Source organism: Xiphias gladius, chromosome 2 (assembly GCF_016859285.1).
Source record: "Xiphias gladius isolate SHS-SW01 ecotype Sanya breed wild chromosome 2, ASM1685928v1, whole genome shotgun sequence".
NCBI lineage: Eukaryota > Metazoa > Chordata > Actinopteri > Istiophoriformes > Xiphiidae > Xiphias > Xiphias gladius.
In genome coordinates this window covers 11,797,646-11,924,220 of record NC_053401.1, presented here as the reverse complement: position 1 = coordinate 11,924,220, position 126,575 = coordinate 11,797,646, and the positions used below count along the sequence as shown (strand labels likewise).

The following is a 126,575-nucleotide window of genomic DNA, read 5'->3' as shown; positions in this document are numbered from 1 at the left end:
AAATATTTTTATAAAAGCGGTTTTGCAAAAATGTTGCAAAACTGAAATAGACAAAGTAGTGGTGGCCCCAAAGGTCAACAAAAACCACCCTGAAATACTTCGCCAGGCAAGAGAAGCAAAAAATGCCGTTCTTAAGCACCTGCTGTTTCTGGACCCAGGTGCGTGCAACATTTGTGAGGTGGAAGGTATGGTGGCTGAGAGAGGTCAATGCATTGAAGCTTAAGAAAAAACATGCAAATAGACAAAACACAAGCAAATTAAGACAACATCTGCAATTTGACAACCGATGCGCTGCAAAAACACAAAACAAAACCAAATACAGAAACACTCTGCAAGTAGTAAAGGCGACATCAGCATTTCCAGGCAGACACAAAAAAGTGATGAACCCGGCTGGGTTGCGGTTCAATGCTTTGTGCCTTTTGAAGTTATTGAAGTCGGCTACTCGTCAGTGGTGTTAAAAAAATGAGCTAAAATTATTTTTAATCTGCAGCTGCCTTCAGTTTGCACCTTCTCTTGTCAAGAGATTGAGAAGACAGTCCAGTTAGTTTATATATTATCGTATTTTTTGTAAATAACTTTATGATTTGTTTCTACTAATTTGTTATAAGAATTTTATTTTCTGCTAACTTGTAAATAAATGTATTATCTGTTTTACTAATTTAGTTTTATTAATTTGCTGCTCAGGTCAAAGTTTTAATTTTCCCAACACTTAGATTTTTGACCAAATACCTGCAAAACTAATGTAATTCCCATCTGCCTGAGCTGTACTTTGTATTTAGTGCGGATTAGCAAACGGTAGCATTTCAACAGGCTTAACTAAAATGGTGAACATGGTAATTTTTCGTGCCACGTTCACGTCATGTGGGAGGGAAGGTAATGATGGGAAACATTTCCACGTTTACATATTGTGAGCATTCAGGTCATCGGACAACGCAAGGTGGCAGCTGTCCCTCTTCTTGTGCTAATGCCTCTTACTCATTACTGGAGAAAACCAGCAAAAAAAACAAAATAGAAACACACAAATGTTAGCTACATTTTGCTAAGAACGTCATACTACCTAGCAAGCAGATTGTTTGCTAAAAAGAAAAGTACTGTACTACACTACTATGATAACACTGGGGACGGTTGTTTTAATGCAGAGTTGGACATGTGAGGGTTAAAAATACCTTGCTTGTTCAAGACAACACTATATCTCTTAAATTGCCATGTTTAACTACTTATAACAACATACTTTGCTGGCACTTCTGTACTTTTTAGTACCAAATCGTATATATAGGTGCTTTCAGAAAAAATGTACTTTCCCATTTGTAACTTTGTAATTAATATTATGACCTGGACGTTGACATGAAGGCTATTTACAAGTGGGGAACTGGTAATTATAGAAAATATGATTTGAAATGATTGTGGCATAAAGATCAGCATTTTAGCATTGTTGTTGCCTACGTTTAGCTAGCTGACTGTATTGTTACAATAGCTTGTCTGTGGGCTCTAATTCTTGTTAATGGATGTGCAGCGCAGTTATGAACAATGCTAATGCTTTTTTGTTCCACAGTCCTTTTTATTAGCATTCTTACATATATTTTATCAATACAGTCGGTTGAATCTCTAAACAGTTCTTTTGAAACTGACTGGAAACAGCTAATGTGCCAGATGTCACAGCTGTATTTTAGAGATTACACAAATGGGTTTCTGTAGCATAAATGACCATGTACAAGTCAAATAAATTAATAAAAGCATAAGTAAATAAATAAATAAATAAATATACCACTTAAGTAAAAGGTATATAGTTTTCATTTTAAAACTATCAGAGATACTATTAGGGTGTGCTCTTCCTTTTAGTAAAGTCTATTAACCATATGGATCATTGCATACTGAAGTGTTTTCACCGAGTTACTTCATCCTCCATCAATAGCTCCCTGAATGGCCTACTTGGAAATGGAAGCCCAAACCAAGTGTCATTAGGCCTGATGAAAGCAAATTGATTTCAGTGGCCAGGGATTTCCAGAAGAACAAGTGCCTCCATGAGATTATCTTAAACACGGAGGGGACATGTTCTCTTTTTTTTGTTTGGGCAAAGGTGCACAGATGGTGCCTCCTGCCTATACAATCCCTGTGAAGCTGTGAAAAATTAACACAGGAAATGAGACAAAAATCGGGTCCCACTCGGAATAATTGATCTGGCTTTATGAGAAACTGCACTGATATTCTTTAGTTAAGTCACTGGCGGGGCAGTGGGCCAGTGATGCTAAGAATAATTAGGCTGCCTAAAGCTGCACTATACAAATCTGCTTCAAGTATGGCAAATTTGAAAACTGTTCAATACGAGCTAGCCATTAATTTGTGATAATGTTATTTATTTAGATGAGAAAAATGTATTTTTTCTCATAGACCCTAAAATATAAACCATCAAAATGTAAAATAGAAAATTAAGATAGAAAAACAATTGACCATTTGCTTAGCTCTGCCCCCCGTAGTTACTGTCGCTACCCTTGTCAGGATCCATTTGGACACTGCACATCTGCAGTTTACAATGGTGGCATGTTTACCACTTGAAATTCAAAGTAATTTTTGAAATATTTGGTCTTCGATTTCACACAAAAGTGCAAACAAAAAGCAGCCGATGACCATCAATTTTGTTGGCTGAAATAACTTCTCAACCCGAATTTTATCAGCTTTTGATAGAAATAGCTATAGTATAAGCTAATGCTAAAAGACCATGATTTGGGTGAAATCTGTCTCTCCAGATGACTTTTTAATGTTTCTAGATGATTCATGTTAAAACAAGAACCCTGTACAGGGATTTTTGATAAGCAAATGATGGCTACAAATGATGGCTACATAATATATTACGCTACAAGACTATGGTCCTGTTTATACCTGGCATTAACAAGCGGACAGCTCTAAGTCCGGGTGTGATTGCACCCAAGACGCATTGAGGACGCACTGAGATCCAATCGCTCAGACCACATTCAGAGGTGGGCTGGGCCGCATATGGCTATGTTCTTTTACCAGTCTGTACACGAATATGTCCTGGGCCACATTGAAGGACTACTCAACTGACATCCTCTGCATAAATGGATGTCAGTACTCAGACATGTACAGCAGAGGGGAGATCCGACCACAAGTGGTCACCCGAGACGCATGTGGCGACGCATTCTAATGCCAGGTGTGAACTGATGTTCTTAGAGCTCTCCACTTGTGATTGGATCACCCAAGAGGCATGTTAATGCCCGGTACGAACAGGGCCTGAGGCTAAAGCTACATGTCCAAGGTATAAAGTATGCATCCTCACTTGTTAATGATCTATTATAAGGCATCGAAATTAATGAGCAACATTGTATGTGTATGTCAGTGTAGAGCTGGTTAGCCCTAATACCAAAGTACAATACTACATGTAAAAATCTAATATAAACGTCATCTGCTCTAAAACAACCACCCCAGGAAGCATACTTATGTGTTTGCGTCAAATTGTTTAAACCATAATAAGAAGCCAAGTGGGAAAATTGTTCATGCAATTCTGATATACTAGCATTTTGTCTCCCACAGGCTGGATATTCCAGCCCTAAACAGGTATTCTTCTAATGTAATTCTCAACCCCACAAAATAATATAGTTAGCCAATGGCATGCCTGTTGCCTTTAGAAATAACGCATTTACTACTGTAGGTAGTAAACTAGTTAGCCAGGCATGCTAACATTTATATTACAGCACATATACTCACAGTTCAATCAATTTCTTACGCTTTTACTTTTGTGTTTGGTGTCGTATAGGCTAAAAAATACATCACCCTCCAAACTCTTTAAATGTCAAGCCTCACTGTGGAAAAATCCAATGCTTGACAGCTTGACATAATTACAGCTGCCAAGCTATGATTGGACAATCCTGACGGCGGGCCTAGCAAACGGTCAGTTTAAAACATATATTCTTAAGCAAAAGCTTCTTTAAGTCAAACTGGAAGAGAGAACCTAAGGTGCCCCACAGTGCACAGGTCCTTCTCATTGTATGAGAGCAGAAAATTTTAATTCCCATTGTTCCTTTCCATCATTAATCAATTGAATTATTAAATTATGAAGTCATCCAAGAAGATTTCTGACACATTTGCTATCTTTCCTCTATCAAACTGCAATCTGAAACCTACATGAAAGACTAAGAGGATATGAACTATAGATCCTCTAAAATAAAATGTGTTACATACTTACAAGGCCGCTGTATATTGCTGACTCTTGTGTCTGCCTTCGGAGTTTATATGACTTATTTAGTCATAACTTTTCAAAAACGTCAATTACACTGCTAGAGTTTACCAGCAAAGGGAAGACAATATTTTGAAGGCTGGAATCAATGAAAGATTTATCTGAGCGAGGAAAGTTGGTATGGAAAAAAGAAAACACAAGAAACATTGAGGGATATCAATAAAAACAGCTTTAGACCATTATGAGACCATGCTTATTTGACAGCATGACAGAGAAGTGTATACCTTGGGATCGATTGCGCTAATGAACTGTTTCGCACAACGGAGCTCTAAACTGTAAATATCAACTGAAAGAACAGTAAAAAGACAAACGCAGTATATTATGTGTGATGCATTTGACTCCCCCACAGACTTAGCAAACTTACATTTGCTTCATGCACTGATCGATTGAGTGGGTTTATGAGAAGATTTGTCACGCAAGTCTTCACCACTCAGCCACATCAACACATTTCGGTTATTGCTGGAGCAGGCCCTATCAAGAACTGAAGGAATAATATTCCCTTAAGTAATTGCCATTTGACAAAGTGAAACTGAATGGGAAAAGTCTCCAATCTCTGCACATGAGCTGCAGAAATGGCATTGGGCAAGGCACTTTAGCAAACATGGGTTGGAAATGTATGAATGTATTTCCAGACAATAATTGGCTCTTCTAGCTCTTGGAAACATCAGGGATTCTAATCTCAAATTACTTCAATTCACATGAAACATTTCTCTTGACTAAATTGAGATTTATTACAATATTCACGAAAACCCTTGATTGTAGGGTAACTGAAATAATTATGATGGTACACGGATTGTATTACCTGAAGACTTACAAATTCATGAATGGAATGCAAGAGGTGAAAAGGTAGGTACGGAGCCCCCCTGAGGTCAGCTGTTAAAAAATAGAGCCATGTATAAATCTGTACACTCAGTACTCTCATCTGTACTCTCAGGAAATCTGTGTGTATTTTTTTGTAGATTTGCAAACCGAGAGTATAGATTTACAGATTGACCTTAGGGGGGCTCTGTAGGTTGGAGGTCTAGGTCTTCTTGTGGTGCAAGAAAGACAAAGCCTCATACAATACAACCATACTTCATCGACTTGCTAACTCATGGCCTGAAAGTCCACTGTGATGTACTACAATATAGTGAGTATTACAGTAACCTGGATACTGACCATTGTTTAATATATCATGAAGATATTATTAGGATAACACTTAACTCTTTGCTGAGATATGGGGACGTGGTGACACTGGAAACCACAGCTTTAACCAGAATCCAATAGGGTAGGCAAGTAAGTTCAGATAACTTGACTGGTTTCGAACAAATAGTTTAACACACTTTTCTAAACCATGAAAATTAAAATGAATTTATCTGAAATGTCATCCATTGCGATGTAAAACTGCAACTGGTCAAAGCTGAACCAGAAAGAAGCTCTACAAGATCTAATGGACGTTTACAATGTGGTTTACATAAAATGGTTAAAATGTGGATTTTAAAATCCTAAAGCTGCACTAATCTTTTGTGAAAGGAGTTGCTCACAGTAACAAACCCACAGAAAGTTATCACCCAACAATGCAGTACTCCTCAGCTCTATTAAGGGTTTTAGCATTTTTCGACTAACTGGTTTGGTTTTACTACCCTTCTCTCATCCACCTTGTTTCCAGCTGTAACCGGCAGCTGTTCTGAGTGAAAAAAGCTCTAATTAAGCCTCTGTACACTGCCTAGCACCAAACGACAGACAGACAGACAAAGGTAGCGACTAGCTGGTGAAAACAGTGGAGAATTTATTGTAAAAACACAAATTTTATTTAACTATCCCAATATATAACAGTAGGTCCAACTCTGCCTGGAGTATAATACCAATAACACTACAGATACATTAGAGTAGCACTGACACCCACAGTATGGTGAAAAAAGGGCCCACAGAGAGTTTCTTTTACAACAGTAAACATTCAAGGCATCCTCCTGTCTTTCCTCCTCTGCTTACCGTATTTTCATGTTTTTCCTTTCCTCACCTGGTTGCCTCTACTAACAGCGAAGCCTCCCTGTAGGCCTCTACATAATCATGTAATCCACCCATTCACTAGGTGGAACCTGCTTAAATTCCCCTTATATTTACCTCCATGTTGTCCTCAGGGTGTTGAGGCCTCCTAATAAGCAATAAGCTACAGTGGAGCTAATACTATGAATCCTCCAATCCTTCATCACTGATAGGGGAAAGACCTGAGGAAAGCCATGGGGGAGAGATATAGACATGGCTATTAACACTGGACCACCTCAACCATGAGCACGTACAAACATCCATATGTGCACACACACACACACACACACACACACACACACACACACACACACACACACACACACACACACACACACACACACACACACACACACACACACACAGACAAACACACACAAAACATATTAAGGGCCCCTATAGACAACTTCTATCTCTCGGGCCCTCTCTGTCTGCCTCCGCTTTCACCTTCCTCTGTCTGAATCACAGGGCCATATGTCTATATTGTGTGTCAACACACAATCTAAATGCAAATGGTTAATCCTCTCTTCTGTAGCCCACAGCCTCACAGAAATCAACTAAAAGCCCCAACAGACATTCATGCCATTATTAGATTAGTAGGGAAGCGATCACAGGTACAATCAAATAATTAAACATGGACTTTACTCCGGTACTGCATTTCTGCATAAACTTCGACTCCAACAAGGGATGCAGGTAGCCTTATTTTTAAAAGCCTACTACATACTTGTGTCTAAGGATATTTTGTTTTTGTGATCATATTTCAATTTTTTTTTGCCGCTGTAACTACTGCGTTATTATATAAGAGGGAAGTGGGGTGTTGAATATGCAAGAATGTATATTTAAAAAGGAATGAATATTTCCTTTTTTGCTATTTCATGTGCAATTTGTTTGTGTTTCTTATTTTCTTTTAATGTTGGTAGAAAACATTAATTACATTTTAATGCTGGCGCAGGCATTTAATGTTTTCTGACACCAATATGTTAGCTGCTCTCCTTGTTCAATATAAGCACCGGGGAATAGATCCTTGGAGCCAGAGCAATTATTGGTGGGTAGTTTAAGTCTGCGCTTGCTCCCACATTGTGGGGAGAGAAGCGAGAGGAGAGTGAGTCCCACATACTGGTTCTTACATGGTAATTATGAGGCCAGAATGCTACAGCAAAAGCTGCTTTTTGTGGGTTTCATATCGAGACACATCTGATATTAAAAGTAAAAGTTTTCTTCATATGTAACCCCAAACATCCTCTACTTGATGCTCGTTAAAGGTACTCTTTATTACAGTGGACTGGAGCATGATAAATATTTTATATCCTCAGTATTTTAGATGTGTTTTGGCAATGATGGATCATACATTGTGGCTTACCCTGGCCTGTGACAAGATGAATAACTGAATAATTCTGTGTGTCTTCTCTCACTGAAATCCCTTTAGAGAAGATCTGTGAATATCACAGCCATCTGCAGTACTTCAGCATATCTTTAAGCAGACTTAGCCTATAGTTTTTTGTTAAGTGCACATCAGGTCGATGATTACTTACATTTTTACAGATAATTTTTGGTTAGTTGAAGGGTGGGGATGTGTTCTTTTGGAGGAGGGGCCAGGGGTTTAGTGTGCCGTAATGCAGAAAAAAATCAGTTCTGGAGCAATCCCTTGTGAGCACTAAACTCAAACTAAAGTCTACCGCATTTGACTCATGGCTTGCAGCCTTTTCTTTTTGAATAATTCCAAACGCCCTGCATTAATTATTTTCTTCATGGTCTTGCTGAAAAAAAAAAATCATAATACCATTATGTAAACCCCCCCAAACTCACACAATGTATTGATTTCAGTGCTTTGGCAATTTGACTACTGATGATGGGAAACTGTTTTCGAAGCTTTATCGGGCCATATCAAAAAGGCAGGGAGGCCGCTCCCTCCTGTTATAGTGTTTTCTTGCATTTTGGCATGAATCCCTGAAGACTGTGAAAAGTGCTGGCTTAGTTAAGGAGCTACCAGAGGGCAAGAGAGAAGTACTGTAGAGAGAGAGAGAGAGTTTAATGTACTTTGAAGCACAAGAAAAACAAACCAGATTGGTGGCGTAAAATACTGAGACGCCTCGCCATTAAGCTCCCTGTCGCTTTGTTTGAACAACTCAACACATTACAAAGATGACTAATTCACCTCAAGGCACCGAAAGCGTCTTCTACTCAAGGCTCCGCCCTTTTTAGTGTATGGTACACATTCTCGTGCAGAGCATCTGTCAAAATACATATTCTCCCTGAAGCATTCCCAGACACCTCCATTCCAAGGACAAATCAATTAGCAGTGAAAGACAGGCAGATGGTTTTGAAGGACGTCGGTGCCTCTGCCTCAGGTGAGAGGCATCGGATGGCAGCGAGCAACTGTCAAGAAGGATACTCGTCTGAGTGATTCCCGGATGTCATCCACACACACATGCATCTCCCTGAGAGCCTCGGCCAATATCAGACACATGCTTCCACAAAGAGGCAGCTTGCAGCTTACTGTAGGATGCAAAAATCACCGCCGAGAGAGAGGGAGAGAAGTGTGAATATTTCATATACATATTATCAAACTGAATGCTAGATTAGCATTCCTTCCAAATTACCCCAGGTGATGCTAAAGAGGCTCTGTGGAAAGGGTGCTGGAAGTTTTGTGCACCTCGAGAGCAAAAATTAGAGATCAGACTGTGAATAATTCAAAAAAAGATTAAAAGGCTGCAGAAAAAAAATCAAAACCATATTGTTAATTCTGAATTATAGCAGCAAAGTAACCAAGCTAATCTTTTCTGCTGATTGTATACTTACAAAGGGACAATACTTCACAACAGCTAATTAGGTGATTTCCAAGCATCCAACTGATGAGATAGCAAGCTAACTGAATTAGCCTAGCTGCTTATCTGCAGGTAACCAGGACGACTGTTTGGTTTGTTAATAATAGAGGCATGGAGGAAGCAGGTACAAAGGCAGCCATTTTGAGAACCTGTGGCAGGAAATAATACAAAACCTGTAAGCTGAGAGAAAGGCCTATCAATTAAAAGGCCCATTGTCTCCTATTCTGCCATAATTAAGGCAGACAAAGACAAGAGGATACAGTACACAGTGGCTAGCATGGACAGACAAAAGGATATAGACAATGCAGCAAAGATAGGAAATCATTAATTATAAGACAAAAAAAGGCAACAGCCGCAGCATCAGCTAAGAAAAACATTTGTCTTCAACAGTGAAGGTGAAACGAGGGCTGATTTATTAAAAATTCAGTGCACAGCATGTAGATCTACAGATCTAAGAAGGGTAAATCTTACTTTTAGCAATCAGCGCTAAACATTTTGCTCAATTGAAGTTGAAATGCCACCTAAAATGTTATACTTTTGAGATATTGCAGATCCTCAATGAGGAGCTTGTGGCTCACATCATATTTTCACTGGTGATTTTCAAAATATTTCCATTACTTCAGTAAATTAACTCTGGCTGAAATACAGGCAGCATCCAATCATGGTAATGGACTCCACATAACTACCAAAAGATCCTAATGCTTGCTAATTGTGATTCATGGCTTCAAATACCAATCAGATAAAGTGATTAACTCTTGGCTTGTCCAGATCTTTAAATCATAGCTTCCCCTCCCAGCGCATCTTCCTCTGATAGTCCATGTCTCATCATTTCATTATTAATCTTTCTTTGTTTTGCAGCAGTGCTGCTCCCTTGAGAGCTCAGCCTTGGCACAATTAGAAAATGTAATTATTCCTATGCAGAGCTGTAAATCTAAACAATCTATATCTGTTCTCTGTCTTCAATAAGCTTGAATGTGTCACAGTTCCATACTGTACAGTGTTTTGGGCAGGTACAAAGCCATTAATTCAACTGAGCAAACCCAATTGCTGAAGATAATGTGATATGAGAGGATGTTTTTTAAAGTCTCAAGAGGGACAGACTGACTACTTTGTTCAGTAAATAGGTAAGTGATTATTGAAATGACTCAGACATAACTGTATCAATAAGCATCGTATCAATAAAAATGTAGTGATCTATTAGAGCTGTTACTTTTTATTTCAAATTCAAATGTTTGTTCAAATGTGGAAAAAAATTAAAACTGTAAAGACTTTTTCAAATTCAAAATGTATAGTCTGCAATTGCAACAGATCATTGGAAGTAGTCTGACTTCTGGCCCAGTTGTAAGCCTTCATAAAGTACCAAAAAATTCAAAGTCATGACTTCTCATCCAGGCTAGGTTCTGATTAAGAGACAGAGAACTTAGCCTGGATGTGATGTCATTCAAAGTTGAAAATTAATTGAAAATGAAAAAGAGCGCTTCTGTAACTCAATGCAATCTTTCATTTACTCTTTTTATCATTGGTCTATCTGAAAAAACGTAGCGTGTTCCTGAAGTTAACTTCCATATTCTAAGACAAATCAGCATGCAGGATAGCACTTGCTGCTATCGCAACAAACCTAAAGCACAATTACATTATAATTACAAGTGCTGCAGTGTGGGAACGGATGTCTCCATAACTTGGTTTTGTCCATATCTATAAAATTCACCAGAGCTCTCTTATAAGGTTATTTTCCAAATTTTTATCTGTAATTGCTGCTAAAAAAAAAAAACTTAAACAGTTTTCGCTACTCTCTACCCTTCTGTTATTACAACTAGCTGCAGACTTGATCATGGACTTGCCTCTTTTGTTGGCCCAGACGTTCTGGTTTCACCTCAGCTCTCTATTTACCCATCAGTGAGCTAAGCTAATAAAAAAAAAGGGGGGGAGGGCACAAGCACACAACATAGCAGAGGCATAATAGATCCCTGTGGTACGCCTGTTGTAATCGACAGAAATACAGACTGGCCTCCCCCCATCGTCACACACTGACGTCTGTCGCGTAAGTAGTTCTGAAACCAGCTGCAAGCATCCCTATCAAAATCAGTAATGAGCAATCTTTCTAGAAGTAGAGAATGGTCAACTGTTTCAAATGCTTTTGCTAAATCTATGTATATAGCGGCACAATGTTTCTTGCTGTCTAAACTGGTAATCAAATCGTTTATTGCTGGTGTCACATCATAGGGGAAAATATAAAGACTACACTGAAGGGTAAAACACACTCTCTTACCACCAACGGATGGATCATCAAAGGCCACACATGCTTATGTCACTATCGCAGCCCACTGTATCTCTGACTCATGCATTACAGTATATGGATTGCGTTAAAATTAATCGAAACACCTTACACACTAGTTCTAATTTCACACAGCCCTATTTGATAGACTATTGTCATGCTAGCAGCTCTTTGAGGCTGCATTTAGAAACAATGCTTTGAGCTATAATGCTAACATTAGCATGCTAACATGCTGACAGTGACGTTAACATATTGATTTTTAGTAGATGTAAATTTTTACAATGTTGAACTTCTTTAGTTTATTGTTTTAACATACTAACATTTACGAATTAGTGCTAAACAAAGCATAGCTTAGGCTTGTTTGTATGTTATTAGTTTGGCAGGTTTCTGGTCATAAGCCAAATTACTGGACAAATTAAAATTTGAGGCGGACATGGACTTCTGTAACAGAATTTCCAAATGTTTCAACTACTGAATAGCAATCCTTTCACCAAATTGGTGGACAGAGTGACAGACCCATAGACTAAAACCCCAGAGCCATGGCGCTACCATGCTAAAAAACATATACTCTTCATTGTGTAAAACATTGAGGGAAATCCTGATAAAAGCCAGTGTTTCTTATTGATATCCTTCATATTTTGACATTTTATTTGTGGCATTTCTTTGGATCATGGACAAATTGCACAGGGACAACATTCAGCAAAGGGTCCTGTTCCAGCACCTCACATGGCACATGCTCCAGACAACTGAGCCACCAGGACTACACATTCCTGTCAACAGTTCTGTACCAGTAACAAAAGAAACGTAGATAAGAGGTCTTGAAATGTCCTTAATATTTGTACATTTGGTGTATTTTTATAGATGTTAACAAACAAATTGGCTCAAGTTTGCCAGTGTAATTGCCATTAGATATTGAAAAGACGTCAGCAAATGAAAAGCAGTCTGTATCATTACCAGGGAGCGGAAATGACCTTGTCCTGCTGTGATAGCTTAATTACTGTTGACCAATAATGAGAGCCCGCATCACCAGCGATCAAAATTTAAAGCTTTAATCACCAGTGGCTAATATAACGCTGAAAGTAAGCCTGTAGCTGGCTTGACAACTGAAATACTGTTCCCTTCCAGAAAGAGTGTCTTTTTATGATGGCACTGAATCAAAAAGAAATTAACCACTTTGCAAACACAACATTACTGTGATGAGCTCAGGGTAAATTATGACTAGAAATTGTCATCATACTGCATACATGGATCATTTTAGTTGCCATGTTTTTATTACTCCCCTGTGAACAAAGAAATTGAGTGTTTTTTTTTAGTTAACAGTACAGTGACAGTAAGTAAGTCTTCCACCAGCTGTCAAATGTGAGTTCATATATGTGGCTCAGTCGAATAATGTAATCATCTCTAAGGCAAAGTCTCAGTGTCTTTTTTTTCATTTTCAATTCACAATATCCATCAATACATCTCAGACCAGCTGTGCTATTGAAGACATGACTGTCTTTTTGGCACCAAAATGTTAATTAAACCATAAATTGAATCTGGTGGTGAAAAAAGCAACAGCCCATGTCTGTGATTGGTATAGGAGAAATGGAGTTCACTCTAGATGGGAGGGGTCCATTCATCTTGACTTTGAAGAACATTAGGCCGATGGCTGAGCACAGTCCATCCCTCTTAACACACATTTACAGGGAATGTATCATTGGACATTAAATTAATTTCACATTTCGTGTCATTAACCTTTTAATGAATGAGCCCTCAGAAAGTGGAATCATTCCACTGGACAGTTAGAGTATTCATCCCATTAATTTCACTTGTATTTCACCATCGGAGCAGCGGCACGCAAAGATTCGGAACGAATTGCCCTATGCATGACCTTGACTACAGAGTGACTGTTGTGTTATGTTTGAAATGCCCCAGACCTCTCCACCTTGCCTCTACGATTGAAACGTTCCATTTTCAAAACCGGCATGTGTCAGTGTCTTTTTATTTTGCTTTTTTACCACCGCACTTTCTCCCAGTGCACCTCCACATCTGTACTCTTGAAGGCGAGCGGTTTCTTTTCCCAATGTGGCAGTGATCTGAGCGACAGGCTGGGTTCTGCTGCTTACACAAGCTGTCAGTTCTGAGGGCTCTGTGTATTCCCAGATCAAAGTGAGGCCTGTCTGAGCAGTTGATATGCCCTTAATATGTTCGTCTCTGCAGGAGGATCCAGGTGCTGGTTCTGTCTGCCGCACTGCTGTCGGGTTTTGACTCGAAAAACAGAGACGTCTTTTGGTCTCAAAAGGGACAGATTAAATTCAAGTTTTGAAATGAATCACCAGAAGTCTAGAGCCATGTTAGCGGCTCTGAAGCCATTCTCATTTAAATGAATACATTCGGAGTTATACTCCCATGTGCCTGTGTTAATTGTTCATTTATCTCTTTTTTCCTGATAAATGTGTAAAAAATAAAAATGAATAAAAAAAATGTATTTTCATATCAAAGTATCTTTTTCATCTTTTTCCTGTAAATAATAAAAAAAATTTTTTGATAACTCATCTTGCACTCTGGGCAATTGCATAAATTTACCCCATCAAATGTGATTTGGGGTGACTAGCTAATACCATGCATCATATTAAACTGTGCTTGAGCAGTATCCTAGGTGTGTGTTTCGATTTCAATTAGTTTCAGCTTCTGTTTCACTATGACTTAAGGCACAGTGGTGGTTTGAGCTAAATGCTAACATTCTGATGCTTGGGAGGTATAATATTTGTAATGTTAACCATCGTAGGTTACTGTGTTAAACACAGTGTGCTAGCACTAGATGAAGCTGATAGGAATGTATTTATGTTTTAAGTTTTATATAAATTACTTGCATGGCTAAAAACCACCTAATAAAGTCATAAATGTAGTAACCGGCATCCTGCACCTTCTTCCATGTCTTGCACAATCATGTGTACCTTGCACTAAGAAAAGATTATTATTATTCATTTCCACATTTAGGGTGAGGCTCTGGGAATCTTGGGACTTGAATGACTTGAGGAGGACTATACATTGTACGATTTCACATGAATTACAATAGGGAGGCAAATAGAAAAAAGATACCTAAAATGAGGATTTGGGCTTTTGTGACCATTTACATAAATTTAAACAATGAAATGAATATATAATATGTTAAAAAAAATAAGAAAATTATTGGGATGTTTTTTTTTGGGGGGGGTTGTAGTATTTGTACTATATGTGTATATAGTATATATACTTAAGTAGTATTTATATTTGTGTTACTATATAAGCACCAAGAATTGAGTTTCTATTTTAGTTCTATGTTATCCTATAACAGAGAGCAGGTAGGGTTTCATCTGTCTCTCGAGGATTCATTGACAGGAGACGTGATTGTTGATGGACAAACTGTAGTAAGGCTGTTGTCTTTCCCTTCATTACCTTTCACTGTTTTGGTACTGACGTTTTATTTCACTTCTCCTTCTCTCACCCTCCCTCCAACATCTCCCCAGACAGTATGAATCCATCTTTGAGGCAGATAATCATGAGTTTTACCAATTATAACCTTTCTCCATGTTCTTTCGCTAGGACACCTCGTTAGTCCCGTGTGATGTTATCGGTGATTGATCACAACCGTCAGCCTCATATCCTGTCTCACATCCTCCGCCCGGATCATCAAGAGCGCTAAGCTTGATAAACATCACTGATAAACTCTGAATGCATTTGATTACGGAGACTTGGAACTCTGCCAAGATACCTAACCATTAGTCGCTATACATTCTACTCATTGACATCATTTAGGAGACACAAAGCAGTCAGTGATAGGATGTATATGATGGCAAATCATCTACATGCGTGATTGCTTTTACCTGGGAAAATAATAGAGCTGTAAACAGATTGGGAGACAATGAAGCAGTCTTCCACTTCATAAGTCACAGTACTAAATCATGGTATTTATGTTTGTTTTCTGTGCATGTGTAAGCCCTAATGGCATTATTCACACTTTAACCTGCCCATCACATAACGGGGAAGTAAAAGGGCTTTAATTAACGGAGCAGATCCTTATCGTCATGGGAACAGATGTGATAGGGTGTTACTGACGTTTTTTGCCACCTTGAGAGGTTTGAGAATTATACAGTGTGAAACGCTGCATGAACAGGCACACACACACACACACACACACACACACACACACACACACACACACACACACACACACACACACACACACATATACATACACGTTATGCTCCCATCAATTTGTAGCAGACATTTTGCCTTTTCTTAACAGAGCTTTGGACCCTTACATGTGTGTCCAAGCAGATCAATAGGTGCTCACTATGAAATGGTCGCAGGCGTAAATTAACACACCAGGGAGCTGCCTGAACAAGATACCAGCACAAGAAACCACCAGGGTGTAATTTGACAAATACACTTCATCTGCCTAAGTGAACAACAAGTTGTCGAGGATGCTGTTCTATTTTCATATTAAAGACAGGAAGTGAACATTTTTAATGTGATGTGCAAACACTGCATACTTACTTGCTAGATTCAACCTCACAAATGAGTGCAGCTATTGCAGCCTGTAAAAGAGCAAAAACGTTCCCTCTTTTCCTGGCACAGCTTTTCTTTGCATTCATCTATTATACATAAAAACTGTTATTCATTGGTTGTCAAAATATTTAATACATAGTATATTTTCCTGGGTGCTGCAATGCTGCTTCTTGATGCTATTGGCTCTATGTAATTGTGCTGTTATCCACACTTTACTTCCACTAGTTATAAACTGCTTTAGATAAAATGTCTAAAATCTATCCTGTGCCTGTCCACAAAAGCTTTAACTGCTTGGAAGTGTATTCGAAACAAAGCCAACACAGTAAAAGTGGCAAAAACAAAAAAAAAGTGATTTCGCACTGTGTTTTGTATTTTGATGCACTGACATCATCAAAACAAAACCAGTTGGGCCACATTTTACAAGCTTTCATGTCTTGCAATGAATGCAAAGAAAAAAAATCAGCAGGATTTAACATTCAAAATCAATGCTAACATTGTGTAGAGTTGTGCATTTTTTCCCAAAATTTTTCAATTTGGGGACAACATAGTTTTACAGGCACGCCAGTGATGCAGCCCTAAATGTCTTCAATTTTTTTTCAACGTTATTTAGAGCAAATTAAATTTAAATTCACCTGTTTACACAAATATATATTTTGTTGAAACCTCAGATGTAATTGATGGGTTGTCCAAACTCAATAGATAGTGATCTGTTTAATTTATGGTTCAACAAAAATACTGTTGTTATTGTTGCCCTTTTAAAAAAAAAAAAAAAATCACACTGTTATTTACATTGTTGCCTACAGTAGATTTGTCAAAAATGATGCAAATGTTTTGATGCAAATTATGAAGGGGAAAACTTGAGCTTCCATTGGGGAGCCAAATCCTTTTGTTGGCTGCTACTTGTCTACCATTGCAATACATGTCCCACCTGTCGGTTTCACAGATCAACAGTTGGTGTTGGAAACACACCAGGAACCAAAGCTTCTGGGGTACACACCTTGCCATAGTTTAATTTAATGTGTAACTTGTGCGTGATGTTGCGTGAAGTTGATTAAATATCCTTGTTCAAGCCTACGGTCACTTTTAACACTTTTGCTGAGCACAGCCCTTGTGGGGCAGATATATATACACATTTCAGTAGCAACTATTTCTGTGCCCTGCTCAAAGCATTCTGTAACCACTCCTAATTTTCTCTTTTCCACTTCCACTCTGCTCATGCTGAGAGAAAACCATAGCAAGGCCTAAAATGTTAACAAAGTCCTTGACAACGTGGCAAACGTGCTGCTCGTAGGCGGCATCAGTATCTGAGCTGCAGGCAAAATCTTGATGCTCTGCTCCCACTACATGCTGCTCACATACCACCAATGTCTCACTGCCGTAAAATATATATATCTATATATAATCCACATGTTGAAAGTGAAAAACACGTTGATATTATAATGGTAAACTTGAATTTAAATAAAATTAAATTTAATAAAACTCCCTCCATCACTGTCACTGAATATGATTAAGTGCAACCTCTTCTTGCATGAAATCCACTTTGACACATACACACACACACACACACACACACACACACACACACACACACACACACACACACACACACACACACACACACACACAAGACAGTCACAGATTCACACACACACACACACACACACACACACACACACACACACATACATACAAATATATGCATTCAGACAATGGCCTGAAACTCCCCTCCAGCCTGGCAATTGCTAATAGCTGTCTGTGGGGGGACAGGTGCTTCTACAATGGAGCGCCAGTGTCCAGACAGGCTCTATTCACTGCCATTGTAATTACTTAATTGAAAAGCTCACAGGGGGAAGAGTGTGTTAGTGAGAGAGTGTGGAGAGTAGGTTAAAAAGAGGAGAAAGGAAAAGATGAGCTCTGGGCTTTTGGAATATAATAAAGCTATTAGCTAAACACCAAACACATGACTGTACACATACTCACATATTTATGCACACACATATATGCTTCCATAACAGTTTTTGCACCCATGTGGTGGTCCACACGACCACATGTGTAGTACCACACACACACACACACACACACACACACACACACACACACACACACACACACACACACACACACACACACACACACACACACACACACACACACAAGCACTTGCTAAGGGTTTTTTATATTTTTTGAATCATATCACTCTGGTGGTAAATATTGTCAGGCTGATTGAGGGATGGAGTGAAGGAGGGAGCAGTAAAGGGAAATCTACTGTTGTGCAATGAGGATGTGGCACAGAAAAGAGGAGCAGGGTCAGAGCATGTTGGGATATGAAAGCAGCAGGGTCACTCTCATTTCTGATCTCAAAGCCCCCACGGCTTCAGCTTTAAGTTTACATGGGATCTATAGACAGGGGAGAGCAGATGGGGTCTGTATGTGTCTGTGATGTTTGTGTGTGCGTATACGCATTTCCTATGTAAATGCGTATTGTGTACGCATATAAATGTGCAGTTTTGTGTTCCCATCCGGCTAACATTCTCTGGAGAAACCTTACATGTAAGATTTTTTATTATAAATAATTCTGTGTTGGCTGCAGCTTGTTACCATATATGACATCTGTGCAAAGACTCAAACACATTAAAGAAAAAAAATCAACATTTTGGGCAATACGCGTATTTGCTCAAGAGTTAGACAAAAAGATTGATACCAATCTCATGTTCGTACAATAAATACATTGCTACAGCCAGCAGCTGGTTAGCTTAGCATAAAGACTGGAAAAAGGGGGGACTTTATACTGACCGGGGGCTGGCTATAAACCTGGCTGGCTCTATTTACCACAGAGAAATGAGAGTGGTATCTATCATCTCAGCTAGCTAGAAACAGCTAGCCTGGCTCAGTTTAAAAGTAACAAATCCACCTACAAGCACCTCTAAAGCTCACTACTTAGCTGACCAATTAATAAAATTCTTTTATTTAAACGAAAGCCAACGTGAAAAAAAAGACAATTAAGCTAAGTTAGCCAGCTGCTAGCAGTAGCTACATATTTGCTTTTCAGATGAGTGGTACTTTCTCATCTAACTCCCGGAAAGAAAACGAAGAAGTATATTTCCCAAAATGTCAAACTTTTCCTTTAAAACAGAAGTGACTAATCCTCTGTGGAGAATCATTGAGCTTTTGCTAGCTTTTGTGTTTAGCAAATCCAGGTACCCAGACCACTTCAAAACACCACTGAACAGCCCATTTTGTTGCAAACAGCAACTCGACGATCTTATGTGTTTGAAAAGACAATAACCCCAACTTATTGTCCTTGGATCTGTTTGTCTTACTGTCGCAGCCTTGTTTTGGGTGTTATGTGTGCCTGCAGTCTAGTACAAAGGGAAGGTGCGCATATCCACAAGGCTAGCATTTCTAAGTATGCACAGACTCACACTGGTGTTCTTGAAATGTTTGGAGGTGAGAACTTCTTCAACACAAACTGTCTTTGAAAACATTCTGTTGCCATGTCTTGAACAGCAAACTAAAAAAAAAAAAATATGGGCATGTTTGATGAGCGCATTGGGTATTTTTGTATTCGTAGTGCGATTTGTCTTCGGAAGTTTGTGTGCCGTCTGATGGGTGCAGGAAAAAAGAAATAAGGCATGAGAAACTGGGTCAGACACTGATGTGGATTTCAAAGGTGGATTCTTGTAGAAATAATCTGAAAAGATAGGAATTTAGGAATACAAGAAGAAAGGCGGGAGGGGATAAAAGGGTAAAATGAAAAGATGAAAAGGACGTAAGAAAGGAAACATGCATACAAAGTGATGAGGACGAACACAAGGACGAGGACCACATTTGGCAGATAACCTGATAATGGTGGGAGAATCCGGATTGCTGGCTCTCTTGAAAGCAGTGAGATTTTATAGAGAGCTGGAAAGACATCCTTTGGATTGGCTTTGTGGCATCTGCTGTGTTGAATCTAACAAACACACAGAAAATAAGCTGTGAAGTAATTAATCCAATCTGCTAAAATATATATAATATCATAATTCTCTCTCTTTATCTTTATATGACATACCGGGTGAAGCGCTGAAGCAAATTCAGTGTCAGTGTGAGCAAAGATGTCATATTCCATCTCACTGGGCATCAAACGTACCCTGGAGTCGCACACATGTAAATAAGAAGCGCGGAACATGACATTCTGTTTGTGGGGAACATTCAGGCCTGTATGCCTCTCCCTCTCATCTCCTACAGCAGTGATATGTAGACCCTATTACAACATGTAAATGACCCCCCTGCTGTGCATTCTACGGGTAGGATATGACATACTGTACATGCTCAAATGTGCGGAGCAGAATAGTGTAAAAGTGTGTGTATATGTGGTGCCGCTCCACCTAATTCCTCTGCTGGCTGTGGATATACTGTATGTCTTTGAACATGTGTGCATTATGCATCCATATACTGTATGTGTGTTATATTCAATCTGTCAAAATTAAATGCTGTCTTGTCTATCTATATGGCAAACCTTATGAGTCAGTGGAACTTTAAATCAAGTGTACTCAGCATAATTGACAAATATACACAAGCACAGCCAAAGCTCACAGAGCCAATATTGAAACATGAACCACTCTCTAATAAGGCATATTCTTAAAAGGGTTTTACTAATTCTTTTTTATTGTTTAATTAGTGATTTATTAATGCTTTATAGACCAATCATTAAGCCATTCATAATAGAACCCCATTAATAACACACATTTGGGCTCCAGTGGACTGTTTGACAAGTTACAGAGCTGTTGAGCATCCGGAGCACAGTCCATTTTTCACTCAGGATATATGTATAACTTTAGCTTCTTTAAGCTCATTGTTTCGGTTTTATGGCCTGCACCTTTACTGTTTTGGTTCCCTTTCACAGCTCAAACCAGCGTCATTTCTACCCACAACAGGCAGCCATTTTCAGCAGAAAAACTCTTATAAACTAATCTACGCTAGCGGTCCAGAACCAAACATCAAACAGTGGTAGTGACTGGGTTGTGAGAATTGTGGTGCATTTAGCTGCTGAAGAGCCAGATATTTCCCTCAAGATAAGGGAATCTTCCAGTGGCTAGACACATGACTTCAAATGTATGTTAATGTCTGCTGAATGTCTAAATATGTGAATGTGTTTACAGCTTGTTGTGCTGCTGCCAAATTATGCTGGTCAAAACATTCCACTTATATTTACACCACAACGTCTGCTTACGTGCCTTGGAGCTACTGCATAAGTTGTATAAGCCTTTTGTGGCTCCAGAGGGAGCCATGTAAAACCTGCTAAAATTATCCCGCTCATCTCTGCTTTAGGATAGCAGCTCAAGGCTACGTTAGAGGCTGCCGGCATAACACACCATAAGCCCTGACCCAACTGTCAGCTGTCCCGGTGGTGCATTGTAGTAATATTGGTGCCAAGAATGCGTAGAATAGAAAAGAACTTTTAGTAAATCCATTAGTTACAAATTATAAAACCTTTGCAAGGTATGCCTTATTAGAAAGTGATTCTGACCCAGGCAGAGAATATTCCAGAATCTAGGGTATGTGGCCATGAATGAGCAGGTATACTACTCTGCATTTAGTCACAGTGCCAGTGAAACAAGTGTTGGATTAGCAGGAAAGGTTCTCCCTTGACAACTGTTGATATACTCTATATAGGATAAGGTAGATTTCTCATGCTGCATGTTACCTCTTTAGTTTCTTTTAAAGCTTCTCTGTAGCTCAGTGAGTGTCTTGTGGCATTTATCCATTTCAGATTTGTCTTTATATTAGTAGTAGTGTACCCTATTTGATTAATGAATACAGTTCATAATTAACCCACTATTCATTTACTGCTTCACTTTACTTTCACCAAATGGTGCACATACCTGGAATATGTTTGTTTCTGTAGACACATTTCTGTTTTCTCTTGGTGACACAATTTTGAGGTCCAACTCTGTTTTCAACAAAGCAATATCCAAAAGATAGAGCTCTGAGGCAGCAAAGTACTTTAATTGCTACAGAGGCTATGAACGCCTTGTTCTTTTCTTTCATCAGTAACACATTTCATCAGCCTTTTCTCTGTCCTCCCTCCCTAATCTCTCCTCTTCAACATTTTGTCCTGTTACAATGGGGAGAAAATGGCCAACCTTACCCGCATTTTTTATTCATTTATTTCTCTTTTGTCCATCAAAAACACAGATGCTCACACAGACATACATTTAATTATTCGTTGATGTCCCCATTTTCACTTATCTTCCACTCTGACCCATTATAAATGCTGGAGGTCACATATTTATTTTATATAGTTTCCATTTCCAGCTGTAATGGCACAAAAGAAATAAAATCAGAGTTATTTATTACAACATAAAACATGTAGTTCCAGGAAAATTAAACCATGGAGGATGGACAATATTGAATTTTTCAACATGGTGCTCAATTCAAGCCATTGTCTCTCTCTCCGGGGAACTTGTCTGTTACATGTTGCATTTAAGCACACAGGTCAATAAAGGTAATTGATAAGCTATCATAACGATATATAGTGATGAATGAAGGATATTTCTGGTACAATAAATCAAACTAGCTCGGGAACCATAAACAGATGGTTGTATCCCCCACCTAATGGGAATAAGCATAAACTAATTCCCCACAGTCGGTGCCATACAGTGTCAAAGACAGGCATCTATACGGCTGCATTATTGGTCCATCACTTACACTTTATGAGCACCCAGAGCCGAAGCAAAGGTGGTGGAGCATCTCCGGTGGCCTGGTCATAGATTATTGACAAGTCCATTGATCTGCCCAAGGAGGCGATAGAAACATGGCATCAATTTTGAAGTTAGATCCTTCTAGAATAAACTAACAAAGATGCCTTATATTAGTAAAAAGAGAAAAATTTAATGAGATTTTTATTTGTCTAATCCAAGCCCATGTAAGTCCCCTGTTACTAAATCACAGAAGTAAATGATTGTGAAAATGATTGCAGTAATTTCAATTCCAAAGTCATAAATTGCTAACATTTTGGTTTATCTGAATTACTTATCCCTATAATTCTTTGTACTTGATAAGTAACAACTTCTCTTCCTCAAAACAAATACACAAATAAATACTTAAAAAAAAAAAAAAAAAAAAAGCACTAGTGGACATATGAAAAAATGCTACCCTCTGGTGGTTAAAGATAACACAAAGGTGTACAAATTCTACAAAACAGAAACGATCTTTAATGTAAAAAAACAGTGACATATTACCAAGTAAACAAAGTAATTTTACAAAGGATATCTTTACTTTACCATACCAACATACTTTAAGCACCGAGTTATGACATTTATTTACAACACTTCAACCCTCACTGTTCAAAATACATTCAGCAGCTCAAAAACCATAACTATAGTAATAAAACAAATACTTTGGCATGAGGAGAGAACTTATAGCTTATTCACATGTTCAGTAGCATTTTTTCTGCATTTTGTATGCTAAGGTATTTCAGCTATACTGTCTAATGTAGATTAATTTAGGAATCTTCATCATATGTGCGTGTCTAGATTGACACAACACACCTTTTTAAAAACGAGTTCACAGTATCTAATTATTCAACAATGTTCATCAAGCATGCTTGTTTGAAACAACATAAGGAAATGTATGAAAGTTAACTTCAAAGATACAAAAACAAACTGTTGTGTAGAGTCACGTGACATGAAAACACAAAAACAGGGGCTGCAAAATTGACATTATATCACATTAAAATGACCTTTTCTCTTCGGACCGTTGAGTTGAGTACGTCTACTACAGTCGGTCTACATATGGTCACTGTCAGCGTTGTGTGTTAATTACTTAACTTTATGGTGTTCCAGTCTGTCAAAATTACCCACGGCCTTCGGATTTTTCCATTATTTAAAAAAAAAAATTCAGTCAATGATGGAAAATATTCAGTCAACGCGACCCCTGCTTCCATGTTACTGAGTGGTTTCTAAAAGCTAAAAATGTGGTTCAGCACATACATCTCTCAAAAATAGGCCTTGCAGAAAGCCTTTTGTCCAGTTCTGATATGGTTTGTCTCTTTCAGTAAGAGTGCTTCACACAGTTTAATAAGTTCTCCAATATGGAAAGTTAAAAGCTACTCTTCCAAACTTTTACAGATCTTTCACACCTTAAGTCAGTAGTCAAAGGCACTGAAAAAAGATTATTACCAGGAAGAGACTCGATGCTTGTTGGTTTTAAAAAAATCCCAAATTGTCAGTAAAATATAAAAATGCTGTAATGAAAACACCTGGAAAAAAATCCATGTATGCATTTTTAGCAAAGTTCAGTACGATGCTAAATTTAGTATTTTGCTACAACTGGCCTACACTACATTTACAGTAGATTTCAGGCATTTACATCATACTCTTATCAAGAACAGCTTATAAGAGGTGAACAGCTACTGGTCTCAGTCTCAGACTACTTCAACTGTCTCATTAGGTGGGTTTCCATCCACCTGTTTTTATGTGCATTTTCCATTTGAGCACGAAAACCCTGAGTGGAAACACAGATAATTGAAAAAATCTTGAAATATCAAAAAAAAAGTTTTTATGCTTGACTGAGGTGGAAAAGTTGATGTATCACTAAAAGCAAAATATGACAAAGTGCAATTGAAACAAACCTAAATCAAGACATACATGAAGCATGTGGCTTGAACGTTTCTGATGCGCTGCAGAGACGAAAAATCTATGTGGAGTAATTAGGAGACAGTAACGCTCCTCAAATAAATACATGTAACAAATGATTGCAGAATTAGCACCACCAGCTGTTTATATTGAAGAACGAACTCCTAATATTTGCATAATGGTGGTGGACGGAAACACACATTAATTTTCATTTTCTTTTGCCAATTTTCTCAAAATTAAGTAAAAATTTGCACAACATTTGGATGGAAATCTAGCTACTGAGCTTTAAGCAACTGTTTACCAAAGAAATAAAAAAACTCCACTCATTCCACAGTGTCAAAGTTGTATGTTCATAGTTTTTGAACTGTTTGCCAGTTAACAACTAGTTAACCAAGTTTTAGTGGTTCCTTTTTTTGTATATCAGTCAAAACCCCCTTCAAAGCAGGCAAGCATCAGTTGGCTTGTAAGATCAGATAGATATGAGTTCAATGTCTTGCTCAAGAACAGCAAGTATGAATAGTTAGCTGCAATAAGCAGGGTTCCTTATCTTGGTGTATGAGCTTGTAAAAATCCTACTGGCCTCCATCCCATCTTGTATTTCATTTTTGTCACCGTCCATGTGGAGCCTTCCTGTTGATATTTGCCAGGCTGCGTGCCAGTCTCTTAGTGAAGATCATGTGGGATTTACCGCAATAAGTATGGGTTGTCTTCAACAGTTCCTCTTCTAGAGGATCCAACAAAGATGTCACTGGGTCTGCGCCAAATGAGTACTGGAACAACAAAGCAATCCATTGGTTAGATTTGATGTGATATATTGTCTTCAAAATTGCTAAGATGGTTGCAGCTAGTCCAAAGCATCTAAATGGTGAAAGCACACATAATTTGTGAATGTACAATTAAACACTATGGATCAAACACAACAGCTGTATTTGGTATCCAACACTCTGTCTCTGCTTTACTGGGTGTTAACTGTAATTATATTTACTTCCAGAAAGAATAAAACCCCCAAAGATGATACTTTGTTAAACAGATGACATATTTTTTGTTTATATTTTTATTTCATGAAGGAATTATACATGTGTTGCAAACTTAACATCAATCCAGCTGAGAGTGTGTCAATTGGTTTACAGTGGGCTGCTCTTCGCTTTCCTCTGGTCCTGCAAGAGAAAAGCTACTTCTGTTGCAGCAAGAAGTCCTCTTCCTGGTGGAGGAACTTGTTCTTCCATGTTCAATTGTCTTTTGGAGAGTCTCTACAACATAAATGGCCTCCACTTCGTAGGTCTCTGCCTGGACTCTCAAAACCATTTCTTTATTCAGCATATGAGTGAGCTCAATAATTTCTCAAACAAAAGCTTCCTGTTTCTTTTCCTCCTTTTTCAGATTGTCAGCGAGCATCTGTCTTTCTGCTTAAATCTTCTATGTGAACTCTAAACTCGGGAAAAGTGCCTCACTGATTCCTACATCCTCCAGTTTGCTGCTCTCTGCTGGATCCTTCTTTATTTGGGGCTGTCAATCCAACTCTTTACAAAAGGCCTCCTTCATCTTGAGGTCTTTGAGGTTTTCTGGTTCCTTGGGCCATTTTCGATTTGGAGCATTTGCTACAGCCCCACGATCTCAAGACAGAGTTCATCCTGTGTCATTATCTCAGATTTGAGTTCAACTCCGTGCTCCTTCTAAGACCCTCTGCATGTCATCGAGTTTCTTGGAAAGAGTGTCAGCCATCTCCATGGCCTCCAGTCTTTTGGTCTCAGTCTGGACCCTCAAGACTTTTTCTCTCTGGAGTTCTTTGAGATATTCTAGCTCCTGCTTTACCATGGTAAACTCAGTGGAAAGCATCTGCTTTTAAGCCAAATGATTCCTTTTGACCTCAAGGTCTTGAAAAGGTTCCTGTGGAGGGACAGGCCACCTTCTCACAACTCATCTCATTGTTCTTCATGGTTTCAGCTTTATGAATCTCATTCTTCAGCTCCTCAATTTACAGGAGCATGACCTCTTGGTCCTTCCTCTCAGATGAGATAAGAGCTTTGTAGCGATGTTTCAGCTCCTGTTTCGACAGCTGAAGGGCCTCTGTGGTTTGGGAAAGGACTCTGATCTCACCCTAATAGATGATACAGAAGGCTGGTGCGCAGATGTTCGGCTCTCAGTTTCTCCATTCTTTGATGTGTTGAAGAAGGTCACTAAAAACACTCGCACTGATAACAAAGTGATAAATGTTTGTCTGTAAAGACCTGTGGCTCTGCTACATGGAAGTGCTACGACCGAGATAAAGATATTTACAGCAAAATAAATGACCAATCATAAATGTTGCAATGCAGTGAGTAGAAAGTATACTGTACCATCATCATTCTGTTCTGTTTTTGAGGTGACTTTCAGAAGTTATTATCTAAAAGTTACATGACTTTGTCCCATAAAAAAACTGTGATTCCTCCGCATGGCTGAACAAACAGGCTCCCACTGATGACAAAAGCAGAGCTGAACTGGCCAATCATTGCAGGCATCACGTGCTTGCCAGGAGGGTACACAAATTAGAATCAGAATCATAAAAACTTTATTGATCCCCACAGGGAAATTGCTTTGTTACAATTGCTTATCATGCAGTTAGGAAAGACGAAGCAAATAAGTAAAAAAGTAAAAACTAAATATATAAAATAGTAAGAATAATAAATACACAATAAGTGAATAGAAAAAAATGTACAATTGCAAATGTGCAAAATAGTAATGTGTGAAGTAGATTCGCCAGGCCTCTTTAACATTTGCATTCTGTTAGTGTAGTCCACAAAGTGAGTAGAAATGGGGAGAGACTTATCCAGTTGCAAGTCCCCAGTGTTAATGAAAAAGCACTCAGGTGCAGAGTTTGGAGTCGTGCGGTAACAGAGCGGATGATGTAACATGCAGTTACTGGGTTAGCGGCATGACTTTGTCAGTATGGGTTATTGAGTGTAAACTGATGGGCAAATGGGGATTTTATCCATTTACAATTAATCTATGACAAAATAAAGTGTGCAAAAAGTAAAGGGGTCTGAATAAGCACCGAAACGTCTTTCTGAAGCCATATTAATTCTGTAATGTATGAGTGGCTGCTGCTCAGGGGGTACAGCGGATCGTCCAGTAACCAGAAGGTCGGTGGTTCGATCACCGGCTCCTACTGTTCGCATGTCAAAGGGCAAGAAACTGAAGCCCAAATTGCCCCTGATGCCTCTGCCATCAGTATGTGTGGATGTCGGTGGGAATGGGTGAATGTGGCATGTAGTGTAAAGAGCTTTGAGTGGTTAATAAGAGTAGAAATGCACTATATAAGAGTCCATTTACCATTTAATTCTAAAGCTGTACATATTCATTTTGGAAAAAAAGATACAAAATTTAAATGTCGTGATCTTATATGTTGAGCCATTTAATAAAATGCGAAGCATTCTGATAGTAAGGATCTTTTGAAAGTACAGAGTAGACACTTTTGAACGTACTAAAACAAGTAGTTTTACTGAATATAAAGGTATACTCATACGGTATGAGGGAGACTTTTGTGTATCCATCTGGTCTTATGTTGCCAAGTAAGATGACTTGTACTCTCCTATCTCTAACCGTTTCTTAGGAAAGCTGGAAAATGTGAGTGGTGGTAGCCTAAATGTAGAAGGAGCAGGCCTGGAAACTTAAAATGGGGGGCTGAAATCCCAAACTAATGTCAAAACTCCCCTGAGGAAGACTCACCCCCTACTGTTACAGTGGAATTGATCAGATTCCTCAGTAAGTAAGTAAACGTTGCTCTGGGCAGCATTTGGGCTTGGAAGATATTTTTCCCTGGATAAATTAAAAACTAAATCCACAAGGCATGCTGAACTCAGATGGCGCTCCAAATCTAATCTGATCGATCTGCTGGGCCATACATAAACGCAGTCCACGTCGTTGTTGGGAGTCAGTTTTATCTACAGGCTTACCGTCCAGTGATAACCAGGGATTACAGGAGAAATTTCATGTCTTCCCAATAATGGAACCTTTACAATGCTCCAAGGAAATCAAAGGGGAATTACCATTTTTTATGCCAGCTCATTTGCTTGCGGTTGAATCCCCGATATTGGGTCACAATGTGAATGGTGCTTTTATGAGCACGTACTTGCACACACACACACACACACACACACACACACACACACACACACACACACACACACACACACACACACACACACACACACACACACACACACACACACACACACCCGCCGGTCATAAAGTTGCATTTACAGTTGGTGTATTGATTTTGTGCGGCTGATGGGACGCTGTTGGTGCACACATTCCAACTCTAAATGTACCATCGACTATAAAATTTAACTGCTGCTTCCTGGGCTCAGCTTTTTGCAGTGAAGGGAGGGAGGAGATGCTTTACGATGGACAGACTGCTCTGGTCTGTTTGAGACACAGACAGGGAGAAAGACAGGGTGGAACACTGCTGTTTCTATTCCAATTTATTTGTGAGGATACAGGGCATGGACACTGCTTTACATTAGTCACCACTATTTTAAGAATATTGTCTGCTTGATAAAAATTGCCTAATTGTAAAATTTTAGCTTGACGAATGACTTAAACATTTGCTGGTTCCAGTCTCTCAAATTTGAGGTATTGCCGTTTCCTCTGTGTTTAACACTTTTGGGGTTTGGACTGTTGGTCGGACATAAACAGCAATCTGAAAATATCACTTAGAGCTCTGGCAAATGGGTATTTTGCTCTATTTTCTGATGTCTTTTATGTACAAATATTAATAAAAAATAATTGAAGAATCACCAAAATAGAAACATTCATTTGTTGCAGCCCAAAATCAATTACTTGTATCAGCCCTTGTCTTGCTGTGGACGTACCCATATTTTGTTAAAAGTCTTCAGTGATATGTGAGACATTTTTAACATTTGCAGTGGGTGGGTGTTACGCAAATTTGATGAGCAGTAAGCTAGGTCGTGGATACTTATCTAAGATAAGTCATATTAACTTCAACAGTTGTGTAAACAAGTGAAACTAAATTAAACTATGAATATATGGCAGACAACTTTTTCAGGAAGAATCTCCAGTGATTTGTTTAATGTAGTTTGGCTCTGCTCACAGTGCTTCAGGATAAGGGATGACTGCTGGAATGACCAAGTAAAAGAGTAACAAGCAGGACTAATACACTGATACACTTCTTGCCTCAAAGCAAAAATGTTGCATATTGAGCAAAAAAAGGAATTCTGCTCGGTGTAGAGGTGTTTCTGCACACTGACTGCTGGAGGGGGAACTTATCCTTACGAACGTCAAAGAAGTTTCAGGATGCTGGTATTGTGTAAGCTGGCTCACTGTCACACTGTCATGGCTTATTCATAGTAAGATAAGATGTACCTTTATTGATCCCCGTAGGCGAAATTCAAAGAAACAATCTTCAATATATACCTAAATATAAGAAATAAGTAAAAAGTAAAATAAAGTAGGAAAAATAAATACAATAATGTATACACATGTATATACATGTGCAATGTTCGTTTTGTGCAATATCGGTGGTTGCAACTGTGAATGGTGTATGGTTGTGAGTCTCAGTCAGTGGTGGTAGGAGGTACTGGGTGCTGTGGTGTTGTGGAGTCAGATGGTTGTGGAGCCCCTAAGCGCTTAGAGGGACATGGCTGGATAGAAGTCAAAGAACATAATCATCAGAGTGCTTTGTGGCTTTTCCAGGTTTGTGTAAACTCTGTGAAACAGGTAGATGATGGCATCCTCCACACGGATGTCAGTCTAGTATGTTATGAAAGGGCTATGAAAGGGAGGGTAGGTAGTGGGAGGTGGTGGTGTTGTTCTCCAGGGGCTGGGAAATGTTGTCTGCTGATGGGAGGACACGGGCAGTGGCTTCCATGCCCCAGTCTTGTGGTGCCACAGGGAGGCATGCAGAGGAGGATTGTAGCTTAGGTGTGAATGGGGACATTAGAGGAGTAAAGGGGGGTTTGGCCTTGAGTCAAACCTGATTTTAAAAAAAAAATGGTTTAACTTGTTAGTGTCGCCCTTTGTTCCCTGTACTGCTCCTTCTCACCTTATCATGTCAGTAATGCTCCTCACTTGCCCGACACATCTCTTGGATTGTTCTGCCGCAGCTTCCCCTCAATCCTGTTCTCATAACAGACTTTAGCACCCCTCAGCTTGTGGATTTCCTTCTTGGCATCTTCAGTATCCCCTGCCATGAAAGCCCTCTTCTTCCTGTTCAACAGGGATTTGATGTCCCTGTCGATCCAAGGTTTGTTGTTGGGGAAGCAGCGGACCTTCTTGGTGGGGAAAACACTCTCTTCACGGAACCTGATATAGTCAGTTACACACTAAGTGAGACCCTCAGTGTCATCCCTGTGTTCTCCCTGAAACAGCTCCCAGTCAGTTATCCTGTAAAACTCCATCAGGGCCTCTGCAGACCACTGCTGCATAGTCCTGGTGGTGACAGACTATCTCCTAACAACACGGTTGTATGTAGGAGTGAACCGTATCAGACAGTGGTCTGATTTGCCTAGGGGGGGAATGGCGGTGGCGCTGTATGCCTCCCTAACATTGGCATACAGCAGGTCCAAGGTCTTATCCCCTCTCGTGTTGCATGTCATACACTGGGTGAAGTTGGTCAGGGTCTTGGAGATCTACATGATTAAAATTTCCTTTTAATATGAGGAGTGCGCTAGGTTGCTGTGTATATAGGTCCAGGGCGGTGGAACGAATGATGCCGCAAGCGCACGCCACCATTGCCAACGATGGAATTTAAACAATGCGGACAATATTGGCTGAAAAATCCTGAGGCAGATAGTATGGTCTCAACCCGATGGCCAGCAGCTCAACATCAGGCGTGCACGTGTAAATATTATTAGTAACACCTGTGCTTCTTCTACCATGATAAGTTGAAATGGAAAACGTGAGGAGGGTTTGGAAAGATGGTATTAGGGAAAGACAATTACGTCTTTATTAACAGGCTATGTACCGCAGTCCTTTAAAACAGCTGTAATTAATCCTCTTCTTAAAAAGCCTACTCTTGATCCATATGTTTTAGCCAACGATAGGACCCTAACCTTCCCTTTCTCTCTAAGATCCCTTGAGAAAGCTGTCGCCAACCAGTTGTGTGACTTTTTACATGGTAATAGTTTATTTGAGGATTTTCAGTCAGGATTTAGATTGCATCATAGCACAGAGACAGCACTGGTGAAAGTTACAAATGACCTTCTTACTGCATCGGACAAAGGACTTGTCTCTGTACTTGTCTTGCTAGATCTTTGTGCTGCAATTGATACCATTGACCATCATTGGTTGTCACATTGAGAATGACTGATCACGCTCATCTTGCTGTCCACTCATATTTATCGGCATGAATCCCGATTAGTATGACTGTATGAAAATAACTGATGCATTTATGCAGACAGACATAACACGTAAGGCCAACAAATCTACTACTGAACATATCCTCATTCTTAAGTTTCAAAAATGTTGAATTAAAAACATCATCTAGCTAAAAACATCTAATATCCCTTTTTCTTGAAAGACAGACAGAGGGACCAAACCAGTTCTATTACTTTAATACTCTAAGTACATTTTGCTGCTGATACTTGTGTACTTTTATTTAACTATGATTTTCCATGCAGGACTTTTACTTGTATTGGAGCATTTTTACATTGCTGGTACTTTTTTAGTACTTTTACTTAAGTAATGGATGTGAGGATTTCTCCCACCACTGATTATATATATATAGCTGAAGAGAGAGTTCAGAGTTCTTTAGAGAGTTCGAGCTGCTCTTATTACGGCTGCCGCTTAGATACTTTCTGGTCATTTCACTCAGTCGTTTTTGCTTAGGGAGGTTCCTAACTATTTGACCGCAGCCCCTGTCAATCCTCAGTTGATCACTAGCTGTCCTCAGTGTGTTTCCTTCCTCAAACCCCTCACTTGACTGCTCACCTGACTACACACCTGCTCCACATTAGTAATCAGCACCAGTATATATGTGCTCCCCAAGCAGCATTCACCCTTTTGCCAGATTGTCATTGTTAGCTCAGCTAATCAGAAACCTTTTGTATCAGTGTGCCTCCCTATATGACCATTTTCATTTTTTGTGCTTCCTGTGGCTGTGTTCTGCTCACGCAAACTTTCATATTAGAGGAAGAACAGTTTAAGAAAATTGAGTAAAATAGTACAAAACAGACTCCTTTGCTCTTTTACTTCGGCCTTGTGAGTCTGCATATGAGTCCTCTTTCCACCAGTTTTCTGAACCCTCACACTTTTACTGAACTGCCAATGTAGCACTGTCCTGTTAGTTCTTCCATAACACTACAAGGTTCTGCTGCAGATGAACAAGCTGAAACAGATGAAACTGCACGGCCAATGAGATTAAACACAGATGCAGGATCAATCTATACTCCGAGCAAACCAGACTTAATCACATATCTATGAAAGTATCAATACCTACATAGGATATTGTTAAAACTGTGTGTTTTCATGCATGTTATGGCCCTTGTATTGGGCTTTTAGGCTCACTTGTGCCAGCATATTCTGTACAGGTACATTTCTGTTGACTGCCATAATTGATCCTGTTGTATAAAGCCACAGTCTTAACTGCAGGCCATGGATAAGGTATGGATCACCCATCACCCTGATCTATGTCCAACAGTTTAATAGGAAAGCAATGAGACGGTGAACGTTGATGGCTTCATTAAGCAAATGCCACTTCTGTCGTCAATATTATTACACTGCTGGTAAACAACACAAAAACACCCTCAAGAGGGGAAATTGGCGCTCACTCCGACCTGCGTCCAGTGATGGAGATTTGCATTTTTCAGTGTAGACAACCTGATGTCACCCACACTTGTGTTCCTCAGGGTCAGCAGCAATCCAAAATCTCATCTACGAGGGTAAAGAAACAGGGTAGTGGAGGAGTACAGGTGTGTCACTTGGGTTATAAAAGGTTGTATCCCATCACATGTTGCACTAAATTACACCTAGAACAATTTGAAAAAACTAGACATACCTTATTTAACCTTCATGTACCCGAGAGACAATAATGGGGTGTAGTCACTTCTTTCAGTCACTGTTTTACTAAGAAGAGCGGTTACAGGAAAAAATTAAAGGAAACAGGAAAATGATGATGTTTCCAGTATAAAAAGAGTCAGATCCTCTACTCATGATGAACTGCAATATTAAGCTTCCTTTGCTCTTCCCCTTCTACCATCAATATCTGCCTGTATAATTGCTGTGGGTTATTTAAAACATAGAAGTCAGGGTCAAACCCATTTTGAGGCCTAAAATTTAGAGGGGCAGACACTAAAACCTGACTCTTTCTTTTACCACTTAATTTTTTAGATTATTGACATTTTTGATTATTACATTTGATTAGACACACTGCACATATTTTGATATAGAGTCTTATCTTCATTTAGTCTCGATAATAAAAAGTGATCACTGAACTGCCAAGAAATGCAATAATATGAAAAGCTTTCCACACAGTGTGCACAAGCATGTGACAAAATGTGACTAAAATGAACTATAAAAAGTTATTGATGGAAGTGCAGTTAGTTTTATGCACTGAGGGCAATATCAGAAGATTAAAGCAGATAAATCTAATAGCAATATGGCGCATTTAAATGTTTTTTCCCCTCTTTCATGTAGCGAGTTCTGTATTTTACTGCTAATTTTTATAGTCTGAGGAGTACATAAATCCCGCTGTGTCCAATCTATATTTTGGCTGAGCGTGGAAGAATGTGCAAAAGAAAATAAAAAAGAGGCCTATAATACATTTTGGATTCACAGGGCCTGAATATGGAATAGTGCACTCAAAGATTCACCAACGAAAGCATGCCCACCTTTTGTACAGCCTCGTAAACAGCTCTGAAGGCCGGCTGCTTGTGGTTGTGGTAAACCCCTCTGTTTCCATGCAGTATGTAGATGCCATCCTCCTCAGCTGAAGCACAGTTACTCCCATAGATGCAATGATCTGGACGATAATTCCACTGGCACGGAAACTCCAGCAATGTGTCTGGGAATGGAAACACTTAAGTTAAAAAATCAGTGCAAAAAAGCAGGCATCCTGTAGACCTTTACAGGTATGATATGATAATTTCTAACATATTAAAGTGTGGAAAATCAATTGTAATTCCTCTTTAATTTTCTAATTAGGGGCTAAGTGTTTGTGCTCCTTACCAGGGTTGTGGTGGAAAATTATATTGAGAAGGTCCTGGTCCCCCCAGGTTATGTTGAGTTTGTATTTCTGGAGTAGAGGCATCAGCAGCTCCTCCCAACGCAGCCCCACAGACGTCATGTCATTCTGTCAACACACACGAGTATGAAGAAAATCAAATAAGATTTTCTTTACAGTGTGCAGATATTTTAGTGTTTATGTGTTGGGAGCTTCAGTTTGCAACGGGATCTAATTGAATCCTACCGCAGCAGGAGGAGGACATCTTGTGGCCAATAAAGGTGATACACTGATACACTAAACCGAACTTCACCAACAAAACAAATCTCTACTGGAAACGTGTCTTCACCTATTAGCCCTACCTTAAAGAACGCGTTCCTCATCCTCGTCATGTTCATGAGCATGACCCCTGAGTTGATGCCCGTCCTTCCGTAGAAAGGGTGGCGGGCGAAGCGATTGTACCAGGCAATGCGAGGCTCCTCGTGCTCAGGGGCCATGGCTGCCAGCTGAGAGGAATTCAACTGGGACAGGAACGCCCACAATCCGTCTACAGGCTGCAGGAAGAGGACGTCAGAGTCGACGTACACAATCGAGTCGACGTCCTTAAGAATCAGCTGCATAAATTGAAAAAGACACTCAGACATTTGTCCCTTAGAATATGGAAATAATGTGGACGGACTCCAGTGTTTTGAACCATTCACAGGTTTTACAAGGGCAATTTTCTTCAAGGTAAACAATATAAGACATCCTCTATCTTGTATAAGGGTGACCTTTCACTACAGTGCTCCTGCAAAACATTTTTTTTTACCTTTTTTTTTTCATTTATTTCAGTCTGTAGATGTTAATTTACAAATTCATACCAAAAGTAAAATAAGTATTTCACAGCCACCAATCCAAATGTTATTGCACGGTTCTAGCATTTTCCAATTCAGAGTTTCAGGTTTTCCAGACCTTGATTTTGTATTTTTAAAAAAAATCCCAAAATTGAATAATTGAAAACAACCTAATCATGTGAAGTATGTATTTTCCGCTTCGGTTTATATGAAACTCACTGGTAAAAAGAGCCTCTGAGAGGCGCAGGGTTTGAAGAGTTTCTTCCACTCGGCTGCGTTCTCACTAGGGAAGCTGATAGAGTAGACTGTGTAGATGAACCTGGAGCGGATAAATCCAGGCCACAACTCCAACTGGAACAAAGACGGCACATTAAATTGCTACTCGGGATATACAATACAGGAGATCGACAACACAGACACACCAACTCTGGGTCACTCACAGTCAACAGTAAGCACTTGGCAGATCCAATTTCAGACTTTAATGTTCCAAATACTTCCTACTCACAGCTTCCGTGAAGCTAGCGTGTAGTTGATCTTCAGCAAAGATGTGCAGGTAGAGGCGTCTGATGCTGAAAAGCACGGCAGACTTGATCATGGTGAGAGTCTCCTCCAGCCTCTCCCCACAGGCCACCACGGCCAGGTGCATGGGAGGCTCGGGTCTGCTCTCAACGCTGCCACCACCAGCCTCCGCCCGTCCCTTCTGACGCATGATGTACCTGAGTGAGAGGATGAAGAGTCAGACAGACCGATGTTATAAGTGAAGTTACAATTTTTTTTGAGTTCCACTTTTTTTTTGCCATAGGGAGTGTGGAAGGAGATTTTTAAACGTCCAAAGAGTTCTAAGTATAATGATAAACTTATATAACCTACATGCATTTTGACAAAAGGTTTCATCAGGGTGGCGTAGGTGTCAGTCTCTCTATCTTTGTTATGACCCTTGACACCAAAGGGAACCTTTTTTTTTTTTTTTTTCGTATTACTTACAAACACACACTCAAAACTGGTCACACTGTTCACCCTTCGAAAAGCTAAAACATTGTATTAAGTGTACTTTTAAGTACATTCTCTTCTGTCTTAAATTACTTTTACTCCAATTAGTTTGGCTGTGTGACTGTCTTTGGCCCGGTATGAACTTACAACTGAAGTCAAGTCCATTTTTAAGCAAAAATACCATCATATTCTGGTTCCAACTTCTCCATTGGGACAAACAGCTGCTATCTTTTGTCTTATCTCAAAGTGATCTCTGCTTTATGTTCTAGACTCTTGGTCAGAAAGTGAGAAAAAAAGATGCAATTTGAAAATATCCCTTTGGGCTCTGGGAAATTTTTGGAAATTTTCTGACCTTTTCATGAGCCAAAATTTTAATGGAGAACCTGATAACCTGATTATTAAGCAGCAATTTACCCTAGGGATTTTATCTTTCCTCAATGGACCCAGCCTGGCCTACATCCATGATAGCAATGTTCTGTCTTTCCCTGTGGACTTTATTCGCTACACCTCCTCAAATCCTTAGATTTGGGAGAGACATAAACAGTCAGGTATGAAAACAAAGGTCGATTTTTTTTTTTTTAGCATCTTACATTAAACATTTGATAATATCTGAGTGGAATGAAATATTCCATTTACTATCACGCTTTTTTTCTATCAAATTTACGATGAAAATGTGCCTAAATGTAGGGTTAGTTTGGCCTGTGGGAGACATACTGGTGTAGGCTCTTTTTCGTACGAAGGCTGTATACTTAAATGACGTACTAGTGAATCTCGAACCCAACAGGAGGGCCGCACGTGAACTCGCAAACCGGTCCAAGTCTCACGTCATTACTGACTTCAACCACAGAAGGTTATCGTTAAACGAAGTGTATTTCGTCAGCGCGGGGACGTTCAGTCAACCAGTGCCACATTCCTACACACCACTGGTGTCGTACTAGTAGCAGATATCCACATCTGTGCCCGCGCTTATCATATGAAATATGATTTAATTTCCAGTTTTCCCCCAGCTAAAGCAGTAAAGACCTCAATATGCAGTCCAACCTATTGTACCAGTGTGGGTTTTGGGGCCCAGTTTTGTCCGTGGCCCCTCGACTGGCTCCGGGCACTCTGGGTGGGATGAAAACCCTCTTCGGTCCGTTTCCGCCGAGCAGTTCGTCCGAGTAGAACAGCTTACTGTAAACATACAAGCCCGAAAACACGGCAAACACCGTGCACAGCATTAGTGCACGAATGTAACGCCGCATTATGGAGTTTGAAAACGCAACTCGGGGCCAGAGTCATGACACAGAAACGGGCGTATAATAATAAATGTGAAGCTTGGCGCAATGGTAACGCACTTCCGGGCAACGTTTAGAAAAATAAAAGTCTTTAGGGATTCTCAGGCGTAGCAATTACGCCCTCTGGGGGTCGTGTCGTAGCTTTGCAAGCCTTTTTACCCACATTTAATGTTCGAGCTTTGGGGGAAACGCTTTAGTATCTTTATTTACCTGATATGTTTTTGTTTTTCCCCTCTTTCTGTAGCATACTATGCTACTATGTTACAAAACACAATGGCTCCACATATATGGCTCTCACACCAGATTTCCATTGTCTTTGCCCCTACAGTTTATTACGCCTCTGCATGTCTGCTCTTTTTTTTATTTTTGATATGTTTTTGATTTTTCACAATTTTCGTTTAGATTTTATACACCAGAAATAGTGACGGACACCTTCCCTTTCTACAAAGATCATGTTTATGCACGGAGTCGGTGGCTTATGAGCTATAATCATTTCGGGATACACAATTTTGGGCATTTTCTGATCAAAAACAGGAGTGGAATGAAAAAAAAAAATTAAATCAGCAACATTTAGAGAATAACACAATTACTTGGTCAGGGTGGTCAGTGTAAGACCTCTGTTTTCATTCATGCACAGCCAAACTGGGGCCACTGCTCACTTGAAGGACACTCTGCCATGTTAGCTCAGAAGTTGAAAATGAAGGGTCTTTTCTTCACCCTTGGAAACACTAGATGATGGTCACACTCTTCTTCGGCAGACGATGAACAGTCTGTGATGAAGGTCTATGTCAGTTGATGTCATGCCAGTGGCTTGGAAGCCTTCCTAAGTGAGAGAGAGAGATTCTATGCCACAACAGTCTTGGTGGGGAATGACAAAAACAAAAAAATGTTACATACGTTTTACTTCATCTCTCCTCGTACAAATTCAACCAACATTCAGTAATTAGAGAACCGTAATAATTAGACAAACTCGCAGCTGCTGCAGAAAGATGTTTTAAGTTGTCTATCGGACATCTTCATTTGATGATGATAATAATTTTCTGATTCATTTTCCTGTTTTTATGTTTACCGAGATCAAAATTACTTTTCTATTTCTGTGCACCTACTTTCGTTTTTTTTTTTTTTCCCACGTTTATTCACCTTTTTTTTTATTTTGAAGGCAATAGCAAGCTTCCGGCCCTCGTCGTTGTTCCAGTCGTTTCACTTGCTGCGCTTCGCGCAAGAGAGGCAGGAGTTCGAGCCCCTTAAATGGGGGAAGGGTGGGAGCGATAAGCAAAGTTGACCCCCCCCCCCCCCCCCAACCCCCCCGGCTCTGTCTGCTACAACAACTTTTAATTGATTTCACCTCTGAAAAGGCCCATTCAACCTATTGAGGTGGCTGCATAAGACAAATAGACCCGAACGTCCATTGCATTTCCATTTAGTGTGGGAAAATGATGTTATTGACTTGATGCAGTGGTAAACTAATTTGTGTGTAAACCATAGCTTACGCCCATTAGCACTGTATGCCTATATAATTACGCCATGAAGATTTCTGACTGAACTTAAGCGCGGCTAAACACTTTTGTTTCAAAACGAGAAGCTGGGCATGCCGAACTCTGCACGACGGGCCCGGGTCTGTTGAGTCAACTCCAAACCTGCCCGCATGATTGAAGATAAGCAGCAGTTACAGCAGCAGTTACCAGATGGGGCTAAATTACACATAAAAAAAAATAATACTCTGCTTAGAAAAAGGCTACACGAACAAATGACAATACAAACGTGTGTGTCGGCATACATGCGTGTGTAAAAGAAAATGATTAATGACAGAAAGTAAAATTGTGTGCATAAGAAAAAGGACATTTTTTTTTTTTGAATTCTGTTATTTTCTTATTCAGACATGTAATAAACATGTTCACACATTTTGAAAACAACTGAGCATGGCAAAGCAAAACAAACAAACAGAAATATCGACAGGTGGACACCAACACATTTTAAGTGTCTTTCCATTTTCGCCACGACCCAATAACAAAAGTCTGTCCAAACGGTTCTCACGTGTCCACACACCTAGTCCCAGCTAGTGTAGCGGACCTGTGAGAGTACATCTCTGACACATTCAACGATACTAACAAACTAAGAGACATAGCTTGTCCCACAATATACCGAGACCGTAATATATCCATAATATCCATGCCGTGACAGTTCTTAGGATGTGTGCTAAAATTTCAAAGTAAAAACCTCGACAATGACACTGGTATGATGGATAATACAGCCACATCAAGACATTGTAGTACAATATTTTAGAAATACCCATTTTTATCTGTGTAGTTACCCTACAGGTTTCATAAGTTATTGTGTAGTTAGGTTGATCTATAGTTGCTCTGCTGGGAGTTTAGTGTACTCTAAAGCTCCTCCAATTCGCTTCGTCAAAATGGAGGAGTCCAAACAGTTTCTGGAGTCCACGACGCCGCAGGAAATCCCCCCCCCCCCAATACAGCTCACATATGCGTCCAGAAGTCAGAAGCTCTTTTTCCGTTGCACAAGCACCATGCTGTATCCAAACCGGGTCCTCGGCGGCGGCGGCGGCGGCAGCACGGTGTGGGCGACCTCCGGTCTTTCACTGGGGCACGGAGCGCGCGCGGCCCTGTTTTGTACGGCAGAGATCAAAAGGAGAATACCGGTGTCAGTTAGGGCTACGGCGCCTTGTTTGTCAGCGCCTGCAGTTAGGTGACGGTTGTAAAAAGGAAATTGGCTTTTGTTTAAGAAAAAGAAAATAAAAAATAAAAATAAAAGCAAAAATGCATGATGTGCATTTCTAAGGCTACAAGAATTGTTGTCTCCTTTGCCCAGATATCTCTTTGTGGGAAGTCGTGATTGACAGTAACCATGGTGTAACATAATCATAAAGTTTTGTCTACATCAATGTGACATATATAGTATGGCCAAAGTTTCACGCTGACGTGATGAGTTACAAAGCTTGGATAGTTCTTAAAGCTGCATTAGGTTATTTATTTGCCAGCTAGAGGGCAGAAAAGACATTATCAACTTTATGAAACACAGCCCTGAGATATTATAAACTTTAGCTGTTATAGCTAATTTGTAAGCCGTTTTTTTGCCTGCTTCCATATCTTGGTGTGTCACTTTAGATTGGTGTTTCTGGCTTCTTGAGCAAGTTCAGTCCAAAATTCACCTGACTTTTAACTAAGGTTTGGTGTGCACTAAGCCAGTGGTTAGTTAGCTAGTACTGGTTAAGACTTTCTTTACCCAGCTACTAGATAACTTCAAACATCTGCTGTTTCATGCTAGCCACGCGGTGTAAAAGCAGCTTGCCTGAACTGGTTTGCTGAACATTGGTGATCTATGGTTGCCATATGTGAGTGTCTGAAAACCAAAATAGGGAAGTAAAAGCTGTGTATAGGTGGAGAGTTCTCTGTGTTTTAATGTTCAGCTTTTCACATTAATCAAAGTAATTTGATTCTTGTTTTATATTGAAAATATCACTTACTGCAGTTCTATGTTTGTGGTTGTTGATTGTATACTGAACAAAATGAATGGCAGCCAAGACAGAAAAATAACTAGCTCCAACTTAGCTGACTCTGGCACAAACTTTAAAAAAAAAAAAAAAACACAAAATAACACCGGTATTAACCTTTAATATCATATGCTGTACCTTCCTGTCAGGTGCCATTATATGGATATAATAAGCATACCTGAACTAAACAACCTGCTCCAAACATTATGGAAATCAGCAAATGGTGCCAGAAGTATAGCCACAATGCTGTGTCAAAAAAGTCACTCTTCAGCAGAGGCAGTCCAGAAGTAAAAGCTTGGAGTATCAAGATCAGGAGCAAAGGTTCACTGTTTGACTGACGTTTCAGCGTAAGGACACTGAGATACTGTATATTAGATGGTTCAGGTTTATAACAGGTAGGTTAAGAATCCCGACATTGGCTGAGAATTCCACATGGGGGAAGAATAGGTCACTCTGCTGGCCACTGAAGATGATACCTAGGGGGCTGCACACTTCATTTAATAAAATATTGGAAAACAGAAAAATCTTGATAGGCAGGTGCATCTGAAGGAAACCATAGAGGATAAAAAACTGAAAGGGTCCAGCACACTGCCCAAACATTTATTTGTAATTTAGACTACTGCAACTTCCAAGATGGAGAAAAACGGTATTTCATATTGCTTTCTAAAGTCACAATTCCAGTGCTGTGGAGAATCTTTTCAAATGATTAAACTTGCCAAATATGATTGGTTCTCTGAGAAATAGGTCACAATTCCAGAAAAAAAGTAAGGAAGGAAAAACCGTTTTTTTTTTTTGTGCAGTTCTAAAGTAAACGTAGGATTCCCCTCCAGTGACCTGTGGACTTGCAGGTGAGATGTGGCTGGAGGTGGATGGGGATTTGAGGGGGTGACTCAGTGGGACTCTCCATTGACTGAGCTCCCCTCTCCCCGGGGTGAGGAGGAGCGGGAAAGCCCCTTCTCTGTGTTTTCTGAGCTGGAGCCATTCTGACTGTGGAGGTCGACCACTGACGATGCGGCACTGGAGGACGTGGCTGAGGTGGACGAGGGCTTGGCCTTCTCCTTAAAGTCCGTTATGATGACCGTCAGGTCCCCAACTGTCACCTCCAAGTGCTGGGCGCTGCTCCGGTCGATGTTTTTTAATCTCGGCCTGATGGCAAGGGGAAAGGTTGGGGAAAGTGACAAAAAATAAAAAGAATGTATTTAAGACTATTTGTTTGAAATCCTGCATGACCTAGTTTCAGGTCATAAAAACAGCATCTATAGTCTCTAGTGTTTATTCATGCATCCCTGTAATACTGATTCCTTTTGACCCCCCCAACCTGGTGTCAGTTTGTTTACCTCATCTTCTTGTGACTATTCTTCTTGAACGCCGGCTCTCTGTCACTCTTCTCCCTCTCTACCCTCTCCTTCTTTTCCTTTTTCGGCTGCGAGGGTAACACAAACTGCTGCGTTACCTGCTGCTGCGAGACGAGCTGGGAGACGGGACGAGGCTTCCTGATCCGGGGGATGGAGGGATGGAGAGTAAACAGACATAAAGACGGAGAGAGAAAGGGGAGAAACAGAGTGTGGCAGATTAATGAGAGGGAAAATCACAGTGAACACATGGCTTCATGCTAGCGTACCAACATAATCAAGATCCAATAATCACTGCCAGTGCTGGTTAGGATGGCGCTGCTGAAGTGTTCTTAACACTGGCAGCAAGTGGCAACACACACTGAGTGCGTTCAGTGTAAAACCCGGGATTCAGCCATCTCTGAGATATGTAGAGTACCTGCACAGGCTTGTTTTAGCATGCACAGGGGTACACATTGACAAGATGAGATCTGATTTGCTGAAAACAAAGATGCAATGGGAATTTTAAGTGTGCAAAATACACTGACTTCAGAACACATAACAAGTATGCAAACTGCGTTACTGCAGCAACAAGACTGTGATCCCTCACCAGCTTCCCATCCATGATCACATTCAGTTGTGTTAGTGGCTTCTGTCTGAGAATAATTACTTTTCCTGATTTGTTTGTTTATTTATTTTTAAAGATTTTGATTACAGATACAAAGCATACTACTATTATTGTGGACCACTCATCAACATTCACTTAGTCCTGGTTTGTTAATGACGGTAATGCTTGCCTTGTAGGAGAGGAGGATGCACCTTCATAGATAGGTTCCACAAAATGCTAAACATAGATCTGACATCAAATTATAACACAGTGGAACATGCTTAATAAAATGTTCCTCTAAAAGTCACATTTCCATCCACCATGAGTGTCTGCTTTCTCAAAAATGATGCATTATGCAATTGGTCTGGCAACAGTTTGCATGCATGATAACTGTGATCGTCTTTCTGTGCAGTAATGCATGTCTGTGTGTGTGTGTGTGTGTGTGTGTGTGTGTGTGTGTGTGTTTTGGGGCTGGCAAGAGCTCTAGCCGAAAGGCAAGAGTGTTGAAAAGGCCATCTGTTGAGAGAGTCAAACATCTAGGGCCTAATTTTGCATGCGCACACACAAACGAATAGTCACAGTTAAATGTATAAGGGGACCTATGCAAATAACAGCATGCAGATACTGCACCGAAAGCCAAATGTGTGTACAAAAATTAAAAAATGGGCGCACATGAAAACACATGCAATCGACAGGCAACACACGGACTAAGGCACATTTAGGCACTTGACTGCACACATGGATGCGTGCAAAACACACACAGGCACACACAGCAGTGAGCAGATGAAGCATGAGGCCATGATGAGAACAGCAGAAGAGCACAGTGTGTCAGTTTTTCTGAGCCCCGTTGAGCAGTTGTACTTGTAATCAGAGCTGTTAAAACCCTATTTCATGAGCCGGTTTTACTGTTTTACACGCTTTGTAAGATACAGTATTTACCTGAATCATCGTACCTTGTGACAAGTGAAATTTAACCTACTGCTCTGAAAACATAAATTATATATCTTAGAATTTATAAGTATTAATGCTCTTATAACTCCCAAAGTCCTGTTGGTAACACTATACAACAGTTTCACTCGAGTGTACTAACCTGTGTATGAACCTTTTGAAAAGTATTGCAATTAAAAAACAGTGGCTTCCAGGTGCTTCATGATAAATGTCCTTTTGCACTTGCCTAATGTAATTATAAGGGTGTGCCACAGCACAAGTACAGAGTGTACTGGACTAAACAGAATCCATCCACAGAATTAGTTTGAGCACCTGGCCAAGTGTTGCAGTTCTATATGCCACGTTTTTTGCCAAAAAAAGGGCCCTTGTGGCCGTGGAGGCTTCTATCTCATTTGCAACGAGGAAATGCCGTGTATAAGTCGAGGCTGCTGGACTGCTGTCTTGCACTGAGGGCAAAGCTGTTGTTTAACAGTTCTGGGATGACCTAAATTGGGGCCCAGCTTCAAAGAGTCTCTCCCAGAGTCAGTTTTTTTTTTTTTTTTTTTTTTTTTTTTCTGAGTTATCGCTGCCTTCACAGAATATGCAGTGATGCTAGCCTCGCAAGAGTGAAATGCAAATGGGTCTCTTGGCCTACATAACTGTTTGATAGGGAGGAGATGTAGAGATCCTGTAATATGTCTGTCTTGTCAGCACGATGCTGCAGAACTGCTGACACCCTTTTTAAATAAAGGCAGAGGCCTCTCAAAGTCGTCTGTTCCCAGCTCAAGCAATTTGCAGCTCTCCCCGACATCCTTTACCCCAATACTCCTCATACAGCAACAAAGCAGTGTCTGGTGTTCTGAATTTACTGGAGCTCACACACAAAGAAGCGACTGTCACAACAGAATCGACTGTCCCTGCCCTTAGGACAAATGTTAGCAGCTTCCAAAAATAAAAACAAGACTACAGGCTGCCTCATTCAAACCCTCCTTTTTGGTTTGTGTTAGCTTGATGAATTAATTTCAAGATGTGGTTTCTGTGTGATTTACTGTATGTAATGACCAGATGAATTACTGCTGTCTCTTTAATGCAGCAAATGAGCACTCTATATCTTGCTTAATGTGTGATCAAGGAAAAAAAAGTCAGCTGAGCCTAAATAATGGTCTTTTCTATTTAAAACTGAAAGACAGGGAGCAATGACGGCCAACTATAAACATATTTTGTACATCATATCTTCCTCGTGCATTACAATGAAGTAGATTCTCACTAATAGAGCCAGCTCAATAACCTGGATGTGAAAAAGGAGACAACCTCATATTACAGTGAGGCACAGCAGCAGGCCTAAACAGAGCTGCCTCTGTTAACCTAATAAAATGGTTATTATCTTAGCACTTAGGCCTCTGCTGCTGGCCCCGGAAGCTGAGTGTGTGTGTGTTTGTGTGTGTGTCTATTGATTCCAACAGGAATTTCTGCGCCTAATGTAACGGCCTATTCTTTCTGACATTAATACTGCGTGTTGGAACTGTTGTTCCAATCGATATTTGCTCCACTCATGCCATCTATTCTACACCAGCTAATGGAGTCCCACACGGGGAAATTAGGACGTTGCGAGGAGGGCTTAAAAATACCAAATTTTATTTCCTCGAAAATAGGGGAGAGTAAAGACAACAATGGATACCAGTCACAAAATCTGATATCCAACAATGGATATCAGATATTGTGATTTTTGGCTTTTAATTCACAAAATTGGATCAGGAACACATCTAAGAGGATAATTGAGAGACTATACAGGCATGTTTGTTGTCATCAATTCCTCCTTCCGCTGATTTTCCTCTCAACAAAAACATTCCTAATTTTACATAAGTATAAGTGCAAAACACAGAATAAGCATAATTCTAACACTCAACCTCTCAGGCTCAGAATCCTTATCGTTTAGCTTCAAGCCGTAAGATAAAGAAAAAGTTGTCTTGTCCTGTGAGCTGGAAAGTACAAATGTCACTGATCCCTCACCGTTTCACGGACAGGGGAACTCTGGCTGACCCTATCCCAAATATGTTATGCACACACACACGTGCACGTCATCTATTGCTATCTTACTCCTCTACCCTTTCGCACTCGTCCCCCTCCTTCTGATGCACCCACTGACCTCAGACTCTTCCACCTCTGGCCTGTGCTTGAAAACAGAGGGAAAAAATAAATAAATAAATAACGCACTCGATGAACCAACGCTACCAGAAAATGACTCCTCTGGTCCTGATTGGTCCACAGTTTGAAAGTAAATGTTTCTACGTGACAGATTGAGTAGGTGGTCAAATTATAAGACTGTTGTGTTTCTGCCACATTGGACAAACAGGTCAACACCACTGCTTGATGTGACTCAGCACTTAAAACAGATGGTGGGTTAGTGTGTATGAGCCAGAATTATTTTTAGAGACAAATATGGTCATAGCAGAATTTATAATAAACAACATAGCAAACTCCTGGTGCATGAGATTTGACCCCAGTACGATGGACAATGTCCCATTTTCAAAGTGCACCTATCAACTGTTTTAAGTCTCCACTGCAGAGGCTACCTCAGGAAGTGTATTGTCTGTACAAGGACATAAAGGTCTAAAAAATGAGGTGCACTGATGTAAGTGCAGTATTAGTAACAAAAATAAAGTCTCTTGCTTTGAACGTGGGGGCAGTCTTCAAGGGAAACCTCCATAGTTTTGCGCTGTCTTTTATTTTAAAATATTTTTAAAGCTCAAAAAGGTTTTCTCTAGTGCTGACATGGCAGCTCTGCCCCATTATTCCAGGCATTTGCGATTTAAAGTGTTAAACAAGTCGTGTGTTTCATGCAAAAGGCAGCAGCACAGGATTCTTCAGATGTATGAACTGCTCGCTAACATTTGTCGAGTACATTGTGTGATGAGCAAACAGCCCACAGGACAGCTGATAGACTGCAAATAAGCACTGGAGTGTGTGCTGCTATAAACAAATCTCATCTCACTCTTCTGTGATGATTGTAAGATCATTGTGAAATAGCTTATTTTATGCCCTGTTGAACACCTTCAATTCAGGTGTAGGTGCGTGTGTGTGTGTGTCAGGTTTTCTATCAGCAGGTTGTAGGCTGCTCCTGGGAGCTGCTCCAACCCGATGATTAATGTGTCTCCCTGCCTGTACATGCTACCACTGCGTGCGCGTGCGTGTGTGTGTGTGTAAAAGAGAGCGAGACAGATGGCTCTCCATGTCCTATGGTTTATGACACCTTCTACAGCCCACTAGCCACACTCTACCACATTCTCCTCTAACACAAACGCCCGCCCACGCACACACATACACAGCAGTATGTCATGCATCAGTGTCACCATAGTAATTACAGGCTTATCATGTAGCCATAATCTTGAGCCACAGTGACGTGATAACAGCCAGCTTCATTGTCCCTGGTGTACACTCAGTTTTTGTATGCTGTGTGAGCGCTAACACCAGTAACCCACACGACTGAGCTCACTGTGTGACTTATAAGAGGATGTAATAATTTAGATGGGATTATAAAACACTGATTGGTTTGTTTTACATGCATCATACCAGTTTATACTGCAGATGCAATTTGTATATCAGTCATTTTACTTTCCATTTTTGTGGTTGCAATTGTAATCCTAGTTTTTCCTCTACTGCAGATTTGATTCCGCTCATAAAACTTGTTCATCAGTATCTGTTGTTGCCTTCTCTAATGATCTCATTTGACAAAACCACCCATGACTCACGTACCATTTCAAAAATCAAAGAATGCAAGAATGGCTGAAAATACCTGGATGTGTTTCATAATACTTTAGCGAGGAAATGTGACTCAGCGTTGAGCACCAAAACTGTTGCAGAACAGTAAAAAAAAAAATAAACCCAGCATTTTCATTATTGGAGCTTAAAAGTGAATAAAAACACATTGACTCTAAGGAGAGAGTCAAATGTATTGCTCAAATAGCTTTTGCTCACACACCTTGGAAGCTAAAGAAAAAAACTGGTTATTTTTCTGACATGGAATCTGTAAAAGGGTGTAAAATGAGTGGAGGAGGGCAATAATTCGCCTAATAGAGATGTAAGGATAAAGTAACTGACTTCATTGCCAAAAGGACAATCTTCATTCAAGTAATCGTGTCTTGTAAGTATAAATGTGTACACAGGCAGTGGAAAAATATGGAAATACAGCAAGTTTACACTTTCCACTATGAATTTCAAAGATACAGTTTTCTCCAGGCAGCACTTAATGTATGCATATATAGCACTATATTGTATATTACTATTCCACGGCAGTTGCATTTATTTTCACCAATGCAGCTATTTTGACAGAACAGAAAAAAAGATAATTAATCCTGTCCTTTTTGCATTTGAAGTATTTCTAACCCCAAATTTTAGAATCAGCTCTCTGCCATGGCTCCCTTTCATATAATCTGACAGCTCCAGCAGGCTGATCCTTATCTCATATTTATAATGTATATCTACTGAAACCAATCTCTGGCTGGCTTCATGCAAAAGCTTTGAAATGTCAACAATTTTACTGTCAATATCTGCATCAGATGTTGAGATTATTCCAATGTACCCCTTTTTGATTTCTGATGATTACTGTCTCCTTTTGGTAATACTTTTAGGTACAGCTGAACTGATTAGGTGATGGACAGAAAATTACTTTGATAATCAGTTGATCTTTTCAGTCATATTTCAAGCACAAATGCCCCAAATCAGCTCAAGGTCTAAAAAGCTCAAGATTCGCAGTCCTCATCTTGTAATTCTCTCAGTCTCTGTTTTGTCTTTGGAATTTTGGACTCTTGATGAGACAAAAAAGACACCTGAAGACGTCATAGTGGACTTTGGGAGACTAGTATTGAAATTTTTCAATCATTCACTCTGTTCTGACATTTTTTTGGACTAAATGGTCAGTCAAGAAAATAATCGTCAGATTAACCCATGATAAAAACTAGAAGGGCACTCAGAGAGTGCAGATCTCCGCCAAGGCCAATGTCAAACAACATACACCAGACTTCAGAGAAACAAAGTTCAAATTTATAGTCAGTGATCTGGATCTGTCCCAAAACTTAAAGGCTTCTTCCCTGGGCCATGCCCCATCACTCCACCAAATTCGGGGCAAATCAGTTCAGTACTTTTTCTGTAATCCTGCTGACAGACAAACCAACAAACAAACAGACATGTTTGAAAACATAACCTCCTTGGAATGGGTAATGATTTAGTTGGAGCCCTACTTGAAGGTACTGGCTTAACAGGCACTTGAGTTTTTTATTTATATGTATCAATAAACTCAATAAAATACCAGATTCCTGATATTTCAGACTGTCATATTAAAAGCTGTATTTTTTGACAGCGAGTAAACCAACTGCCAGTGAGCTCAATGCACAGCTACAGTCCAATTTTGAATGTGTGTGCACTGCACATGAACTGTGAGGGCGAGCTTGCATGGAGGATGATAAAAAAAACATCTAACCAGCCAAATGCTGACAGGTTGCCAGCCAGCCAGGAAAGGCTTGTGCTTGTTTAGGTGGAGCTGATGAAACCTGCACATCAGTCAATTTGTCACTGAAAGATGCCCTAGGTTAAGTTCAACTCCTGGAGAGAGAGAGAAAGATCGCTTAGAGAAAGGAGAGATAAAGGTAGGGAGAGAGCAAATGCAAACACAACAGAGAGCTAATGGGAACATGATCAAGCTCACTGTCCTGACCTGCAGAAATATAATGCTACCAAACATGCTCTTGAACGCAAAGCATGCACACACTGAGTTTTTTTTCCCCGTGTGGGCCTGAGTTGTCTGAGCTCAGCTCAGTGAACAGATGCAGATAGTGGAGGCGAGACACCACAGAAGGTCATACACACACATTCTGCTCTATTACACCCAGCAGTATTTGCCTAAGGATGGTGTTTAGGTTTGGGTTTAACAGCTGTCTGTCAGCACCACTTCACATGACATTTTCAGCTTTTATTCCAAACACCAGACAGGTGCATCAACTCTGAAACCTGTCTCACCCCTCATTTTATATTTTAAACATTAGGATGACACTGTAATCCAGGACAAATTTAAATGTGCGCACTCGGAGGCCTTCGGTGTCTTGCTGAAGGACACTGTAGGATGTAGGAATCAAACCTGTGACCTTACACTTATCAAACAGCCTCTTTTTAAGTACCACACCAATGAACCGTGTCTTTCATCTATCCCAGTTTTCAAAGGCTGGGACTGAGGCCAAAGACTCACAGGAAGATAAAATGGCCACTTTTTCTCAGCAAAGTCTAAAGGTAATGAGGCTGTGTTGTGATCCCAAAGCTCCTCTAAGACAGCTTTAATTAAATACTCTAAGCTAGCAGCTTGTCGTAGAAGAGGAACATGTTTTTTCCATATCATTCTGCACAAATGACTAGGTGTAGAGAGAATATTTAAACACTCAGTTCTGTTTCATGCCTTGCTCCACTTGTGTTTGTTCAAATTTGACTTCCTAGCTGCAGAAGTGTTGCGCGCCGCTCGCAGAATTAGCAGAGCATCAGCCGGTTGCCCCTTTGTCAATCTGTCTCTCTCTCCCATTTCCCTCCACCGATAAGCGGGTCCAATCCTGCTGATGCATCCCTGGCTTCAGTCAAACTCCCAGCCTCAACGGTGTGCTCTCAATCAGCTCGCCGGCTTGGGGCCCCTGCAGTAGATCATCTCTCCACAACAGACGGATCTAGACGGCAAGATCTGCTAAACCTCAACCTCATAAAATATTCATCTGCATCTCCTGACGGCTATCCACACACAAACTCTCTTCCTCCCTAAAATATTTCTATACCTTATCCTAAAATACCCCCCTCCTTTTTTTTTTTTAGCACCCATCACCTCTAGCACTTGCTGAAAAGACACAGATCCTGTCCGGAAAAGTGACATTTTTTGTGTTAAGTTAGTGCTCTTGTCCACAGAGCCCCCCCTGGCTGTCAAACCTGTGACCTTCAGGCTATGGCACACTTCCTGTAACCACTGGACGCTCCACTCCTGCCTGTGCCAAGCATGAATTCATTATTTCACAGTAATAGCTCAGTCATGCTTGTTTAGTAACCAGTGAGGGAATTTGCCGTGTCCTACATTTATATTCTGCATGTTGTTTGCCCTTTAGCACCTTCGGCTTGCTCGCCGAGAAACCCACTTGTCTGTTGTGTTCGGTCATTAACAGCTGCGACCACCTGTGAGGCCATTTTGCTGCAGTATTAGCCCATGTTTGAGTGTTTATGTGTGGCCTTGTGCAAGAGCACATGACAACACTACGACTACAACACTTCTGCAGCACTGCAGTTGGGAAGACAAGTGGTTATTAACATTAAATAAGACCTTCTCACGGACGGTTTCTAAATTTGTCACTGGGTGTTAGGGGTGTAGCGAGGAATTCTGGGCCACCTTCCCAAAAAAAAAAAAATGCCCAGATGGGGAGGACAAAGGGTGTCAAAGCTTTTCGTGAAGATTTATGTAGGTTCTTGGCAAAGCTGCAGGCCGCTTGTTTGTTACTGAAGCACACCAGAGTCACTGAAGTGCCCTCAACAATCAATGCTCAACTGCAATAAGCTGGACCCTATGACAGCAGCATGTCTGCTGCTCAATCTCTTTGTTTGTGTGAGCAGCAACTGTGCCTGTGAGTGTGTGTTTAGGGGGGTGTGCATCAAGAACATGCATTTGTGGACGAATATATATGCAGTCATGTGTAAAATGTGCATGTTGAGTGCATCTGTACATCTGTGTGTGTGTGTGTGTGTGTGTGTGTGTGTGTGTGTGTGTGTGTCTGATGACAGCAGGCTGATTAAGCTGTTGCATAGTAATGAGCTATGGCTGTGTGTCTGGCAGCTGCTCTGACAACCTCGTTCCACAACTAGCCCTCCCACATACGCACATACCCAAGTGCGCACACACAAAAAACACACACAGGCATATATTGTGTCATTGCACGCACCAACACAAGAAACACCGCAATTCTGAAAAGGCACCAGAACCGACAACTGCACTGATGTGTTGTTGCTTCTGCTGTAGTTAAATCGCTGGGAAAGTTGTAGTGATGCGGAAGAGGATAATTAGCAATACATTAAAGATGGAGATCGTGTAATAGCACGCTGTTTCTTATAGCCAGAGCAAACAGCTACACTTCCTCTCCTTCGCCCTTTATTGTTGTTTTCATACTGATAATGACTGCCACTCAGGAATAAGTCATTTCCTGCTTCAAATCACTGATGTCAGGAGAAATATCATCCACAGGCGCAGAGGGCACCGTGTGTGTGCGCCTGCATACTATGTATTTGTATGCTTGAGTACCTGTCTACCCCCCCCCCCCCATATCTCCGGGGCAACAAGATTATTGTGTGTGCTTAAAGAGAGCACCATGCCTGTCCCTCATTTCACTGAGGTCAGTGTCAGCACCCCGGCACGAACATGGAGACTAATGCGCTGCTTAGAGGAGCTGTGAAAAGATAGAACTAACAAATAAACATGTTGGGTTTAAGGAAAACACAGATAAGAGAATAGAGAGAGAGAGAAAGAATAAATGCAATTAGTAGAAAACTACAGGAAAAGAACCACCATGTTTTTATGTTTACTGTCTGACATGTATATAGAATGGCAACAATAGGAAGGGTTACATATCTGAAGCGAAAATACATCTATATTAATCTATTTTCACATGGTACAAGTACAAAAAATGGTTTGAGGGAGGCGGTGGCAGTAAGATTAAACTGGTCCTCATTTTCCTGTGGGGGGGGGGCGGCCCTCAGTCCCAAAGGACCCCCACCTCCACCCCACCTCCCACACTGGGACCCGCTAATGCAAAAGACACCAAAGGTAATGTATAGCCATCGCCTTACCTTGTTGATGTCCCCTTCCTCACATCACACATCATGCACTTAAAAGCCTCGGCCGTGTTCTTGTACGTGCACACGCTGCAGTCCCAAAACCCCTCGTCGGAGGAGGGCTTCGGTTGACGCTTCGGCCTTTAAAACAATAAATGTAAAAAAAAAAAAAAAAAAAAAAAAAAAAAAGAAGAAGAAGAAAAAAGAAAAAAAAAAGGAAATTTTAAAAAATGAGATGGTAGGAGAGAAGAGGAAAGGGGGCGAGAGGAGACAGGAAGAGTGAGTTCAGCTCGCATCCACGAAGGCTATCGATAGCAAACATCTGGGTAAGCCTATAGGATTTGGGAAATCATCTGCGAGCGCGCTGTGATCCGACACTGTAATTGGCGATGAGGTTTTAACACCCGCGCGCGAGCACACCTCGCACGCGCGCACACACACATGCAGCGCGAGAGAGAGGGAGAGGAGAGAGAGAGAGAGAGAGAGAGACCGTGGAGAAAACCCTTTTTTTTCCCCCCCGTGCGCTCGCCGATGTCCGCTCCCCTCTCCTAGCTTGAATATCTAGGACGCACCAACTCGCTCGTTTACCTTGTGGGACTCCTCTTGTCGCCCATGCCAGACCTGGGTTTCTCTGGAGGTGCTGAGACGAGCAGAAGTCTTGTTATTTCCAACAAATTTAGCAAAAGAAGCGATGCGCCTGTGCCGCTCGGCTTCCAGCTGTCGTGGAAACTCCGCTTGGGAAATGGTCACGGGACTCGCTTCGGCCAATAAGAGGCTGGGTTACTTCCCGAGGCTGACATTCCTCTTGATGAATCTATGACACCTTCAAGTACCCACTGTAAGCTCGTACTTCTGTATATTGAGCGATAAATATATTATTATTTGGTTATTATGACAAACGTGGCCCAGTAACACGCTGTTCTTCATCTAAATGTAATGTACTGCCGTGTGTATGCAGGTTTTCATTGTAATCAAACAATGCAGCAATGCATTTCAAATATTTGCACACATTAAACAGGAAAAAATCCTGAAAAAAATCTAATTCTCGCACAGTATTTGATTTAAATATCGTCACGTGACGATACAAATACAGAGCACGTTATACACAAAATTCAAAAACTGAAAAAGATTGGAATGTAAAACGGAACTTAATACATTAACTCACAGCATAGAAGCCACAACCTGCATTAACAATTACTTATATTACATGTAATAATCACGCAGGCAGTTAAAGAATACTAATGACTTCCAGTCGTCGCATCCAGCAGTTGCCTCTTTCTCCTTGTCATGAGCCGTAAGCTTTCCCATTTTCGACAGCACTCAAATGCAACAAAAGACACAGTCGCTAATGTTGCGTCTACAGCAATGTATTAACACGGTGCCACTCGTATGCGCTCACTGTGCTTTCATCTTCGCCCTCTATCTTCGCATTATCCACGCAGACTGCCGGCATGCCGCAGCCGTTTAGACCACAGACGCTTAAATCATCGGGGAATCCCTCGCTTTGTTTGCGTACTGACGCAAACGAACTCCAAAGACCACAATCCCCAGCGAGCAGGCTGGGGCAGCCAGGGGTTCCCGAACCTTTTATATCAAAGATAACTAAGTGGATCTTCATTATCTTCAGCCGATGGGACTTAACCGCAGAAGATTTAAATAGACTTCAAGTGGTTTAGAAGTGCTCATTCTAGTTTACTAATTTCTGGGAATGTATCAAGAGAAAAAAAAAAGGCAAAACCTTGCTTTCTTTTTTTATATTAAATTTCAAATAAATCGCCAATTTTATATAGTTATTTTATTCGGTTATTCAAAAATTCACAAAATTATGTTGACCTGACACACAATTCTCATGACTTTTGATATTTCATAGACAAATTTATACATATATGTAAAAACAATCCAACCAGTAAATTGATCAGTGATTAAGAAATACATTTTTTTTAATCATCAGCTTTGTTAACCAAACTATTGCCATTTACTTAATTGAACTAAAAGTAGTCAATAACCTCCTTTTTTCTTTGGCATTCTTTATTTGATTTTGTTGTTGACGCTGGAATAACCAACAATTAATCTGGTTTGTCATTAAGAAAAGCTTTATTGACTGACATTTAAAAAATAAACAATAAAATAAAATAAATCATACACACACACAATTATCTGCCAAACCAAGAACAATTACACAGTATTTATTGAAACATAAAATGTCTCAGTACTATGTACAAGAAGGAAAAAAATTGAGCCTAACTGTAATACAAAATGCCTTTAAAAAACTAAATCCATATTCACCAAACATTTTGGTGAAATCCAAAATATGTATTATAATTTTTAGTCACTGAGCTCCTCCTCGTCACTGAAGTATGCGCTCTTCTTGATCCTTGGTTTCTTAGAATCGGAGGATGTTGAAGCGTGTGCATCGCCCTCTTGTGACAGAAGTGCCCGCTTCCTCTGCTTCTCCTCCTCTTCCTCAATACGGGCTTGCTGGAGGGAAACACAAAAAAAGTGATGTTTAGGTCACAAGGACACACAAAAAGGTATAAACTTTCCTTAATATAATTCAATGAATCATATGTCTACCCTGACTTTTTAAATTATTTTCTACAGTATATCTGCACACTTACCTGAAAAGCTATGGCTTGGCTCAGACTATCTAAGGCTGGATCCTCTCCTTCTTCTTCACTTTCTTCTTCTTCTTCTTCTTCGCTATAAGGGAAAAGATGTAGGAATTACAAAAACCACAGTCTATTACACAATATCTCACAATATCAGCTATAAAATACTTACACATGCTCAGGTTGTTGAGCCTTTTTCTTCTTTTTCTTTTCTTTCTTCTTCGGAGGTTCCCTCTCTCCGAGCATGTTTTTGGGGCATGCGTAGCTCAGATGACCTGAATCCTGTGATTTTCATTCAAAAACACAAATAAAATTACATTCACCCATCAGAGAACTCTCTGGGATTTTCTACACGTGACTGTTTTTTTTTTTTCAGAAAGGACAGAAAACAGATTATACTTGCAATTACAATTCAATAAAATTTTATCTCACTAAATCTTCACTAACCCCACATTCATAACATTTAGACTTGTCTGTGTAGTTCCGCCTCCTTATGAACTCAGCTGCTCGTCCGTTGTCGATTGCAATGCTCGCTTTCACTGTTCTGCCAAACAGCTGGGAGACAAATGCATTTTTATTAAAGAACCATCACTGACCAGGAGAATGCAAGCTTTCATTCCGTGACACACAACATGTGAAAACTAATGGTCTTGATGTGAAAAAGACTCACCTGTTTGTTGTTTACTGCTCTTGCACAGTTATGTGCTGATTCTCTGTCCAGGAAGAGAACAAAAGCCACCCCTTTACTCTGGCGAGTGTCTTTATCCTTAACGATTGTAACCCTAAAATAAGTTTTAATAACTATCAGTGCTTATTTTAAAACAGAGAGAACTATTCAGAGCATTCTACAGTTTGGTTTACACATTGCTGTAAAGATATGAATAATAAAATAAATTATGACAGAGCCATTACTTACTTTACAACTTTTCCGTATTTGGTGAATAGCTGAAATGAGACAAAGTTATCTGTTTTAATAAAGAAATCGACTCTTCTGTTTTTGGGGGTTTTTCTGTTAAACAGAGACATGGTTAACAACAAATTACCTTGTGTAAGTCATTGTTGGTCAGAGAGAAAGGCAGGTTAGACACATACACAGTGCTCTTGCTTGGTGCCAAGCCCCCGCTCATACTGGACGCATGCGAAACACTGTAAAAAAGGCAGTCAAATGATCATAAAAATTCTTTACATAAATTGTAAAGAACCAGCTACTTAGCTAGTCTTTAAGTCCACCATTAATTAAATGTAGCGTTATACATTTTAACGTTACTTCAAACAGCTGTGTTCCATTTTTATTATTTATATTAATCAAATTACTCACCAACACAGGCTCCACCATTAGAATAATATATACATTTGTTTAAAAATCGCAGTATTTTGTGTTATTGCATTTAACTAGCTAATGCTTAGCAAACAGAAACAAACGACATATCTGTAAGTCGCAATTTGATGACGTATGCTTGTTACTCGTCCAATAAAAAAGCCGTTATCCAACAGTGAGAGGCTAGGCTAACTAACAGATAGAGGAAGGTGAGAATGTTTTTGCTATTTTGCGTTTAATAAATTACCCTTTCGTATATGCTATTTAATGTGTGCTTATCTAAAAGGGCCAATAATTCGTCTTAAATATTTATTGTTTTTTTTAATGTACTAGTAGCGTAAGGCTAACTCCCCCACACCCCCTCCCCCCAGCTGAAATAAAACGTGCGGATGTTTGCAGCATATATGGAGGCTAGCTAATTAGCATAGCTAGCTGCCCGTTCTACATGGAGGTATATTAGTTAGCGGTCAATTCAGCAACATAGAAAATCTCGTGGTAATTTTCATAGCTTGTCGGTTTGGTGGTTATCGGATGGGTGCTTTCCAGTTGAATAAGAGTGTCGTTGGTGAAATGGACATTCATCCGTGGCTCAGTGTAGTTTGCAGAAAGTAACCCCAGCCGGCTTAGTTGTTGGATCACATCTCAATCAAACACTGCTCACTGTCTTATCTCATTTCATGCACTTGTGGCAAAATAGAGCGGTTTTCCACTTAAGTTTAATTATGAAGACTCTTTCCAAAATACAGGCATGAAAACTTATTCCAAATGTAGTCTCAATACTGTTTTTTTGTTACAGATTGTGCCAAAGATCTTGTATACCACGCAGAAGTCCTTGAGTTAAAAAGTAAGTTCTTGGCCAACTTTTCTTCCAGAACATACAGCGTATCAGTTTAACATTGGTTTAGCAACAAACAAGAAAGTACTTCCACTGCTATTGTACATCTGAAATGAATAAAACAGGATAATTTATCAGAGAATCTTTCAAGTGGCACATACAAGGATTGGTACGACATACAGAGATTTTTTATATTAAAAGTATTTTAGCATGAGTGGTTTTACTGTTGCCAAACCCAAAACCAACAATTTAATTTAAACTGCAATACTTGTATTCTTGTATTTTAAATAATAATATGTTTTACTGGAATACTGCCGCTCACAAAAGTTGGCTGAACATCGCACACCACAGAAAAATACAGAAACCTTTTTAAATTTATTTTGTGGCACCACCCTTGCATGATGAAATGTACAGTGCATACAGCATCTTTCACTCTTTGCCTTTTGCAGTGACTTACAGGAGAGACAGGAGCATACGAGAGGTGTATGATGAACGCTTTTTAACAGAGAGGCAGGTGAGTGCGAACCAAGTACCTTCAGGGTCTATTTGCTTTCCTGAGATCACTTTTGACCTTGTCTTTTCACATTTGAAATTATGCACATACAATCACAAGTACCACTACTTTCTGTCTTCCAAGCAAGCAGTGTTAATCATTGAGAGTATTTTTTTGTTCTTGTCACGATTTGAAATTGAACATTGTAGAAAGAATAACAGTGTACACAGAGAATAACACAGCTTGCTTAACTGAGAAAAATCTCAATAAAACTCATTCAACAACCCTTTTTACTAACCAATGTTAATTGTAAATGTCAAATCCATAAAATTCACTCATCCTTGTAGGGTCCGTACCCACGGGCAGGTGGAGCCGTGGAGAGGAGGGGCCCCTTTGGCAGGCCAGAGGACGACTACGGCCGGGGGGGATATGATTACGAAGGAGGTCCCCGCTTTTTCCCGAATGGAGGTGGCCCCCGAAGTTACCATGAAGATCAGAGGGGCTACCACGGGGACAGCCTTCATTTTCCTGCTGAACGCAGAGCTGGTCCGCCTTCAAGGAGGGTAGGAAGCCATATGTCCCACCTTACTGCATAGCTTATTGTATGCATATGAACAAATTAGATAAAATACATTGGATAAAATTTTGTGAAGACAAGATCAAACAAAATGATCTCAAGAACTGCCAAAACACTGAAAAAAAAGTCTTAAATTAAATCATTTAGTTAATCATTAAACAAACTTAATCAGAAAGAAATTGAAGCAGGAAAGTTCTTCCATAACTGAATATTGGAGCCAAAAAGTGAGTTTTAAAAGTCAGAAATCTCACTCCATCTGTATTCATACTAGATAAATTTCAAGTTATTTCAAGTTACATTAAGAAAATCTATGAAAGTAAGGGGCTTACAACTATCACTGTACACTTCTGCCATTTTGTTTAATTGCAGACAAATTGCAGTTGCATATCATGTCATATTGTTGGTTAAGCATGCACACATGTAACTGGCCAGCTGAGGGCGCTACAGTCAAAGGTTGAAGTTGAAATATTTTAAACTCCTTTTTACACTCAGCTACACTGTGGCAATTACCTGTGGCAGGCATTTGCTTGCTGGGCTGCGAAATTCCATTGTGATGGCTTTTGGTTTTTTTTGTTTTTTTGTTTCTTTTTAAAACTCCATTTTCCTTCGTGTGTGTGTGTGTGTGTGTGTGTGTGTTTTATTTTTTTTAATCCATATGTTAATTTTTTAAGCTGATGAAATAACTGTGGCATTTTGTCAATACTAAGCACGTTCTGAAAACTCATTCAACCATGTTTTCACAGTATTATTTATTGTATTTTTTTCAGTCAATTTGGCAGTCTTAAATCCAAGAGATACCATTACATAAACTGTAGGGAAGCAACTATAGATGAATGGAAGTTAAATACACATTTTTAAATAAAAGGTGATGTTATTTCAAACAGATTATTTAAAACTAATTCAACAGCATCTGTACTATAGGACACAACCAAATAATGCAGAAAAAATTACATTCAAAGGGCACTTTCACTGATTTTATCTTTTAAATTTTCTCAACTTTGTGTTGCAGGAGGACTTTCCTTACAGAGGACCCAGGGAGGACCCTCACACAGGACGGCCTTTGGAGTTTGGGTAAACTTTCTACTGCTTGCCACAAGTCCTGTGTTTAATTCCTCTACTTTGGTTGAGGCAGGATCTCTGCAGGCCTCCATTTTCAGTTTCCCTGCTTTAAAAATGTGTGTTTAAGGAGGAGCAATCATAAATCATGGTCTGCTCTGACCCATAGTGGCCTGTCTCACCTAATTCAAGCCTTAAGCTCCACACTGTTAGTAAACTCTTCAAAACTAGCAGTGTTAGCTGAACACTGTCAGCATTTAGGCTACAGATTTTAGTTGACAGGTTTACAGTATTCACCCAGTCATTTCAGTAAAAGTATGTTATAGTTTGTTAATGGCAAAGCCACAGTGAACTGATCACATATGACATAAACAAGTACAGTCATTGTTTTATTTGCTCGTAATGTTGATGTACAAATTGCACCATAAATTGCATAAATCCCTAATTTTCAGCAGTTTATAAATATTCATATCAGTGAGCATCTGTGTGCTGGCGCACAAAAACTGGTGCATTTGCATGATGGCAAACACTCTTTGGTCTTTGTAATTTAGAATGTTGATCAGGGTTTGCAGGTCGCACTACGCTGTTTGGTGGTGGTGCCAAAATAAAATTTGAGTTGATATTACACAGTCAGTTGATGACATTTCACTTTGCAATTACCTGGAAAAATCAAAGAGGTGAGATAATGTGACACAACTTATCGTGACAATGAATTCTCACCAGTCTTTGTTGTAGTTCATTGTTAGCAACGTGAACAGTTGAAGGATTTCAGCCTAAATCCCTTTATTTCCCCTTGACACTGAAAATTAGTCACCTATGGTCTGGACCCCTTTTTAAAAAAATGCTGTTTTATACAGTGGCAAAATTTAGAAAAGAGGCAGACATAAATTATACAGACTAGATTTGCCACTTAACATGCACACATGGATACAAATGCTTTCACTCCAAGCGCAGATTTTGAGTTGTGAAAGAACACGGAGTCCAGTTGTGGCCTGTTGAATGCTGAGGTTGGTGTGAGTAGAGATCAGAGCTCAGCTGAGAGGAGGTGGGTTGTTAGGGAAAGGGGACCAGGAGACATGGTGTATGGGGAGTTTCAAGTGATAAAGGGAGTGTTAAAAGCTCTATAAAAGCAGTGAAAAATGATTTTGCACATGCATGCTCTGTTATTACATTTTACAGTGTTTGTTATTGTTAAAGCATAATCTAATCCTGTATATTACACAGTAAGCTTTATATTATATATTGAACAATCAGTGAACAAATTGAAAATTTATATAAATACAATTAATAAAATACGTCCTGCTTCTCATGCATATTTCAACCCTCTGGTTGAAGTATAACCTTCATATTATTTTTGCTCTCATTCATTAACATGAATGACATTTAGAAAAAGAGCCTCTTTATCTTAGCCAGACTGGTTAAGGTTCAGCCAGGATAAATGTTTCAAGTCAGGTTAAATCATGACGGGACAGAGACAGAAGCACATTCGTCTGCACTTTTTAACATCATCTGGCTACTGGATGAGTTCCACCTCATATGTGGAAATATACTGTGTGTTAAGTCCTAACCATATTTGGCTACATTGGGATTTATGCCTCTCCAGATTCTTTGAGATGTTTTTTGCATATTGAGGAAGATGCAAAAGCTTTACCAGTAAAACATGCAACAAGTACTGTGTGTGTTACTTGTAACTGAAGCACATGTTTTGTTTTTTGGTTTTTTTTTTCTTTGTTTTGTTTTTGTGTTTGTTTTTTTTTTCCCCTTAGTGGCCGCGCTCCTCCACCTCATAGCGTAAGAAACCAGGGCATCTACCCAGCGCCCAGGTCCCTCCCAGAGAGCGGAGAGGACACACTAGTGCAGGCCATCCTCAACCTGGACAGAGGGTATGATTGAATACACACTTAATCCCTGCTTAGGGTATCCATTTACCATCATTGTCTAAGTGTATGCAGCGTATTCATTGCAGCCAATGTGTCTAATTAGTGAAAATGACTAGCATGTTTTTTAGACAGAATGAAAATCTGCCTGTGTTTGGGTATTGTTAGTTACATTATTTAGACACATAAGGGGAGAAACAGTATCTCAGTAATGCAATTCAAGTGTGTCTGCTCTTCCTGTTTAGTCTTCTGTTTCTTTGTTGCTCTTATTTTTTCTGTCCTCTTTCTCTCCATAATTTTTAACTGTGGCTGATTGTGACTGTAGCTGTGAAATACTATAGGTTTTTACAACAGCTGCCATTGACAAGTATGTGTTCTGTGCAGTGATCTTAAAAAAGCTAGAGGGCAGCATTGTGCTAGGTCAGCACTGAAAAAGGAAAGAGAAAAGGGCTTCAGTTTACATTCTCTGTAACAGAACAATACCAGTTGTGATGGATACTGGTTTAGAACTGGAGATATCTTCAAATGATTAGAGGGAGCTAATTTTTCATTCACTGCAATGCTTAGGATGTTTGGGCCGTTCAAATTATAATAGTGCACTCATTCCCTGTGCTTTTCCAGTGAAGACAGAGACCACTACAGGAGAAAGGCGGCCCCTTTTCCTCCCCTCAGAGAACGTTCTCCTGTGCGCCGTGAGGTGGCCCGCTCCCCCCACAGTCGCTCCGGCTCCAGCGTGAGCAGCAGAGGCTACTCACCGGACAGAGCCAAGAGCCTGCCATTTCCCTCACAGCAAGGCAAGAGTATGTAGAATTCTTGGTTTCCCCTTCCCTGACGCAGTTTGGAGCTCTTTCACTTCTGGACAACCACCCACAAAAATGTCTATTCATTGTATAGGATCAGAACTCTTTATTTTCCCACCTCTATTTTAATACTTGCCTGTTTATCCATAACTGAAAATCTGGCTGACTGGCTTTTCAGGTGTGGACGGTCCAGAGGGTCACGCTGGTGTTTCTGAGCACCTTTGGGGGTCACTCTTTCCTCAACAGAGTGGACATGACACTTTGGGTGTGTACATGGAGCCATGAGAGCAAGCTTGGACCTGGGTGATGATTAGCTCATCTGTAGTTCTTCACATGTCTCTTTGCATCCTTGTCATTTCAGAAAAATGTTGGCTTCCTACACCTCAAAGATGTCTGCAACTAAGTCTTGAGAAGGATGCAAGGATAGATAAGAGAATGAATGAAATACACGTAGATAATTAAAATTATTAACTAAATTCAAGTTTAACTCTATAGATATAATAAAGCACATATAATGTAGCCGATAAATCCAATGTAAAAACAGAATAGCTTTTTGACACTGAAATTCTTTTGCCATGGTCTGAAGTAAGTTGCTTCATAAATTTTGTTTCTCAATTAATACCTATTGTTCACCTTGCTATCATGATTTTTTTTTTTTTTTTTTTTGTGGAGTTACATGAGCACTCCCCATGGTTCCTACACTGATCTGTAAATGTATGACATTTGAATTTTTTTTTTTCTTTGGTCCCAAGCAGTATATGAAGATTTAAAAGTTTTATTGTTCAGACCAAATGAGCAAGATACACTTCCATTGCCCCATATTATTTTCAGTTCAGATTTGATTCAGTGTGCATCACACTGATTTAAAAGAATTTTTTTTTTTCCCCCATTTGTCTGCTCTGAAAATGAAGGATAATATGTAGGAACAGTGGATTTTAAAGTCCATATCAAAGCTGTATGACAATGTGCTTATATGCAAGCATTTGGACAATAACTTACTAGCAATTTTAATCCATGTAAGGTTTATATTATATATTTTTGTTGATCTTACTGACATTGGAGATGCACTGTATGGGTTTACAAAACTAAACTACTTTCCCAGCAGACTAACAGCAAATTTTGAATCAAGTAGACTGTAAAATACATAAGTGCTAAAGTATTTCCTTGATCACTGCATGTTGTTGGTAGGCTTTGTAGCACTAAATCTTTTAAACGTCCCTGTTTCCACAAGTAGTTTCACTTAGGTCTGCTACCATCTTCAGTGCTGGCCATTTTTTTAAGTTTACATTTGATTGGTGCTTTTTACTCATGAAACAATCTTAGACCACAGAACATCATCATACTAATATGGCAATTACAAATGATTGCTAGATAGCGGTAATGTTTTAAAAAGTTTCCAATGCATGATTGCAGCCTCTTGAAAGTAGAGCAGAATGCCATTAATCATGTTTTTAGTGAAGCATTAGAGCAGTTATATTACTTCCTACTTTGGTGTAAAATAAGAAAGCTTAGTAGTTATGTACACAGCCAGTGACCTTATGGTTTGTTCTTCCTACAGGGTATGAAGAGACTTATTCTCAGAGCAAGATGACTGGTAAGTACAGTTCAATATAGTTGTTATAGACAGGTTAGAAAAGTTACATCGAATGCAGTCTGTCAGCCATTTTCCACCTTTTTAAATCTTGTTAACTGAGGAAATAGACAATTTAAGCACTACTCCTACATCTTACTGTACCCAGTATAGTCTCTGTACTATTTGTCATCAAATGTTTAATAGAAATAAAAATGAAAACAAGATGAGATGCTATGCAGATGATTTGTTTCAGAAATATACAAAGGTTACAGTCATTAAACTCAACCTATTTCCAGTCTGTGTAACATGAGAGAGACAGAGAACATGAATGTCTAATGTGTCCAGCAGCCAGCCTTCCTCCCCGCACTGTCTGCCACTTTGTCAGGCCTCATAAAGATGCCACCAGGTTGTGTGTGGCTGAAGAGGGAATGGGTATAGGATGTCTGATGGATATTCCTGAAGCTGAGGCTTTCACTCTGTAGTGTTTTTGTTTCCCTGCTAGGTGCTTAAGAGTTCATGTTTGTTGGTAGGACTTGACTATAAAGATGCCTGGTTTCTGTTCTGTTGGTGACTGGAGAGGAGGTGGCATCCACAATGAGTGTGTTACAGTGAATCCACCCACTGGAGTTTGGAGCACGATAGCAAAACCTTCCCTTTCTTGATTGTTCCAGATGTTTTAGCCTAGATACCTGTCTGGATCCTGAAAACGTCAGTAACTTTACAGGGCCCTGATTACCAAAAGTCCTTACATATACTCACTTACTTTCCAGACTGATCGTCCACTTTTTTCCATTAAATTCCTGCTTTTATCCTCCCTCTCTAGTATCTTTCTCTACACATTAGTCTCTCCCTTACTCGATTCTCACCGTGTCAAACCTTTAGTTTTTGTCTCCTTCTCATTCTCCAGACAAAATTCCGGGCCTGTCAAGAGAAGGCTCTCCACACAGTGCAACGTCAAACAAGGTGAGCTCAAGCAGATAAAATGATTTATCTTTTAAATCACAAGTATTGGGTACTTGTGATTGCAATATTGTTGTTTTAGGGCTTAAATTTTTACTTTACGTTTACTTGCATGCACAAGAACACAACTCGAGCCTTTGCTTCTTTTCATGAATATAAACCTTTTTGTCTTAAAATTATAAATACACCAATTCAGTCCCAAGTGTACTATGGAGTGTTCTATTTATTGTATACTGTGGACGCTACCTTTGTCACTACAGTAGGATGCACCTGGAACTTCTTAAATTCCACCCTTTTTAATATGTGTTTAGTCCCATTGAAGTGTGTTAATGGGTTTTAAAGTGGCACTCATGCAGATCATGAAAGCCATCAGGACCGGGCTTTGTTTACCTGTGGTGTAAGCAGACCTCAATCACAAGAACTTGTAATGGTGTAGGGAAAAGGGGTTCAAGTGTCGACAAAGGTATGAGGCGTCCCTCTTGTTTTAAAAAGAAAATACTTTTACTGTTTTGTGTAAGTGTCGAATGTAGATATCTCCTGCCTGTTTTGAAAATAATAGCTTGTTTTGCTGATAACTACGCAGAGAAGTGTAAATAGAATCAGATGTGATTAGGCAAAGTTCGTCTGGCTGTGGCCACCCAGAATTGAAGAGGCTAACTCAATAGCCTGAGTCATAACTTTATCACAAGATCTGAGCTTCAAATCCAGGAAGAGTCCCTGTGGAACTCATTGGGATTTGTTTAGACCGTTTTACAATGAACAATCCTTACCTTTTTCTGTTGAAGAGTATGACTAAATATGCTTGGTAGCTGTGGCTGTATGGTAGATGTAGCAGGTCTTGTGCTGGCAAGAATTTAATGTGTAACATGGGGCTCACAGGAAAGGTCTTGTATGTATGACAACTCAAGAAGGTTGTTTAATTAGTTGATTGTGTGAATGTTAACAATACTATGCATTGACAAAATTACAATATTTCCATTAAGTGTGGGTTTAGTTATTGAACGATCCAACCAGAATAAGTGCATAACCCGATTCTACCTGCCCAAAACAAAACAAAATATAGTAAATACATATTTGGTCAGAACTAGACCAGACCCCACAATCTGACTTTTTGGCATTTTTCATGCTTACTGCATGAAAAACACATGCTGGTGAGATGGCCATGGCTAGTCTTTGCTAAAACTAGGGCTAAAACTAGAAATAGGCATTTTGATGAACTGACGTCTTCAGCTTGTTATTCCTCATAACTAAATGAGGCAGTAGCAGTATCAAGTCATAATGCAGAAAAAACCCATAATGCTTCTTAGTGCTAGCTACAGCAGAATAGCAGTAGCTGCTGTGTCAGCTTTTAACTGGTGAAATTAATGCAAGTTGTTGTGGTTAAATTACGTTTAAATCATATTTATATCTGTTAAACTGCAAATGAAACAGTTGGTTATTACGATTTCGACTGTATATTAATAACAGAAGACACATAGCAAAATAGAGATACATTGAATTACTATTAACTAGATATTCAATGTATGACATTTATTTGCTTGAACTAGTTTAAAATACACAAAAAAGCAGATTGAAAGCGTTAAGAGGTCTGACATTTTTACACCCCTTTTTGCTTTTTTCTTAAGCTCACTGCTTTTGTAATTACTGCTGTAAATGCCTAAAATGAAATGGAGAGTCACTGACACATAAGAACCACCTAAAATTCTCATGATGTGTCTAACTTGTAAAATTTTACAGGTTAGGCATAAAGCCACTTTGATCAAAAAGCCTATAAAATTGTATCTTTTAAATGTTGCTTCAATGTCCATAAAGTCTCATTATTTATCTCATTAGCAGCCCTCAGATCTTTTAAGAGCATGCTGGAGGTCATTTGAATGTTGCCATTTTTTGTTTTTTAATGGACCGTCCTTTTAACTGGCATAGTGGGCCCTTTAGTATCTTTGTAAACCCATGCACATGCTTTATACATCAGAAATTACAAGATACAACATGGTACGTAGTCCTTTCCTGTTCTTCTAATGTGCATTTTTGTAGAACCACCCACCGCCACCCCATCAACTGCTGTGATGAAAGTTTTTTACTAAGTGCTCCACCCATACATACACACACACACACACACACACACACACTGCTGCTTCTGCTGCTGTGTTTGATCTAGCCCGTGGTGCATTGTTGCTCTCTGTTCTGGAGGCACAAACCCATAACCTTGGCAAAGATGAAAGGCCTGCGCTGTGCCCCCAGTAAAGCTCGCACTAATGGCCCTGGCCACTACCTGCTGCGGGGATTCAACAAACACACACGCAGGCTTTCTGGAGCCACCCCAGACGGAAGAGACTAAAGAAGGGCGACCTAAAGAGCAGCTCCAGCTCTGGCTGTGACCCAGGGTGGTCTAGTGGATGGAGAGCATGTCCTGGAACTGAAAAGGTCACTAGAAGGCTTCATACCAATACAAAGCAACAAAGCTTTGTATTCGGACTAAAACATCCCTTCCAGGTTGGGCTGTGCCCAGCCAGCTGAAGTGAAAGACACAGACAAGGATATTTTGTTCGGCTGAGGAGGCTGAGGACTGGCAAATGCGATTTTACATACATGCACAAGCGTACACACTGGACTGCTCCCAAGCATAGCTTCAGGGAGGGAACTGGAAGAGGGAATAACAAGATGATGCTTTATGAGTTGTGCTTTTTATTTTAGACCACACTCGGCTTTGTGATGCACCATCTCCTGTAATTTCTTTCCTCAGTCATCTTAGAGTTTTAATATGCTTAGGTCTGTGGCCTGTTTCCCTTAGTGGACTTTAGTCATGGCTGGGCAGTTCTGCTCCCTGGCCTTCAAATAGTAATAGTATCAGGAAATGAGCAAAAGAAATTGAGCGCTGATCCAAGTTGGCCTCATTTCTCCTCTTACCTCTTTCTTTTAGCTTTCACAGTAATACTTAAGGTTACTAGTTTCTCCAGTCTACCCATTAGATGGCTCATTATGGCTTGTCTGGCTAGACTTCCTGTTATTTTAAGATATAAAAACATCCAAAATGTCTGTTTCTATGCTTTACATAGAAAAACAAGCTTGATGATAAGTCAGGTTCTAGTCATAATTTACTAAGTAATGACAACAGTACACATTATTATGTCATACGGCTTATAGTTTAGTCCTATCTCCTAATGCAGTGCTGTAATTCCTATGAATCCCTAATTCTTTTACTAGTTGTACATGTAACAAGAGATCCACAGCACCCAATATCCGTAGAATGTACTCTCGACTTTCCAGCTATAGCTGCTTTTTCAGTATATCTAGGTTTTATCCTTGGATATGCCTCATCAGCCACGTCTTTCCTGTAAAGTGAAAGCATCAGTAGGTCAGGTCATAGCATGGCACCGACTATCTGTGATTGGACTATAAATTGGCTGTCCTACATTCTTTCATTTTTTTCATCTTGGTGTATTGATTTTGTTCAGTAAATGGTTCTGAGCTGGCTTTTAATCAGCGGTGGGAACTAATGGGTTCTGTCTTTTTTTTTTTTTCACTTTAAACATCTTTTAAAACTGTCCATTTTAAAAACACACACATCCGATTTTGTTAGCGCTCCTCAGAATAGTAACTCACTCTTTCCTGTCCTCTACTATTTTAGGAGGAGAATCATCCTCCAGAAGCAGAAAAGGAGGAGCCACCGGTAGCTCCTGTCGTTGAGGAGAGCCAAAAGTCTACAGACAACTTTCAAGAACGACGAGCCCTGGCCATCGCAGCTAAAGCCCAGGAGATAGAGAAGGTTCTTTTCCAACATTTCACATGTTAACCTTCTAACTAGAAAAAGTTAAAAGTGAGTCAGCAGGTAGAGGTTCAGTGATGACATATCACATCAGCTATTGAAACCTCTTGAGTATTTTGACATATTACAGTCCCTTAAACACTTAGCCACTCTCCGTCTCCATCCTGACATTAATTTATTGATGTGCTGCATACATTTTTCACATGTAAATAGTTCATGTACCTCAGCCAACAGACCCTGTTATACTGACCGTGAGCTGATTTATAAAAAAATAAATAAAAAATAACGCACCGATAACGGTTTTGGATCAATACAGTGGCTAGGATTCTATATTGGTATTCATGTAGCATAAAGAAAAAATATTTAAATCTGTATTTTGAATCAGCAGCTCTGTTTTCCATTTGGAAAACTGCTGCATTTTCAATTCTTTCCCTACAAATCGGTAATTTGTAAGACTTTTCTATAAATGTCAACATCACAGTGCATGCCTGGGACACACTGGACCTCTGGCATATGTTACCATACATCTGGTGGCCTTGGGTTTTCTGACTCACACACGAGTTATTTTACTGGATAGGTCATTACTGGAACAGTCACCTATTATGTCCCTGGCAAGGCAGGAAATTAACTTTCTGTCCACCAGTCACACTGGTGGGTACATCCTAAAATTCACCGGCCATTTTCATCATTACCAGCTAGATATTAGTTTTAGCACAGTATTTAAATGATGAGTAATTATCTGACAAAGTAGCTGCTTATCACTTTTACCCGCATTTTCCTGGTGGCTTTTGTTATTCACCCATCCTAACTCCCTGACTGCAAGAATGTCTCATTGTACACAAATGCACACACGCAGACCTGCACAAAGGGATTTGGAAACTCATATAAATGAACATATAAATGAAAGCAGAAACACAAGTACAGCTTAGACAGGGAGGTCGACCATTTAACAGGGCTAAAACCACTCGAGGCTTGAGGTTCCAGCTCTGCTCAGTTATCTAATGAAGGCCATTCCTGCACCAGTGCACACTACCGCTGCTTTACTGGGACCATTAAACGTAAGCCAGCTCTGCCCTGGAGCACACACTGCGCTCTCACATTGAGCTGCGCCATAGAGCCCTACAGGCTGGTGTAATACTGTTGCTGACGCTGCAGCTTCTGACCTGTTTTATTGCCTGTCTATTTCTTCCCCATCTGTGTCTCCTTTCTTTCCTTTTATAAGACAAACTATATTACATTTAAGCTCTGTTGTGAGCTTTATTTCATATAATGAAAAGTTTGAATGTTGTCAGTGCACACCGATGTTGTCTTGCAACTCATATTTACCTGCCATAATCTTCAATTCTGAAAAGAGTATAGAAGTTTAACATGATAAATTAGTAGGAACAGTGTATGCCATGTTCACAGGGATATGAAGTTTCAGGTTTTCTTCCCAGGATTTCTGATTCTTAGATAACATCCATTTCTGACAAGTCCAGCATTTTTCCTCCTCCTCTTGTCCCTTTCTTTGGCTTTTGTGACGTTCAGGAAACTTGCATAAAGGTTGTTTGTGACTTGGCAGTCCTCACTCTGTCTGTCACGGAGGGCTGGATTATTTAGTCATGAGTGTGAGTGAGAAATCAGCCAAAACCAGATCAGAAAGTAATCAGATCTAAAATTTTGCACAGCGTCCGCTTATTCTCTGGACAGGTCTACGGAAAAAATGTCTTGGTTGTTGGAAGACATTTAAACCCTTTAGACCTTTAGTGAACACTAATCAAAACCTGAGAGCCTTGCCTTCATATCATGGTTGGTTACTGCCCAAAATGGCTCACAAAAGAGACCCTGGAAAACTTCAAAGTACTTGTATGGTGGCTGGTATTAATTCCCCATCATGCCCAGAACATACAGCTAATCACTCTTAAGTCAGACTTTCTTTTTCAGTCTGAAACAACACTTTCACATGTGCTCTGCAAAGTGACAGCAGCGGTTCTGTTGCAGTAGGCACTCCCGTATAGCCGCTTGACAAGTGTCGGCCAGATGTTTTGCTTTCTGCACCCAATCTGGTCTGGTCATCTCTTCCATACACACAGGTACAAACACATTCAAGTTCAGTAGCTCCTCAAAAGCCCGTTAACTGTCTCTAAAATTTTCACAGATCACAGGCTGAACTTTCCATCATCAGCCAGACATCATACTGGGCTGCGTTATAGCAGTGCCTCAGTGTGTGCTTGTTGTAGCTAAATGAAGCCGGTCCGCTGAAATTCAACCTGAACCCGTTCTCATTGTCAAAGTTGACTTTGGCTACAGTACAGACTAACTGGTTATAGTGAGTGACAAGGCATGAGAGAAAATAAAGGGTATTATGTTTTACTCCATATAGCCCAGGCTGTGATACAAAGTGGGTTTCATTTAATCTGTTGATGAATCTAAATATATTTGTCTGCAAGCCTGACAAGTCGGCCTCACTGAGAGCTTTTTTTTTTTTTTTTTTAAATATACAAGGATGGCAGCACTGGACTCGTTCATTCTTCTGTTTCTCTCATTTCTGAAGCCAGGCATGTTCACACACTCACTACTAATCTTCCACCGTAAAGGGATACTTTCCAGCCACTGTCAGCCTGCAGTTTTAACAGCCTATAGAAAATAAATTTTAAAGAAGAATACATTTTTAGAAACGTACAGTTCTTGGGCAACCACACCCAAGAGTCAAGAACCGGTCCTTTCCTTCCTGATTGGGTAACAAGGGAGGGATTTCAGGAAGTGCGTTTTAATACAGGATATACATTTTCAGCACATTGTTATCTAGGAACAACTTTCTCTGTATACATAGAAGTTGTTGTCACACGCCTGATTGGATACTTCTTCCGAAAAGCTGATGACTAAATTCACTTTCAATAGAAAATTAAAGGGAAAGTGCTGCTATATTCAGCACAGTGGAAAGATTGGTTATCACAAATAAATGATGTTTGAACTGTTTGGTTGGTCTGACTGTTGTGTATCGATCTATCTAATTTGATAGACAGACAGACAGACAGACATAAATGAATGAAATGGCGTTAGTATTGTTTCCTGAAATTGTCACGTTCACCACCATTTTCCTTAACTAAAAAACTCTGGTTAGTCATCACAGAATATTGTTTGCTGTAGGTCAAGAAGGATTAATAAAGAAGCCTTATTATGGTTACATAAAGATAGAAACGCTGGTCTCGTTCCTTCAACGGGAATCCTCTTGAGTGAAGTTTCATAGGTTGCAATATCAGGAGGAAATTACTTTTCGTTTTGTTTTAATGCAAATTTTGGAAAGCTTCCATCTGTTGTCACAAATACATTAACTCTGTTTGACAGCGGATCTTTATTTGAGATCTCTCCTCTGCTCCGACCATACTTTCCATTCTAGGAACATTGTGAAAAGCTATAAATAAGCCAGCGAGTTAGAACGCCCTGCAGCACAGAAGCCACTGTTGGTATCCGGTGAATGACTGAAACTCACCCTTGCCTGCCCTAGTTTTATACACACGCACCCACACATCCAAACAGGCCTTGTCACTGGAAGTGCCCTTGTGCATCCGCCTGCGGCACCTAGACTTGATGCTCGATGAAATAAGCAGCAGTGTCGGACTGTAACTCACTTCCACAGAGTCAGGGAAGAGAGCTGACTAAGAGATGGAAGTGAGGACAGTAAGAAGTTAAGAGACTGACAAGAGAAAAAAGTCATGAAATGGTGGAGGGACAGATGAAGAAAAATTAAGTAGTATCCCTTAGAGAAATAGAGGTGCGACTGTCTAAAGTTTGTCAGTGTGTATCTTGTATATTTTGTAGTCATTTATATTTGGAGCATTTTATGCCTTTTATTTGATAGTATAAAAACGGCAAGAAATGAGGGCGAGAGATACAACAAAGGTTCCCAGCTGCATTGAAAATGGGGATGTTGCAGTTCATGGTTTGCATCTTAGCCACAGGTGCACTGTAATGATGTGTATCTTGCTAGTTACGTGAACCGCGAAGCATCTGGGATCTTTTTGGATCATACAGTTCCCATTTATCTTTATAGATTTATTTATTTATTTCCCCCTGTCCATCCAACCATCTTCTGCCGCTTATCTGGGGTGCGGTCACAGCAGCAGCAGGCTAACCAAGTTTAGTCCAGCCACCGCTCTCCCCAGCAACATTTTCTAGCTCCCCCTCTTTTTATTCATTTAGTTAGTTAGTTAGTAAAGCTCCAACGGTTATTCGATTAATTGATTGGTCCATTTACATAATATTAACACACAACAATTTTCATAATGGGTTATTCGTTCATAGAAACCCATGAAGTCCCTGGTTCCAGCCTCTTAAATGTGGATATTTTCTGTTTTTCTCTGTTTTCTACGATGAAACAAAACTGACAAAACTGACTGTTATTTTCCCCCTCTGAAATTTCATTATCAACTTGTGTAGGATCATGATTTTCAAACAAACCTGTTTATCTATTTTGCGTATCGAATCACTTTGTGTGGAAGCAGCAAGCTCTCTCCATTGTTTTATGAGACATTTGAGGCTCTGTGTGAAATGGCAGCTGCCTAACAAGACTCCAGCACCTCATCCTCATTGTCCCTCTAACACCTATTATATACCTCTGAGCCTCCACTAAAGTTGGGTTTTATTGCATCTTGGGCTACCCTGTCCTATATAAAAGCCCTCATTAAACTTGAGAGGATAAGTGTTTATCTTTTGACGCTACATGATGTGTGTTAACACCAGAGTGATCAGCTCAGGCTCAGTGACACTGAAGTATTTACACATAGGTGACAGGTAGAACAGGAAGGAAGCAACTTTTTGTCTCCTCAATTAAGACCTTTTCTCTCATAGCTCTTAACCCTCTTCCTGTCAACACTTTTTTTAGATCTAAATCTACATACAAATGGGTGTAAATGTGTGTCTGAGCGTGTTTTGAAAGTAACGTTTTCACACAGTTTGTCCACGTCAAGCCTCTGTGCTTTTTGTTTAACTCTTGTTCCTGTCTACACACAGGTGTACCGTCAGGACTGCGAGACGTTTGGCATGGTGGTGAAAATGCTGGTGGCTAAAGATCCCAACCTGGAGAAACAGCTGCAGGTTCCACTCAGGGAGAACCTCGGGGAGATCCGCGAGCGTTGCCTGGAGGACCTTAAACACTTCATCAACGAGCTGGACGAGACAGTCCGGCAGCCAGAACCCTCCGTCTGTGACTCGACCACTCCGTCTACGTCCCTGACAAGTCATAAACTTTCAAAGACGGCAGCGAATCACAGCTCATCTTACTGACACGTGTGCCTGATCTGCTTCATTGATGTGAGACTGAGCCTGGTAGGATTGACTGCTGAACATGATGGTTATCTTGGATACCTTGTGGACTGCTGGACTGAAGCTGTTCCATAGCACATCAACCTGATGAGCAACTCGGCATGAAGAGCGGATTCTGTGTTGCGGGTGTGTATGTGAGGATGAACGGTGTTAGTTTTGAACCAAGCATTTTTACCTTCAAGTTCTGTTGAAAGTTGTTAATAATAAAATATTCTTGAACATTGTTTTTCTGTCAAATGTTGGCAAAAATAATTTTGTCTATTTAAAAAGCTACTACTCTAAAATCACATTGAAAATGGTTAACATGGGTTCATTGAGTCTTTCGGCATAATCACATTTTTCAAAAAAGAAAAAAAGCCAGATAAGACAGTGATTTGTTTTGTAGTATTTTCAACTATGTAATTTTTAATTTTGTAGCAGTCAGATATACAGTATGACTTGATGCTGCTAAATTTGTAACAGTTCAACATTATTGTATAAATTTGCACTGTCAAACAATGCCAGTTCGGTTCCATTTCATGGTGTTGTCTCATTTTGCTTTTTGAACTTCATAAAAACTTGCACAAAGCTTAGTTATTTTGATTACATGGAGACAAAGCTTTGCACAAACTGAGATGTCTCTGAAAGTTGTAGTAAACGTGATTTCTGTTAACTCTAAAGTTTATTTACATGTTTAAATATCCCATCGGCATCACATACTTTTATATTTTGAGGAGCATGTTACTTTATTGAATGTCCGTTAGACATACATTTATTTGGTATGGTATTACAGTCCCTCAACCATGTGCCTAAATTCAAGTGCATGCATGCATGCAAATTAGTTGAAATGTCTAAAAGTGTTTTGTATAAAAACAAATCAGTACTCTTAAGGTATATGTTATATATAATTTTGACAATTTCCAGGTTTTTAAAATAATACACTACCTCAAAATCCCATAAGGTGTCTGATGCATCCTACTTAAAACAAACAAACAAAAAACCCTACAATCTGAAGGTAACAAAATATGTAATTTGAAAATGAAATAATGTCAAAACTCTGAAAAACAAAACAATCATTCTTGAAACTTTGGGGAAAAACATTTATTACAAGCATCTTTACATCACAAAGCATTTAGCTGGTTATGGCTGAGCAAGGGTAGTGAACATTTGGGCTGAATATGGAAATGCAGGTGTTACTGCCATTCTCTTTATATCTTGTACATCAATAGTGAGCATTGTGGAATATATGTTAAAATACATTGTTACCGAGTAACATGGCACTTTACTGTAAAGAACGCAGTTTAAGAAGTGGCACCTTCTTTGTTGTTTCTCATAAAATATTAACGAGGTCTGTTTGTTTACCATTACAACTGCTATTTTTTTATATCATACACACAGATATAAAAATACCAGTATTAAAATCTTAACTTAGTATATACATTATCATTTTGTACTATTATGTATTAAATAATTATTTGGTTAGTTTCTATTTTCTACCATATCAACCTCTGTGAACAATAGTGTTACCATTTTAATGCACACAAAGATATTGCTGCAAAACTTATAAGTGATCATTTAAAAAAAAAAAAAAAAATTGATGGCAAATGCTGAAATGAAAGAAAGTTCAATGTATCCACTCTGCCATACTACATAATTTACATCTGCACTGTCTAAAGAAGGCTTCCAAATTTACCAGTCCTTGTATCATATTAGTGCTAAAATTCAAATAGACCCAGTATCTAGGCCAAATCTGCACATACACAAAAAAACGAATCTTCTGACTGTATGTTGCACAGATCTGGTATGTTCTTTTCTGTCCTAACAGTTATAATTAAATATTTCTTCTTTCAGTAGATTTTGACCTAAAATGATATGCATCCTGACATGTTGCCGTGCACATTCTATTAATGCATAATACACAGTTTGTGCACTTAAATTGTTTTAAATTGCCCTTCTAAACCCAGATTTGATCTGTGTAAACCATCAGAAAATCTGACTCTGTTGCTTAGTGTAGTGCAGATTATTATGTCAATACACTCTGAACTGTTAAGAGATGATGCAATTTTTGGAGCGGTGGCTCTTTCTGCGACCAGTCTGTGAGCCATGAATCTGGGAAGAGAGGGCTGTAACCCTTGTTGGATAGTCCTCAGCGTAGTAACGCCCAGCCGCTCGAGGCTGAGGGATTGGCTGGCCCAGGAAATAGCCCTCCTCTTCGGAGTCCGATGATGAAGAAGAGCAAGTAGAGCACCAGTCATCCTCATCTCTGTAGAGACCCATGAAATGCTCAACTCTTGGGTCTCCTTGCTTTGAGCCCTGAAGCATATAGTCAGATCGAGTTTGGGAGTAGGCCAGTGGCAGCCTGTGTGAGGGATGCTGTAAGAGCATGGCACCACATGATGGGTTTACCAGACCCTGTTGCTGGGGCTCATACGGCCTCTGTGCTTTCTCCAAGGGCACCATGTTAAGGGCGTTGTCCGAGCGGGTTTTGCGACTCCTGTGGTGTCGGCCTTGCCGGTGGTGGTGCTGCCTGGTGCGCCCATGGTGGCTTGCTGGGCGGCTCCTTTCTCGGCCCATCTCATCTGGGCAGTACACCCTCCGCTGTGGCCTCTCACTCATGGGGTGCTGTCTAATACTGACATCAAACCCATCGTTATATCCATTGTCCACAGTGTCGTCTGAAAACTTGACCATCTGAGGAGGCCTGGATTGGGATTTGCTTCTCCTCAGAGCTGGGGCATGGACAAAGGAGGGAGGGAGGCCTTCAGAATGTGGGGACAATGAGAGAAGTCCTCCTTGTGTGCCTCCCCTCATTGCCAATGCTACCTCCTCCTCTGCTTCACCGTCTCCCTTCTCCATGTGAAGGTTCAGAGAGTTGGCACTATGGTGAAGATGAGATGAATTAAAGGTTCCCATGTTGCTCATCTTCTCACAGTCATCTGCCACTGACGGATCCTGCATGGCAAGGGTGTAGACTATAGGTCTGTCCCTGCCATCTCCATCCACTGATGCACCTAAAAAGAGTGAGCAGGAAAGAAAAATTATGAACAGATGCTCGATTTGAAAACAGAGCACATTTTTTTGACTGCATCCATCTAATCAGTTGTCTCCTTACCAGTGATGTTTGAGAGTGCTAGGGAGTCCATGGAGTCTCCAACACCCTGCTCAGCCTTCCTCAGCTCATCAGCGATACACTCAAGGGAGTCTTCATACCACTTCCTGGTGTCCGGCCAGAAGGCCTGTCTTCCTGTGCCAGATTGGTCCTGATCCTGATCCAGTTCCAGCTCTTGGATCTTTCTAGCACTGGCAGGACCTGGATGACTCCCATAGGCAGAGTCTCCCAGCCCATCCTGGGACTGGGCCCAGTACATTTCAGGCATGTGCTTCTTGCTCATTAGTCCAGGGCTAAGGCTGTTGGCTCGGGATTGATTGGAATTCTGGCTCTGGGTGGGACTGGCAGGGGTGGGAGAGGAGGCGGTAACCCCAATGGATGTAGTATCGGGCTTTAGCCAGGGATCAGAGACACTTATGAGCCCGTTTCTGTCACTGCTGGAGCTGGGAGATTTTAGGGATGACTGCTGAAGTTGGTGTAACATCCCACGGTCACCAAACTTGAGCAGGAGCTGAGTCATATAGTCCTCATGCTGGGCCCACTCCTCTAGATCCTCCTCTCCACAGGCATCCTGCTCCTCCCGCTCCCTCCAGAACCTCTCCTCCTCCAGGCCGAGACGGGCCAGCTTACGCCCCACAATATCAATGTCGCCATCAGCATCTCCATCACCCTCACCATCCCCAAACTTGTACTCAAACGAGGGGACGGTGGCGGGGGGATTAAACAGCTGCGACTGTCTCCACTGGTCGGCAGGCCTGCTGCTCTTCCCCATGCGGACGCTGCGCCTTGATTCACGTGAGCGGGCAGACTGGAAGGCAGAATCAGATGAGTCAGAGGCATGCGTATCCTCACCCTGGCTGCAGGCCTTTGAGCAATAGATGCGACCCTGCTTTGGAAGGAAGGGACAGCCCAGCAAGGAATTCTTGCACTGGGCACAACAGAAGCACTGGTCTGTGGCATGCCAATGTACACCTTCGTAGGTCATCTGGGCATGGTCAACACCTAAAAGATCATGAGATGAAGAGAAAAGGGGAATAGCATTAGGTAAAGCACTATTACACATCATCAGCAGAATCCTGCATTCAATCTTGGGAATAAAAAGTTGATTGCTTTATTCTGATCCCAAAAAATAAGCAAAGTAAAGACCTTTGTTGCACCTCAAAAATATAACTCACCAATGTTTTCACCACAGGCCTCGCAGTACTCTGCATACAGGGACTCAAAGCAGCCACAGCAGTAGGGCCGGCCATCTTTCATGATATAGCGCTGCCCACCTAGCATTATCTCGCACTCGAAACACGCAAAGTGCTTCATATGCCAGTGGCGACCCTCTGCTTCAGTGCACTCATCTGCAAAGATGATCTGAGGGGAAACACACATTCTGCTGTAAATTCTGTTAAACCCTGAACACCACACCATTGTCATGGTTCATTTTACAACACAAAAGGGTAGTGGGTAGTGCTGCTATTACTGCCACTTACCTCATCACAAGAAGAGCATCGTGGTTTGAGAAGCTCAGCATGGTGTCTTCCACAGAGGATCTTGCCATTTTGGTAAAAATATATCAGATCCACCAGCAGTTCTTGACATGTTGCACACACGAAACATGCTGGGTGCCAGCAGGGGCTTGGCCCTGCTCTGGAGGCAAAAATTGCCATCTCCCCTCCGTTGATTCCTCCACCACACTGACAATCAAACACAAACATTTATATTTATATTTCAGGCATCTTGTTGCACCAGTTGCAGTGGCCTGCAAAGGAGAGTTGGGAATCAAATGGGTGGAGCACATTCATCGTTGAGTATATATCCTTGTTTATTATTAACAAATCTGGTGATAAGTATGCTACCTAGAGACTAACGCGTATGGGAATGAGATTTCAAAATAGATTTTTTCACAGTTGATGCCAGTGACACATGAGGAAAGCAACATAAACAAAAGAGAGATTATGGAGATAACTTTCCAAATATACCACATATCTGCTAATGTTTCATTTGCAGTGATGCTAAAACAATGAAGGCAAGAACAACAGATGATCATACTGTAAGCGCCAAAGGAATGTGATCCATTCAAAACACATCACGGAACTCTACAGTGATGACAATCACAGAAACTGAGTAATAGTTGATAACACGGGCACAACGCAATTTAATCTTTTCAAGGCAACAAAAACTGATTGATTTCACTTGGGATGACCCCACCCACTCTTTTCCTTAGTAGAACTCTTTATATTAACATCAGGGCAGATGCACAATAAGGATTTTAAAGTGAATGGATTAATTCAAAAAATACACCTAAATCTGACAATTCCTAGCATAACCTACCAACGAGTTTGAGACAAATACTAACTTAAAGTAAAAACATTTAATATTCTATCTCTGTTTCAATCTGTGTTTTTCTCAATTTGTTATAAAAGCCATCAGTTATTCATCAAGTGTTGCTGAGTAATTGGACAAAATTTTTGTCTTCTAAGCTTGAACACAATACACCGGCCTTGGTCCTGAGTCAAAGATCGTATGACTCCACAGAGATTGTGCGATCAAAGTGTGTCTGAACATGCAATGACGAGTCTTTATATAACCCTGCATGGCTATGAGACACCCATAGGCAGCTATGGGATAGAATGCCCAGCTGTTAACCATTATTGCCAGGGTGGACAGACGAGGGCCTTGGATGCTGGGGTGTTGTGTATCCCTGGGAATTACGGCACCAGGAAACTAGAATCTGACAAAGTATGTGTGAACATGTGTAAATGTGTGTGTACAGCCATGTCGTCTTGATATATCTTGTTGACGACATGAGCATGTGCAGAATGTCTGCAAGAATGTATGAATGTGGACGTTTGTAGGTGTGCCTGTATGGATGAGTGAGCTTGTGGTTTTAGAATGTGTGTGTGTCCGTTGTGTCCTTTGTTCCTATGTGTCAGTTCAGTGTGTGTGACTTTGCATCAATGTGTTAGCCTCCTTATTTGAGTGGTGACAGGCTTCATCTGCCTGTCTGGGGGAATTAACATGGCCTGCTCTTGCTGGATGCCTGGCAGAGGATGTGCTTTACTCACTGGTCAGGGGGTGAATTTACCGGAAGCCACATAACACTAATATTTATGTCTGTTGCATCGAAAGGAAGTTCTTCAGAAATATGATGACCGACAGCTTGAATGGCACTGCATGTTTTGTTTAAAACACCATCACCAAGTAAAAAGTAGGAAACAGAGGTCAGATTTTAGGATTGCTTCCAATTTTGTGTTTATATATTGCTCACTATGACTCCAAACAGAATTTGAAAATGGAGCCCAGGTGTCTCTCTCTTCCAAGAATACCAAAAAAAAACAAAAAATGTATTTAAAAAATAGCACGCATCTAAAAAAAAAAACACTTCTCCTACTTGCTTACGCCTTTCCAGAAAAATTCTTCAAACCAGCTGCATGTAATTACACCATTAGATGAGGAATTATCTGCCACATACTGTGACTTGTTTGGAAAAAGTAGGATTTTAAGACTCTAAGCAAGAATTACTAATTAACCTTTAAAAAATGTTTTGCAGTCTGTCATGATGAGCTATAGATTGGCGGCAGGAAATTGGCCAGATTCCTCATGAGGAACTGGCTTCTCTGCTTGGGTTGAGCATGAGCTTCCCAATTTCCCAGCTTCCTCTTTTGCCCTAATGAGGATATTTATGTCCATGATTAAAACCATCGCATTAGCCAATCAGGATTATGCCCTGGGCTGCCATGCGTTGGGATGGAACAGTGGGTGTTAGCTGTGGTGATATAAATAACTTCAGACCCACCAGTTGGTTTCCTAGCTTACCTTATGGCTATATGAGCACTAAATGACACAAGATGTCTTCATGTGTGTAAATGCATGAGTGTGTGTTTATATATGTGTGTGTGTTCCTGGGTATCCATGTGTGGCACCTACATTTTCACAGCGGGTGTGTTGCAGAGCTCGGGGCAGGATCTTGGGTGATCCTCTCCCCAGTGCCTCCCTCTTTCTCTGGGCACTGAACATGTGGAGCTCCCTCTTTTCCTCCTCAGTCAGAGTGTGGCAGTAACGCACCTGGGGAAAAAAAAAAAAGACAGAGATGAATTGACAAAAGAAAAGAACAACATCCAGCCATTAATGGTGATGGTTCAGCATCCATCTTTTGCATGCAAAGTTGTGGAAGTGTATGACACAAAGTCCATAGCTGGAAAAAGTTTTAATTAAAGCTAATTCCACTGTAGGCTGCGTTGAAAGGATGGCGTGAGCAATACACAAACCTTTCCTCTGTGTTTAGATAGGGTGATGAAGGCCCCAGATAAAAGACCAAGACTATCCTAACAACCAGCTCAGTTGTTCTCTAAACAACTGTAAACGATGCCGGCGTGTGAGCTCTCTCTCTCACACACACACACACGCCCATGCACACAATCACTGTCTCTCCTTTTCACACACACATACACACACACAGATTGCTTATCCCTCCTAACCACTGTTACGCAAGGAATGCTCCGGCAGTTTGCTTCTTCAACCACCAGGTCTGCTGACAAACATCATAAAACCACTCAGTCAAACACTGTATGTGTGAGTGTGTGTGCGTGTGTGTGGAGTGTACCTATGGTGTATCTTCCATGTGTACATACAGAGACCACCTCTGTCAGACAGTAGCCCCCCCCTGTCCCTCCACTCTGGTGATAACCCCTCCACCATATCTCCTAATGTAAACTCTATTAACACAGATGTGAAAGGAGTGCTGGTTTACACACCATAAAACTATTATACAGAAGAGGCTGGCATGTGCTTTATTGCCACAGAAGGGTTGCGGCCATTGTTTTAGTTTTACTACAAAAGGCTTGCAAAAATATCTAGGCTTTACTCAGCTGCTGGCTTTAGTTTAGTTCGGGCTGGGTATCGTTCAAAAAATCTTTCTTGGCATTATAATCCGATAATGATACCAAAACTATATTTTTTTTTCAATACTTGTTTTCCATTAAAAAATATGTCTAACTTCTAAATGTTAAATGTTTTCCAAATGCAAGCAGTGCAACTAGAACTTTTCCCATTACCAAAAATTTTATTCGACACAGGAATGAGAAATTTAAGTATAGTTTTTGATCCTTTGTGCCACAGAAACATTTCAGTTTGATACCCAGTCAGGTTTACTTTAGTTTTAAGCAGGACTACCTTTATGAAAAATGAAAGAAAACATTCTTCTTACAAATTAAAAGTTGAATTCAATCATTGCTCAATGCAGTGCACTCAGGGGTTTTGCTGCTACAGCCTTACTTGCTTTTACTAACTTTAGCTAATGTTAGCTAGCTCTAGGTAGCAGTGGCTGTACAACAGACATTAAGGGGTCAGTTCACTGACTTTATGACTTTAATCTGTTTAATCTGCTATAGTTACCCAGTTGTAACATTCCACTGTCATTCCTACTTGTTGCCAAAATGGCCACTTTTCAGCAAAAGTTACGGAGTCAAAGGCTTTCACTCTTTCCTCTCGTTCATGTTTTCTTTAGCCCCAGTGTCTCTGAAACCACTCGTCAAATTTTTGAAACATTTTTGAGTGTGATTCAGCTTCTTATTTGGTTTCAAACTACTGGGAACGACAGTCAGTGGCCAGTGCTCTGTTGCTCATTCGATTTTCCATGCCCCACATCTCTGGTACCTGAACTTGGTACTGAACTCAAAACATGGTGACATGGTGTTTTGGCCATGAGAGGATTTGGTTAATTCATGACATGTCTGCTGTTTCCTTTTTCAGTTTAGATTAAATGTTAGTTTCATCAAGTTTTGAATGTCTAATAGCTGAATAAATCCCTTCTATCTTTCAGCTTAGCTCAAAGCCTTATATTTCTCCAGACTATTTGCTATTAAATACTCTTTTTGTGGTTATGTAAATATTGTAAGTTGCCAATATTTTGGTGTTGACACCATCTATTTAGCAACTCCTGCTTCACTCTCTGTTGCAGACCATCTCATTCCCCATTCTCACACACCCTGTCACTGTCCCTGTCTCATTATCTTTACCTCGTTGTCATGCGGCGGCAGCTGGTAGAGGAGCTGTCGGATCCTGTGCTTCTCTCCGGGGCTGTTGACGTATGGCACCCTGTCCTCTGGTAGACAGGAGAAATACATCTGGACCTGCAGACGGAGATGCAGGAATGAACTCCAGCAGACATTAAGTAGTGAAAACTTGTCAGCCCACTAGTAGTTTTGTTCACTTGTTTCAGGCATAATGTGAATATCATGCTTAACAGGACATTTCTTAAGGCATGGATGGAGGAAGAAACATATATTTGATCAATGGCCACGATGGGGAAACGTCCCAACTCTCATGATGTAGCATCTTACAACTAAGTTTAACTGTACACTATTTTGTGATTTTGTTTTTGTTTTAGACCACAAAAATGAGTGAGACATGTTTCAGCCAAGAGGCCAGCAGTGTTATCAGTATGCTTGAGGGGAAGGGAGGAGGAGAGGAAGGGGAAAGTCCAAAGAGGAGAGAAGAGAAAGCACGGATATCAGTAGAGAAGGACTGCTGCTATGTGTTTGTCCTTATTTTGTGACACTGTGGGGCAAAACATGTCACTCTCCATCCAGTCACAGGTGCCTGACTGTGAAATCTCTCCACACACACAAGAGGCAGTAAGGGACTGGAAATGTTAATGTTTGCCTAGGCTATTTCCCTCTAACAGGGGAAAGAGAAACATGGACCAAATTTAGTTTGTCAACGTGCATTTCCAAGAAAAAATGGGGGAAAATATCTGAGATCTCGAACAGACCATTTCTTACTGAGATGAGCTGAACATGTCTGCCATAAATACAGTGAATGTGGAAAAAAAAAATCCATAGCCAGATGTTGGGCTTCAACATGTGGCACTACTAATCCACTAGTATGGCATAGACAGCAGAACATAGCCTTATTTGAACTGAAACACCCTACGTAACACCAATCTGTAATGTGAAAAAAATGTGGGGTTTTTTCGGCTTTATCTATAACTTAAGTTGTGCTAGGTTTTACATTTTTGGTCTGCCTGCAATTTTAAATGCTACTTCCCTACTCATACAAAAAAGCAAAAGTGTAACACGCCGAGGTCCTACCTGCTCAGGCCTGAGTCCCGGTGGCACCCACGCATACTCCTCTAGTGCGCATCCAGAGTCGTCATCTGAGGTGGAGCTCCTCTGGAAGCCCACGGATATCTTCCCCATCTTTCCCCCAGAACGGGCTTCCATGTCTGGGCCTCGAGGAGAAGGACGCTCCCCTCTCTCACTGCGCTCCATCACACACGGGTGCTATAAACAAAAAGGGAGGATTTGGGAATCACATTTCCAGAACCAACCTCTCATTTCTTTAAATGTCTGTTTCTATCCCTCCTTTTGTTTGCTTGATACGGTTTCTTAATTATACCCAAAGCTCTGGCTTTTACCTGTTGCACTTCTTGTCAGTGATTGGCTGGGATATGGCTGATCTAGGCTTTTTTGCACTCATTGTAAATTCCTCTGCATTTAGTTTTAATCTCTATGTTTCTCAACAAGATAACTGTTTTGATCACAGCAATGACTTAGCAGTTTAACATATCAGCTCCAAAAAAATAAAGGAGCAGAATAGACTGTTCCTTTAAAAACAGGAAAAAGGGGAAGAAAAAGACAGACAGCCTCATCATACCACTGCCATCCTTTCACAATTCAAACCTCTTGAGTCTCATTCAAGAATAACTAATTTGTTATTTTCCATCCCATTAGCGCACGTCACATTTCCTTTGTTTATCCATTACAAAATCATGCTTGATAAAGTGCCCAAAATAGTGTTTGTCCACCTTGAAAGGGGACTTCAGACAAACTTTGGATGATATATAGTGGAAAATCATACAAAGGCTTTTTCCAGTAGGGTCCCTTAATCAACAGGCTACCAGACTCTTGCCTAATTTATTTTAGTTATCTGACATTTTATGAATAACACAAGAACAGTGTTAGGTACAGAAGATGGAAAGGTCTTTATTTCCATTTAGGTCCTATTATTTGCAGTAGGGTAGAAATTAGTTGATTTACTTGTTATGTGTCCTATGAAGAAAGGCAAATCAACTACATTTAGACAACTGTTTTAAACTAGGATGGTGATGCCTTTACATAACAAGACCCAACAGAAATTTTCCAGCTGTTACTCACCAAACATCTGTTGCTCTTATCCAATGTGCTACAAAGTATTGAAGGTTGTGAAACATATGTAGCACTGTGCTGGGACAGTGATCTGCAGTTATGTGTGGGAAGGCACTATTGCATAAATGGTCAAAAAAAAAAAGAAAGCTCTGTTTTTTTCTTCCTCTTTACAAGCTGATAACACTTGGACTGGTACATGAATAGGGATTAATTGGTCTCGTCGTTGTGTGTCTCCCTCCTTCAGCAGTAGCCTTCTTATCTCAGCAGCCGTGTTCCTCAGAGCCTTCTCAGTCTGATAACAGCGCTTTGGTCTCAAGGTGTTGAAAAATTCACTTGTGATTTAACCCCTTCAGCTCTTCGTCTTTGACATGCAAATTTGGACCCGAATAGAACTTGTTTGGGTGAATACAGACAGAAATTTCACACAGGCCCTTTCAAACTGTATGTAGCTCTGAAAAGCAGCACTATCAGGGACATTATGGTCTTGATTGCTTCTATTGACCAATCATTATACCTGTTACCACTGACTCTAGAGCAGTCAGTTAAATTCATTTCAAATAATGTTTGTGACGAGTGAAGACTCTACCTGTGGTTATTAATAATTGGTTTGGACCTTCCCTTGCAACATCTTGAAAAAATTTCTCAATCCTGATTTCAAGCTAGTTTTTACACTGCCCGAGTCACACACTAGAACTGAAATCAGCAATTTCTAAAATGATGGTAAACATAACAAATAATGTGCCCTGTTTACACTACTTTTGAACCAAGATCTACTAAATAAATGGTTATTTCCACTATCAGTGAATAAGCAACAGATGCACATGAGGTGTGTTTTTTATTTTTACTTATTCTTATGTAACTATTCAATCTTTTTTCTTTTTTTTTTTTTTACAGTAAATCTGGCAAAAAAAAGGGTAAAGTAAAATATAAATCTGGGTCTTGCAAAAAATCCGGGGCAAAAAATAAACAATCCTTCCCCTTTTCTGACCCCAACCTTCCGCCTAATCCTTTTTGTACAGTGCCTTATCAGATAAAATAAGCTGTAAATGAAAAACAGAAATCCCTGTTATGTTTGTGTTCAAGTTTATGGTAGTACTTTGACACCTTTTTAAGTCATAAATAGGTACCATAGTTTACTTTATGCTCATCATTCATTTCTTTTCCTTTTTAAAATTTGTGAAAATGTTGTGATGGCCGAAGGTAATGGTTTTCTTGCTTGTGCCCCCCCCCCAGAGGTCTAAGGTCAGCTGCAACTGAACTCACAATCCAAACACTGTAGGAGTGCAGCCCCATCCTCATAGAAATGTCAACTTTGCCTGCTCAGCTCACCCTCCAGGCTTCCCACACCTCACCATGTAGTCAAACCCCAGCGACAAGAAAGGGGAAATATTAGCATACAGTTGAATAAAGCCGGAGGGCTTCAAAACACTGAATTTACAGATTAGAAATGCTGTTAAAAGTCAAACCACAGCTTTTATCACAGGACAAAAGGGTATTTGACTGTTTCTTTGTTCTTCAGTGACTAATCTATCAGGTTTTATGGTAGGATAGATAATGTTATCACTCAGAAGCTTTTCTTTACCTGCTCTGCTTTATCTCACCTAACCTAGCTAAGCCCAGTAAGTGGTGCAATTAGACGAAGTCCTTTTTTTTCCTCCGAGATTATTTGGACCCTCATATCAAAGTGGTTGGTTGTTTATAAGACATTTTTGTGCCGCTTGGAGTTTACAGCTAAATTTACACACAACATCTGTTAATGGACACGTGGGCTGTTGCAAGGGTTCCGACATGTGACGTCCAAAGCGTCGGGCCACACGGCCTCCTCAAAAACATAAACATCATTGCTGACATCACATTTAACAAAATGGCCATGACCAGAGTGATTGTATTAGCATAGTGACAACTCTTTGTCCCATTTAACATGTTTGAAAAGGAATCTGCCTAAAACATCAAATCTGGCCAAGTTGTTGAAATGTTTGGTATAGGGCGGCAACTAGTGATTACTTTTCATTATCAATTAATTTGGCAATTATTTTCTCAATTAATCAATTCGTCCACAAATGCCCATTAAGTTCTCTAAGAGTACATGATGACATGGTGTAATGACTCATTTTGTCCAAGCAAAGGCCCAAAACCACAAAAGTATTCAGCTTCCTGTATGACGAAATAAAACAGCAAATCCTCTTTTTAGAGAAACTAAAATATTTGGCATATTTGCTTGAAAAATGACTAAAATGATAAATGAATTGTCATAATACTAAGTCAGCTAATTTATTAATCGATTCAGCTCTAGATTAGTATCCATTAATTCACCATGCAAAGCATTTCTGTCTCATCTTCCACTGGCCATGAGCTCTCCTGCCTCTCATCCCACAAGTTATGGGGAAAATGTGACTCCAGATTCCTGAGCCAACATACGCAGCAACTCACATTTCACCATGTCACCTCTTGGCAATAACACAAAGGCTTTCTTTGTCAAAAACAAAATGTCCAGCTATTACTCCTCTAAACTTCGGCCCCAGTGGAGATGTGACAGGTTAGGGCTGAGGCGGGTTTTTTTTTTTGAAAAAAAAAACATTTAAAGAGTCACAGCATTGGTTCTGTGTAAAGGCAGGCCAGATGTAGCCAGGTAACAGTTAACTGTGTGCGCCCTCCTCGCTCAACTGACACTTTTAAAGGGGGAGGAATTTGTTAGTCAAACACGTGTTATTTTCAAATGAATACAACCCCTGGCAAGCTAAAGGAATGCTTCCTAATTTACGGAAGTATGACTTTTACAGATTGCCCCAAAGTATATCAAAATCTCTCAGTGAGCAGACATTTATTTGAAATTGATAAATTAGTTACTACTTTAGTTACATGCTAATAATTTAAAGGACAGATCAGGAGATATTGAGTACTTTTTGGAACCAACCACTGCAAAAAGAAAAGAAAAGAAAAAGGTCTATTTTTCCAAAACATCATGGGATTTACTTTAGAAAAACCATTAAATTGTGGAGTTCAAAGGCTGAGGTCATTGCTCTTTGACTGCTAAAGAGTGTTATTTTAAGGCCAAATGGGTGTCAGGGGGTGCACAGGAGACTTAACACAGCTGGCCTGAGACAAACACACACACACACACACACACACACACACACACACACACACACACACACACACACACACACACACAATCACTTCACTGCCGTCTATGCACACAAACACAAGATGCAAGACCTAGATGTACATCCATACACATATCTCGAATTGAGCAATACACACATTTAGGATCACCTCTCAGACACACTGCACTTTATTCTTGAGCTAAGCTCAGACATTCATTCTCTTCAGTTCTGTTTAAACACTTTCAACCAAGAAAATCATCAACAGATCTGTGTAACAGTGGAACTTAGGTGCAAGCATTTTCCAAAGTGGTCTTCATTCAACATATTCATTCTGCATTTCTAAGTTTCAGGAAACATACTCATCTATGTTCCTCTTACCTCCAGGAAAAGCATCTCTCTTTCCACCTCCACATAAAGCTTTCATTCACTTCCACAATCCCCTGCTCATGCAGTGCTCCAGCTACATGTCTGCAGTATCAAGCTCAGTGGATGCACACTCTAATCACATCCAGATCCCACTAAGTTAGGAAGTATTCCCCCAGCGTCTCAGCCTTTTGAAAGTCAGCTGTGGTGAGGGGGGGTCTAAAAGACGTGACTTACTCACTCCGCAGCTGGGGAGCAACTCATTTAGCAATCCAAAATTTCCAAGGTCCAAAGAGCAAGGAGTGAGGGCAGAGAGGTGACGTCTCTATCTGGAGTGTCTCTGATCCCTGTGAGTGTGTGGGAGTGAGTAGATGTGTGTGTGTGTGTGTGTGTGTGTGTGTGTGTATGCTCTTGGGGCAGCCAAACCTTGTCGGCCCCTCCCTCATTCCTCCCCTCCAGAGCAAATCGCCCTGCACTTCAGTCTCACACTCATACACACACACACACACACACACACACACACACACTTCAGAGTCAACATCCCCCACCACCCACCTCCTCCCAACCCCATCTCTATCTCTATCTTACCCTTCCTCCACCAGAGTGACACCAAGCCCTCCACTCTGCCCCCCAACTTGGCTGCAGGATTCCTGAGAGCCAGATGACATGTCGACTCTACTCTCACATTCTTTCTCTTTGTCTTTCCTTCATTTATGTCTTACTCTTCCTCCCTCAAGTTTTTTCCTCTACACGCCAGACAGCTGTTGACTGTCTTTTATCATGCCAGATTAAATTTATGGAGCTTTTTACTTGCTGAAAAAGAGTTGGCATTCCTTTTTATGGCAGTTTCAAATATTGGTAGTTATTTACAGTTTTTGCAGTTCAATTCCCCTCCTCTTTATCTCTCACCAAGACAAAAAATTCTACTTATAATACAAGTGACTGCACATTCCCACTCTTGCTGTCATTAAATGGTTCCGGGGCTCATCCATTCTGATAAATTTCGTTATGTGCTCTTCTTATGTCACATTAATTTGTACTTGCTGCACCCAGCTGCTTCAGAACAGATTTGTGCACATTTGTGCACAAATTTGAGAAAAATTCAGAGTAGTTAAGGGTTTGATCATAAATGCTTTTTGATGAAAAGGAAACCTCATTTTACAAAATGACTGATAGTCATTACTGAACATCTAGAGTGACGCCTCCCCTGATATGATACTTTTAAAAGAACATTAGTTCACTTAAACCTGTAATAACAGATTTTTTTGGGCCACATGGGGGCAGCAGAAAGAAGCTGTAAAAAAACAAAACAAAAGCTGACTTATTGCCGCCTTTTAAGTCTATATTGTGAACTATTTGTCCATCTAGTAGATAAAGAGCAACATTAACATTCATCTGGAGTCATGTTTGTGTTCACCTGATGAATGTGAATCCAATTTTTACTCTCCATTTAGCTCTGTTTTCCAGCAACTCCTGAGAAAAAATATCTGGTTATTTAGCTGCTACATGCTCCACTATGTTCACAAGCTTGTTACTAGCTTTGTCTGTCTGCTGTTTGCTGATGGTCAGGTCACGTACTGTGGGTTTTTTTCGAGCTTTTTCTCTGTAAACAGCTCTGAGCTACAGCTGAAAATTACCCTAATGAGAGTAGCAGGAGTGAACCACAACAATAGTTGCAGGCCAGACAACCAAACAACCTGAAAGACGCCACAAAGCTCTGTAGAGCTGGTTGATAATTCTCTGTGGCTTCATCACTGTGAGTGACCTTTTTCATATACAAGTAGTCACGTGATCTATTGTTTATATAAAAATACTGATTAGTGCAGCTTTAAGTCTTTGTTTGCCAAAATATTAGAACTTTAACAAACTAGATTCTCTGTGTTGGAAGCAATGACTCATTTAAAAGCAGCTCATGGTTTGTCTTTACAAAATTAAACTCCTCATGTCTTCTTGGTGTTTTTCTAGTTAAATATTGACTGTGCTTCCTCCTGAGTCAACCTCATCCATCTCAGGAAATTCTCATGCAGGGGACCTGTTTGCTCACTCCGTCAATGATGCCGCCACCCCCTTCCTATTTTGGAGATCTGAATGAGTGAGAGGAGAGGGGGTCCCCTGCCCTCATCTCTTACTTCAGCCAATGACAGTGATGTTACGGTCATGCAGGCATTGTGAGCACTTTACCTCCGGAAACTCCTGACAATCCAGCAGAACTAAAAATGAAAAGTTTTGTTCCAAAATGAGACATTCACCATGTGAAAAAAACTGACACCTGCATTATCAATTATAAAATGTGAAAAGTTGTACAAAACAATGGATGAAATACTAAAAATTCACTTGATATTTCAGGGGAAGACTGATGTGATTTATTTGGACAAGTTGTGCATCATCCATCATTGTGAAAGGCTGGAAAGCAGCACTGGCTTAATTTAAAGAGTCTAAAATGACAAATGACTTTGCTCAATTGTCCAGCAGACAAAGACGCCCTCGCCCCTGACAACCCCACAAGTGACTTGCAGAGAGGCCAACAGAGTTGTTTGTCACATGCCAAATTACCGGCTAAAAATGAGGAATGACTCTGTTAGCTAACTTGCGCAGACGAGTGAGACAGAGCAAGAGATTCTCTTTGTGCATAGAGATGAGATGTGCTTTGCCAACAGGGCCTTCTTTCCTGGCATGCCAACGCATATTTGAAATTGAGAGAGAGGAGAGAGAGGAGTTTGGCAGTTCAGTTGGAGGGTAAACCTTTCAGAAAAGTTTTCCAGGGGCCTTGGCACCGCTCTGAAAAGTATTTAACCCTCCAAAAGATGTGCATCGTTTTTCTTGAGACATTAATCTAGATATACATTTCGAAAGCTCTGGAAATCTTATTCTAGGTAGACAGATTTTTGTGACAGACAAGTACTTAATTCAGATAGCAAAAAACAGACACTGAGTGGGTGAGGAATGCTCTCGTGTGAATAGCTGACAGGTCCAAGGATGAGTGGCTTTAGCCCAGACAATAGGCAGATATTGGCCCTTCAGACTGGGCATGGGCTTGTGGCCAAAGACCCATGGTTCTTTAGAAAACACAAGAGGACAGTTGACCTTGCTGTCTCCTCTGCTCCCTCTCAGAAAAAAGGAGAGGGTGCGACGGAGTAAAACATTTCTGAAATTCTTTATCAGTCTTATTATTAGTTTTTTAGATGTCAGTTTGTTTATCCTTTAAAGCAAAACAACATAATAGAAGGGGGGTGGGTTCGACTTCTAAGGAGACCAGAACTTTCTGTCACAAAATGAGAAAGAACCACCATATTGCCTTCTACATAACATCAGGATGTGATGTGATTACGCTGCAGCTTCCTCCTTTCACAATATAAGCAAGGGTTTTAACGGATGTTAGCCATTATCAGGCAAAGACGTGATGTATCAGCACTCTGCCAAGCCAGTGGACCTGTGCTGAATGGATGATGCTCTGGTCTCATTTACATGTCCGAGGCTGATGAGCAGGGACTAACTAATGGAGGGTTTATGCAGTGACCGTTAACCGCAGTCCTTACAAATACAAAAACACGATGCACATATAGCAGATGTGAACAAATGCACAGTTAGAACTTCTTCAAATTTTACATTTTTAATGTTGGAAAAAGGCAAGTACTCTCTGATATTCAAATTCTGTCACTTCACTGGCTGCTTCACATTTCGCAGCAGCTGTATGAGACTCATTGATCCATCCACTACTGCTCTAGGACAGGGAAACATACTGACTTTAAGTGAAAAATGCATCTGATTTCATGGATCAAGTTTTGAATAAAAGGACAATAACAGCATAAAATATCGGTTTATCCCTAAACTCTCTAAAGTAAGCAGTCATTTGGACTAAATCTTTTGATCAAGTGTCTTAAAGGACTTTCTATGTTTTCTTTCCATGGCAAAAGCTTTGGACCGGGGTTCAGACAAGATCTAGTGGCCTTTTCTGTACTTGAAATCCAAGACCAAGTCTAGACTACACGCTGTCTGCACACACACACACACACACGCACACACACACACACACACACACACACACACACACACACACACACACACACACACACACACACACACACACCTGGCTCATTTATTCACTTCTTCTGGCTGCACAATTCATCTATCTTTTGGAACAGAACTCAACTGGTAATTTGGCCTTTTCGTAACCTTTATTGTGCTGAGCAGATGTGCTCTTTTCCAGCAGGGTTGTGCTTCATTTTCATTCAGTCATTCACACCTGGACTCAACTACCAGCACTGTGTTTCATCCCCAGGAGGCAAGAAGGGGTTTAACTGATCCTATAGAATGCAAATATCAGGGGAGACGTCCCTCTGGTTGTTCAAAACAGAAATCAACAAGGACATTGACATGTCTCAACTTGTTGCAGAACAGTTTGTCATAAAAAAAACCAAACTCACATAAAGCATGGAGACCATTCCTGATGTTAAAGTAGCGTAAAGTGCAAATTCATGATGAATTATACAAGATTGTGGAAAGAACTCTCACAGGATTAAAACCAACATAGTCTTTGTAGGCAGGAAATAGGTCTCAAAAAGTTCCTATATTTTCATCACAGTTATTATGTTCAATGGCAACTTTCAGTGCTGATCCATGTTTGTATAATTCTCTGAAAAGTAAGGGTGTGGAGTTTACTGTTATACAAATTATCATCAATCAAACATAATTTGTATGAAACATGGTTGTAAACTTTGAAGATGTCAGATTGTAATGTGACCATCAACAGCCATGTTCCCTGTCTCACCATATGCTTGAAACAAATAAGTTTGTACGAAGAATCATCCGACCACGTCTAATGACAATGTGTAGCTGTTCTAAAAGGCCACGCTCGAAGGAAGGGCAAAACGTCTGCAATTGTAGAAAAGGAAGAGACACAATGAATTGTACAAATGGAGGTAACAGTGCACACTTTCGGACAGCCTTTCCTCAAGGGCATTTATGGTGTTGCACTTGGTTGTAAACAAGAAATGTAATGGAGGAAGTTGTATGAAGAATACAAACACCTGGCCAATTGCTGCATGAAGCGACTGCACTTGTAGGTTGTCGCTTTCTCAAAGTCACAAAAATTGTCGGATGCAGACCCACCCAATTGCGACACCAAAATGGTGTGAGGGGAGGGGGTCCGACACTGTTTGACGATCTACCAAGCACTTTTTTTTGAAGTATACTGGTGCCTTAAGCAAGAAATTCAACTACATTCTACTCAGTGATTGAAAAGATTGATAGCTAAAGCAACACCCACAAGACAAATCCCTCTGCATTAAGTAGCCTTGACAAATAAAGACATACCTTTATCCCTGACTGTATCAATTTCTGATTTTAATCAGTAACGTCCCACTTACATAGGCCATATGCACAAAAGTTGACAAACCAGCTTACACACATATCTGGTTCACAAAAAGCCCTCGGATCCACGTCTCAATTCACATCTATTATGATTCCACCATTCAGCCCCATTCAGCCCCATTCACACTGACAGACGCCTCTCAGCAGTCTTTCACACCAGGAAATTGAGTTAGCCATTGCCAACAAGGCCCACCAGCTTGACTTGCTGCTGCGCATCAGCTCCATGGAAGTCATGCTCTGTGGTCTCGCCAGTTCAGTGTTAATATCCCCTGACACTCCCAGACTGAGTGTGATTTAAGTTTGTGGTCATAAAACCCTCTGCTGAGATTTGTTAACCACCACAGGGTGTTACCTACACACCTCTGGAACAATAGGAGCAGCAATAAAAGTGCTATAAAATGCAGGAAATTGTCAAGTAACTGGGATGTGAGCTTTGTTAGGGATTGGGTTGAGAAATTTCACTTTAGATTCTTCTTGTTCGGAAGTCTTCTTATGCCATTTTCAAGTAGGTAGTCCATTTTGATGCTCATTCTTGGGGATGGCAATGTTGGTCGGTTGGTCCACCACTTTGGTCCAGATTAAAATATTTTAACAACTATTGGATGGATTGCCATGACATTTGGTGCAGACGTCCATAGTCCCCAGAGGATGAATCCTACCGACTTAGGTGATCTTCTGCCTTTTCACCTGGTGCCAACAGCAGGACAAAATTTTCACTTTTCTTGTGAAATATCTCAACATCTACTGGATGGATTGGAGTAATATTTTGTACCAATCTCAGACAATGCATCCTGACTTTTCATCTAGTACATTCGTTTCATCTGTACATTTAGTGCTAATTAGCAAATGTTAGCATGCTAACATACTAAGGTAAGGCGGTGAACATAGATATACCTGCTAAATATTAGCATGTTAACATTTTTATTGTAAGTATTTTAGAATGCTGATGTTAGCTTTTACCTCAAAGCATGGCTGTGCCAAAATAAAGGCTAACAGAGCTGCTAGCATGGCTGTAGACTCTTAAGCCAAAATTATACTCGCTTGCGGACGTGCACACGGAGAGCTGTGAAAATTACAGATGCGTAGTTGTTCTTATTATGCTATTTTCTAGTCCACTTGGAGTCCGCTTGGTGTGGACCATGCACAGTTGGTGCCCTTGTAGCGTAGTGGCCGTGCAGACACAACAAATTGGTGGGTACATGGATGTCTGCACAGAGCTGCACGTACACCCTCTGATGATGAAATTTATTTCAGGAGACAGGAGATAAAATGTCACCGTAAATTTGCTGAAGTTCACCAAAACACAATCTCCACTCTACTCAGCTCAGTTGGATTTAGCTGTGGATACCCTTTTTTGTTTTTTTGCAAGTGTACTCCTTGAGAGGATGGGAAACCTTTTCACGTGGAGATTGTATCCGCAGTTAGTGTTTGTGCTTTTTCACAAGAATACTCCAGTCACCAGAATAAATCCAACAGTTAGTATTAAATGTTCTATTGATTCTCTTACAAAACACTAGGTATTTCATTTTAGATGTTCAGCCTTACATGTGATTCAATCAATCTTTATTATGCTTTTTGTCCTGCCTATATCCCTGCATATGTAGACAATTTTTCTGACGTCCAAGTGGATTTTCTGTAATTCCCTTCAGTACTCACAGGCTGATTGGAGTCTGTTCAGGAATTATGCTGTTTCAAGGCCAAATAGGGTTGTCAAAAAAGAAAATTGCTTTCTCTCTTACATTTCTATCATTATTTTTTACGATTTTGTGGCGTCAGCTTCATTTAAACTGCTTAATACGTGTCATAACCTGAATCTGACTGCGTACAAGTCCTAGATGTCCCTGTAGGCTAAAATTCCTTGACAAACCAAAGTTTACTCTGGGATACAGACTGTTTCATCAGACTATTAAGGGGTTATATAGCCTCTGTGGAAAAACAACTGATAGTAGATGAAATGATAAAATATATTACTCTGCAGGAGTAACTACAATATTTGTTGGTACAACAAAAAGACAAACTCCTTTTAATTCACCAAAACAAATTATTTTGGTGGGATTGGAGCCTGCACTGCTCCTAGGGTGGTATTTCTTTATTATTAATACTGCAACAGGTGACATTTCAAGCCACACACAGACCAGAATTCCTCAGGAATGTGGTGTTAATAATAAACAACACATCTTGTCAGCAGCATCCAGTGTGCAGTGTTTTTCCTACTGTATTTTTGCCGAGCAAAATTCGAGGATTGGGGATCTGCAAATTAATTCTTGATATTTTTTTAAATTTCTTTGTAAGTTATATTTTGCCAAGGAACGTTGGTGAGCCTCCACAATCTTGCTCTCAATGATGAATGGAGCTAAAATAAGCAGCTACAATAAACCGACTCACTTTCAACCCAGCACAGTGTGACAGTGCTTTATCAAGAATTTGCATGAGAGAAGACTGTATTTTCACATACTGTTACCACTTCAATGAGGAACTGGAATATAAGTGAGAAACACCACAACAAACCTGTAATACTTATTAGGAAACAACAGAATCCTATTGTCTTTATAGGACTGCGTGTGTGTGGGAGAGAGAAGGGAGAGAAAAGAGAGTCTTGTGCATTCCATCCAACACTAATTTAATATTGTTAAGTGATGCATTCCTTCTTTAATAAAAACCAGAGGTCACTGTAACCACCACTGTGAAAGGAGTGTGTGTGTTTGAAGCATCTTAATAAAAACCCAGGCTTAATAAAAACCCATGCATTCACATTGCCTCACATACAAAGTGTAGTTAAAAATGAAAAATGAAACAGAAGAGAAAGATCAGGCAGAGATTTTTAAATAGAACACCGGAATACAGGTGAGTGAACGACTGAGGGAAAAATGAAAAATGTCAAGAACCAGGTTGTCTTGTTCTTGTTGACAGAGAAATTGACGTACCACTGCAGTTTTGCTTCGCTTGAATGGTAATATAACCACAGGGGTCATGATTGGGCCACTGCGGTAAGGCCTACAAACCATACTAACTGAAAAAAAAGACAAATAGTGAAATATTCCAGCTGCTCTTTTAACAAAAAGTCACAAATAAACCATTATTAGGCCACATATGTAATTCCAAAAGACTACAATAAAAGATAAGAAACCAGGTTCTCTTCTCTTCTCTTCTTGTTAACAAGAAAATAAAAGTGACACACTCCAGCTGCTTCTGTTTGAAATAAACTTGTTTTTCATTTTTACTGCCCTCGTGATACTTTGACTAAACTAAGATTGATGCAGCATTGTCACTGCCATTATTTTTAGTCCCTCTATCAATCCAGCTATTCATGTGACTGATTTACAGTGTGTCACATGTTTTGGCCAAAAGAAAAACATAAATTAAGACTTTTAGGGAGCTGTGCCACTCAAACTAGACGTAAGCGTTGCCTATGAAAAACATTCATAAAAACAAAAAAGACAGTCAAATATAAAAGCAGCTAAATATGACGACATATCCTGCAAGCCAAGCAGGAGCGTTGCATCACATTTGATATGGGAAAGCTGTCTGTGGTTATTTGTCTGTGTGTGTGTGTGTGTGTGTGTGTGTGTGTGTGTGTGTGTGTGTGTGTGTGTGTGTGTGTGTGTGTGTGTGTGTGTGTGTGTGTGTGTGTGTTTGAACGCCCCCATGAATTTTGTATAAGAGATAGATGTAGGCCAGGGATTGGCATTGTGTACACAGGAGCTTAATGACAGGACCCTGGAGGGATGGCACATCAGTCAAGCGGAACAGACAAACACAAACACACAGACACACAAACTCACAAATAAACCAACTGTGTAGTACACAACCAGCACTCTCACTTTCCCCTAATTTAGCACTGGAAACACAACAAGAGCTGGGAACGGCGGGCCTGACCAAGTTCAAAGCTTCAGGCACATTGTCACACTCAGGCTGCAGTTCGGCCTACATGGGCTGGCACGGTTGTCAAGGCAGCATAGTGTTGTAGAGGGGCGTGTGTGAAACCATATAGCCTTTAGTTCCACGACACATTCGCTAGGCGCTTTTTTGTTTAGCTTCATATGGGTTACTGAACTAGTGATTGAGAGGGAGATTTCGAAAACAGACAGATAACAGAACAGCTGAGTGATATCAGCTTAGCTCAGCACGGCAATGGTAACATTTTGGTGGTGGGTTTGGATGCCACGAGGGCGACAGAAATCGAGGCTATGTGTTATTTGAAAATCGCTTTGAGCTCCGTGCTTAAATAAACTCACTATCACAGGGAAAGTGGCATGACTGGGCATTTTGTGGGGTGTTTGTCCTCCTCCTCTCCCAGGGACTGTGGTTGAAATTGGCCAGGCAGCCGTTATTGGCATTCCACACTGACCCTCGAGTAGCGGGCCTGAGGTTCATGGGTAAACAGACAAACCGTTTGGTGGGCTGGCTATGTAATTTTGAAGCCTGTCTTACCCCCTCGCTGTCCGTCTCCCTCCTTGTCTTTCTTCTCAGCCAGCCATATCCTCAGTTGGCCTCTCTGTTAATACAGACCTACCTGACAGTTCTGACTAAAACCTTCTGGGTTTACTATCAGTCCTGCTCGGCGACAGGCTCAGCTCTCTAAACATACACTCAAGACTAATCTGCAACAGATGGGAGACGGATTCGGGAGGAAGTAATATAAAGGCATATACAGCATATTTGTACTCCTCTGAACCAAACGATAGGGTTTCAGTGAAGTTCCAAGCAAAGCCAGAGAAGGGTTGTAATGATGTGCACAGCGGCAGCTCTCAGGCACTTAACTCGACATATTACTTGGAGATATAAGCTGTCCATCCGCAACCAGATGTCTGAAAGTCCCCGAGGGGGTATTCCTAAGAGTCTTCTCTGAAGGGAACACACACTAATTCACAAACTATAACACATATGTGAAGTATTGAATAAATGAAAACGTGCAAATGTGCACGGATACATACATGTGCGCACACATAAACAAGCCCGCACATGTTAGATTTCATGGGTGGCTGGTTGGAGATAATGAATGCCTTAGCCCCCAGTTTACTGTCTGGTTTTTGAGGTCATTAGTATAAACACAAAAGACATTTATTTATTACCTCATTAATGCAAGTGGCAATTTAAGCTCCCTTTCACAGGCAAAAAAACCAACAAAAAAAACCCCACGGAACGGATGGATCTCAAAGCGCTGAAACAGACAACAGTGAAATCACTGTTTGTATTGGTTTTGCAAAGTGCACTTGGGAAGCCCCGACCTTTCATCAGCTAACGACTCCGGGTGCATATCTATTACTTCACCCTCTCTTGGAGGTGAAATTGTCCTAACTGAAGGATATGCCGATGCTTGATTACTTGCCGCAGAGTAAAAAGGCGGTCGGGGGCTTGTTTAAGGAGGGCGAGGTTATATAAGAAGATGATATACTTCTGATGATGATTTGACAAATCTGAAATGTCTGGTATGCTTTGTGCATGAGCACATTTTTATACCTACGATAACTAAATAAAAACAATAATTTATTTACCCCTTGGGGGCAGCAAAAAGTAGCTTAGAACAAAACACTGACATATTATCACCTTTTAAGCTGATATGTCAAATACGTTAGCATACAGTTGCATATTTACACGGACAGTAGATACAGAGCAACATTAGCATTCATTTGGAGTTGTATTTTGGCCACCTGACAAATATAAGTTGAACATTAATTCTTCTTTAAGCTCTGTTTTTGGTCTCACTTTGGTTTTTGGTTATCACAGCTTTAGTCATTATTTTGTACTGAGAGCAGGACTCCTGTAAGTGCTCCAGCAAAAGCAAAAATTTGCAGCTTTTGGCGAATTTGGTGAAAATTGTGTAATCTTCCCCCACCCTCACTTACACAGTATTTATCACAACAGGCCATTTCCTGACTCCGGGTGGCATCAGATGGGATGGAGCTATTTCCCCTCTGGATGAATAAAGAGGCTGGTATTCCTCTGGGATGGTGTGAGGCTACACAGAGATACAGTGACAGATAGGGAATGTCCCAAGGGATGCCTGCAGAGACAGGCGACCACCTAACAGCCAAAGGTTTATGGAAACTTTAAATATATATTTCATCACAGCGATTTCCTCCTAAAATTGTGCAACCTACGTTTGATACAAAGCTTTAAAATTCACCTCTACCTCATCTGCTTCAAAGATTCATGAGAACATCCTGTGCCATCAGAGACTTCATGCATACTGGAAGAGGGGTGAAATGGTAAAAGACAGGGGAAGTTAGCAAAGGAAAGAAAGAAAAAGACTGTCCCTGATTAGGCCTGAGTTGAGACATTCAGCTCAGGAGCTCGTCTTAGCCTCAGGAACACAATGTCCAACACATGAGACCACATGAGACCAATTTAAGAGGGGGAAGTCATGCTTTCGTGCTGCATGCACTCAAACTCTGATCCCAGAATCACAAATAAAAAGTTTCCCTATATATTCACTTTGGAATATTTATTAACAATTATAATTATGCTGTCTTTGACATGGTTCTGTCCTTTAAACATAGCTATTTTTCTGCAATTATTATAATAATAATGTACCAATAAGAGTAGATGTTGCTTACATTTTAAAGGGGCATTTTCCAAAATATTCTTCATATGATGCAAACAGCTGCAAGTTTAACTGTTTTGATGGAACAAGACTATGTTTTGATCATACTCACTAGGTTCACAATTTCATCATTGCATGTAAACTCTACCTCCAAAAATGTCAGCTTTTTCACTCACAACAAGAGAGATTGGTACTGTACTACTTTTGATACTGTAGAGATGCATTTTTGACATTTAAATGATCAATTTAGAAAGGCTGTTGCTTAAACTGAGATGAGGACACGAAACCACCAAACACCAAACTGTGAAACACGATCACCAGAACTGGAATCAGGAGGTTATGACATGGCAACAGCAATACTGTATGAGTGATGTCGCACCCAACAAACCAGAATCTGTTATGGAGACCTTTTATGTTTTTCCCAATCAGAAACAAGACTGAAAGCTATCATTTGTGTTCTGCCTCAGGGTGGTCATTTGACTGGCAATAATTACGTGGTTGTTTGCGCAGCGATCTTGTCTTCCTATATGAAGCTGTGTTTCTATTTATACTGTTTACCTTGACTTGAGCTTTAAAGCCTTTTAATTATTATTATCTAATAATCATCACCTTTAATGTCTCCATAACTACCGTGGCTGGCGACTGGCAGTGTCTGGGCAAGTGTGTATGTGTGTGTGTGTGTGTGTGGCTTTAATCATCATCAAATAGAGCTGTGTGTATAGGTAATTAAGTTGGTGCCAAATCGACTCTCACTCGAAGGCACGAGTCAGGAACTCTCAACAACACCTCAGTTTTGCATCGCTTAGCAAGTGCTGCGGGCAACTTTACTTCAGCTGCAAGTTTTAACACAGAAAGGAGTGCAACTCCCTCCCAGAGTCCATTACTCAGTGTCTGATATTCTTCTAAGCCCCGGATTACTTTTCCTCCCCACAAGCTGACCATAATACCAGGCTTGTGGAGCCAATGCGGCCTGCAGGGTTTGGTCTGAAACCACTCGATGAGCTCAAGGATCACGATTAGTGTTTGTAGATCAAGGACTGCCATCCCAACCCCCACACACACTTTTACACATCACACCCTTCACCTCTTTGGCATTGCAATGGCTTGTGGCTAGTGGAAGCCAACACACACACACAATATTACCTTCTCTTTCACCATTTATAGTGCAATGCAACGACATGACAAAGAACTCCCTTTTCCATGACATGTAGTGAAAAAGAAACAACTGTTTGCATGTAGGGCAGCAATTAATGATTATTTTCATAATGAATGAATCTCTTGATTATTTGTTTGATCTTTAAAGTGTGAAAAAAAAACACCCATCACTGTCATCTTTAGTTTAGTTTAGATGTCTTGTCCAAAACCCCCAAAAAGTCAGTATACAATTACATGGAATAGAGAAAAGCAGCAATTCCTCACATTTGAGAAGCTGTAATCAGGGAATGTTAAGCATTTTATTTCTAAGTAAATTACCTATAAGATTATAAAAAAGGTTAGTTCCAGCATGTAATCTCCTGCTGCAGAAGTGATAATGCAGCTGATAGTTGGTATACCTGGGTGGTTCCCCAGTAAAAATCAGAGTACTACCTTGAGACTTCTTAAATTTGTTCTTCCAAGAAATGTCTGTTTTTCATTGTCCACTGTTCTGTTTCTCCTGTTCAGTGATTGGCCCTTCACTGTTACAGGGGATAGCTGCTTGGCAAGCAAATATGTGTGTGCATATATGTGTGTGTGTGCATATATGTGTGTGTGTGTGTGTGTGTGTGTGTGTGTGTGTGTGTGTGTGTGTGTGTGTGTGTGTGTGTGTGTGTGTGTGTGTGTGTGTGTGAGAGGGTGTGTTTTCTGAGGTTTGGAATAACTTGCACAGCCCCACACTCGATTAATTCCAGTATGACAGCACAAACTTGCCTGTGTGTACACATGTTGGACTGAGGCATTAGGCTGACAGAAGCGCACAGACAGAGCAGTGTTGCTATTAGATGGAAGTCTCTCTCTCTCTCTGTTTTTTTTTTTTTTGCAGACACACACACACACACACAAACACACACACACACACACACACACACACACACACACACACACACACACACACACACACACACACACACACACACACACAAACACACACACACAAACTTGACATTCATGTTTATGTTTCTTATTGGTTCCATATACATACTCTAATGCCAATCTGTGCTCCAACTCAAACACTGCGCTCAAATACTCAAATACTGCACGACCTCCCTGAACCAGAGGGAGTGCTTTTAATATTATGTACTGTTAATTTGAGCTACTGCTCTAAAACACCATATATTCGTTATTCAGGGGGATCAAAAGCCGTCAAATAAACTAACCAAGGATTTAAGCTCTCTATTAAAAAGTTGCAGAATTTGTCTTCATGTTATTTTAAATACTGCTAATCTCCCTTTGGGATTGAATTTTCAAACAAAAAGGGTGGAACACAGCACATTTTCAAGGTCTTCAAATGGTTTTACTGCTGTGATCAGATGAGGTGTTTAGGCTAAGGAGCCAGTGGCTCTAAATCCAGAACACCCTTGGTCACTGACCAAAAAGCTTTTCCAGGAGAGTGTCCAACAATATCAAAACAATCTCCAGGCTGGATTTCCTCTCTGGAACTCAAACCCCACTGGAGAATGAGAATCAGGGTTGCATATGAGAAAACGAAGAACTGTAGGTTGAAGGATGCTTCTCATCTAAAGATACTGAAAAATGAGTCTGTCAGTTTATAATATCTCCATAAACAAAAACCAAACGAAGCCTTAGATAAAGCAATCAAACAAAAAGTTAAGGAGGCATTCATAATCCATCCACTTCTCCTGCCGAAGCTAAATAATTGTATGACATTACATGTCCAGTCTGTGTTTCATTGAAACCTGAAAGGTCATCTCTTCAAGATCTGCTTCACATCCTCCCCTCTGATTCACATCCTCCTCAGCGAAAACATTTTTCTCCGCCTCGCTTTGGCATGTTTAAACAAAAATCAACCTTTTCACCCCAGCTCGCCTTTGTTAAGCTTGCAAAAACCCTCTATCAAGCTTCACCGCAAAAGACACAAACGCTTCTAATTGTTTTTTCCCCCCTGATTCAAGTATTTAAGCTAAGATAAGCTAAGCGGCTGTTAACTCTAGCTTCACTTTTAACGTAGAGACACAAGAGTCTGTTGCACACAAGTTACTTTGGTTGATAGCATTGATTATATAAACTACACAGATTCAAAAGACGCTGTCCAGCATCCATTAAAAGCACAGAATGAGTGTTATGTCCCATAGAAGTCAAACATGCCAATCATTTCAGCTACTGCCTGACTTGGCTCTCCCATGTGGTCCGAATGGCTGACCAATTAACAGCAGCTTAACTCCTGAGCCCAAACATCTATCTCTCTCTCTCTCTGACTCACACACACACACACACACACACACACACACACACACACACACACGCATGCATGCATGAACATATGGGCAGCATCAGAAATGCAGATGCAGAGAAAAAGACGCATAGGTGCACAGAAGCAAATTAACCGACACGCAGATGCAAAAGTATCTGCATCCAGTACCAGAGACAAAGACACACACACACACACACACACACACACACACACACACACACACACACACACACACACAGATACATACTCATTAACAAAGGCTTAGCATTGCAGCGTGTATACCCCCAGCAAAGTGTAGCATAGTCTGGCTGACTGGCCTCCCACAGAGGTTGTATACACCTCAGTCACCTGATCCTCGGCTGCTCTTATCCGGGATCAGCTAACTACACGACAGTCATTTACAGTGACCAAGCCTGCACGGCATAGTGACTTCAAAACATTCCTAATATTAAGATTTTAAATTTAAGCTACAGCTCAGACTGAAGAAAATCTTGTAAACAAGCTGTACTCAAATGTTAAGACTTGGTTTACTCTAAACAACAATCGTCCGGGATGCTTCTTAAATCACAGCATTTGAGTATTTGCAAAAAAACGTGAAATGTAGCTTAGAGATGAGAGGGAAAAAACAGAGTAGCATTTACACAAATGCAAAAACAAGATCCCAACTGCAAACTCACTGCAGCATCTTCACCAATCAACCCAACCACTAGGTGCCACCACTGGCTTCAATACAGATCACACAGCAATGTGAAAGTCCATCTGAACACGTCAGTATAGGACTCATAATCAGCGTTTAAACGTTTTTCTTCAGGCTTTTAAAATTCACGTTCAAGCAATTTGTGGAAACAGAATCCAGAACGATGCATATTACAGAACTTACATGAAAAAAAAACACTCAAATAAATCTTGAAACTATGTAATTGTACTCAGGTCGTATTCGAATAAACTAGTTTTTTGTTTTTTTTGGGGGGGGGGTGTTCTTTTTTCTTCTTTTTTTCTTTGACACCTGTGGTAAAAGTAGATTTGTTCAACTGTTCCGTGTGGCTGAAGTGATACCGCCTCACTTTGTAATGTTTCTGCGGACCTGGGCTGTGGTCTGTCAACACTGATGTGATCCTGAGGAGTTCAAGAGAAGCCGAGTGAGCTCGTAAAGTGAGGGAAACGGGGAGACAGCGAGAGCGCGAGAGACCACCTGAGTGACAAGCAACAGCTGAGTCCACACATCTGGAAACCAAAAAGCAACCCTCTATTAAGTGCGTCTTTACACACACACACACACACACACACACACACACACACACACACACACACACACACACACTTTCCAAGCCAAAATACCCCCACCCCCCGGCTCAGATTCACTTTTATTTATCTCCTACTTCTGGGAAAATGTGTCACAGAGCCTCGACTAACTCTTTTCTTCTCGTTTTCGTGTGTCTGGCCATGAAGTAATGGAAAGACAAATCATTTCCATAGTTCTAAAAGATGAAGGCAAACAAGCCTCTCTAGACTTCACCTACAGTTTTTTTTTTTTTTTTTCACGATCACACGTCTATTGCAAACCCCTACTTTCACAAACAACATTTAGGGAACAAAATGAAAGATCTCTAAGCCAAAACCTTCACACTCACCTCTCAGAGGCAACAACTTGGTCCGGGGTCGGGCTGAATATTCCGTTTATCGAAATATAATCACGACTGTGGAGGCATCCGGGCTGACTGCGACCAGCAACCACAACTCTGTGCCGATGGGACTCCCGAATCAGCTCAATGGATGTAGTCTTTCAGCGCATGATCGTGGACTCAGAGAGATAGAGGGAGAGTGAGAGAGAAACAGAGAGAGAGAGAGAGAGAGAGAGGGAGAGAAGGTCGCTCACCAGGGCTGAGCGCTGCGCAGCTCTGGCACCAAGTTAAAGAGTCGATAAATGACATTAGCTCTGCTCTGCGCCTATTGGCTTGAACGTGAAGCCCCCCCTCTCCTTCTCACTTACAGGCGGACATTATACTCTGCACATCCACGCCACAACTTCATGCATATGTTTTGGAAGCGCGACCCAAGCATACATGGTCTACATGAGAGACTCTCATCAGAACCTATGTGTTAAAATTGCCGTAAAGTATGACAAGGCCACTGTAGACTCATCAGTGACTACCATAGAGACAACCCATTGGAATACAGCAGCAATTATGTCATAAAACGTCCTTTGGGTTTCACCTATTCTTCATAAATTATACAAACACACACACACACAAACACACACACACACACACGCACGCACGAGTTTCTAAAGGGGCAATTTCATCTCATTTATGAAGGTTGTGAAGTTGGTTGGTGAACATGCCAGTCTCCCTCCCTGCCTATGCCATGTGTGACATACTGTATACTCGCGTGCTCCGTGCAGGCGCCACACTGTAGCCTCCCGAAACTCCAAACTGCCACTTGGTCATGACGTGTGGGGGTGTTATTCACTGGACAGTGTGTTATTCCAAGCCCTGCCTGATATATGAAACCATGTATGTTTAGTATTTCAGTAATCCAAAGTGGCTTCCATTACTTGCAGACTCAATGGGCCATTAATCAATAAACAAATGAGCAAGTGTCAAATGTTCTACTGCTGTGTTCTTGAAAAAGTGAATGAGTTTTATCTTCATCAACAGCCAATTATGTTAACCCCCCCCCCCCCACACACACACACGGACAGGTGAAGGTTTTAAAATAACTATGTTGAAAAAGAATGAAATTCACATTTTTACCCTGTGATCCAGACTTACTAAAAAACTGATCTCCCAACAGTTGGAAAACATAATATGACAATCTATCTTGTTCTTGGTTTTACTGTCTATATAGATGGAAAGCTTTGTGTCTTTTATGTCTAAAAACTATGGTGCTCTGACAAAATTTAACTGAATTTGTATTGTTTTGCTGCTGATCTCCACACTATTTTTAAAAGCTGATAAAAATGAGATTGTTTTACAGGGGGGCAGGTGGCAGTATTTTGTTCTGCTCCTCAAAGACAGGTATGACGGGAAGACGCTGAGAACCACTGATTTACAGCCTCAGGAAATCTAAGAGCATCAGTTAAAGTATTAACTAACTGACCTAGAACTCAGTGTTTAGAGCATGATCTTGATGTTGTTTTGGATAAAAAGTAACGATGGTCACGGGAGAACCCAGAACCTCAGAAGCAAGCCCATGACCTATTACAAGGTCAGTGTTATAGTTAAATGAAAAAGGAGACCCCTGGCAGCAGTAAAAGAACAAAAACCTAACCCATTCCATTCAGTTCATGGCTGTCAGAAACGTAACTCTTTTAGACACAGAGATGGTTATGCGTTAAGAAATATGTGGTTTCAGAATGCAGAAGATGCCAGATTTGTGGAGCAGAGTGTTTGGCCTGAATTATCAGCCTCAGCTGTGCAGTCAGGGGAGGGAAGAGAGACGTTTGAACGTCCGTGAACCCGGCAGTGGGACAGAGAGAGCAGGTCAAACAGTATGGCTTTTTGTCCCTGCCAGCGAGTAAGTCAGCCCACACAGCGAGGGACCCGTGGACGCCCTTGTTCACTCTGCTGGCTGCTGCTCTGACAGCCTCTGACAGCTTGATTTACAACTTACATTACACATTTTAGCCTTTTAGCTACGCTCTTGTCCAGAGGTACTTGCATTGTAAAGTCAAACATTGAAAATGAGCGGGGGTATGGTTGCTAGGGCCACGGCAACTGATGTAAACAAATATTTCATTCGTGCCTATCGAAAATGTGCCAAACAGTTTACCTAGGTAATGAAAAAACCCTCAGCTCTGTTTTTGCCTCTTTGACTAAGCATCTATTCTCTCCACTCAATTCACCTGTTCTGCACCACATCACACCCACATACATATGCATCTACACACCTGAAAAACACACATAGCTGCTAAACTTTTTAATGGGAAATCTGATCATCTTCTGTGTCCCGATTGCTCTCTTTCCACCTGTTCCCTTCACCTCGACGCAGAATAGAGACCGTCTCTGTGGTTCACCTCAGCTCTTTGGGCTTGCACACAGACATCTGTAACGTTAAGCCTATTTACAGCAGACAGAGAGAGAGAGAGGGGTATAAAAGGTAAGCCTATAGGCCTACTCATGCAGCTAGACAGGAAGCAAGGATCAGTGCAGTGTGGAGGGGCCTCTGGGTCAGTAAATCCTGCTCCTGTCACCTTCTGGTGCGTAGAAACACAGCACGGTTGATGAAAGTGTCAGAGCCAGGCGCACCACGTTGTACATCTTGGATCCTGTCTACTATCTCTGTCCTTTCTCCTCCTCTTCTCTTTTCTTTATGGAACACTGCTTTGAAAACAATCCAGATTGATGTGGGACTGCACGCTTTGTGACAGCAGCTTGGATGTTGGCTGCATGGAGAGGTTATCTTCCTATCAGCGTATCTAGTTGTTGGAAAGGCATCTCAACTGAACTACACCAGGCTCATCTGTCCTGCATTAGCCCTGCTAGCTGTCCCAGATATTTGTCACATTTATTGGATTCGGGAAATCAAATTATGATTTTGCTTTTCTACTCATATTTGGTGATTGATTTTAAAGTGGAAATGTTAAATGGGTCCAGGGTAGTATATCTGACAGCAGTGTGAGTGAAACTAAAAAATATGGCATATGATTTCAGAAGTGGTGTGAAAGGTGATATCCTGTCATTAAAAACACTGGATAACCTCACACCGTGTCGTTAACATGACTAATGAATTTCTGCATTTAAGTGATATTTAACCCTGTGAAACTATGCCAGACAGAAGAGAGGAGTTGTGCCTGTGCCTCGACCAGTTGGGAAACCCACAATTAGCCCCAAGCCCAATGCTGTGAATCCAGATATTTGGCACTAGAAGCCTGGGATACCAGCTAAAATTTAGCTAGCTGGTAAAATAGTTTGGTATCATTAAGTAATATGCACAAAAAATCTGTTTCCTTCCCTGGTCATAACCCATCGGGCCCCTTCTTTCTTTGACCCTGTATAACCCAGCTCCAAAACCTCCAACCCCCTCTGTAAGAATGAGGTAAGTGATTCCAGATTCGGCCTAAAGGAAAACTGTCAATCAACCTGTGGGAGGCTGGCCTGAGTTTCGTAATGGTCCGAGTCGTCCACAAAACATCATCTGGAGGAGGCAGTGAACAGGAATGTCGTCTGAATCATCCTCTCCCTTCTGGCTCTCTCACGAAACATAAACTCAGGGCAGAGCTTCTTTCTCCTCAAGATAAAGGCAAAAGAATGTTCAATCTACAAAAAGAATGTTTTTTTGCACTGGTCAGTCACTGTCACTCATCCCATTTATCTACCTGTAATCTATGTTGTCTATCTACCTGTGTCACCACAGGCAGATTGGGCGGTTGGGGGGTACACTGTTATCATTGCACTGTCAGCAGATGCATCAGTTCACTCGAGTCAGGGAAGGTTCAGTTACACTTACTGGAAGGATCTGTGGTAGCTGCACAAGACAGCCATCCATTTTTCAAATTCTGCTCTGACCTTATATACATCCATAAATGTATTGTCTTTGTTGGAAAGAAGACTTTTTTTCTGGAATGGAGAAAAGACTTTTGTATTTTTGACAGTCACATTAATTCATGGATTCAATCGCCACTTTAAACAAATGTTGATAAACTGCAAAGGAAAAAATATGCAGTTATGTGGGCTTCAGCTGAAGCTGCTGATTATCAGGCTACATATAACCCTATTTAGAGTGATACATGCATTTGGGTAAAAAAAAAAAAGTTGTATCTTCTATTTTCTTTAAATTTATTTGTTCCTTACTGTGTGTTCACCGTGTGAACTGACGCAAGACACATCCATGCGAGTTGCAAACTTGAGTGAGAAATAAGCGTGAATCCCAGGACTTTACGAATCTTCTTGATAAATGTACGGACAGAAAAGGAAAAAAGAGAGACTGCAGGGAAATAAGAGAGAGAACTTAGAGAGTTGAAGTTCTGGGTGAGTTCTGAGTTCATGAGTTATGGCTAGCTTAAATGTTGCTGTCTATTTTAAGCTAACATACAGTTGGTACATTGGCTATTTGGGGCAAATAAACACAAACTGATGCAAAGCAAAAAAATTCGATTCTGCCTGAACATGGCTTTTAAGACGCTTAATCCCAATGTATGTGGGCAGTCTCTCCCCTATCATGACTGTACAGTAAATACGAAGCTACAGCCATCTGCCTGTTAGCGTAGAGTAGCACAGTGCAGTGCTTTATTGGGGGGAATATGTGCTGAATAAAAGCTGTTGTTGCTTTTTGTATGGATTAAACAAACAAGACATAACGTGTTTACTAGAGCTGTTTGTGGTTGGATTTGCTCTTGATGGACAGAGCTAGACTAGCTGTTTCCCCTTGCTTCCAGTTTTTATACTCATCGAAGCTAATCGGCTGTTGGCAGTAACTTCAGATTTAAAGTACTGACATGAGAGTGGTATCAATCGTCTAGTCTAACTCTTGGCCTGAAAAAAAAAAAAGCAAAAAGAATACGCATACTTTTCAAAATGCCAAACTTTCAAAAGAAATTACATTTTAAGAAACAACACTCGTTCTGCATAAAATCCAGTGTCCTGTCCAAATGTAACTGAGCCCAGCACTGAACCACTACCTGCATGCATAACACAAGTCATTTTATAGAAGAATAAATAACTCAGAATGACAAGTGGACCTTCCAGGGTGAGATGAGGTATGACACAAGAGAAGCTTAGCCAACTAATTAAACTAATTCAGGTATTTTTATGAGAGGAAGGGCTCCGAGTGAATGGACTGGAACACAGTCTTTCCTCATTTCTGGAATTCCTGCCACCTCTGAGTGGTAATTGTTGGATGAAGTAAATCAACAGTCGTTGCCCCCCTACAGGGCCACTCACACGCACACACGCATACAAATATATACAGCTTCCTGACTCACTGGTGTGGTGTTTTTTTAGACAGGTGTGTGACAGCGAGTGAGTGCACTGGTTAAATGTTAATCCCACTAAGTGGATGTGCTGTTCGTTGCTAAAGGCACACCTAGTCCCTAAACACACACACACACACACACAACCCCACTCACACAACAACTTCTATGGTCATACCTCTCAAAATGTCCTAATTAGGCTAAAGACACACATCACATCCGGTCTGCTACCTACAACCTGTGCAGGACCCCAGCAGTTAAGCTACCATAGCTGGCATACCTGAGCACTTGAGCTTGGCTGTTTAACTCTTGAGTGTTTGACTATATTAGGTCGGGTCGTCATTAAGCTCAACTTGAGTAGATGCAAGTCGCCACGACGCTGCCTGCGGCTTCCCGCTGCGTCTTCCTGCTGCGTCCCCACTCCTGAACACAATTACTAGACCTGTCAATCACCATCCAGTCAAGAGACCCACACTTGACTTACATAAAGGATTTAATGGCAGCCCTTGACAAAGGCTGCGAATGGGGCGTGCATGTCTGCATCATTTTAATGCGAATAAATGATACTGAGTTTCTTATTAAACATCTGGTTTTGGATTGGTCTTTCAAAGGACAAATCATCTCATGCAAAGAAAAAAAACTGGATCATTAACATTTATTACTGATGAGCTAGAGGCTAGTGCTTGTGCCCATAATCAATTTTGTATTTTAGACATCTGGGTGATGCTTTTATTATAAGTGAATTACTTCCTTTTGTCCTTTTTTCCCTTGTTAAAAGTTTTTTTTTTTTTTGGCCAGACCAGCGTCATCCACATCCACAGCTGCAATGTAACACGTAACTGTGTCTCTGGAGTGGAGTTCCCCCCGCAGGGCTCTACTTTAAGACAGTGAAATCCCAAACTCAGCAGCAGTGCTGGTCAACCTTGTAACTCGTGATTTAGGCATTGGACCCTCGCAGTGGGTAATCAAATTTCCAGTTGTTCCTCATGAGGTTTACCTTCATCGACAGTAAGCAGTTCGTAAACTCTAATGGTGATAGACCAAGCAGATACACCGTCCGTGAAATATTATACACAGTAATTATCGTCATCATTTCTAAACAATGTCAAAATCCTAAGGGTCGATAAATTAATTTTAACTTTAAATATGAGAAAGTACATTTATCAGAGTAAGTTTCCGAAGTGTTAACAATCTCTATCACAGTGTACCAAAGACGCAAATAATCACACAAGAAATCAATATCAGGCTATCTAATGTCAGCTGTGTCAACTATTTCTGATTACATCATGCATACAACATTATCCCTCCATCTTTTCATACATTATAATTTGCAATTTTATCAATGTAGTCTTGACACTGACAGAACTATTAATACATTTCTGTTTGCTTTTGCCAGGTCCAAATCTTTGACCATATATAGGACCACTCATCAACTTCTCTGTATATAGATCTTAAAGTGAGAACCTCACTCTTTGAGTTAATGCTAAACCTCTCCTATATGACATTGTCTAATCTTTAAGCCTTTGCTGACCCAAAGACCACCCCAACATAATCAACTCTGCAAAGCAATGAAACAAAGGAGTGTATTTTAAAGGGATGCAACACTGGGTGTATTTTAAAGCTGCAATCTATAACTGTAATGATAAATTCACCTTGAGTTGCATTTGTTAAGTTACCATTTACCCACCAGCCAGGCAGACTGATATTATTTACTGAAGTTATGAAGTTAGACTAGGTCAGTAAGGCCAGTTGAATTTAATAACAATATATTTATGAATAAAATCATTATTTTAAGCTAAACTTTAAGAAGATCATCAGACGTCGAAGGCTCATACTATATGTGAGGCATGTTTTCTATGAGGAGTGAGTGAATGCTTTCTGTTTCAAATGCAAACAGACTTCTTTGACAGTTATGTCATTTATTTGTTTCAACACGGTTTACGATAAAGCGCTCCCACAAATACAAACTAGACTCTGTGTGTGTGTTTGTGTGTGTGTGTGTGTGTGTGTGTGTCTGAAGAGTGTACTGAGGGGGGTGTTAAACAAATGAGCCTTTCGGCATAGCGCTTACTGAGGCGAGCTAAAAAGCAAACAACATTGGGTATTTAGGCGGCGGCAAAACACACACACAGACACATACACATTTGCACACATGCATGGAGGTGAGGGGGTCTCACTGGTATGTTTCAGTCTAATAAAGGAAGTAGCCTGTCATCTGTGCGTGATATCACATCACTGATCTTTAACATTAATCAACGGTATGTGCTCACCTGAGGTTCTTGTAGAATTTTAAGTGTTCTGTGTATACTGTATGCACGAACAAAGGTTTTGGCAAACCTGTGCACCTTTTGTGCATTTTTTGAAAGCATTTCAAGTAGCAAGCGAACCTCCCTCCTCCTCCCCCTCCTCAGGGTTTTGGCCTCAGGGAGGAAGTGTGTGACAGCACGTAGCTCCTGGACCATACTGAGGAATTTCTCTCACACATACATACACACATGTACAAGTGCACACACATAAAAATCCAGGGGTTATGTCAGCCGAGAGCAGGACTGGAAATGGGAGGGAGGGTGAAAGCGAGGAAGGAGAGGAGGATGAGGGATCAGGGAGAGGAGAGGAAAGGAAAAGAGAGGAGAAGAAAGAACTCGGTTTGCACTCTCGCCTTGGGAGGCCAGATAGAACAAATGTCTTTGACAGTCCAGAAATGAATTTTCCTGCTGTTGTCACAACTGCAGCCAAATACGTCAAATCCTCCCTACAGTCTCCAAACCGCAGCATGTCAAAGACAGATAAAATATTGGGAAAATACTTTATTTGAAAATCTCTTTGAAGGTTCCCTAACTGAGATGTCCCAGAGGACACTGTGTTTTTCTCTTGCAAATTCAGTGTTCAATTTTAAACCGCTGTATAAAACAATTAGTTATCCACTTGGAATCAATACAGCTGATCAAGAGAAGCTGTCTTTTGGAAAGGCCCACTTGACAGGCTAACTGTCTCCCTGTTTAGCCCTTTGTGCTAAGCTAACCCGCTGCTAGCAGTAGCTTTATTTTTACTTTATATTTAACGTTTATGTCGGTGATATTTATTTAAAGCTTCATATTTACTGCGAGTAAGTGTATTTCCCAAAATGTTCAACTCTTCTTTTAAGTCAGGAAGGCTACAGTGGGTGGTCAAAAATGGTGGGTACTCCTCCAACACCCCTGTTTGCTGTCATTCGTTCAGTTATACATATGGTCGCAAGCATTACAGTCTTTGCATCGACCAGGTCCTGTAGCACAAGAGGAATCTATTTTTCAAACTTCTCATATCTTCCTTTGCACATAAACCCAGAGGCTTTAGAGGTGAAAACCTGGATAGGCAAATGAAACTCAGTGAAACTCAATGAGAAACACATGTTGCACACATGGACAGTCTCTCTAATGTACGAATGAGCGCTCTTACCCTCACACACTCGCAGAATCTCATAGCAGTGTTACGTTTCAGATGATATATGCACAGAATGTATATACACCAGGCGTAATCAGTGATCCAGCCCTCATAACATAAAGACAGTGATGATGCAATGCTGTGTTTTATGACTTCCTATCAAACTACACCCGGGGAAATGTGCACCGAATGCCCTTAACTAATGCTCACAGCCTGGTCTAGCAGAAAACCAGGCTGCAACAGGCTCAAGAGAGAAAACAAGTGTAGATTTTGGCCAGATAATGGGGTCATTATTTTCTCTGACAAGAAACAAAACACTTTCTGGCAACAAAAATGTGTCTGGCAATTTCACTGAGCCCTGCACCAAATCATATTGATTTAATATGTACAGTTTGGAGTTCACTGAGTTAGTTTGATGCATCCTTTTGTGCATTCTGTCTGTTGCTCACCAGTTTAAATTACTTTACAAAATGTCCTCCGTACCCAAATCTTTTAGAAAATATTTCCATATCTGAGATCAGTTGCTTGATGACAGCAAACTTATTTAAAGTTAAGGGCTTTCCAGTGGCTTTGTCGTGCGTAGAGCTCAATGGTTTCAGCTTCTAATTCTTGTAGTTGCCTGCATTCACTGCAAGAAAAGGCACAGTTACAAGACATAATCCAGATAAAGAAGCAAAAAATCTCAGACCTATTTTGCTCATCTGCACGATCATATTATCACAAGGGTACATCCACTCTCCAAGTTCCATCAATCATAAAAACTCGAGAAGATAGAAATAAGCTCATGAATGAACGTATAAGCATTAGCTGGCTTCAACTTTGAAGCTATACAGCTTTGGCCCTATCAACACTTGGCAGTAAAATGGGTGATGCAGTCAGGACAGGACAGGACAGCTTTGATCCCCAAGAGGCAAAATGGGATTGGACCACTTAAGACTGGTTCTCAATCATTTTTGTTATCAACCTCTTAAATCAAAGGGCTGTGCACTTGGGAACTTTCTTGAACGGTTGTGACAAGTTGAATAAAAAGGTCTTTTGTTTTTTTTTATTTGTCAGATGTGAACTGCCGTCATACCTTTGCAAAGTGTATCAGTGACACTTCACTTATTAAAGAACTTGGTGTTACATTAAGTAACCCAAAGATATATTTGGATATACTGTCACAAGGTCTGAACAGGGTTACTTTTGTAGATCTGCACTTTTTGGCTGAATTTGAAGATTTAATTTTGCAGCCTGGGGAACAGAGATGTAAAGATTTGCAATCACAATCATTTACAATAATTTTCAGAATGAAAACCCAAATTTTGTGACGTCAAGGTCAACTGGAAATTTTTGGACATACCCTTATTCACTTTCTTGCCGAGAGTTAGATGTGCAGATACCACTCTCATATCTGTGTGCTTAATGTGAAGCTACAGCGAGCGGGCACAAAGATGTAGGGAAAAACAGCTAGATTAGTTCTGTCTGAAGGTTAAAAAAAAATTCAACCCACCAGTACCTCTAAAGATCACTAATTAACCCGTTATATCTCTCTAATCAACACAAAAACTGAAGAGTTATGCTAAGCTATGCTAATTTAGTGTACAGACAGGCTATGAGAGTGGTTTTGATCTCCTCATATAACTCTCAGCAAGAAATTGAACAGGTATATTTCCTAAAATGTTGAACTATCCCTTTAATAGGAATTAGTCTGTGACCTGGCACTGATTGGCTCTTAGTTACAGGAGAGAAGGGTACTCTACTATATTGACAGTCAATTCATCAGTACGCTTATATGTAACTATACATAGAGGGAAAATAGGACGTCACAAAGCATAATTTAGGAAAGCCATGTTGACTGGCTCTCGACTTCACTATATATTCTATCACCATCTCCTCACCCCGGATGGGTATGGTAAGGTTGAATCAATCCATTCAACATGTGTTCTGTGTATGGGTGAGCATGTGTGTTGGTGTGTGTCTAGAGGCTCTGGAGGTTCGTCTGCGCAACACGTGCCCGGGAAGTTCTGTCATCACCTCTGTGAAGAGTGGAGGAGAAAGGGAGAAGAGTGGCGAGAAGGAAGGAAAGAGTGGAGACAGATGGAGGAATATCAGGGGAGGGGAGAGCTATAAAAAGAGAAGGAAAGAGGGGGAATATGAGGGATGGGGGGATACTGGTGGGACATACAGAGTCCTGAGGTGGGGCTGGAACTCTCCAGGGGAGGATCTGAGAAATATCTCCCTGTTGCCCCTCTGAGAGAAATCTTGGCTTGCATCCACTGAATATGCCTGCTCAGTGCCTGGTCCATCTATCATTCTGTCTCTAACACTTTCCTCCCCCTCTGTTGCTTTGTCTCGCATCCATCTCTTGGAAGTATTGAAAGCAGTGCTGAGCCAAATCCGGACACCCTCTTAATCCCACTCTGAATCACTTTCTTTGCCAAGTGCAATAAATTGACAAGAATTTGTTTTGGTTTAGAAAGAAATCGAGAGACATATCAACAATAAATTGAAACAAGCAAACAGAGGAACACTTGGCAGAGGGGCATCAGGATAGATAATGCTACATATATATATATATATATATATATATATATATATATATATATATATATATCACTCTATACTCACACTCAATAAATACGCATTCAAAATTCAAACACCGTCTTCATGTTGTTAGTAGTTCTGTAGAGAACTAAACGTAAATCACATTTAATCTTTTAGTCATTTGCATTGTGGTTTGAACACAGAGCATTTTTTAATACCTATACTCGTTATTTTGTGCCAAATATTCGACATTTTTTCCCATTTTTATACCAAAAACAAATCCCCAAATTCTCTTCTTGTCAGGGTGGAGACACTAATGAAACACTGTTTAGACCCTCATGGGGGTCCCTCACATTACTTACTTACTTTAAATTAAGAATGAATTTATATATAACTTTACCGAACAGTTATATGATTCTGTCGTGTGCAAATACAGAAATAGTAGTGGGCAGTGTGTAACTGCGGTCAAGAATGATTCTCTATCATACTGGCAGTCAATATAAAAATTTCATATAGTTTTGGTGTATATTATAGAGATAATTGATAGGACAAGTGTCTGAGGGTCTGCAATATTATCCCAGTTTGAGTCTTATCCTGGTTTTGATCGTATTCGGGGTATGATGTTTCATGAAACATGAGAAACCTGGTTATTCATCTACCTGTGTACATGATTCTAATAGTGTCCAGGTTTCGAGATGTCTCCTATCAAATGTCCGGTGTTCATTATTTCCTTCTCTACTGCAAGTCCCGCTAGAAATGAGCTCAACTTTCACTGAGGTAACAACAACTCTGCAGAGTAAGAGCAGATCTTCTCAAACAGTGATTAGTGAGTAAAGGGGCGCCAGTTTACTCTAATGAGCTGTGGCTAATGGTAAAGTGTGTCAGTGATGTAACGCTACACCTGCCTGAGCTCTCCTGGGGCTGCTGCTGGGGGTAGAATAACACGCTCACAGGTGGGCTCAGGTGTGTGTATGCATGCACAAGAAAAAGAGCAAGAGAGCTTGAGAGAGGCACACAACTGTTAGGAATGCTGTTTTCATTCACCCACAGTCCCATAGTGCATCTCCTGACAAATTATCTGTAAGCAAAGATGCCACCCTGGGGAACCCATATGTTGTTTTCAAACTTGTCTCTGCAGCATGAGGAACATAAAGTACGTGTTATAATGACTCCGACATCTTGTCGGATCATTTCATCTCACTCAGTCGGAATCCAAAATTAGTTGCATTTGCACTGTGGACACTTTGCAAACTCTTTCATTACCGTGATTTACGGTGGATGAGCAAAACAGCCCAAACTGTGAATGAATACTTGGCTCTTTATGGCAACAAATTGAAGGCTGTAGAGCAAACTTGGGATCTGTATGTTACAGGAGAGTCTGTTTGACCATTTGTCCACCTTCTCTGTTTCTTGATGTACATTAAGGATTTGCCATTTGATATTTGAGGTCAGTGCACTTGAAAATTTCATTCATGATTACAGCATCTCAAGTGGTATTTACTAATGTCGAAAGGGATCTAAGGGGTAATCGGAGCAGGCCTTGTAATTTTCAAATGATGACTATCTGGTTTTGTGCAGAAGTTTTTCATTTAGTATAAGTTTACTCCCTCTACCTGATCAGTGCCGCTGCTCACCATGCTACATTAGAGTCCAATGAGGCATTTAGCCACCAGACTGGTGCCATGCTTAGCTGTGCTAACCAGCTGTGCTCCCCTCAGCTGACATTTAAAGGTTGCCTGAGTACTGGAGAGTAGGGGAACAACCATCAATTTCTTCATCTTATCATTTCTTTAGATCATTAATAGGGGCTCTTAATGCAATCCGTGAATGCTGACGTGTGCATGCAAGGGCACAGATGCGAACTTGTTCGCATGTATTTATGCATGTGGGGCACCATCATAGATTTCTGCAACCAAGCACAGCAAGCCCACCTCCTTAGGTATGTAAACAAAGTGATCAGCAGGATGCTTAATGTTGTTTTTTGCTGAGGTTATTTTTTGTTTCAGTGGGTTTGAATTCATGGAACTTGATGAAGAAGAAATAAATAGACACAGAGAAGAGAGAGAAATTTACAAACCGATAGAGACAAAAAGGTAGAGAGGGCAAAGTCATCTGTTTAACATAATTGATTCTAACTTGAATAAAGGAAACATCTGCATCCGCACTACACCTGGTCTCTTCCTTCTCTGGACTCCTGTGGTGTGTGTGCGTGCATGCATGCGTGTGTGTTGTCATGACTGGATGCCATGGCTCCTTGCTGTGTTCTTGCGAGCTATGACTCACAGTCACTGCCGCACCAGGCCGCTGCCTTGGCATCACACACTCTGAGCAACCATGGCAGCCGACTCCCACAGCGCCTGTGTTTGTGTGTGTTGTGAGGGAGAGAAAGAGAAAAAAAGGAATTTACACTGAGAGAGAGGACAAGAACTGATGAAAAATATATTTTTTGCTAAAGCTCTGATAAAGGTGCTTTTTAAGGAACCTTTTCAGCTGTTTGAAGGAACATAACCATCTGCGTGCAACAGCAGGGAAGACAGGAATTGAGATAAAACCTGCTGAGATCAATGAGTCCCCGAGGACCAAAGCCATTAGAAGATGCCCCTGTGGATATGTGCTTAATTTTGTCCCAAATGCAATTCAATCCCCTGCATCCTTTGGTTTATGTCTAATTTTGGTTCATTTCTTCGAGAGATGTTTAAATGTTGTTTGGCTCACAGTGAGTGCAAAATACATTAACTTAACCTTTTTTTTTTTTTTTTACAAAAAACAGGAAGGAGGCATCAGAGCAAAGCATCTTAATAGTAGAATTAATTGTTTGGACAGTGGTTTTTAAAAAAAACAGAGGGGTGTTTAATAAAAATACTTTACAATCATCAAGACAAAATATATATTCATCTTAGAATGCATTTATTTTGGTTTATAAAAAATACCATTAGTTTGACTTGCTAAAGTATGATCTAGTCGGTGTTATGCTCCATTTTTTTTTGCAAATTTTCCACACCTCAATTTAACCTGAAACCCAGGCTTTATATGTATATATATATATATATATATATATGTATGTTTTAGAACAGCTTGAAGCACAGCTTGAAAAAGAGATGGTTCAGTGCAGCAGCAGGACTTAATGATTAATTTACTAACAGATGACAAGCCTACAGGATATACACAGATTACATAAGGTTAGATATCTGTCTGTCTACTCACAAACACGCACACATTTAGAGACTCATAGTTTTAATTATGAGCTGGTGTTGTCTGCAATTAATTGGATGCTTTGCACTGGCACTGTGTGTGTGACCTAGAGAGAGTTTGCTGAGTTTTGTCATGCATGTGCAGACTCACTGTAGCTTCATCCACAGGCAGCTGAGCAGCACACGTGTGGGCAGAAAGCATTGCTCATATTAACATTTCATTATGACTGTGCTGAATACATTCACATTTTATGTCACTGGATTTGCAGTCATGAGGCAGTTGGCCTGGAAAAATATGAGAAGTGAATGAGACATGTTATTTGAAAAAGGAAGCACCCACTGTACTCACAATTCTTGCTAATATATGCCTTTCTAGCGTATCATAAGAATTGTGTGGTAACGTTTGATTCAATAACCCAAGTTCATGAGTTTCCAGTTATTTTTGTACTTACTGTTCCAAAATCACATCAAAGTGTAAAAGTATTGATTGGAAGACATTCTCCATTCAGTTTGCCCAATCTAGTATCAGCCTGCGAACAAGCTCACAATTACAATGTTACTATGCTGATGTTTAGCATAGTATATTGTTTGCCTTGGTCAGGTTAGTTTAGCATGTTAGCATTCTAACATTTTTAGTTAGCATAAAAATACAACATCAGGGGATCACCAAAGTAATCAGGATTCATCCTCTGGGGACCATTAATGTTTGTACAAAATTTCAAAATGGCAAAACATCCAATAGCTGTTGAGATATTTCCTCCAGGACCAAAGTGGTGGACTGAATGGCACGTTGCCTTTCAAACTACTAGCATGGCTAAAAATGGCCTCCATTGGGTATCTCTTTAAAGGGGAACGCCATCAATTTTACACATCAAAGTCTGTTTACAGGTCTTTAAAGCACTACTGCAAATGTGGCAACAGAGAGAGCTCCTATAAGTCTGACAAATTGGTAATGACAATCATAAGTATAAACAATAATAACCCAATAAAACAGATAATAAACCCTTAAAATATAAACTTGATTGAATTGAACACATTTGATTAAGGACCAATTAATTTCAAACTAATTTTATCTCCATTATTTGTTTTTTTCTTTAAAATTAACCACCATTTATCATATGCACTATGTAAAACATTATTGCATCACATCAGCACACAGTGGCACACTGTACTTGCCCAGGCTACCTGTAAAGCCTCAGAAAATCATCAACCTGCTGTATAAAGAACAGTATGTATGGTTCACACAACAAGCCTGTAACCAGTGGACAGCAGCTTGAGTGCATGAAAAAAAAATTTAAGTACTGGTACATGAGGTAAATAAGTGGTAAATAAATGCATTTGAAATGGAAACATAGAGGAGGATACAGAGGAAGACAGGTCATGTGGGGTGAAGCAGAAAAGCTCACTCTGAAACATACAGAGCTTTTACTTTGACCTGCCAAAGTCATCAGTGAGGTCAGCACTTATTTGGGGGTTTGGTGGGCGAAGGTGATGCTGGGACGAATTAATGAGAGGATAAATTGGTTGAAAAGAGAGAGAAGAGGGAAAAAGAAAAATCTGTGTATGTGGGGGAGAGAGAGAGAGAGAGAGAGAGAGAGAAAACTGTGTGTGCATGTGTGATAATTAGTCTTGGGTTGATGAAGCTTGTTGCTCGTTGCCAAATACAGCAACCCTGATGAGAGAGGGATACAAACAAAGCCAAGTAAAGATGTACACACACACACACACACACACACACGCACACACACACACACACACACACACACACACACACACACACACACACACACACACACACACACACACACACACACACACACACACACACACACACACACACACACACACACACACACACAGACACATCTAGTCACCTTGCACAACCAATCCTCCCTGATTCCTAATGAAAGCTTTCATTATGTGTATGTGGCCACAACTTAGAACATCTCACAGACTAATGATACCTATTTCCACTACTCTAAACTCTGACACCAAAGACTCTGGCTGTAAATCACTCACTACTCATTGCGCTAATTAATAAAGCTGTACCAGACTTTGTGACTCTGGGGAAATTTAGTAATGTTCACAGAAAAACCTTCAAAGTCAAACTTGATTATTGAAACGAGGCAGTTTGTTTTTGCTGACTCAGCAGCAGAGCACAGGAGCTCGGTAGGTATTTTAAATGTGTTTATGCTTGTGAATGTGTGCATATGTTTGTCTGTGTATTTCTGGCCTTTGGGGGGTAGGTCTTCAAACTTTTCAGTGGGAATGCACCCTTGTAACTGCCGAGGTCAAAGCATGATGACCCCAAGGCTACCGGGGGGGTCAAAGGTCTCTCGTTCTAAAGAGAACCAGTGGCGACAACCCAGACCTACAGGCATGACTCCACAGTTTGAACACTACATCGAACTTGACAGCCCAACCAAGAAAGAAAAAAAACCCTCATTCATCCCAATAGATTTATTAACTTCATAAATTGCATCGTGTAAGACCAGGTCTGCTGAATAATCAGCTCTGAGACTGTTCAGATGGACTGTTGCCCTCTTCACAACTCGCCTGGCCCACTATTAGCCAGGGGGACACAACACAGAGTGACCTCAGTTCACCACAAGCAAAACAGAGACATTCACAAGGTCGCCTGTGTTAGAATAAACGGTTTTGAAATGTTTTGGAGCCAACAGAAATGACAGAAAATCCTGAGGTAGCAGTTTCCTGTTTTCCAACCAACATTGGAATACCTATTGGTCTGTATTTTAAAAGTAGAGAAAGAGTTCTGAATGAATTGCACTTAAAGATTTTTACAAAATCAAACCCTATTTTTCATACTATTTATGGTTAACCTTTTATTCATTAATAATTATAATAATTAATAATTATAAATTATCTTTCTATAGTCTGCCATTCCTGCGCTAGATTCAGGTTGTCCACCTCACAGGAAAGCAATGCATGCATGTAATCCAGCACAATATTATCTTATTGCTATCAACCTCACTGTTAACTGCTCCCATTACACATGGCAGAACTGTATTAATTACTGCTAATGCGAACAAAACTTCTCCTATTGCTGCTGCGTCACATTGAAAATATTCAATTACTGAAACACAGGGTGGCTTTTATTGTGAAGCAGCCTTAGGGAATGCTAAGTTAGCACTGACCGCAAATGGTTATTAAAAATACAGTCATTTCTTCAGGATGAGGAAGATCCTTGTGTAGGCAGTTTGCTGAAAAACATTGATCCTGTGCAGATTTCCTGTTCTTTTTTTTAACTTCTTCATTTAAAAGTGATTTTGTTTGACTGCATTGTAAACAGACACACCAGTTACTCATCAACTGAATGTCCAACAAAGCAGTTGCTCAATGACTGTTTACTGGTATCACTACTAAACCATACTTACTGTTACCAAAACAGTAAGTATGGGTGTCATCAAATGAACTTGAACTGAAATCTTATGGATTACAATTTAAAGATAGCTGATAAAACTTTTAACATTGAGATTTATATTCCTAGCAGCAGTGTGTGGTATATGTATCACTTTTATCAATTAGTGGTTATTTTATACTGGAAAAAACCTAAATGGGCTTATATTGAATGACCTTCAACTGTCAAAATGCAGAAACACAAAGGAGGGTTTTCTTAATTGCCATCATGTGCAAATTTGGTTTGGAAACGCCCTTTTGCAAAACTCAATCAAATTAAGCACAATTTAAAGAGTTTTGTCAGACACTAAATAGGTTGGCTGTTGGTTTGATGGATGTGCTTTTCCTGCCAACAAGCTCCCAGTCTAACACAAAACCATACATCATGTTGGATTATCCCTCACTTTCTGTGCCCTAAAAGTCTGACACCTCCACTAGTTAAACTGATTGCTACCAAGAAGTGTCACAATCATAAGTCTGCAGCTTTTAAAGTCACATTTATGTGCCGACCAGCAGTCTGGTAATCGCATCACAGCCTTCTAATGTTGTTACCGAGCTCCCTCCAAATTCTGTTTTCAAGGCAACCTGAAACAAGTTTTATGCATAGCTAATCATGTCATTTTTAATAAAAAAAAACTAGGTTTCAGGTCAGTAATTCACTTCTGTTTCAGTCTGCTTTGGAACCAAGACCACCTAGGAGATATTTTTGAGTAGATCCCTGCTGCAGCCATCCAAGTGGGATAAAGACACTATTCACTGACTTACTGGCCCGATTACTGTTGATTTAAGCAGAGAGGGAAGAAAACACAAAAACATATGCTGATTTAGACTGCCAGACAACCTCCAGCCCTGTCTGAATGAATTTAAATGTGAGTTCTGAACAAGCTAACTCAAAATAATACAATTCGAGAAAGCCATCCATTTCAAATGAATTATACCAAAAACACTAATGCATAAAACGGTGTCCCCTAATACTATAAAGGCATGAAAAAGAGTGCTCTGTCTGTAATCCTCTCTTCTTTGACCTCTCTACTGTATTATGTGATTTTTGAGTGTGTCTAAACCTCTCCAGTTCTGCACTGTTTGTCCCTCACACCCTCTGATCCTTTGTTTACTGCAGATCATCACATAATGCTCAACTGTGTCCTGCACAAAGCCCATGCTTGTTATTTACATCCCATTGATTCACAATGAAACCCAATGTTGGGCCAAGCACACGGTCCATATAACAGCACAGCTACTCTCTTTGTGCCCGGGGGGGGGGGGGTTAGATATAGACAGGAGGGAGGAAAATGACAATTGGGGATAACATAGGGTACGGCCTGTATCATTTTGCCCCTTCTAATTCCACATTACCATGACCTGCCTTGTCAGCTGGCACAGCTTGAAGGGAGGAGGGCATCTTAGTAAAAGAGAGTGCTAAAGACTGTGCTGAAGGTCACAGAAAAGGACCCATAATCTAAATGTAAAAGCAGTGTAAGGCTCCTACTTTGACTGTCAATTTGGTGTTTAGATAATAATATGGCGACACTAAATGTTATTCTGGTATATTGTAATGATTTTTCATTATAATCAAACTGACTAAACCCCTCTCGACAGTGATTGTTGCTCAAAATAAAAATTAAAAAAAGCTCTGTTTATGACTGTACCTCAACTGTGCAGTTCTTTTTCACTGCGTGAAAGTCTGTATCGAGTGTAGGCTAACATTAGCAGCTCTGTCTTGTTCTGTTGGATTAGGGCAAGATTACACTTCAACAACCACAGTCAAGCTTTCCCAAAACAGCTGAACACATGGGCCAGTCCTCATCCTAAAAGCCTTTTCTCTTGTAACCTAAAAATCAAACACACTGAAAATACAAAACATATAATACAGACAATAAAGCATTAACCATTCTTGATTGTCCAAGTATATAAACGAAGCAGCTAAACAAGATTACATTAACATAAAATGATAATCTTCCATTTTTCCTTATCAAGCTAGGACTGACCAGCTCTACACTGCTACACAAAAACAATGCTGTTTCTTTGTTTCCATGTCTTTTACATGCATCATTAAGTGGTGAGGAGGCTGACTTTTCGCCTGGGACGAATGCAGCTTTAGCCCTCAGTCTTTTAGCTCGATTATGTATTGTTGAGTGGTAACTATTTCCACTCCCCGTGAACGTTGATGCAGCAAGGAACACACAGAGAGAGACGACTGTGGACAGTGCACTCAGTTTTATTATGCAGTTTGCAAAGTGCGGAGATCCCTCCGTTACAGCATAGAGCATATGCATTCAAAGTGGTAACAAGAGAGATCTCCGCACTTTGCAAACTGCGTAATAAAACTGAGTGCACTGTCCACAGTCGTCTCTCTCTGTGTGTTCCTTGCTGCATCAACGTTCACGGGGAGTGGAAATAGTTACCACTCAACAAATTGGGGGCTCGTCCGGGATGCAGCAAAACACTAGAGTAATTCGATCTAAAAGACTTGCTCGCAGCAAAGGAGACAGGACACGGGCTGGCCACAAAACAAAGGTAAGCAGAAGCCTGTTAAACTAAAATTCTGCAAAATTGAGTTTTAGACTAAAAATCGTGTCCTGCTGCGGTAGCTGCGTTTAAGTTGCCAAAAGACGACATTTTGAGAACGAATATCGGGGTAATTAAAGTACTTATTAAGAAATACGTAGAAGAAAAAAAGGAAAAGAGAAATAAGAGACTGTCCTTGGATGTGGCAATCCCACCGGTAGTCTGACGAGGCGCCGTGCCCGGGGGGCAGCTGGGTTTGAGTCCCGGGGAATTGAGGACCCCCGAATTCTACTGGGTTTGAGTCCCTGGGGTTAGAGTCCCCTAAAGTAGTATACGCTGCGGCGTAGGGACAGGGTCCCTTGGGAATATTTTTCCCAGAAAGAATGGAGTCTCTTGTAGAAAATAAGTGAACATTGTGTTAAGT

At 40.4% G+C, this 126,575-nt stretch overlaps 5 protein-coding genes across 13 annotated transcripts; 1 reads left to right on the top strand and 4 right to left on the bottom strand.

Annotated features, from left to right (window-relative positions):
- Nucleotides 1–24,724: 24,724 nt before the first annotated feature.
- Nucleotides 24,725–37,781, bottom strand: gxylt1b (glucoside xylosyltransferase 1b). Of its 3 annotated transcripts, XR_005709112.1 has the most exons (8): nucleotides 37,543–37,781; nucleotides 36,017–36,227; nucleotides 35,731–35,862; nucleotides 35,041–35,292; nucleotides 34,684–34,807; nucleotides 34,347–34,519; nucleotides 33,515–33,582; nucleotides 33,281–33,390 (listed from the first exon to the last, which is right to left on the bottom strand). XR_005709112.1 is itself a non-coding variant. In XM_040148659.1 (7 exons), the coding sequence occupies exons 1-7, from the start codon at nucleotides 37,743–37,745 to the stop codon at nucleotides 25,131–25,133; spliced, it is 1,257 nt and encodes a 418-aa protein (XP_040004593.1). In that variant the 5' UTR covers nucleotides 37,746–37,781; the 3' UTR covers nucleotides 24,725–25,130. The 3 variants fall into 3 exon arrangements, 2 of the variants coding, with proteins under 2 accessions (XP_040004593.1, XP_040004602.1); XM_040148659.1 differs by lacking the exons at nucleotides 33,281–33,390; nucleotides 33,515–33,582 and adding an exon at nucleotides 24,725–25,292; XM_040148668.1 differs by lacking the exons at nucleotides 33,281–33,390; nucleotides 33,515–33,582 and adding an exon at nucleotides 24,725–25,292 and having other exon boundaries at nucleotides 37,552–37,781.
- Nucleotides 37,782–41,401: 3,620 nt separating this feature from the next.
- On the bottom strand, nucleotides 41,402–53,726 carry yaf2 (YY1 associated factor 2). Its single transcript, XM_040148493.1, has 4 exons — nucleotides 53,581–53,726; nucleotides 53,008–53,133; nucleotides 42,627–42,782; nucleotides 41,402–42,435 (listed from the first exon to the last, which is right to left on the bottom strand). The coding sequence occupies exons 1-4, from the start codon at nucleotides 53,604–53,606 to the stop codon at nucleotides 42,180–42,182; spliced, it is 564 nt and encodes a 187-aa protein (XP_040004427.1). The 5' UTR covers nucleotides 53,607–53,726; the 3' UTR covers nucleotides 41,402–42,179.
- Nucleotides 53,727–54,804: 1,078 nt separating this feature from the next.
- On the bottom strand, nucleotides 54,805–57,036 carry zcrb1 (zinc finger CCHC-type and RNA binding motif 1). 2 transcript variants are annotated; one of them, XM_040141652.1, is made up of 8 exons: nucleotides 56,920–57,036; nucleotides 56,645–56,747; nucleotides 56,518–56,546; nucleotides 56,272–56,314; nucleotides 56,049–56,156; nucleotides 55,774–55,883; nucleotides 55,611–55,692; nucleotides 54,805–55,470 (listed from the first exon to the last, which is right to left on the bottom strand). In XM_040141652.1, the coding sequence occupies exons 2-8, from the start codon at nucleotides 56,726–56,728 to the stop codon at nucleotides 55,318–55,320; spliced, it is 609 nt and encodes a 202-aa protein (XP_039997586.1). In that variant the 5' UTR covers nucleotides 56,729–56,747; nucleotides 56,920–57,036; the 3' UTR covers nucleotides 54,805–55,317. The 2 variants fall into 2 exon arrangements, with proteins under 2 accessions (XP_039997586.1, XP_039997585.1); XM_040141651.1 differs by having other exon boundaries at nucleotides 54,809–55,470; nucleotides 56,272–56,383.
- Nucleotides 57,024–74,397, top strand: pphln1 (periphilin 1). Of its 5 annotated transcripts, none has more exons than XM_040141646.1 (12): nucleotides 57,024–57,128; nucleotides 57,716–57,763; nucleotides 58,204–58,268; nucleotides 58,595–58,810; nucleotides 59,834–59,895; nucleotides 61,647–61,763; nucleotides 62,379–62,551; nucleotides 62,736–62,822; nucleotides 64,116–64,151; nucleotides 65,038–65,093; nucleotides 68,719–68,856; nucleotides 73,849–74,397. In XM_040141646.1, coding segments are annotated over exons 2-12 (1,224 nt in total). In that variant the 5' UTR covers nucleotides 57,024–57,128; nucleotides 57,716–57,762; the 3' UTR covers nucleotides 74,122–74,397. The 5 variants fall into 5 exon arrangements, with proteins under 5 accessions (XP_039997580.1, XP_039997584.1, XP_039997583.1 ...); XM_040141648.1 differs by lacking the exon at nucleotides 57,024–57,128 and adding an exon at nucleotides 57,286–57,370; XM_040141647.1 differs by lacking the exon at nucleotides 57,024–57,128 and adding an exon at nucleotides 57,320–57,414.
- A 786-nt stretch (nucleotides 74,398–75,183) lies between these two features.
- On the bottom strand, nucleotides 75,184–106,058 carry prickle1b (prickle homolog 1b). Of its 2 annotated transcripts, none has more exons than XM_040141644.1 (8): nucleotides 88,869–89,088; nucleotides 84,331–84,522; nucleotides 83,257–83,370; nucleotides 81,167–81,304; nucleotides 78,730–78,933; nucleotides 78,424–78,610; nucleotides 77,252–78,250; nucleotides 75,184–77,150 (listed from the first exon to the last, which is right to left on the bottom strand). In XM_040141644.1, the coding sequence occupies exons 1-8, from the start codon at nucleotides 88,881–88,883 to the stop codon at nucleotides 76,186–76,188; spliced, it is 2,814 nt and encodes a 937-aa protein (XP_039997578.1). In that variant the 5' UTR covers nucleotides 88,884–89,088; the 3' UTR covers nucleotides 75,184–76,185. The 2 variants fall into 2 exon arrangements, with proteins under 2 accessions (XP_039997578.1, XP_039997579.1); XM_040141645.1 differs by lacking the exon at nucleotides 88,869–89,088 and adding an exon at nucleotides 105,808–106,058 and having other exon boundaries at nucleotides 75,185–77,150.
- Between the last annotated feature and the right edge of the window lie 20,517 nt (nucleotides 106,059–126,575).

Coding starts and splice junctions, on each gene's coding strand:
- gxylt1b (XM_040148659.1), bottom strand. CDS start 37,745: ATGCGGCGTTACATTCGTGCACTAATGCTGTGCACGGTGTTTGCCGTG. Junction 35,293..35,730: donor CTCAGAGGCTCTTTTTACCA/GTGAGTTTCATA, acceptor CAATTTATGCAG/CTGATTCTTAAGGACGTCGA. Junction 34,520..34,683: donor AATTTTCCACCACAACCCTG/GTAAGGAGCACA, acceptor TTCCATTCCCAG/ACACATTGCTGGAGTTTCCG.
- yaf2 (XM_040148493.1), bottom strand. CDS start 53,606: ATGGGCGACAAGAGGAGTCCCACAAG. Junction 53,134..53,580: donor GACAAGAGGAGTCCCACAAG/GTAAACGAGCGA, acceptor ATTGTTTTAAAG/GCCGAAGCGTCAACCGAAGC. Junction 42,783..53,007: donor AGGAAGGGGACATCAACAAG/GTAAGGCGATGG, acceptor CCCCCGGATCAG/GAAGCCTCGTCCCGTCTCCC.
- zcrb1 (XM_040141651.1), bottom strand. CDS start 56,728: ATGAGCGGGGGCTTGGCACCAAGCAAGAGCACTGTGTATGTGTCTAAC. Junction 56,384..56,517: donor AAATACGGAAAAGTTGTAAA/GTAAGTAATGGC, acceptor AACTTATTTTAG/GGTTACAATCGTTAAGGATA. Junction 56,157..56,271: donor GAGCAGTAAACAACAAACAG/GTGAGTCTTTTT, acceptor TTTGTCTCCCAG/CTGTTTGGCAGAACAGTGAA.
- pphln1 (XM_040141646.1), top strand. Junction 58,269..58,594: donor GCTTTTTAACAGAGAGGCAG/GTGAGTGCGAAC, acceptor TCATCCTTGTAG/GGTCCGTACCCACGGGCAGG. Junction 64,152..65,037: donor TTCTCAGAGCAAGATGACTG/GTAAGTACAGTT, acceptor CTCATTCTCCAG/ACAAAATTCCGGGCCTGTCA.
- prickle1b (XM_040141644.1), bottom strand. Junction 83,371..84,330: donor CGGGACTCAGGCCTGAGCAG/GTAGGACCTCGG, acceptor CTCCGTCTGCAG/GTCCAGATGTATTTCTCCTG. Junction 77,151..77,251: donor AGCACTCTCAAACATCACTG/GTAAGGAGACAA, acceptor CACTCTTTTTAG/GTGCATCAGTGGATGGAGAT.